Source organism: Dipteris shenzhenensis, chromosome 30 (assembly GCF_047967505.1).
Source record: "Dipteris shenzhenensis isolate YYH24624 ecotype China chromosome 30, Dip_SZ_1.0, whole genome shotgun sequence".
Taxonomy (NCBI): Eukaryota; Viridiplantae; Streptophyta; class Polypodiopsida; order Gleicheniales; family Dipteridaceae; genus Dipteris; species Dipteris shenzhenensis.
The window spans coordinates 29,869,765-30,011,355 of record NC_141625.1 but is presented as its reverse complement, the minus strand read 5'-3'; the positions used below and the strand labels follow the sequence as shown (position 1 = coordinate 30,011,355).

The window sequence follows — 141,591 nt, the reverse complement described above, 5'->3', positions numbered from 1 at the left end:
CCATCTCAAACCACTTATTTCCATTCAAGGGATCAACTATCTTGAGATACTTACTCATCTTGTTTGAGAACTTTTTGACTTTGACCTCCGCAAAAGCCAAACCCCTCTTTCTCTTACTATTTTCAAACATTTCTTTTTCTCTCTCCGCTTGCATTTCATTTTACATCACTCTGCATAATGAACAATCAAAAATTTCATTCGGTAACAAGAGAAATTATGCATAGCATGGAGTGTTTAATAGAAGAAAAATCCACTCAAGAATGGTTGAAACTACATTTTAAAATATCATTCTCTAAAGCTTACTGGAAATAGGATTTTAGCAAGCATAAAACGTGTCAATGGATACCAATGAAGCATCCCCATTCTTGCTTGGTCCCTCTCCCATGCCACCCTTATCTGAAGGTAGAAAGCATAATTATAGAAGACAAAAAAACTTGGAAGTAGATTGAACAGGTTGCACATCTCTTAAAATATCATTTAATACATGTTTGTGCTCCTCTAGAGTAAATCTATCTGCAAACAAAATGGGTCTATTTCTCCAAGCTTTCTTACTTCTTTCCAATTATCATCATGTTGTAGACCTGTCTTAAAACCAAAATACAGAATAAAAATGCAAAACCTTGTTGCATAACTGCAATTAAAACCACCATTAGACCAGATACAAGGAACATACAAGACAATATTCTTACCCTCTTCAAAATGATTACTTATCTCCTTCCATATAGGATCCCATGTCTGTGCAATCTCATCTGAAACAGGAATGGGGACCCCCTTTGAGCCAACAAAAGAAAGAACAAAGGAGCCTTTCTCCTCTAAGTATCCCTCATCTCGAATTGAGGACTTCAATTTGCTTCGCTTTGCTGACCAACTTGCCAAACACTCTGATGAAGGTGTATTCTACATAAAGGAATGAGGTGGTGGAGTGCCCCTCTTTACCTTCAGCCTATTCATAGTCTCAGCAAGCAGCTCAACTTGGAAATTATGTGGAATTTGAAACTCTTCATCATCTACCTTGTTTTTTTTTCATTTGGTGTCTCTTCCTCATCCTTCCCTTCAGAAATGTCATCACATACAGCCTATGTTAACTCCTCTTCTTTTTCAGAATGTTCATCATCTTCCATATCGTCATCATCCTATAAATATTATTTGTATTTAGGTTCCTTCCAAACCAATATTGAAAGAAACAATCCCCAAAGCAAATATCACACACCTCATCCATAGGAGGATGAATAGTGTCTATGTCGCAAAACCAAATTTGAATCAAATAATCCACAAAGAAAAGCTTTACAGCATACATCATCCGCAGGAGGATGACCAGTGTCTGTCTCCTTTCATTTGATCATGTCCATCCAAGGAAAAGTCCATACTAGACATCGAAAGATCACTTTGCTGAACCGAACTTGATGCCCCAAGTGAGTACTCAATACTAATAGATTGCTTACATTGCGACCTTGTCATCACCATTCACTATAGCAATAGTTACTAATGGTAATCTTTCAGCTTGTAGATAATATTGCAATTTATGAAGAACTATATCTTCCGACTCTTAATCAAATAAACACCAAACAAGCTTACTTCAATTTTCTCTCATTCTTTTAATAATTTGTGTGTAGAAGCACTCTCAAACTTTAATTCTTACCACTAATTGGCCCACAAAAGCATCATGACAATCATCAATTTGGGAAATAGCTTGAAAGCAAGAGCAAAATCATCCCACAAAAGTATTTTGATGGCCCACAAATTCCCCTTTCACATGTCTGGGTGTTCAATCTACAAAAATCATCCTTTCATGTTAGGTGTTTCATCATTAACCTAGCTTGTTTAGTTTCCCTACAAGTACCTTGAAAGCTAGTTCAAATAAGCAATTTTGATGGCACGCCAATGAGCCATCAACTTTTTGTCCTTTCTATGTACAAAATCTGGAAGCATATGCAAGTAGTTCTATGTACAAAACCAGCCCACGAATTCCCCTTTCATGTCTGGGTTTTTAATCTTCAAATATCATCCTTTCATGTTTGGCGTTTCATTATTAACCTAGCTTCTTTAGCTTCCCTACAAGTACCTTGAAAGCTAGTACAAATAATGCAAGTTTGATGGCACGCCAGCGAGCCATCAAGTGGCCTCTTTTTGTTCTGTATATTTACAAAATATGGAAGCATATGCAAGTATTCTCTGCAGTTTCAGTTTCCAAATTAGATTCAAGGATTTGACTTGGACGGGAACCATCTATAGAGATTTGGGAGGAAACACAAGGAGAGAATTCGATGGATGAAAGGTAGGAACAAATACACAAACTTTGATGGCACGCCGGCATGCTATCAAACTTGCTCAGGGAGTTCATGCTCATGAAGGTGCAAGAACAAAGACATTAGTCATGGAGGTGGATTATCGAGTGTATCTATCCAGAGCAGGGACTGTTTGGAGGAAGGCCCCACGAGGGCGTACGTGTATCTAGAGCCTTCCAAGGAACAAAGGTGGAAATTCCATAGCCTTTCCACACAGAGCGGGGAATGTGTATGTGATAGAGTATCAAGTGAGGTGGGGGGAGGAGGGCAGCGATGCCCATCAAATGGTGAGCTCACCCTTTGTATTCACCATCCGCCAGCCCGTTTGGATCTTCCACAAGAGGAGCAAATAAACCCATTTTGATGGCACGCCGGCGTGCCATCAAACTTGCCTTTTGTTAAAGAAGGTACCTTTACCTTTGCACAACAAAGACAACAGCTAGGGGGCAACTGAAACCTGTCTCATGAGCCAATGGAGCGCGCGGAAGCTGTCGATGATGATCTCCTCAAAATGTTCCACATGTATAGGGCTAGTAGCAAAGACGGCCAAAGCGACGAGAGCGTGAGTGAGTGCTCCTTCGATCATGAGAAGAATAACACAGAAGTATAGGGCTAGTAGCAAAGACGGCTAAAGCGACGAGAGTGAGTGAGAGCTCCTGCGATCATGAGAAGAATAACACAGATGAACCAACACATTTTGAGTGAATGTGTGTCCATGGCGTGGGGAAGACTAGAGGAAGACCCGAGGAATTCATGGTGGAAGACCCGAGGAATTCATGGTGGAAGCTTAGAGAGGTCCATTATGAACGCTTCCTTGCGGCCTCGGCATTCTCGACAGATTCATTACTTGGCCAGCACTAGGACGTTTTTTCAAATTCTGAAATCCTGTGCTTCCACATGGCATAATATACACCCTTAGATTTTTTAAATTTTGAAAGCCCAAAAGCTTTGAAAGCTTTTGAAAAGCCAAGGCAAAACCTTTAAATATAGGCGAAACGGACGAACGAAATCCTTGCTCATGTTGATCACTTAGTTCCCATCAGAACCGGCAGTCAACGAGTAGAACACTTAGCAAATTAAGGCCGTCTTCGAAGGTAAACGTCCGTGATCATTGCTTCGATCTTTATTGTTCTTGTGAATTCGGAGCGTGAAGCAGCGCTTCTCATCGGGCATGGGTCTCCAAGAGTAGCTCTGATGCTCCTTCATCATCACCTGATGCTCCCACCATAGCTTTGCACCTTTGTATGTCTCCGGAAGGCGCTCATTGTTGGCAAGACTGTAGGTGAAGCTGCTCGAGTTCGTGGGTTTTGCCTTGGCTTTTCAAAGCTTTTGAAAAGCCAAGGCAAAACCTTTAAATATAGGCGAAACGGACGAACGAAATCCTTGCTCACGTTGATCACTTAGTTCCCATCAGAACCGGCAGTCAACGAGTAGAACACTTAGCAAATTAAGGCCGTCTTCGAAGGTAAACGTCCGTGATCATTGCTTCGATCTTTATTGTTCTTGTGAATTCGGAGCGTGAAGCAGCGCTTCTCATCGGGCATGGGTCTCCAAGAGTAGCTCTGATGCTCCTTCATCATCACCTGATGCTCCCACCATAGCTTTGCACCTTTGTATGTCTCCGGAAGGCGCTCATTGTTGGCAAGACTGTAGGTGAAGCTGCTCGAGTTCGTGGGTCGACACAAATTTAATCTCGTCGCTAACAGAGGAGTCGCGCTGTGCTCAGATGGAGCTTGATAGCGCTGTAGAGCTCGTTGTTGGTCACGCCATCGTACTTCGGGATGTCGATGAAGCTGTAGCTGGAGAACCAATCTAGCAGTCGCGCGGTGAGCCTTCTAAGCATCACGCGCACCTCCATCGGCAACACCGCAGTCAGCATCGTCTGCCCGAACGCTACGAAGCCCAGCAACGAGCCCAGGTATGGCCATAGCTCCGTCACTCCCAGCCTCATCCGCGCAGCTCTCTTGCTTTTTCGCTTTCCTTCGCGAAGCTGATCGCATTCTCTGCCTCTCTTCTCTGGGCTTGCCTCAGCAAGGATCGCGCACCCTCTCTTTCTCTGTTGCCTTGTTGTTTCTTTCGCGAATCGGATTGCTTCGGCGATCACTCGCCTGTTTTCCTCTCTTTCTCAGCGATTGCTCAGTTCCGCCCCTCTCCTCCCACCGATTCAAACAAAAGCCCCGCAACGAATCTCTCAATCTACACTCGATCTCCGCCACATACAATGCCGAAGCATTCGATATTACATCACTAATCTAACAAGACCTCATCTAGGCTCTATCTCATTCATTCCACCACCCCTGCAAACTAGCCTTCTCTACCACATGAACTGCAGAAGAATTCCATCCTCCATCTCGAACGGGCTATAGCCTAAATCCCAATTTCATCTCTCCACTTAAGCTCTCCTCCTTGGATGCCTGCTGCGCTGGTCTTAACACGGGAGAGTGTGTTCCTTCTGTTGGGGGAGGCCCCAAGGCGTGCATTCAAAAGCTCGTAAAAACTCTGTCTACGACTCTCGTGCGCTGCCAGGGAGTCAGAGCTGCGGGGAGGGACTGAGGCTACGTCCCGCGAATCGAAAAAAGGGACAGAAAGAAATCGATTTCCGAGACGGAAATTCTTGATGGAGGGGAGAGAAAAAGGGGAGGGAGGAGCAGGGGGGTGGCGTGAGGCAAGGGAGGGAGGTGATGGAGAATGCAGAGCTCTCAATCCTCGGGCGACGCGAGGGATCCCATGCTGTTCATGGCGATGGGAGGCGACGAGAGACATACGGAGACAAACAGAGAGACAAATAGAGACAAATCTCCTTGAGATCCATAAATCTTTCAGATTTAGTCAATCAGAACCAATTGACGCTGTTCCACACTTATTCTAGCACTCAGAAAATGACTCCGAAGATTCCCAATTAGTCGTATAACACCCCTATTCCATTTTCTAGAAATATCTTTGATTCCCGCTGAAACAGAAGCGATCGAACGAGATTCCAACAACTGCTCAACTTTCGAAAGACCTTGAATGATATCCCCAGATCTCAATCTGTCATATAGTAATGTTATTAAAGTATCTCCTTCTCTGATTATATCCCTATAATCTTTATGAATAGTTGCAAACATCAATAATTGTTGCGATCTGATCAAAGTTTGCAAAAGTGTCAATGATAACTATTGCCAACTCATAAGATCACGGACATAGTGAATCATTTTAGATATAATAAGATGTTATTTATACACACTTTTATATTTCCATAGTCGTAATTTTTTGGAATCTTGCAAAGGCAAAAATTATAACTACAACTGCTCGAAGATGTGTGAAGATGATTACCTTGATGGTTTGAACATCTTTGATCGTTGGATTGTGTATAGCTTTTGTGCTTGAATTTATCATCTTTAGGAAATTGCACATATGCTAACCAACATATCCAAACATGCAGAACATGAGGAATGCATATTGACTAATCATGATTGTTTTTCAGATTCCAACATTCCAGCAAAGAAATAGGCGACTTCTCGTCGAGCTGTGGATGTCACAAAGGATACTCCACGTAAGTAGAATGTACGGTCATTTCAATTCTGAAATATTTCTGCACCGTCTGTTGCTCTGGTCCGCATTAATGCGCTACACCTCCAACACTGGAGGTGACTATTCGAAACGGGGGGATGGCACGTTCCCCTATGATATATAATTTTTGGAGAGACATATGCCGGCTCTCCACCATACATTACGTATGGTTTTTTTTTTTTTACACCTCATCTTGAGCACGCACACTTCTTCGCACATTCTGTTTCTGCAAGGGAACATTACATTTGCTTGGTTCGACCAACATACTAATCATGTCTGCAACACTTCTATTTTCGAGATGTTTGCAGCCTCCAAACGAGTGTCTTCTCCTAAAGGTACGCACAACAAAATGTATTTGCTTGGTTCAAGTTATTTTATCAATTCTTTCACCTTCTAAAGATAGAGGTTCAGTCCATTTTGTTTTTCCTGTTGCATTTAGACAAAACCACGTGAGTGAAATTGTAGCAAAGTTTCGGATGGTTTTTATTATTAATCCCTGTAGGTGTTTAAACCCGAACATAAGACATCGATTCATGTCACGATGTAGAAATGACCACCGGAAACTCCTTCGAACATGACCATTCGTCAACGCTCAGAGCAGCCAGAGGTCGAGCTATTCAACTTGATATAACATCAAGAAAGATGTCCTTGAGGCCAGCTACGTCATCGTGGTTGACCATCGCAGATAGATACAAGCAATGGGTTAGTAATTGCACGGCTATTTTCTCTAGCCTTCAAATCTGCGGTGTCTGTGGCATAACCACGCTACTGTCTGCAAACCAAAGGATCGTTTCTTCGCAAGGCATAGGCATCTCGAGCCACAGTGCCGCACTCGGAAACATGATACTTTTGGATGCCTGCGAGAATATGGGCATGCAAGTGACTTACTGGAAATGCCAAAGCTGCACACGAGATGCCCAGCGGAGCAGATACATTGTGCGGTTGATGCCACAGTACTCTCGGCAGTTGCTTAAAACAAACCACCTCCACACGCAACTGCTAAGCATCATAGATATATCCATTTTAGTTACCACGACTGCAAATGCGATTGCTCGTGGCACACTCGATCGAAGGTCACTTCTAGACAATCCTCTGATATCTTGGCGAAACGTCCCACTAAGCTCGACTCAAGAAATCGTGACGAACGAGCTGTCAGGTGTGCTCGCATACAACATCGAGAACAATCCAATATTGCGCAAGTACAATTCTTTAGCAGAGCGTGCGGACATCAAGATGGGTATGTGCATCTTGAGTCCTCAAACCATTGCAGGTATCTTGGAACTACACGATGAGATAGCTCCCTTCGAGTTAATGTCAATAGCGGAATCTCAGCCTGAGCTCCTGCTTTTGCAAAACATGGTGGACCCCGCAAACCGTCGCGCCTTTGATGCAAGGGACAAGCATGAGTTTGCCTCCATACAGCTATGGGGTACAGAAATGCTTTCAGAGAGGGTCGCTTCATTCCATGTTGACGGAGTAGCAGCAGCTGGCAGTGCGTGTGTTGACATAACCATGGAGTCAGCAGTGTTCCCCTTCCTGTTCCCTTTCGGACGGGGCTACTATGATGGCTGCATACAGTTCAGCAACTATGTGAAAATGAGAATATGCACCTTATTCTCTATCTACACGCTCTACAAGCCGTACTTGTTGATCATGTTCCAGTTAAAACAGGCAGTGATGATTGCCAATTCAAGCAACTCTACATGCTTGCAACGAGACATCGACCAATATAGGAAAGCCAACCCTGCCACGATTGATGAAGACGCAATGAGACACGTGCTTCGCTACAGCATGCCATCAACAATGCCGGGGTCCCCATCGTGGCATTGACGGCAACTGAAGGACCTCATAACGATGGTCGATGCTTGGGGCCTCCCAAATTTCTTTCTGACATTCACTGCAGACGAGGTCACCGATACACGGTGGCAAGAAATTAATCTGATCGAGAGCATCGCAACACATTATAATGCGCAATTCACTTGGAAGGACTGTCCTGTTGAATGCGTGGCACTTTTCCACGCACGCTTCCACATGTTCATGCACAAGCATTTGCTTTCATCCGATGGTCTGCTTGGCCGAATACAACACCATGTCGTTCCTTATGAGATACAAAACAGGGGCTCCCTACATGCCCATGTCATATTATGGGTCCACCATGACGATCGTCAGCGAATTGCAAATGAGATTGTGGCTTACGTTCCCAGGGACGAGGCCCTGGATCCTCAAAACACAAGGCTGCGAGAACTAGTTCTCAGGAAGCAGTTGCACGTATGTAGGAAAGCATGCTACATCGGACCGTCACACCATAGTTGCAAGCACGGCTTCCCTTTCGCAACACAGCCAGAATATGAACCCATCCTCGACCCTCTGACGCAACGTTGGTTGTATTACCGGCCGGGACATGAGCACCGAAACGTCGTCCCTTACCACCCTTCCGTGTTACTGTTGTGGGGTGCACACATGAACATACAGCGGGTGACAAACTCTTCAATCTCTCACTACCTCCTCAAGTACGCGATGAAATCTGAACCAATGGGCAAACTGAACATCCGTTCAGAAGACGCCTCGCGTTTGGGGTTACAACATCTCCACAAAGTAAAGCTGAAACTCATCGCCGCGAGCCTCCTATCAAAACCAACCTCTCCAACAGAGGCCGCGCTAAACTGCATGTAGATACCAACAATCACAAGGAGCACTATGTCGACTCCTCGCCACCATCTCTAAGACAACGCATCATCTCGCGAAACAACAACATCACCCTGCACCCGGCCAACATATACTGCGGGAGACCGAGCGCCATCGAGGATAGCACGTTCTACGATTACCATAGGCAATATGTGATCCGAAAGCCCAAGGAAACGCAACGTGGAACGGTGACCTCTTCGGCAACAGGATCGCAAAATGTGAGCAAGTAGTCAGATTCAATGACTACCACCCTGGACATCAACCAGAGGGGTACTTCTACAACGTGCTCTTGCGAAAACTCAGCTTCAAGAATGAAACGGAGCTCATATCACCTGCCAACACAGCTGGATCCTACTTTGTCGAATGCCAAATGCGCGGCCTCATATTGAGCAACGAGGACCTCGAGATGTATGTGACCGAATACACGCAAAGGAACTTGCTAGCGACTGACCACACGGACCAGTTGATCAATATGATATTGCAAAAGGTTGCGATCATCTGAGACTGCCTGATGGAAGCGCCTAACATCGACCAGCAAACCGTCGAAGGGCCAACACGCGCGAGGATGTTGGAAAAAATGGCCGAGTTTCGCACCATCACCAATGCCGCATTGACAGTAGAACAACAAAGAGTCTTCGAAAGCCTAGCTTCAACAAGCTCAGGGCTGCACGTTGGCTGTGGAACACCAGGTAGCGGCAAAAGCTTCTTGATACGGTACTATGTTTCGCATCTGGTAGCACAAAACAAAACGGCAATACTCTGTGCATCAACAGGGGCGGCTGCGACGCAGCTGAGCGGGATTGCAACCACTGTACACTACCAATTCAAGATCCCTGTGCGTAGCAGTCAGTACCCACTGAACATCCATGAGACGGATGAGCAACACCTCGCAATCAAGGAAGCCAACGCGATCATCATTGACGAGATGTCCATGCTAACAAGGATGACTTTCGATCTCGTGGTAAGACAAATCGTCAATGTGACTAATGGCACATTGCATGAGCCATTCAGACACAAAATGCTCATAATTTTTGGTGACCTGGCGCAATTACCGCCAATCTGCAAACACCGCGAGGATCTCTGCGAGCCGTGCCACATCACGTCCTCCGCGCACTGGGCTCAAGCGAAAATGTACCACATGCAATTCTCGGTGCGACATCCACGAGACATGCCGTTCCTGGCATTCTTGCATACCATAAGACTCAGGACGCCCACAACTGACGAGATTTCCGATTGTTTGGGGCAGTGCATTGTCGACAAGGAAGGTGCATGCCACTTCATTGATGCCGAAACAACCATCATTTGCACGCACAGAGTTGATGTCGCTACCTTCAACGATGAGCTTGTGGAGAAATTCAACACTCCCGAGATGATTGTGCATGTTCAAATACACAGTAACGCCTCGAGCGAACCAGCTCTCAAAGAATGGTTGGAGGACAAAAGCTTCAATGAGATAGGAAAAATTTGCGTGGGGGCGAAGGCAATGATAACGGAAAACATCAACCTCGCAATAGGTGCCGCAAATGGAGCAATGTGCAAAATCAAGAGCATCAATGCAACTAGCAGGGGAGAAATCAACGGTATCATTGTCGTCGTGGACACAACAGCGGCCGTGCTCACATTATGACGCTCGAAGCATCAGCGAAAGGCAATAAATGGAAAATGGTTCCACAAGTCCACATTTCCACTAACCCTAGCATACGCTATCACGGGACACAAATCCCAAGGCGCAACCATATCCAACAAAGCGTTGCTCATATTTTGAGGAGTGTTTGCCCCTGGCCTAGCATACGTGATGTTGTCCAGAGTGACTGAGAGAACGAGGCTGCGCATACTACATTGCCCACATCCAGACATATTCAAACCAATTCCACGAGAGTTCTCACAGCCGACAACACAACCACGCACATAAAGGTATTCACTACCAGAGATTGAAAAAGGCAGAGGCAAGTCATGAATATGTTATGTCAAACATGCGTGCAAGGAAAATGGTTTTAATATCTTGTCTGTTGTCGAGAACAGGTGCAGAGAATCAGAAAGCTCGGGACATTGCAACATAAGACATGGACGCAGACAAGGTAAATTCCACCAGCATGAAAGAATCTTTTTTTCTTGAAGATTTAAAAAGACGGCTCATTTGAAACGACGGTGTAATAAGTCGTGCCTACAAGCAGCTATTTGAGCTATACAAAAGCAACGCGAAGGCAACAAAACCTCCACCAGCAAAGAGGAGGTTCTTCCTAACCACAAAGCAATTCCGGCTAGCAAACAATGCAGGAGAACGTCCGAGAGCTTACATCAACGGCTTCAACACGTATGCGGAACTACACGACTTCATTGACAACTGCAATAGGCGTTTGCCAGCTAAAAGACAGTCGGGAGGCTTGAGATTCGCAAATGGTACGTAATGCTTCCGAAAATTTAAAAAAACCGCAACAGTTGAGAAAAAGAATTAACGAGTTGCAAGAACAACAAACTCATCATGGATTGCACTTCTCCTGCAGGACTCCTCAAAGAGATCCTTGTCGAGCTTGACATTGAGTTCGTTGAGACCGATAGGATGATGGAAAGTTTGGAGGGGCAAAAGCTACTAGACACGAAGACGAAAGGGATCACAGTGTATGCGTGTGAGTTGCTGCATTACGGGTGCAACGTATCCTTGGAGTTGCTGAGGGACACGACGCGCGATCAAGGAACGGCTATACTCGAACAATTCATGGAACAATTTGGAGGGACACACGACGCGACGCACCCGGTGACGATAATGGAGAAGCTTACGTATATTTGCGACAAGGACTTATACGAGGAGCGCTTCGGTATTGGAAACGATCCTTTCACACCAACAGAGAAAAACCAGGGCAAGTAAATAAATGCATTCTATTATGGACCTCAAACGAAAAAAAAAAAGACCGAAAACCTCGATGACTAACGTAATTGTCAATGTTTACGCAGGTACGACATTGAAAGATGCGAGCCTCAAGATGAAGGAGGAGCCTCCACTGAAGCACCCGCGCAAGGGAATCGTGCGAGCCTCATCGTCTACTGCATCACGTGCAAGCCCAACAATAGAAAATACATAGGGAGCACGACGGACCTGCCGCGGAGGATCAAACAGCACAATAAAAAACCACCGGCAAAAATGAAAGAGGACTTGCAGCGTTACAAGCCCTTCAAAGAAAATTTCGAAATCAAAGTTTTGGAAACAACAGACACTGTAGACAAAGCACGAACTTTAGAGCAGTACTACATAAGGAGCCACAACACAGTAGGTCCATTAGGTTACAACACGCTCGAGGGCCATCCGGCTAGAGCATGGAAGTACTATTTCCTAAAGCGCAGGAACATAATTTGACCCAAAAAATAAACATTTGTGCCTTCGAAAAAAGGGATCTAATGAAGTTGCAAATGGTGCTGGAACTTTTGTCGTACATGCAATGCAACTTTGGGTTTGGATTATTCCTGTCACAGTTGCATGCTTCTGTCTCAATTTGGTTTTGATTTATTATTTATACATTTTTAAAATACATCTCCCCGTCGTTCGCTCGAAGTGGAATGACAATAGATTTGCTTACAGTGCAAAGAATAGGAATTTGTCTTCCTCCGAAAAAAAGAAAAACTACGTTTTACTGTCGACATGAACAACATCAAGTGCAAGTAGGACTGGATGATAACGGAATCTCTACAAAAGGTTGCATGCAATTGAACATCAATCTTCTGCATCATTTCTGACAACGTGACTCATGTGAACCTCAACAAGATAGCAAAAGAGAGAAGTATTCATCAAGAGCCCAGCTGGCCAAGCAATCTAGTTTATGTAATACAGCCTATAATAGGGAGGCACATTGTTGTTGAAGTACAAAATACAAAAACTAATGCATCGGATGTACAAATACTATACTCCAAGACTTCCTTTGGTAATGCTGGAGACTCTCTGACCAAAAGTAACATGGTTGCCAAACCAGTGCACCATGTTCAAGACTTGATTCTTGCCTTGCCAAGAAATAGCAAACTGAGAAGATTATTTGAAAAGGTAGGAAAGCAAGAAAGCATCACTGAGTTGCCTACAAAATACGATGGTGATCATTTATTTGAGTTGCCAAGCGTGGATGAGAATGAAAACTCGATGAAAGGAATGGAGTGGAGTAAGGATGGGCGTCCTTGGGTTAGATATTCAACAACAACAATTGCTAGTTTTAAGGGAGATGTGAGTGTCGATTTGTGGTGGGTCATTTGTTTGTAAGAATACAAGTTGTGGGTACCTTGTGCTTAGAGGCATTGCAAACACTACACAATGGAAAGGATGTCTTTCCAAACATTGTCCTTTGGGCGTAATGGATAAGAGACATGGTGGATTCTCATGCTTCCATTGCTCATAAGCCCTTTTGTTTGCATCATTGTCCATGCAAAATATATTATATTACTCCTTTAGACATTCGATACACACGGATGGTGATACATCTTGGGGAGCACACTCATGTGGTGTCAGAGGGAGTATTCGAAGACGCTATTGCCAACGTCAGAAATGTTGTGGAATGTGTGCTAAAGTCAGTGAGAGCTGCTAAAAAAAAAAAAAGAAAAGGATGTGGCTAAGGATATCATCATGTCTTATCTTCTAAAAAAGGAAAATGCAGGCTTGGAGCTTCTGACAATGGAAAAATGTAATTCCATGCTTGATGCTTTGCAGCCATTGACACACCAAAGAAGGTAGATCTCATAACCTTTATTTCATTCTTTCATGAATTTTCTTCTTGTGAGCATTCACATGTCAATATATCTTTTTAACATGTAGACTAAGGAGATGGATTAAATAATCTGGAGCTTCAAACAATGAAAGACCTGACTCACTAGACTCCATTTTGAGGTTGAAAGGAATATGCCAGTATGACTATTTTCAAGGTTCCCTTTTTTCGGGACAACTAATTGACTGCTCAGAAGAGCGATGCTACATTTTTAAGATGTCAACACTTGGACTTGCATCTGGGGTAGACTTGGTGAAACACATGCAGAGTGGTGGTGACTTGCAACATGCATGGGTTTGCTTCGACCATGTCAAAAGGGTGCGTGATTGGACTACAATGGCAGCTCATGTCTTTGATCCAAGGTATGTTCCAGTTTTTGTAGTGGAGATTTCTAGTAATAAGATTCGATGCACAACTACAAAAAAATAACAAAAGTTATATGTCTTCTAGTGTTCAAAGCTTGTAGAGCATTGCAGTATGTGAGATGAAGGTGGAGGACAGAGTGGCTCAGAAATTTTTTTGGGAAATGCTAAACCATGTTATGAGAACACATGGACTTGAGGGTGTGGACTTCCATGGGTTCATGGCAGATGAAGCAGCTGCAAATTGGCGTGCTGTGAGAGCCATATATGGAAAGGGAGAGGAAATTCCTTTATTAGGAAAGAAGAGAACATGTTTGTTCCACTTCAAAGATAGTTTGACAAAGCATACCAATCAATGCATTACCAAGAATCATCATAGACACCTAGAACTTTGTGAAGAATGGAGAAATGCAGAGGACAATAATGATGCCACAATAAAATACAATAAGATTAAGTCATTTTGGAGATCAGTGCAGCACATTCCAACCAAATCCAATCATTGGACTGTTGGTTGACATGGTGGTGTGTACGCTACTCTCACTGGGGGAGATACATGAACTCTGTGAGTGACTCTAATATTGTTTATGCCTTGTAAATTTGTTGAATTTGTTAAATGGAGTTTATTTTGGCGCATCTAGTAAAATTGTGGATTGCTTGATTGATAAATGTGGCTCTATTTAGGTGGCTGGTGATAAGCAACTTGTAGTTTTGCCAACTACGAATCTTTCAGAGTCAAAACATGCCAGTTGGTTTGCATCAGAATCATATCAGTCACAAATTTCTTTGTATGATGCTTGTGTTGGGGACATGGTGACTACCATAATGCAAAGTACAAGGTATGCATCCTATATAGAAGGAAGACACATAGGTATGGAACCAAGTATGGATCAAGAGAGTGACATCTAATAGGAAGGATGCTATAAGAGGGACAACCTTTGGGAATATTCTCCATGATGTAGTTAGTTTTGCATCATTAACCACTCCAAGTGTTGGGCTAGATGGAGATGAGGTCACTGTTGGGAGGAAAAGGCCTCATGTGGAGTGGTTGAAAGAGATAGCTTCTATCTCACATAGGCCAGATATATTGAGTACAAAAGCATTCCAAGGAAGGCATGATCGGATAAGGATACTCCTCATAAGTAGCATCATGTGACAATACATTCACAGTTGGCAAGCATGGTTGTTGAATCCAATGTTCATAAAACAATTTGGGCAATACGATGCATTCCCACAGGAAGTAAAATCATTTGCATGGGAATGATTGATGGAAGGAAGAAGTGCGGTAAAGTGATATCTAGGGGAATTAGCTCAGAGAGTGTTGTGGTTGCAAGCTTTTTTGCTAAAAGGGAACATAGTGCAAGCCAAAGCATGCAATTTATGTGGTTTTGTCCTGATGACATCACTCACACATGGCACTCAAACAAAGCTATTCTCAACCCACCATCTTTGCCTCTTGGGCATTGGTGTGTTGCACATGGCACTACTTTGAGCCAAGTTGAGGTTGACAATCTTAACAAAGGTGGCTACATGCTAGAGTTGGATTGCACACAAAGTGATGCATCCACTGAGGCATTAGTGAGCCAACCCAGCTATACACTTGGTGACGAACTCGTGACGAACAAGAAGGAGGGAATTCAATCGGCAAAACAAGGAAAGATCAATATCCAAGGTAGCAAATGATAGGGTTAAGCGAGCTTTGGATATTAAGGCAGTTTTGTTATGAGAGGAGATAAAAATACCAGAAAGATATATAATCTTTCATGTTAAAAGCTTGGACACAAACCCATAGGGTGAGGAGTACCAGGTGCATATCTCTACCAGCCCACATTGTTCATGTCGAGACTTCACAAAAAGAGCGAACAAGGGAAAATTTACGCCATGCAAGCACATGTACTTCTATTATGTGGTTATGTTGGGTCTTGATATGGATACAAACACGTGCATTCACCAGCCATGACTTGCAGTACTGATTTGTTTCAGATTCTTAGCTGTCCAAGATACTATCCAATCATTTGACATTCTCGTTTTGAGATACTCTATTGGATTACTGTAGCTCCATGGAAACTCCTTGCTTAGCCAAGATTTTGTCAGCAATTTTTGAATATGGCCTTATTAAAGGGTTTTTGACTCTATTTAAAAGTACAAGATATTGTAGTGCTTCATTTGGATTGGCATGATTAAAAAAAAAAAGAAGTATCATATGTATGGTTGCAGAAAAACGATCCCAACAACTTGAAATAAATCTAATAAGGTCTTTGAAGTTACTATGATTAAGCATTATAAACTTGTATTTAGTAGTGGTGCTTTTGGTCTATCACTCCTTAAAACTCATAATATGACCATGATTAAAATGCACTAAATTTTCAAAGAAAGTTTTTAATTATGAAGCTCATGATTAGAGAGCAAGGAAGTTATGGCATGCCATGATCTATAAAGAACATTCATTAAATACTCGTAAAACTCGCAGAAAACTTACTCGTAGAATGTCAAAACCTCTAGTTACTAGGTCACATGCACTCACATGCTTTCGCTTAGATTTCCACACTCTCAAAGCATGTGTAAAAATAAGATCTCTCACAATACACACACAAGTGTCATACTTGCATGCCATCTAATCTAATGATCAATGGTACACCATATGAACATGGATGTAGGTTCAGAAACAATGCTACCACTAAAGAGGATGCAAAGAAAAAGTCCATTGCCTTAGCCACAAGACCTTCTCCAAGACTTCACAGCCATCTACCTCCTCTCAACCACGGTGACCACCACAGGCATTTGTGGTTTAGAGTGATAGCTCTGATGAGGATTTTGTGCATGACATGGAAACACAAGAAGTACAAATGCCACCCCAGCCACCATCGGCTTACACAACCATTGATAGGGCCCAATCCTTAGAGCATATGTGGCCACCTACATCGATGTATGCTATTTCCAATGCAACACAAGCTTTCTTAAAGCAAAGGGGTCTAGGCACTTTGTATGAGAGCCTAAAATCCTTGGAGGATAGTCCTACAATGACCACGTACTTCATGGACTTTCTCCATTCTTACCACTTCAGTGATGGATAGATTGACAAGTATGGCACCATCACTGTACATCGGAGCCAATCAACATTATCCTCGATAGTACAATAATTCAAAGGACCTTCTCACTCCCAACTCGGTGTAAATACCCTACAAGGCCTATTGATGCTAAATTTCTTGAAATACAGCCTCTTCTCACTAAGGGCACCAAGTTCCATAGGGACAGGATATTACTTTGCACCATCATTAACCCTGGACTCAAGGAAGCAGCATAATTCCTATCTACAATCCTGGGGGTTAAGTGTGGCAAGAATCGATCCCTCCTACTCCACACATTTGTTTTACTGAGTAGGCAACTAAAGTAGGACTGGATCCAGCACTTAGTCATCTTCTTTACAAAAAAACTTGATGGTTCATCAGGCCAAAAATGTAAAATTCCACACTTATTAGCTGTAATCATCAATAAAGAGCTACAAAAACGAGAAATGACTCTGCCCGAGTCACCAAAACCTATTGAGGAGTTGGACATTCCCTTCTCACCAGCATGGGAGCCGTCACCAACTTCTCCTACTATCACATTGGAAAATGTGGATACCTAAGAAGAAATGCCTATTCTGGAGGTAGGAATCGAGGAATTGCCCCATGAGATGTTGCAGCTCAGCACACAATTGCAACCAATATATCCCAATATATCACCAACAATAGCAACAGCAAGAGCCTGAGGCTTCATTGGCACCAGCATCGGCCATGCTAGTCAATAAGCCACAAGGAGAGCTAGTGCTAGATCAACAATATGAATACTGTACCCAAGTGACTGACTTGCCATTGGAACAACCCCCAACAAGTACTACGGAATGATCATGATGGCTACATGGGCACAAATTTATCAGTAGTATTGCCAATCCTCATCATCGTCTATCATTCTCCATCATCAAGCTAGCCAAATGCTTCAAATGTCAGAACTATTCACTAGCTTGGCCAAGGAGGAACATGCACAAGAATTGGAAAGACAGACTATAGTAGCCACCATTGAAGAACATTCCATGGAATCGCCATAGAGGTCAGGGCACTTCGGGTGCAAATAGATGAGAAAGAGATTGAAGAAGTGCTTATGAACCAAGCTCTTGAATCTCAAGAGAAGGTAGTGCGAGATGTGACCTCCAACCTCCACCAGAACCAAATACAGATGACAGCATGATAGCAGTACAAGCTACGGCAATCCTATATACCTCCTTGACCTTAGCACATGCTCAACAAACAAAGGAATTGGCACAAGCTCAACTCACTTTAATCCAAAAAGAAGAAGAGCTCCAGGATTGCCAAGAAAAGCTTGAAGACATGCAACATTCTTTGGCAACATGCACATTCAGCATTGAAGAGCTTACAAGGGACTACCGAATCTTAAAGAACCAACTTGCTATCGCTAAAGAGGCCATCACTTCTCAAGCACAAGTCTTGGACCAATGGTCCAATACCACTAAAGTCATTCCTCAGCAATAACAAGCGTAGGTAACCTTGCAAATAAAAAATCTTAAGGATGCATATACATCCATATACCATACGTATAAGGAAAAAATTGATGAGATGCAATCCCAAAAGATAGTCATCTCAAAGCTTGAACTCCAATTGCTAGTGCAAAACAATGAGGCAATGGAAGAAACCACTAATAAAGTCCCACTACAATGCACAACGATGGCGTACCAAGAGCTTTTGCGCTACAAGCAAAAGATCACCTCAAAGCACGAGTGCTTATCCAATGGAAGCAACTCCAACTCAGGATCATATCTGCTCATCCACACATCAAATGGGAACATTCTATCAGGAAAAAAACTCTATGCAAAATTTGCCAAGACTTGTGCAAAGATGAAAAAAATATCTTATGCCTGTCTACACATGCTGGGTTTATAGCACTCAGGATGGATGCCTTCATCGCATATTTATACCTCAAGGGTAGTCCTCCCCTCAGGGTTATTGCTGGTTTGGTGCCATTGCTACAAAAGCCATCACTCTTATCTACACGACATGACATAACCAACATCCCACCCTTGCAGCAGCTGATGATCCCATCGCACCAACTAAAAGAAGTGTCGGAGGATGACATGGCCTATCTCACATCTAACTTCCCATATCTAACCACTTTCTATGCCAATCTCATAACCTCACATACCCTTGCTGCTACCACCCTCTTAACCTTCCCCGAGCTCCAGCCTAATATCTACTCCCTTCATCATCTCTTTGCCCATGCCTCTCACCACTCTCAACTAACCCAATAGTTGCAAACTTACCAACCAATCACACCTAACTTCCTCCCTTCCCTTGCTAATCCTACCCTTGAGGATTACCAAGCTGCTCAAACCATTTCCCCAGTTCTTCCCTCCCTCCCCTCTGATTCCCCTCCCACAACTAACACTCTTCCATATTTCTCCCCCATGTCCCAAGATTCTCTCCCTACCTCGCCATCCCCTCCGACACTACTTCTGCTGCCATTAACAAAAAATGACTCAATATTTGATTTTGAATATCAAGATCTGGATAATTCAATTTGCACTCCCATGCCAAATTCCATTGATTGGTATGATTTTGATGTGATACCACTTCCCACAGTAACCCCATCAAGGATTTTTGGAGCAAATATCCTCACATGAAAACTCATGGTGGATGGACCCTGAACAGCTTCCCTACCAACCTTCGTTAGCATCAAGTTAGTGAAGCTTGGGTCAGCAAATTGGATCTTCAATTGGATTGGTGTCGCCCCAAACTCTTTGATGTAATCTTCTTGAAATATTACCTGCGTGCACCTCCATGTCTCAAAACCCATCCCAAGTTCTATGCAGTTCCATGATGTTATAGATGGGAGGCCAACAAACACACTTTGGGTGAGGATTGCACCATTAATTAGACAATGATCGAGCCATACTCTGGTGTAGAATGGAACATCCAAGTCACACTGATCCAAGCACTTTAGAAGCATTAGAAAATAATGCGTGATAACATTGACCGCATCCTTCACCAAAGTGCTATCTTTTGCAAAACATTGGAATACATTCTGGAGGTCCCCAACCACATTGATCGCCATTTTCCTCCACCCAGTTTCAATCCCAATGAACGGATTGATACTCAGACTACAAGCTAACTCTATCAAAGAGTCATCTTCTTAGAAGCATGCCACATATCTCCGTTCGAACAAATTGTGGATACAGGCTTCCTAGAAACATAGCAAAAATTGTATGGTGCCAAGGCTTTACAACAGGATCAACTGGCATGCCACAAGTTCCACAGCCACTGGGTTACACGCATGGCATCCCAACTCCATGATCATAATAAGCCATAACCCGAGGACAGGTAATAAAATGGATCTAGGAGTCTGTTGTCTTTGTGCCAACATGGACTTAGGTAGCACAGAATGTGTGTGTAGAGTAGCAGCAAAGCTGTACCTGCATAAGGCTAGGAATAAATCCCTCTTAGGAATCCAACTTTCATGTTCTACATGCAAGTTCTACATATGATTCCTACATGCAGTTTCTACATGCAACTCCTACATGCAAGTTCTACATGCAAGTCCTACATGCAATTCCTACATGCATGTTTTACATGCGAGTTCTATATGCAACTCCTACATGCAACATGCAACTTGCAACTCCTATATGCAACTTCTAGATGCAAGTTCTATATGTGGAGACAGAATGTCTTACGATTCCTACATCATGCAGAGAGAGAAGCTCTCCAACTTGTATAAATACCCCAAAATGGAATGAAGCCCACACTCTTTAGGGCATTAATTGTCTCCAAGTGTTCATGCTTCCTTGCACTCCATGTCCAAAAGCATGTTCTAACCTTGCAACTCCTCCTCCTCTCTCCTTCAACCTTGCAACCCATCCTCTCCCTCTTCGCCTCCCTCTTTCTCCTCCTCCTTCTCCTCCTCCCTCCTCGTCCTTCTCCCTTTTCCACCCTCTCCTCCCTCCTCCTCCTCCTCCCTTCTCCACCCTCTCCTCCTCCCTTCTCCTCCTTCCTTGTTATGGAATTGTATTTCCGATATTTCTTGCTATGGAAATTATTTTAGTGAGTTTGGCAAAGTATTCCATAGGAGTGCACTGGACACGGTGGGGGTCTTAGTGGATGCTTTGTGGGGATGCCTAACTACCTATGCTTTGCTAGGCTAGATGGTTAGTATTGTCGGTGATTCCATGTTGATACCAATGTTGCTAGTGTTACTAGTGTTATTGCAATTGGTCGCAAGGTGTGTATTTTGATGTCTATATATCAAGCATACAATTGTGTTGGGATTACTTGGTGTGATGATTCATCAATTGATTGTAACAACTAACACAATTGGCAGCTTGAGTACAAATGATGAGTTGGATAATGAGAAATGGAGATGGTGAAGGTGATTTGGATTGATCGAAGTATCTAATGGCTATCAAAGGACATGGGCCATATTGTAAAGTAATGAATTTTAAGCCGTGGGCTAATTTATATTATTAATTGTGGATGAGGGCATATTAAGCCTTGTGCTATTTTAAGCTCATGGAGCTATGTTGAGAAATTTCTTTAATTATGGACAAGGGATGCTTTTGGATAAACTATTATTGGTTCTTTGCTTTTTGGAATTACAATTATAAATACTCTAGATGGGAAGCAAAAGCCACCATCTAGGGGGGGGAGATTGGACCCCATGTAGTGTCGCTCTCTCTTTCTCTTCTCTCTCCCACTTCCTTGTTCTTGGTTTCTATGGTTTTGTTAAATCATGAATTTGTGACCATGTTTGGAATCCAACTTTTGTAACACTCCTCCTCCCTTCTCCTCCCTCCTCCTCCTTCCTTCTGCTCTTACACCTTCTTCCTCTCCCACCCCTATGCTCTCCCTAAACCCTTAGTCCCTCAACACTTGACCTCCATGATCTACGAGGGAGATGGGTTCTCCACCATGTACTCTACCCTGAACCTTGAATCCTCCTTCTGAACCCTGAAACCCTTATAAACGTTGGAACCTCCTTCTAAACCTTGAACCTCCCTCTAACCCTCAAACTCCTCCTAAACCCTTCAACCCCCAACGAAGGCGGAAACCTTCATTACCCCAATTATGATGATGCACATCCCTTTCACACATGCATTCACTATGTTTGCTTACCACAGTTAAGCCTACGTCTCTCACTGGAATACGACTTCAAGTCCTAAGCTACACTTATACTACAAACAACCACACGATATATCTATAGGTGACTAAAAGTCTCGGAACCCTGCATACTGAGAATACCCTGGCTCTTCTTGCAAAAGCCATGGGAAAGAGCCAACATATCTCTTTAAAGGTGTCAAAGGCCAATGATTTTAGTAGATGGTATTCAAGAGAGCTTAGGTTGCTAATAAGCGTTCAATGCTATTTGTATGGAACTTGAAGCAAAGAATCTATCGAGGACATGAAAGAGTCAAAATATGGAGAATTGGGACTCCAAGGAGATCTATTTGCCCATTTCTTTGTCCTTTCCAATGCATTCGAGGGGCCTGATGTTGAGTTCCCCATGGTAGAAGAGGACTTATTTGTCTTTTTTTTTCATGTTTAATGGGTCTATAAAGGGGTCCATAATTACTGAGACAATGGTAGAGGAGGATTCATTAAATACATTATAAGTTTTGGTCTTGGTTTGTAAGTAGTAATTGCATAAAGTGCATAAAGTCAAATTTTTTCCATTTGAAGAGGAATGTGCCTCTTTGGGAGAATTCAAGGTTGGGAAAAGAGGAAATAGTAGGCTTTTCAATGAAATAAATACATTTTGCTAGATGCATGTATATTATGTTTGAGAATGAAGAGTTAGTACAAAGTTGGCACTTCAGATGGTGGCCTTTTCTTTTAGGTTCAAGGTTGTTTTGACATTCTTTTTGTGTTGGCATTAGCTTTGAAGCATGAATTTATTTGTAGTTTTACTGATATTCTCTTTATGCCAATTATTAGGGAACCACAACAAAGCTTATCATGCTAGTCCATGCTGAAGATGAGCATAGAAAGTCAATTCTTCTTAGTGATTGAGTAGAACATTAACATAGTTGATAAATTAGTCATCCAATTAATGAATTTAATAAATTATGTATCCATGGTCTTATTATTATTCCTAGAGATTTACAACCCTTGCATATGATGGAAGACAATAAACATAGACAATCCTATTTTTTGCAAGTACTTGTTTCATGAGTGCAGTATTCCATTGCATATAAAAATGAACTTCGATTCTAGAAAGCCACAAAAGTGAATTTTCTTCATTTTTTGCTCTCTAGCAAGTTCAAAAATTGTTTTGTGGTATCTCCTCTAAGAAAATCAATGGTGGGATATTTTGACCAAATATTAATAACTTTTCATTTGTCCCTTTGTATGATTCTACCAGATCCACCCTAAGCCTCATATTTCATCCCTATTAAGTAGAGTCTCCTAGCCAATGGAGTTGTTCGAAGTTAACCCTTTTATAAGTTTTTGCGAAACTGTATTGTATGAAAACATAGAGGTAGGTAAAAATGGTGGTTTCCATGGGCTCTTTTGCAACTTGTCATGAAGGCTTGGCCTAATGTTAGAGATGCTATTGTAAAGCTTTGGGATTTTATAAGAGCACCTCTTGCACGAGGCTGAAGTGTGTGATAAATTAGAATAAGAGCTCATGGAAATGACCATTTCTATCAACCGCTCTCTTTTCATTGAATACAACTTCACAAAAGTACAAAAGCATTAATTTTGAAGAGCTTCTAATATGGATGGCACAATGAGTTTATCTTGATTTGGTAGAGTTTGTTAGAGGATTAACAAATGAAAACTTATTAATATTTAGTCTGAATATCTCATTAGAGGAGATACTACAAAACAAATTTGAACTATCATTGTACAAGAAATTGGAGAAAGATAAAAATTGTACAATGAAATAAATGGTTGCATAATAATATCAATTTGTATTAGAGCATGTTCTAATGAAATTTATCTTTTAGGGGTGTCTTAGATGGTATTTCATGTTGCTGTGCATTGGGATGTTGCAACTAATGAAACAATCATTTAAGAAAGATAATATTATTTATGTTTATTGTCTTCTAGTGTGTAGAAGAATAATGAATCTCTTAAACAATAATGACTTCATGGGTTTCTAATTTATCTAACCTTATGTAAAAGTAATAGTAATTGATCAGCTATGGGGTATGTCCTTGATGATTAATAGGTCTTTGCCTGTAAATGTTGGAGGTGTGTCACTCACTTCATCATAATCATCCAAGAAAGGACACGATATCCTAGAATTGTAGAATGTGCCACTCGAACGTTGCTCTCGCTTGAATGATGTCACTCAATGTTTTGACTTATAAATCCCAATCCTCCTTTATGGCATAATTGTGCATACTAGAGGAACTTGTCTTAGTTAATCAAGATATGACAATAATATAACTTCATGTGCACTACTATGCCAATCATCCTCTGTAATGGCACAATTATGTATGCTTAGAGGCACTCACCTTAGTTTAATCAAGGCATGATGACACTATATGTACCCTATCTTTTCCATGTGGAAACTGAAAGGAAATTACCTTAGTCATCATTCAATATTAACTTTACACCATCTCATTTTTTCCCTTGCCTTAAACCTCATAGCTGCAATAACTTATTGGGAGATTTCACTTTTTAAAGTTGTTGGGGAACAAATCCATTGATTGATCATCTATTGATCCCTGCTTACACGTGCTTATAGGCATTGCCTTTGTCTTGTACTTGCATTGAATGTAGCATCTTAACATGTAATTTTGCATTTTTGATAATAATTGGCTTGAATTCATGTAAATTCATGTATATGAATTTCCTATGCCAAGGTTGATAACATAACATGATTACACGTAATGTGCTATGATTTATTTTGCAAAGTTCTTTGATAAATAGAGGGAATTTATTGCTGTAGAATAAAATGGTAAAATATGTACATTTGTCTATAGCATTTATGTTGCTTTCGAAAGGAAAATTTAGCTTCTATAGAAGGCCGCAACAAAAATCCAATGATATCCAAAATTTTGAGAGACACCACAAGTTGGCATGGGTAGAGGCTTTCTTTTATGACCAGAATTTTTAGTAGCATACTAATGTAAGTCCAAGCTATTTTGCATCTCATTAATAGGAACATAGTTTCTCATCTTCCACAATGTGTTTGTTGGCAAGTGCTACATGTAATGAACCAATCAATGATAATACCTTATCTTTAAGCAACTTAGCATTGGCAGTTTTCATAGTCTGTGTGGATTCAAAAGAATACAAAAACATGCCTATGCAAGTACATTGAGAGAAGTCTTCCTAGTACCTCTTTTACTTTCTCCATTTCCTCATGATGACACTCCTTGGCTAGGGGTTCATATATACTTTAGACATGCATGTACCACAAGAACTGGTAAGAGAAATTCACAGACGACCTGGCTTTGATACCACTGATAGATAATTGCTTCAAATCAGTGATGCATGCAATGCAATTTCCTTGGTTGATCACAAAAAAATACAATCTTTAAAAAGGAGAGCCGAGATATGCGACAGATCACACCAAAAGATAACACTTCTATTCATCAAAAACATGAGCGCATCCCTACTAGGCTTGTTGCTCACCACAATATAGATAGCCACAAAGGCTCTGTCACAAAGGCTCTACCACAAAGGCTTACCACAAACAACCCGAAACACTGACCTGATCTAGATAAAGAAATCTCTACACACTGACTGATGATACCGCCTCTCCAGCATGTAATCTTACTGACCTTGGCTATGTTGAGGAGCCAAAAGGCAGATGACCCTACTGAAAACATGGAGAGCGACTCTCATCGCCACCTGGAGAGAACTCGAAAGGAGGCTACCACCCTAGAGAGCATTAGAGTAGGGAAACCACCTTCTACATAGGTGATTGCATGCAAGTGGTCCACGTGGACTATAGAGCCCTAACTAGTCTCTAACCTCAGGAGGATGAAGCCCAACTAACCTAACACAAGGTGCCACAAACCAAGCCTCTTAGCATCCCAATTCTTTGACCTACCAAAAGAAATGTATTTTCCATTTTCTCTTTCTCCCTAAACTTTGCAAACCTTTTGCTAAACTATAGTTTTTTGAAGGGCAAAAAAAAAGGGTGGAGTAGCATCCTAGAGAGGCATGATATTGCGGCCTCTTGGGAGGCCACTTAACCCATTTTGTTTTCCTTTCAAAATGGTATGGTTTGGAAATTATTCATTCTTGCATATGCCCTATAGGGGGCAGAAAAAAGGGGGAAGGGTCCTCCCAAGGGGCCAAGATATTGTGGCCTCTTGGGTAGTTGATGAGGCACCTATGCATATGCTATACAGCCAAACACCTTGAGGTGTTTAATCTTGGATTTTTTAATCACCAAGCCTCAAAGGAAGCAACAAAATGATTTATAGGACATGACACTAGATAAGGAATTAAATAGACATAAGGCTAGTGTTATACATCTCAAGTTTGGATCAACTACCTACAACTGGGTGCCAAAGGATAAAAGGGGTAATTTTTTAATCCCAAGAGGGAGAAATACACGGAGGTTGGGCATTTAGAAGATAGAAAACATACAAATTTATAATTGACTTCCCACAAGAGGTTTGGTTCTAAAATAGTGTTCAATGAGAAGGTAAAGCGAGCAATGTGCTTTCATGCTTTGAAGAAAGCCAAATGAAAAGGTAGACCATGGAGGCAATGTCAAAGATATATAGTTGTAGACATCCCGTGAAAGTGGAATATTTGGGGACATGCTACTAAGATCAAGTACATTATGGGAGCATCCCCAATGTCATCGTCATGGAGATCAAGAAGCCTCTTTATGGAGACCGACATGATCGACAAACAGTAGTCTAAGGGTGCTTCTCATAGTCATGGAGATTAAGAAGTCTCTTTATGGAGACCAATGCAAAAGTGAGCTAAGAAGTAGTTGGAGAAGGGTGCTTCTCCTAGTCATGGAGGTATGGAAATCTCTTCATCAATCTGATGCCAATGTGGCCTAAGAGGTTAGTGGATTAGGTAGAAGACAATGAAATCTGTCAATAATGTAGATTCTAGTTCTCATAAACTTGCAATCCTTCATCCACTTTAGTAGGAAGCATTATTATTATTCCATCCCTGAAATTGATCTTTTAGTGCTAGAATTACATTGTCTTTAATTTCACTCCTCTAGCATGCATCTACAATATTTAAATATTTTTTCTCTTTACCATATCTTATGGCAAATATTATCTCTTTATATAGCTGCCTTGCATCAATAATCTTACATTTGAAACTATACCTTAATGTGAAGTACTTGTTGGGTGCACCCCAATGGGTGTCCATCTCAGTTAACCTATTATAGCTGAAGTGTTATGTTGCACCTATTGTGAATAGGGTGGGCATGCCCACAAAACAACCCTCTCTCACTATGAGATGCACATAACTCTAATACCTATCTACATTTAGCTAACACCTTCTCAAGATAGACCAAAAGAATGAAAATACCTGAGTAGCCATAAAAATCATCCAAATAAATGGTAATAAAATAGGTCAAACAATCTTGGAAGTTTCAACCATAAATCTTTGAAAGGTAGATGATGCATTACATAGACCAAATGACCTTATTGGCATACGCATCTCATTCCATGATAAAGGCACTAGCCCTAAGGTGCCATAGATATCTGTTTATATACATTATAGCCATTCATAAAGGAGTACATCTTGTGGCTTATAACTTAGTCAAGGTTTCATTTTGATAGATGCACAAACTTCCAAGAGAAAATAGTGTGAGGTAATATCTAAGCTAATTAGTCTTTGTAAGTTCTTAACGACCAAAGACTTTGATACTATGATTTCCTTAACCACAAAAGGTTTGGATACTATCTTTGCACACTTTTGGTAATCATATTAAAACACTAATTCTTTGGGACACAATGGAATGCACAATTTGATCCTTGACCAAAGATTTATCTACAAGTATGATTGCACTTTCTTCTCATTGGTACATGAGGGATGGCTCCTCACTAGCCCTAGATGATGATATGTGGAGATCTTGCCTATGGAGGTGTGGTATATGAGTCTCAAGACCAAGCCTTTGACTTGCAAAATTTGGATTTGTAATGGAGCCTTATTCTTGGAGAGATATATAGGATGAGACATTGTTTTCTACACAGATACACATCAAAGTCTAGAGCACCCACTACCACAAGTCTGTGGGTGCACATGGGAGGAAAATTGTGTAGTTCGGTGGTGACTCACATGTTGTGGGGATCTTGCAGGAATGCCGATGGAATACTTCTCCAAGCTACTCTAGGTTGAGAGCAATATATGCAAATGCCATCCATTAGTGTCACTCTAATGACTCTCGACTTGTTGCGATCTTGAATCCATATGGAGAAGAGGAGTGAGGGGAGAGGGAAGCGGAAAAGGGAGAGGGAAGCAAAGAAGGGAGAGGAGGAGAAGAAGAAGGGAAGAGGAGAACAGAACATGGCATTCAAAGAAGGCACTATGATGGAACAAGAAGATGAGGAGGAGAGCTTGTATTCCAATGCATGCAACCAACCAGTGAAGACCAAAGTCAACCATTTGGCCTTTTATACATGCCACCTTTTGAAGGGAGGGCCAACCCTATTCCCTTTATACCACTCTCTTTCCTCATTCTTAATCATCTTGGGCCGATTTGACTCAAAGGCACAATCCTAGCTCTATGGACTTGCCATGACCCATCAAATGATATTGCCAACTAATGTATTTAACATGCCCCCCTTCTTGTTCTCGATCTAGTTCCCTAAATCATGCAAAGGTCATGGTCATTGGTGTGTTGTTGAGATGAAGACCATTCCTTGTGTGCACTTGTGTGCAATTTTCCCATTTGCAGTGCTTCATAGGTCTTCTTTGGATCCTTTGTTATTGAATTGTTGCTAGGAGGATGGATATTTCATCTAGTAGCATTGGATGCCACTGTAATTGGCATGGCATGGCTTGAGTGATTGCAATGGCTAGATGTTAGGTGAATGGATTGGAGCCAAGTACTTGTGGCCATTCAAAGAAAAAGGAAGAAAAATAAAAATCTAAGGTTTGAGTTAGTAGGAAGAAGGTGTTAGTAGGTATTGATGTAATATCCTAATGGTATTAGTATTAGTGGAGTAGGTACCAATGTATTGTCATGCTCCTCCTTAAGTCCCATATTTGCTTTGATTGGGACTTTTATTGGATTCTCATTAGACTATGTCTTTGACCTGCTATGTTTGTAAGTCTGAAGTTTTGCATGACATTTTGTCTTGCTTCTTTGATTTGAAGTTCTTTCAAAGTCCATTTTATGGACTATAGTTCATTGAGGGCTTTTCTTGGAAGTTCTTTGGCCCAATAAGGTTATGGCACCATTTGGAGCTGGAGCTTTATTTGTTTGTCATCAAATTAAGAGGAGTCTCATTATTCACCATACAAACTCATAAAATGAGGACTATGGCTGAATAGGATTCGAGCATATTGGGTTCTAGGGAAGTCCTCTAAATTAAAACTAATATGACATTGAGAGGTTCAAGTGGTTAATTGGATACTAGTGTTGAGCATTAAAAAGAAGAAGAATAAGAAGAAATAAAAAGAGGAGGGAGAGTAAGAGTTAGCTAATTAAGGGTGGATTAGTAAATGAAAGTGAAAACAAATCTTTGAGAATCACAAGAAACTCATCTAGTCCCATTTCGTTGTCATTAGATTTACTATGCAATCAAACTCATCCCTTAAAGTTGTTAACCAAAGATAACAACTTGACATGTGGCTCTCATTCTTTTTTACTAGTTTCTTTTGAGTGTATGGACAAGCCCTGGACAAGCTTCATGCCGATCCTTAAATGTGAAGATGAGACTTAATATAATCTTGTGTTTGGAACAAAGGGCAAGGAGATGGGGAGAGCTTAGGATAATACCATATGCAATAACATTGACAAGGAATATGACAAAGGTGAGAAATGGGAAAAGGTGGCATGTTTTCCCCACCTTTTTCAAAACCTTCCCCATAAAACCACTTCAATGATTTTGTCTTGGAGACTTCTTGAAGCATTTGAGGGTTCAAAGTGACACATCTTCACCCCCAGCATGTCATTGGGCTTTGAAAAATAGTCGATGTCTCTTCCCAATGTCTACTTCTTTAGTTCCTTGATGCATATTGCTATTGAGTTCGTTTTTTTTGGCGAGTGTGAAAAAGTCTTTTATGAAATGTTGAACCTTCAAATGTTTCATATAAAGTCTTTTATGTCATTTTGAATCTTCAAATGTTTCATATAAAGTCTTTTATCCCAAAGCATCGTTGACCTCAAGAGGTGAGTGGAAGTCTTTTACCCCAAAGAATCATTGACCGCAAGCACAATGTCATAAGCCTGTAGAATTGCGGGTAATTTAGAAGCGAAGAAAACAGAATGACAGTTGCAGAATTCACTGTTTGAAGACGATGATCTTGAGATTGGAGAGACGTGACGCCTCAGAAAAAATGGTTTGCATGATTCACAGCCAGCACCGCCTTGAGCAGCAAACCATCTCAGATTTTGAGCGAGTGACGATGATCTTCTGATTGGAGTGACGTGAAGATTCAGCAAAAATCGTTTGCATGATTCAAAGCCAGCAGCCATTGGCTATGGATCCTTGAGCAGCAAACCATTTCAGAGTTTGAACGAGTGGCGGCGGTGATCGTCAGATTGGAGTGACGTGAAGACTCAGAAAAGTATATGGGTTGCATGATTTAAAGAAGCTAGCAGCTATGGCTATGGATCCTTGAACAGCAAAGCTTCTTCACCATGGACTCACTGGGTGCCCTCCTCCTCTCCTCTCTCCTGCCCTTCGCTTTCCTGCTCCTCGCACAAGCTGCCCATCGCCCCATTTCTGCCCATTTCTTCATCCATGATACCCTCCTCAGCCGTCACAACTCTTCCGACACTTCCGTCTTGGTCGCTGCCCCTCATGGGCACGTAGAGTCCCTCGGTAACGGCCCGTCACTCTTCGGAAAACTCGTGGTCATCAATGATCCCTTAACTAGCCGGGCCTCCATCACTTCCCAACGCGTAGGGGAGGCTCAGGGCCTGTACGTCTACACTAACAGGGACAGTAATCTAAGTGCTTTTTGGTCCTTCACAGCCTTCTTAGACACGGAAGAGTACAAGGGGAGCTTGACGATGACGGGAGCGGAATTCTTGCTCAATAAGACGCGCCAACTTCCAGTCATCTTTGGTACAGGAGATTTCCATATGGCAAGAGGGATAGCAACTATCAATAACGTAAAGATAGTCGGAAGTGTTTACTTCACGCTCCAATTCAATATAAGCCTGTCGTACTAGCTTCCTTGCAAGAGTAATTTAGCCTTCATCAAAGTTTTGATCAAACTCCCAAATATACGGGATTTGTTTCGGCTGTGCACTCTCTCTCTCTCTCTCTACTGAGCCAGACTGTCTGCGCCATATCCAGAGGGCTCCTCTAACAATTTTAATAGACAAACAAATAGAACGGGGATTTCTGCTGTAACCTCATACTCATGTATACTTTCAAGTTTTTAAATCTTGCCAAATAATCTTGCTAAAGTCTAAGCACCACGCTTGCTTGCAGGCTGCAAGTCTACTACTGTTGAGAATTTATTGTGCGCTTGAGAAAGTCAATGCCTGGTGTTGAAAAAGATGCCCAATTTGAAGAGCATCCAAGCTGTCTACACAAGGAAGCATGGTCGATTTTGGACAGCCATCCAAACCTCCGTGGTTTTAGTGGCCTCAGTTTTTTGTGAAGAAGTCATAATTAGCTTGAGTGCGAGGGACTTAGAGATCATCGTCAAATGTTTTTATTGGAAGTTATAACAAATTCTAGCATACTTTTCCTTTCGTCCTACATCTATATTATCCACTTCAATTTTGCTGGAATCTAACCATTTGATGAATCATAGTCACTTTGGATAGGAACTTGCCATCTCAACGTTAGAAGAATCTTGACATATAAACATTTGGATGAATCACACGAAGTCTAAAGGAGAGGAAAGTGGATGTAGTGATGGTAATTACACCCCCTTCATATTGATTAGGAGGAATGTGGATTTTAAGAGTATAGAGAATGGCATATGGTTGCAAAGTGAGAGAGGGAATGTTGGCCGGAGAGAGGGTATAGTGATCACGATTGTACACCTTCTCTATGAGTGGATCTTTGTGTCTAGCAACCCCCCTTCACCCTCACCATCCAACATCTCCTCATTCAAAGGTCTAACTCACCATACATGTGGGAAACTGATCAAGAAACTTAACATTAACACTTGCAATAGAGATTCAAGTACATGAAGCGAGGTAGCATTGGTGGTTGTGCAAATACAATCGTCCATTGTCTCTATAAGAAAATGTGAACAAGGAATTCAACCTTGGAGAGAGAGAGAGAGAGAGAGAGAGAGAGAGAGAGAGAGAGAGAGGTGTACAACAAGTACTGCACACTCTTTAAATGCACAAAATAGCTAAAAAGAAAATGAGAGGAGCAAAGAGGATTTATCTATTATAATCAAGGAAGCAATCGACCAAGCAACCCTTGAGATCTACCTTCCTTCTTGCACATACGATTCAATTTCATACTACTACAGTTGTTGAATGGTGAGTCATTAATCCTCTATGTGCTTCCTATGATCAAAAGGGCAAACTTCCAAGCAACTTTGACGGCTAGACTTGTAAACAAAAGGTTTGAGGGTCAAAGCACGATCCAATGTAGCCAATCACAAAATGATTTTTGGGTATGTTGTGCTGAGCATTGGTGATTGGGATTACAAAATCAATACCACAGGCTCACAATGACATGTAACCTCCATATAACAACCCACTCACTTATTGAGCAATTGTGCCCATGTGGAGGATGTAATATTCTATTATAGCCATTATGCTAGTTCTTAGCACGGAACACGTGGCAGGTGTAGGCATTTGTGTGCTACTTAAAGACATGGTTGGGGTTCCTAATGAAGCACATGTGACTTTACATAGGCATAACTATCAGTATTGCCCTTGTGCTAGTTCTTATTGCATGACACATGTCATAGTGCAATCCATTGTGCAACCTCCAAGTGTACATGCAATTGTGTAGTATACACCTTGCTACTATAACCACTATGGTAGTTCCTAGAGGAGGATACATGGCTCTACACAAGGCTCAAGCTACAACTTGTTACTATTGCCACCACATTGGTTCTTATTGTTTAATGGCTAGTGGTATACATGTCACTTTGTTGGTTCTAGCTAGATGCATGGCACGATGCAGTCTATAGCTTGCTTCTATAACCATCATGTTGGTTCTTGGAGGACATGTTGCCCCATGCAACTCTTAAAGTGAGATAGAGGGTGTTTTGTTTGCTATCCCACTATGTTTAGGCTTGCTGGAGGACGTGTGGCTTTCTATGCCACTTGGCCAAAGGCCAAGCAATAACAATTGGGCAAACAATTTTATTCTTATTTGCAAAGAATATTCTCATGGTTTTCCATTCCACTATGATCATGCTTTTAGCCAAACAAGACATTGGCATAAGGTGCTAAGTGAGAGGGTACACTCAAACTTTGTGCATCAATAGAGAAAAGCAAATGCATGCATTGTAACACAAATAGTAGCCGAGCAAAAATAACCATGTGGAAGTAGAACTCAAGTTTTTAAAGACTACCTTAGCAAACCTAAAAACATATCCATCAACATTGCCATAAGGGTAGCACAAATAATTATGGGAGTACAGTAGAGTCCTAAAGGGGGGCCTTAGTAAAACTCAAATGTTTCCATTATGCTTGCTTTAAGGGTAGTGCTAACAAACTAAATGAAGGAAACTAAATAGAGGATTCCTAAAACTAGAGTAGAACTAGCATAGAACTATCTAGACTCATTAGGGAGGGACTTTGTGAACAGTGTGGATGGATAAAAGGAATGAAACAAGATAGTTTGGAAACTATTATTGTGGAGATGGTAAGAGGAGTAAAATTTTGTAACTAGTAACTATTGAGGTTTTACCATCTTAAAGGCATTTAATCTCAAAGGCATAGGCCGTATATGTATGATTGAAGAAAGGTCATAATCCCATTGCATGACAATAATATACCATTGAGCTAGTATGAGACGGTATCTAAATACAAAAATCTATGATAACATGTTTAAAATATCCAAAGTGAGAGGTATCCCATAGACTTAAGGGGTCGTTCTCTAGAGAGGAAGTTGGAAGGAACTCTACCATATACACAACCATTGTCCTCTATAGTAAAGGTCCTAATAAACTACCAAACATATGACTTGTTGCTTTGATTAATATATGTGCACCACCAACATTCTTGTGGTATCAACCTCTCCTAGTCCAAGGAGTACAAGACTTAAGGGAGATCACAACATGGTGGTAATGGGAAGACATCATCTTGAGAGTGGTATTTAGAAAACAAGGAGTGCATAGTTTTTCATGTAAGGAGGAAGGATAAGTGGAGTTGGCTTGAAATAGGGCTTGAAATAAAACATGAGACAAAACACAAAGTAAGGAACTAAGCCACATGCATGTAAGATGTGCAAGACTTTTAATTTTTACTTTAATCATCTTATGAATGGAAAGGATGAGGTTAGAAAATAAGCATAAGGAAGAGGAGCATGAGGATGAGAGTGAGGTTGGAACGTGAGCTCAAGGATGTGAATGGAAGTCAAGGGTGGCAAATGAATTTTTTAATTACATGTAGAATTAAGTAGCCCTTGACCTTTTTTATGATGCCAACTGTAGGCTACTAATGTCAATTCATTTTAGCCATGATGGAATGTTAGCCCACTAGGCATCAAGAGCCCAATAAACTGTGCATAGCCACACTTGTGCACTATCAAGAAAACAAAATTGGTACCTTATCAATGCAAAGATTCTTTACCCATAAATAATCACCAAAACAAAATTGATATCTTATTAATGTAAAGTCTTTTTTTAATAAAAGATTTGGTTACTTCTCTACTTAGATATATCTCAAATTCTGAATGCTACAAAAAAATTAGAGTGAATTTACAGTTCAAAAGAAGAATATATGACATTTAGAGTCGTCAAATGCCAAAACAAAAACATATAACCTTATGCATGCATCTACATCAAACAATATTAATAATAACCAAATCTATGACTCATAAAAATACATCCTTTATATTCATAAAGAATAGATATAGACTTTATGTGGTATGTCTATATGCTTTGACAAAGAGCTCAATACAAAACGCAACAAGAAGTTGCAAATGGAAATTGTCTTTACAGCTATCAAGTTTGAAATAGTAGGCTAACCTTGTCAAACCTAAAGCCCCTCTTTTCCCTCATACCCAAACTAGCAAATGTTAGCTTGCACCTCCACCTTGCACCTTGTTTCAAAATCGATTGTCATCACTTGTGATTCATGCTTTCCCCCTCTTATTTCCTCACATTTCTTTTCTCTTTTATAATTCAATATCTTTGACAAAAAGGTTGTATCCAAGATTTGTGCAACCCATTTTCCTCTTTACTAAGCTATTGTCTCCCTCCATTCTACATTTGCCTCTCTTGAAAGTTAGCCAATGAGGTACTTCACCTAAATCTCTAGTCACTGCTCTTGTGCCTCTGCATTAGCAACAACAGTTAAAGTGATGACCTTGAGTCTAACGAGGAGGCAACCTGGAGCTGATGGCAGTGGACCACTGGCAAGCAGCAAAATAGTGAATTGAGTATGCTAGCAATAGAAGTCAGTTTCATTAGTCTACTGAGTGGAAAAGAAGTACTATAATAGGGAGTGCGTTGTGGTTCATGATCTCTCTCTCACCTGGCTTGCTAGGTTAAGAGTTTGCTTGCCTGAATGCTTAATCCAAGATGAGGAGGCTTGGATGTAAACAAAATTCTTGAATATAATTGTGGCTTTGCTTCAACTTATCCATATGATTTTGTTATGTCTGTTTAATTGTTAAGAAATCAATTCCCTGTCATTCCCCTTTCAACAGCAACCCTGACCTTTGAGTTGTTTTGTCGACATCTACTTGCATCACACCCAAGCACAAACTTACATAGCTCACGAAGGACTTCAAGAGCAACCATCTTCCTGCAACCACTGTACATGTTGGTTTAATGGTTCACAAACATTGAACACCAAGCACCCATAAGTCAACCATTGGGGAGTGAGCAAATTAGAGTGTCAACATTTGGCGATCCTACTAGGAAAAGAACGATCCATTGAATTTGTGAATTGATGTGCTGTTAGTTAGGGAAATTGAGTGTAGCAAGCTTAGGCTTGAATGCAAAGTCATTGAGAGAGGTTCATGCTAACTAGCAACAAGTTGAAGCAGTTATTGGGTGTCGTGAGCTACTACAAGAAATAGCCACAAACGAGTGGCACAGTCTAGTGGCGTGCTTAAAGGCTAGAGTGTGGACTACAGAAAGCATTCACATAGCCAACTAGCTAATTGATGACTTAGCCAATGTTTGATACACGCTCGAAAAGAAGGCAAAGATACATGCTAGGTGTGAAGAGTTCCTGAGTCAAAGAAATTGGCTACGTCCAACCATGAGAGCTCGTGTGGTCACAAAGACAAAATTGGGTTCCCAAAGGAGTTAGGAAGAAGCATTAACTATCCAATAGGAGCATCGAGCATGAGGATAGAGACTCGACCTCCCTACCCCAGGGGCGAAAGCTAACTCTTATGCAGTGCTAAAAGGACGAACCACTGGTAATTGCCCGAGGCATTCCAGAAGGATAGCAGGTGAGGGTCCATCATGGCAAATGGAGTTTGAGTACTTGTTTACAGAGAGTTTGGACTTAGAACAACTAGCCATTTCCTATGTTTATCCTCAACATGAGCATGAGTTTTATAACAATGAAAAAAGAGAAAGAAATATTTGACACTTGGCTATTCCACGAGAAGGACACCATCGAGAAAGGCATACTCAAGGAAGACTAGCCATGATAGATGGTCAAAGAACCAATAGAATTGAAGAAAGGTGTGCTTTTGATGGAGATAGACAACACCCAACACCTAAAGGGGTGAACATAGAGAAACTAAGGCAATTTTCCCGAGTTCCTCTCATATGGATAGAAGGCATATACAGTTAGGAGGCATACCACTTAATTGATTGTCGGCAAACCTAAGCTCTACAACTCTTCCTATGGATAAACTTAGAATCAGTCATCAATGACCCCATATGCACAAAGGTGGGTATGACAAATGGACGTGTGGAGACTCTGCTATTTTGAGTGGATGTCATGTGTACACGATTTATGGAGCTGACCACATGGAAGATTTGGGGGAGCAAATAGGGAAATCCAAGTCTATATTAAATATTAAAGTATAATTTTAGAATTTCAAAGGTAATGATGATGAAGACCCGTATAGTCATCTTCAAAGTTTCTTGTGAGTGTGTCATATAAACGGTGCCACAATAGATGAAGAATACCTATTTTCCATGTACTTTGATAAAAAATTCACGGAGATGGTTCAACCAATTTCCAATTGGGTATTTTCTTGATTGGTTTAATGAAATAAGGGTGACTTTGTCCAAGACTTTGGGCTTTGGATGCGGGCTCTTATAAACCAGTTGAGACTGTTGTACTAGATGACAAGTCTATGAGTGCTTGGTTAGAAGGGGAAAAAATGGATAAAGTAGCCTCCCAAGATGACATGATATCACGTACTACTAGGTGGCTATTTTAACCAATTTTCTAGCCTCTCCATATTGGCTCTTGCACATTTATTGTAAAGGGAAACAAAAGTGGAGGAAGGAGCCTCCCAAGAGCATGTGATATCAGAATGTAGATGGGGTAGGTGAAATTTGGCTTGTAGTTAGAACAATATATAAGGGGGGGCCTCATAATATGATTGATGTTAAAGAGAGAACATGTAATTTTCATTGGGAATGAACATGATAGAGCATACAAAGAAGTGCACTAGACCTCATTTTCAAGAAGAGCATAAGTAAATGTAGAAATTGGAGGAGAGCAACATTCGATGCTAGTGCAGAGATATGTGGAGAGGATTTGAGGAATTGATGGATGCCTCTTCATGTGAAAGATCTAAGAAATGGTTGGCATGGGGGGATTTATACATGGGTTCCACAATGGGGTGTTCATTCATGCAACAACATGAGGATAGTGGATTTGAACCTTCTATGAATTTATCAGAGACTAAGGACTTAAGCATGAGGCTGTTGATAGGTATGCTAAATACATAAATCTATATAAGGCCACTGCTATAGGCTTTGCAATGTCTGTGATTCAAATTTCACACTACAAAGCCTACATGGGAGGGAAACATGTGGGAACTAGACCTACTTTGGACAAACTCAGGGAAAGGATATTGACAGGACATTCTAGCAATGTGTCAACAAAGAGACTAATTGACGTTGCCCACAGTGCTATAGAAGAGTCTAGGCTTCAGAAACTTGAAATGCATTTTCCATCAATGGATCAAACCTTTATTAAAAGGAGAAGAGGTTCTCATACTCCTGCCATAGTGATGGAGCATGGCAATCATAGGTTGGAGTACATTTATGTTACTGGTCAGTGACTTGCTGATGGGAGGAGATCTTCTTCAAGTGTGCAAGAAGAGAAGATAATATGCAAAGAGAGTGTTGCTCATGACACTAATTGGGATATCGAAAGAAAAAAACCACATAGTGTGGTGACATGCTTTGGGTTCATTGCTACCATAAAGGCTCGATGTGGAGCACTCATAAATACATTGGGTCAAAGTACAACTGAGGGTGTCCCTACATCTTGCTTCAAGGGGAAAAGATAACATGAAAATTTTATTAAAGAATAGTTTGTGTGGTTTTGCAACAGCTCTGTAGCCTATACATGGAGTATTAATCAATCTATCCTTGGTGTATCTGGTCATTTTCTTGAGGTGTGGAAGGTTTTCATCAAGACTTCCATTATCAAACATGAAAAGGAGAAATTACTTCAAGCAGGATTTGTGCTTGAGGAGAATTAAATTTTGGATGTGCAAGGACCAACCATGCAGAGGAATGCACCAGCATTTAGTCATGTTCAAGCTTCTTGAAGGGATAATACCACAGCAATGTGGAGATCCAAGTTGAGTAGACATTTAAAGAGAGCATTCACAAAGCTCGTGTTTGAATGAAATTTGGAATAATAAATCCAAATTAACGCACATTTTCCATTTGTGGATGAAAAGTTCTATTACAAACAATATGACATACATGGTGACAATATTAGAATTTCCACATTGCTCCTGCAACCAAGGACTTCATGCAAGAAGATGCAAAGAAAGGGATGCACATGTATACATGCCATTTACTTTAGCTTGATTTGTGTTTTGGTAATGAGTGATAAATTGCATGACATTATGCAGCAAGTAGGTCTTACAAAGATAGAATTGTTCCAGGCACTAATTTCTTGTAGAAACTAGCCAATTATTGGCCACCCACTTGGTAGAATTTTGAGACTGCATAGGTTTCTTTCGCACCTATGTTATGTATTTAGGATATGTATGAGGATGCTTTAGGTTTTTTTTAGAGACGCTTTAACAAAAACAATATTGCTATAGTGATATATCTACAATGTAATTTTGGGAACATATGGAAGTAATCATAGCTATTTAAGAAAAATTTGCACATTTGATATTGATGCACATTCTTAAGACCATTGCTTCTATACGTGTATAGATTTCTTTGTATTCATTAAAATCATGTGGACATATCATTTTACATAAATCAATAAGCGATACCTGTATTTGGAACATAAAAAGCTTGAGGAAAATGAATTGATTTGTATATATTCTCCTTGACCTAGATTCTCAAATGTTTTTGGATTTTGAATATTTAAGACACTATTGTTTGTTTGTATGTAGGAAAACTAATTGGTTAAGTACTTGTGCGACCCAACAATTTTTAATGGAAATTTGTACACATACCATACTCTAACTACATGGGTCACAAATTAATCTTGCAATTTAGGTAAACATGTACATGAGCCACATGCATTGTTTCAAGTCCTTCATGGGAATTTGTGTATGTACCATGCTAAGCTAATAAGAATGAGTACAAGCCATGTGGTTAGTCCACACACGGTACCACATTAGGCATACCAATAGTTCACAACTATCTCTCTCTCTCTCTCTCTCTCTCAAAATTAGGCATACCACATTAGCCATATTTAATTTAGGCATACCAATAGCTCACAAAAGAACACTCGTGTCACACCTACATGTAGACCATTACATGGCTTACAAATTTTACAAATAAAACACCAAGTTCAATCTATTTATAGTTGATTTATGTAGAGGAGCATCTCTTTAGATCTGTTCAAAGTAGGGACATACAAACAAAGATGGATGCAATCATACCTCACATACTTTATACGAAACATGTTTCACATATATAATTTTATTGAGTTGAATCACTTTTCTGATTCGGAAATTTGAGTCAAACAATTTCTCCCCAATGGCTTTATTACAACCAAATGCCGTCTTATAGACCTCTCATTAAACCCATCCCTGTGCCAAGTTTGTCCAGATCCACTGGTAGGCTTTAAAGAGGTTGGAATACCTCTCCACCATAATAATAATTGACAAAATTACATAGAAAAAGTAGTAGATGTTCAAGGAGTAGAATTCTTATTCTGTGACAAAATGCCTGGAGGAAAATAATCAAATGTTGCCGAGGAGACAGACTTTCCCTGAAAAAGGACACACATAAGGATTAGCCATATTTTTTTGTTATTGAATCTCTCTCTCTCTCATGCGCGCGCGCGGAAGAGATGACATGGAGCGATGGAGCCATAGACACAGAGACCACACACAATGCAAAAGTTGATTAGAGCACACATGATGGAGGTTCAGCCCATTCCAGCTGAGGTGTCTCTCTTGATATGGCTCACTAGATACAAAGATCATGATGACCACACCTCCCACCATCGTGGGAGATGACCAGAGAAATACAAATACGAGGTATCTTCACATCTCACAAGAGAGCCACCAGGACACTAAGTTAGTTGTGTATTTTGAGTACTAGTTTTGTTTTGAGTTTTGAGTTTTTAAAGCTTTTTAGCATAGAGCTCAGCAACGGCCCTAGCGAGCCCTTTGCCTCACCCCACAATGGCTTGTAGGAGTTACTCTTTGAAATGTACTTTGTCTCATATGCCCAAGAGGCCTCTTGAAGACGTAGACATTTCTTTCTTTCTTTCTTTTTTCTCTCTTTAAAGCCAAGGGGTCCACAAAGACCATGGGTTGGTATAGAGACGGGAAGCAATGGATGGAGATATGGGGCATAAAGACCACTGATGTACCAGAAGACTCAGCACCAAGGATAATCTTTTGCACGAATTAATTTCACAAGATAACTCCGTCTGGCAGTGCTTCCGCTCTCACTTTCAAGATCCATGGACCAAAGGGTTGCTTTTTTACTCCTTGGTCTGTCCGACGGGGATGTATGGCAGTCCATGCTGGGGGGCTAGACTTGTCGGGATATAGACTGGGCCAGGATGGAGCGGCTATAGTTTCTCATGTTATCACGGATGATCCGTGGTAAGCCATCTGTTTCTCACCAGATCATTCGAGCGGAGTTTGGGTCACCCACATTACAGCTAGATGCTTCATTTCACGTCATCACGTATCTGTACCGAGCCAAGGGGTCCACAAAGACCATGGGTTGGTATAGAGACGGGAAGCAATGGATGGAGATATGGGGCATAAAGACCACTGATGTACCAGAAGACTCAGCACCAAGGATAATCTTTTTGCACGAGTTAATTTCACAAGATAACTCGGTGTGGCAGTGCTTCCGCTCTCACTTTCAAGATCCATGGACCAAAGGGTTGCTTTTTTACTCCTTGGTCTGTCCGACGAGGATGTATGGCAGTCCATGCTGGGGGGCTAGACTTGTCGGATATAGACTGGGCCAGGATGGAGCGGCTATAGTTTCTCATGTTATCACGGATGATCCGTGGTAAGCCATCTGTTTCTCACCAGATCATTCGAGCGGAGTTTGGGTCACCCACATTACAGCTAGATGCTTCATTTCACGTCATCACGTATCTGTACCGAGTCAGGGAGTATGGGGATTACACCTCTGGGCGTAGCAAGCTACCATGGCTAGCACTGTCCTCTTCTATGGCACTTGCATAGGTGCTGGTATGCACGCACAAAGAGATGGTTTGAGGGACTGGGGCTTCACATGGACAGACTACCTCCATTCCAGTACAGCATGGATGCTCCGTTTTCTCCCCTCCTATCACATGAAGTCAGCCAGGTTATTCGTGAGGATCTATTACAACTACACACATTCCGGACCTGGCTGGGCTCGAGTGATCTTCCAAGGAAGCTGGGCTTCTACAGAGATTACTTCTTACATATCACAGCGGAGGGTTTCATTGACACACCAGGGTACACACAGATTTACTTACCCCACTCACTGAGGATCTCTCTTGGGCAGTTCCGGGTCTCTTCACATAGACTTCGTATCGAGAGCAGCAGAGCAGAGCGACTACCCACGGAGAGGCGCATATGCACTTTGTGTGACATGCAAGAGGTTGAGACAGAGGAGCACTTCATCTTCAGGTGTCTTGTTTACTATGAGATCTGCGGACGTTTCTACTGCCTCTTCAAAGACAACTATGAGATTTTGGCCCAATTCATCACCTACCCAGACCAACGATGTTTGGCACGTTTCGTTCATGAGGCACTTAGACACCACGGATACTTCGAGCACGGGACAGGAGCATACTTTTTCCTTGGCTGTTCCCTCTCAGAGCTCTATCATGGAGTTTTTCTAGCCAGATCACATGGACACCCACAGGATGAGGCCTCGACATGATCGTGACCCGGAGCCTGTGACCCAACAGCTCAGACAGAGGGTTGACACACAGATCACACTTGGGGACATCCCCTCCCTGTTTAGAGTCGGGTCCCGCTCGGTAGCCCTGGTTAGACGCAGAGCTATGACCAGGAGACATGCCAGGGCTGCACCTTTGAGTGGCCGACAACACTATCGCCGATTTCATGCCCCCATTGCCTCATCCACCCTGATGTCCCGATGGTGATGGTGATGATGATGATGATGATGAGATAGTCGACTACCGACATGACTATGTTGTACTTCAGATTTAGTACTAACATTCTGCATTTTTTACATTTGCATTGGTGTGGATGGTTCTTTAGTAGCTCCACCACCACAGCTCGTTTGTACCAAGTTTTTCACAGTCTCATAGACCCATCTGTTGCCCCCATTGCCTCATCCACCCTGATGTCCCGATGGTGATGGTGATGATGATGATGATGATGAGATAGTCGACTACCGACATGACTATGTTGTACTTCAGATTTAGTACTAACATTCTGCATTTTTTACATTTGCATTGGTGTGGATGGTTCTTTAGTAGCTCCACCACCACAGCTCGTTTGTACCAAGTTTTTCAGTCTCATAGACCCATCTGTTACGCTCAAGTCAAGGTAACATGACCTCGGAAGGGTCAGTCGGCATTTTCCTTTAAAGGATCAATGTTTGTGCTATATTTGTTTGGGCTTTATGTAAATGATAAAAAAGGAATAAAGGTCAAGGTCCTTGGTGAGGGTGACATGGCACTAGACTAGGTGGATCTAAGGCTAAGGGACCTAAATGCATTAAATGTGCCTAGGGGCAAATGGTTTTAATGGTATCCCAAGAGAGGGGTAAATGATGCATTAAGGAGGGACCCTAGAAAGAAGACATGTGGCATACTAGATCCATCCAGGGAATTTTGGGGCTTGGTGGAATTTAGTAGGCAGGAGCTTCACGTAACAATATGATTTTGCTGAGAGCTTGCTACCACCGAGGTTGGCTGGGAGGAAAACTGAGGTGCCTATGCCAGTGAATCAAGAATCAGTTAGGAGCAAACAGATTAAGTCGTAAGACCATCGGGCTTCTGAAGACTTTAATAAACTTTCTTTCTTTCTGTCTTTCTCTCTTTGTGTGGAGCAGTGGAGCCAGACACACAGAGGCCACACACAATGCAGAGCTTGGCCAGAGCATGCATGATGGAGGTTCAGCCCAACCATCCCAGCTGAGGCGTCACTCTTCAGATGGCTCACCTACTTTCCAACATAGTGGGAGACGACCCGACAAACAGATATACGAGGCATCTTCACATCTCTTAGGAGAGCCACCATGATACCTAGTTATGTGTTTTAAGTACTAGTTTTGAGTCTTGAGCTTTTTGAGCTTTTCAGCACAGCGCTTATTAAGGGCCGTAGTGAGCCCTTTGCCTCAGCCCACAATGGCTTGTAGGAGTTACTCTTGAAATCTACTTTGTCTCATATGCCTGTGAGGCCTCTCGAAGACAAATGTTTCTTTCTTTCTTTCTTCTCTCTCTCTTAAAAGCCATGGAGGCCATGGTACAGAGATGGGGAGGGATGGATGGAGATATGGGGCATAAAGACCGCTGATGTACCAGAAGATCCAAGTGCAATCAGAGGCCTAGTAATGCAAAGAATGCTACAGAAGTTATGGCTAGATCAATGAGGAAAATGCAGCTTTACAAACAGGAAATCAACTGGATGGACAGCTACAAAATGCAGCTTTACAAACAGGAAATCAACTGGATGGACAGCTACAAAATGCAGCGACAGACATCCACTGTTTAAAAGGCATTTAATCTGCAAAATAAGAATCAGCTCACATGATTTAATGTAGAGAAGGGCAGGTGGGCGGAATATGCAAAATCTGCCATACAGGGGAGGTGGAAGATGAGCAGCACATACTCTTGAAGTATAGAGCTTATGCACACAACAGGGGAAAGTATGATGGTAGCAGGCATAATCTGGGAAAATCTACTGGCACAGCCTGCCCAGAAGCTCGGAAGCTACCTAAAAGAAGTCTTGGAGCACTGCAACGAAGTCCTTTGCCTAGCACATAAATTAGCTCAGTAAATCCTCACAGCATAGAAAGCTTTGTAATGATTTCTTTCACTGGATGTAAATGACCTCTTTTTGTTTAATAGTGGTCACCAGTCCCATAGATCCTCAAGGGTCTCAAGACTTTAATAATATCTATCATGTCTCTCTCTCTCTCTCTCTCATAAGGTCACATCAGATGTGCTTACCTGTCTTAAAAAGATATGTCTCGTATTGATTTAAAAAAAAGACAGTTTGGAGGCCACAAATGTGACTCTATTGGCTGAGAAAGATCACATGGATAAGGCACTAGCTAAAATAAAGCAGGGAGGAAAAGTATGAGAAAAATGAGGAAAGAAAGGCCAAGAAAGAGGATTGGGAGAAGGAAGAAGCAAAATTGGAAACTGAGAAAACCAAACTCCAAGACAGGGTACATGCATTGGGAATTGAATTGCAGCAACTGAAAGACATGAAAGTGACCTCAGCCATGGAAGAGCTAAGCAGAGAATGCAACTCTCAAGAAAGAGATGGCAGCCATGCAGGTCACCATGACTGGAAGACATGCTGAGTGTACACAACAGCTCATCAAGAGGAAGGAGGAGATGCTTGAATGGACAGCGGTGGTGAAAAATGGGATCAACAGCCCCCAAGAAGGAGCTTATCTTTGAGGCTTTGGAGGAAGAAAAAAGAGAGACCAGCAAAGCATTGAATGTTTTGGTAAGAAGCCTAACTATGGGAGATACCCAAGCGGCGGATGCCGAAGCTTTGTTCACTCAGATGGGTGTTAATCTCACATGTGAGGCAGCTTGGAGGGTATGCAAGACGGAGATACCAACAAGGCCATTGGTGATGAAACTCCGGACTCCAATGGACAGGTCTACCCTCATTAGCATGAGGGCAACTTTGAAAGGGACTAGAATACATTTGGATGACGAACTCACTCTCTTACATTGAGGGCAACTTTGAAAGGGACTGGAATACATTTGGATGACGATCTCACTCTCTTACATCAAGAGTATAGAAGGGGGGGAATGCCACATGTGATGCCAGCAAGACAAGCAGGAAAATGGGCTGCCTACCGGGATGTAAAAGTGATGATCCAAGAAAGAGTAGACATGGAAGAGAAGGGAGCTGGGGAGATGGACAGCACATGACAATGTCGGGCTCATGGGATGAATGCACAAAATGGATTAAATACAGCAGTGTGGAGCTGCAATGGCACCCTCTGGTCCAATCCGGGAGGTTTCTCAGAGACATACAATGACAAAGACATGATTTCTATACTGAGACACACGAGACCCTAGAAAGAGGGCTGCCCTCAATGACAGGATACACTTGGGAGTCAGCCCATAGGAGGGAGGTGAGGAGAGACAATGGGATACAGGGCTTTGGGGGTGTAACTGTCCCTTTCAGATCTACACTTGAGACCACTCATATCTGTGGTACCGAGAGAAAAGCATGCATGACATACGTGGATCCGAGTCCGGTTACTAGATGCATGACCGATCTTCATTGTGGTGTGCTATTTCCCTCCACATGTATCATCCTATGCGCATGAGGTCACTACATAGGGACACAGCCCATCTGAGACGATATATGATGACATCACGGAGTTCTCCAAGCAGGGAGACATCCTCCTCCTTGGTGACTTCGATACACGCACAAGGGACAGACAGGTGGTCTTGCTAGATTTTGCATCTGATTCCATCATAGTACCGGAGCTAGATCCAGCAAAGCTCCGGATAGTGAGGCACTCAGCAAATGCACTACACATGACAGGATATGGGCAACATCTACTTGAGTTGGGGCTGTCCATGACTTGATTATATATAACGGCCTCAAGAGATGGCCATCATTTGGCAGGCTCACTTGTTTCCCACATGGTGAAGGGACAAGTACAATGGATCATATGATGGGTCCACTAGCCTTCATACCACGGATACACGACTTCATTGTGCCCCCCCCCCCCCGCGGCAATGACCACTCACACCTCGCTTTTAGCATCTCGCTACCACGCTAGCCACAGGAAGAGCCCCTCCCACACACACCCGTGTCCAAATCCATTTTGACCTTGCACTTGAGCATTTCACACATTGACAGGAGGCCGTGGCTCCGATTTTAGCATAGATGTTCAACCACGTTGTATGCTACCGCTTCCCACCTACTTGGAGCACTACCATCGTTGTGCCAATACACAAAGCACAAGACCCCATGGACACTCGAAACTACCACTCTCTTATGATTGGCCACATTCTGGCCAAGATTTATGGGTTGGTATTAGAGAGGGAGATAGTAGTTACACACAGTCACATGGGTAGCGGGCTCTAGGGTAGGCAGGTTTTCGGAGACAAGACTCCACCCTAGACCACAACTTACCTTGAGGGCTATCATTCCGAAGGCAAGATCGAGGCACCGGAAAGTCTACGCTTGCTTTGTAGACTTTCGGAAGGCCTTCGACACTGTCCCATAATCCAGTTCGATCAAGACGCTTCAGGAGATGCAAATTCCAGAGGTTATGCTTTGGGGGGTGATGAGCCTATACGCGTCCATCAAAGGGAGAGTTCATGCCCCAGGAGGCCTATCAGATTGGGTTGAGAGCACCATCGGGGTGAAGCAAGGATGCCCTCTCTCAACAAACTCTCTTTGGGCTCTAAATTGACAAGATCACATCCTTTATTGACCGCCTAAAAGGCTCGCATCACTGTTGGCTGACTTGATGATACAGATATTGCTATATGCGGATAACATAGTCATTATGTCTTCAACAGAAGGACTACAAAGGCATCTGGAGGCCTTAGAGGTGTTTTGCAGGAGGAGAGACTTGATAGTCGACCTTGGGAAGACCAAGGTTATGATCTTCAACACCTCATGCACTGAGCTGCACTAACATAGCTTCAATTATCGAGATGAGCCAGTGGAGATAGTGCTGTTTTACACATACTTGGGGGCAGCCTTCACAGGGCTGCTTTTCAGGATGGTTCATGTAACCAGAGCAGGACTCACACATGGACAAAGAGCTTTGGCCCGAGTAGATAGGCAGTGCTTTCAGGCGCACTTCTAGGATTAACGGGTAAGGGCTGGCTTTTCGACGCCCTAGTGAGGCCGACCCCCACGTATGCAAGACCTTTTTGGGGAAGCAATCTTTTGGTGACATATTGGAAGAGATTTGAGCGGCTACAAGTCATTATGGGATCTGGGATGATTTGCAGTAATCCCTTAGTTCCCCATCACATAGTACAAGCAGAGTTCGCGATAACAACTCTCCAGGTTGATGCCATTTTTCAGACAGTGACATTCCTCCACAACGTTTGGGCCTTACCGTACTGGAGACTACCAAGGCTAGCCTATGTCATGCAAGCGATTAGCAGAGAGCAAGGTCGGTACATTGTGGTATGCACACATAACAACATGGTTTGCCAGTCACAGTATCTAGATGGACCGGCGTCCCCACTTTCAATACAACATGGATGCTTACTAAACAAAATGTTCAGTAGCTCCTCCTCGTTCCGACAAACGAAGTCTAGTTTCTTCCTCCGTACCAGTCTACGCTATTCGCGTAGCGTATCTGGTGCGCTCGGAAGACTGTTTTTGGTTTCAAATCTGAGTTGACGTCATAAAGCCTTACACTCATCATCGTACCAACTATTACAGGGTACGATTCTAGGGGGTGGTGGGCGGGTGGTGTGGGGGAAAGCGTGAATGGCAGCCTCGTGTAGTGAGCGGGTGACAAGGGCAGCACGATCCTCTAAAAGAGGTATGAAGTCAATATAAGCGAGAAGTATGTACAAATGGCCACAATAAGAAGGTGAGTGATCCCGATCAAAGCGTATATCGTGGTAGGTGGAGTAAGCACTAAGTGGGGTGGAAGGTGCTATGTGAAGGGAGGTGGAGATGCTAAAGAAAAGGTATGTATGATCAGCCCCTGGGGGGAGAGGGGCTACAGTGAAGTCAGTAATGCGAGATGTAAAGACAGGGGATCCCATGATGTTATCAACAACACTGGAGCCCCCCACATGTGGAAAGCATGTGAACCCACCTGAAGCGGGCCATCTGTCAAGACCATTATAGATAATGAGATCATGTATCCTACCGAGGTCTAATAGGCTCTGCCCATAAGATGAGAATGGACCTCGCCTGTCAGTCGAAACCCGTAGCATACCTACCTCCTCAAGGTCAACATCTGGCAGTAGAGTGGAATCATCTCTGAGAGAGAGACTCGCTCACACACATACACTTGAACGCCTGCATGTGTATACATCGGAAGCAAAAAAGAACAATGTAGCACAAGGCAAGGGTGAAATTAATGAACTTTGCAAGACGATGCATTGGATCTTCCTAATAGCAACACAGCCTATCGAGATGTTCAAATGCAGAAACCCTTAGACAAGCTATAACTTGAGCAGAAAGAAAAGATGATATTCTACTAGAGAGAGTTCAGCCCCACCTTAATACGTGGGGTACAAGACTACCTCAACGAGAAAATGTCAGGCACGTCATATGTGAGATGCCATAAGTTGGCAGATGAAAGAACCTATACATTATGACACAACCCATGAAATAGATGATGACGCTCACACTTCTGTAACATGTTGGCTGTTAAAATGTCAAGAGAGACAATTTATGCACCTTAACATCCAGGGAATTGCACAATCCCTTCGAGAAGCCTATTTGTCTTGAAGTACTACTAGAGTATGAACAGGAGGCCTGGTCAAATCAGCCCTGAAGTTGTAGACATACACATACTTAGACTAGTTATTCTGATTGTGCTATTCATGATATACAACATTAGACTTTCCCAGCTAAAACTTTCTTACAACAAAGCATCTATTTTCTGTCATTAATCTCTACTTTTCTCCTATAGACATATGAGACATACAAACATATGGTTAGGAAGGGTTCCATGGGGGGATTTATTGACATTTGAACTTGCACACTCCTCAATGGCCGTTGAAAGCTCTTCCTAGACTTAGGAACCGTTTTCAAAATCCTTTGCTTCCACTAGAAGTAATGCTTCATTCAAATAACTAATCCTTTTAGAATTTAGCTTTCTTTCAATCATCTTTGCCATTGACCTCCATGCCCTTATGACCATGGACTTCTACCTCATCCCTAGGTTTGAGTGAGGTGAATTATTTAGTCAACTTATCACTTCCCGATTTCCCTTGAATTCAAGGGAAAGTTTTCAAAAGCAAGCTGTAAATTCAGTCACACTCAATCAAGAGAAAGATGGCTCGTTTTGTGACAAGTCATGATAATTTGGCATGAACTTAAATGGTGATTGTGATGAATTGTCTTCAACATTTGGAGGAGTTTAGGAGGTGGAGGTAGACTTGATGGACCAAGAGGTACTAGACACTAACTAGCATTAGTGTTCCCACCCACCTCATTAAGTGATGCCATTTTCTTCAATGAAATACATCAAGGAGTTCCTTAATTAAGCAAAAGTGAAATGTTGTAACATGAGAAGTGCTTCCCTTATTCTCTTCCAATGTAGAGTCCACTCACAAACTAGATATTTGATTTATAACTTGAAAATAAGTTTTCATGGGTTTGAAATACCTTACAATAGCTACATGTGCTACCAAAAGCCCCTTTGAAATTTCTTTCAAAAGTATTTCCCTATAATGAGAAAATAGGCCATCTAACATGTCAATATTTATGTCCTAACAATACAAATAATCATTATAACCTAATAATTTACAATTAACCTATGCTCCATCTAAGCCCTAGCTAGTATTAAGTGTGAATTATGTCATTAAACTTTCGGTTGATGAATGCCCTTATTACGTTCATGATTTTGATAGACAGTTTGCTTAGTATCTACGAAAATTTATAGTAGTCTTCCTAGATGATATTCTTATCTTTAGTAAGACAAAGCAAGAGCGTTTGGCGTATTTGAAGATAGTTAGCATAAATATGCCCAAAAGTCTAAATGTCATTTGTTTTGTTGAAAATTTAAGTATCTAGGTCATATTATCTTTGAAGAAGGGAACCTACATTTGGATCTGACGGATCTAGAGTAGCCTAGTCTAAGTACTCTAGAAGTGTAGTAAATATTCCTACCACAAATTTGTCAAGGATTATGCTACAGTTGCAGGGCCTATGACAAATCAGCTTAAGGACAAGGGGAGTACCTTTGCTGAGATTGGGGAAGCTAAAGTAGTTTTCAGGTTATTAAATACTTCCCTAGCCTTGAAAGTGGTTGATCCTAATGAACCTTTTGCATTTGAAACTCATGCACGTAATAGAGCTATGGGAGATCCAAGATAGACGACCAGCGGCTTTTCAAAGTAAGAAATTACCCTAGCTCGAAAAAACCATTCAACATACAATAAAGAACTCTATGCTAGTATCCATGCTTTGAAAACATGGAGGCGCTATTTGAATAGTGCTAAGTTGAAATTGACCGAGGGTTCAAGTGTGGAGCAATCAGCTTTCAATTGAAAGGTCAAAAGGCTAGGTGGGCTGAAATGATACAAGAGTTCAATATCCAGTTGAGATATATCATAAAGGAAATATAATGTGGTAGGCAATGCATTGAGTCAAATGCCTACAATTACTCAAGTAAGTCTTACTTACATTCATAATGAGATCCTTGAGCCCTAGACAGGTAAATGTAAACTAATCACATTAATTAAGACTTTTGAAAAGTTGTTATGAATGGGGTCCCATGGAAGTTACATCAATTGATGATAATCATCTATAGTTTCAACAACTATAGTTGGTGTTGAAGAACAAGTACCAGAAGTTGATGAAAGTAGTGATGCTTTCCAAGATGAAGTGTTTTGTGCCTATGGTTGATAAAGCATGCAATTGGGGATGGTTACCAACTCTTTAAGGGTAAAAATTGTATTCCAAATGATAGACATTGTCATGAGGCGTGAGTTTTTAAGCTTGCATTTGGGCAAGACCCTGGAAAATTAAATGGGCAAGGTCATAGGTTGGTGGTGCAAGGTCCCCCCTAGGGATTAGTGCCTTGGGGGTGAACTAGCGGATTGGTCCAAAGAGGGCGCAAGGGCCATTGGTTGGGTCCTCAAAATTACCCTACTAGAGGGCGCGATGGGGGCAAATGAGAAGGGGATGCCATGGCGCATCCTCCATGGCTTGGATGAGTTTGGCAAGGTTGCCAACAGGAGCATCTAGAGAAAAACTCACGTAAAAAAGGCGTGGGCCAAGCTTGTCGACAGGGGACCAAAACCAAGAAGGGGTTCCATATGATGTACAGCTTGTTTCGGGCTACGCGTCAGCATCTTCTATGAGTTGATGCTATGTACAGACGAGGCAGGGGTGGGGGAGAGGGAAGGAGGGGGCGGGGGGGGAAGGAGAGGGGCGGGGGAAAGCAGGGGCAGCAGGAGAGAGGGGAGGAGGGTGGCAGGAAGGGCAGGGGCAGGCGGGGGTGAAGGAGGGGGCTTCCAATACTTCTTCCCCACAGACTGTTCCTGCCACAGTTATGACGATCAAGAGAGTGCATGCACAGATGAGGACTCCAGATCCCTCTATAGCCTCGCCACAGGCCTCCTCAGCCCCCAGCTCCAGTTCTGCTGATAGAGGCCTGGCAGGTCCTTCTCATCCATCTTCCACGAGTGCAGGTCTTCTTCACACTCCTCGACCATACTTGCTTTTCAAGAATTCTTTTTCGACACTGGCAGATTCGGCGACTTTCATGGATGATGAGGAGTTTGTGCCCTCCACCTTAGGGGTCCTGGTCATTGGGATTCCTTTTGATAGAGCCTCCTCCTCAGCAGGTGTGGGGATCCTTTCACCTGTTGAGTTTCCTGCCTCAGCAGGAGTGTTTCGGCCCGGGGGAAGCTGGTCTCCTCTACTAGGTCGGGTAAGCCTTTCCATCCAGCATCCTCCCGTCGATGAGGATAGTCAGCTGTAACATACAGGGCCTAGGCAAAGTTCCACACCGTCGCCGTAGGCAACTGATCCGAAATCAGCTTCATCCAGGTGTCTCTGGAGGTGCTATTGATATCCTTTTTATCCAGGAACACAAGTTGGATGCCAGTGATTGCGCTAAGTCTGGCAAACTGCTCTCAGGACATACCTTCTGGTCACCTGCTATGGGCACAAGGGGAGGTACTTGCATTTCGGTCTCTCCTTCTATTCTCCCCTTGGTTGCTGGTCATGGTATTATCTCCCCCTCTAGAGCTCAATGGATCATTATTTTGGTTGGAGGACGTAAGATTGGTCTTCTCAATCTTTATGCCCCCAACAACAGAGGGGAGAGGATCTCCTTTTGGAAGGAACTACTCTCTTGGGCCCCCATTGCAGATTCCTGGATCATTGGTGGTGATTTCAACATGGTTGAATTGCCATCAGACAAAAAGGGAGGCAGACAGGGTGGAATTCACTCTTTGGAGAGGACAGCCTGGGATGCCTTTCTCTTTTAGTACAGTGGCAAGGACACTTGGTTTGATGATGCCTTTCATGTTATGCCACAGTCACTCCTGTACTCTTGGTCGAACAGGAGATTACATATGCCTATCCATGCACGTATTGACAGATTTTATATAAACGATTGGGCACTTGACAGAGGCAGATCTGTATGCATTTCTATTGGGGTTTCCACCTCAGATCATTTTCCAGTGGTATTGCAGATTTTTGAGCCTCATCGGAGAGGACGCATTGCCAGTGTCAAGATTCCAGATGCTTTTTATGCAGAGGAGAGCCTCACGGAGGATATTTTACAGATTTGGGTTTCTCACATACACGGTGGAGTTGTCCGCCCATCTCAAGTAGCTACAGCCATATCTGGAATTAGTGACTATTATCATACATTCGTTGAGTCCAGGAGACGTGAGATTAGTATACGCCAATAGTTAGCGTCCCCTCAGAGGTAAGAGCAGAAGAGGCCCACTAATGCTTGGATTCAGGAGCGCCTTGTTGCAGCAAGGGCTCATATGCAGACATTGTTGGATCAGAGAGCAGAGTATGCCTTTCATGCACGGGAATCATTTTGGATTCAGATAGGTGGCAAGGTCAACAAACACTTCTTCTCTACTCATGGGCCCATACATGGTAGAGATAGTGTCTCGCAGCTTGTTGACTGAAATAGGGTTTTACAACCAGATCCGGATGCCGTCATGCGTATAGCCTCAGAATTTTTTGCATCCCTTCTTACTGCAGATCCGGGCACACAGGCCATAGATGATGCCAGAGAGGTTATTTGACAGTGTATCCTTGTATTGGTGAAGGATGAGATGTATGGTTCTCTGGATGCACCTTTCACCAATGCAGAATTCAAGACTGCATTGCTTGCCCTTCACAAGGGCAAGTGCCCAGGTTCGGATGGACTTACCCCTTCCTTTTTAATTACTTTTTAGGAGCAGATTGATGATCACATTACATCAGCTTTGCAGGGCGTGTGGGACTCTGGTGAGATGCCTGGTTCACTTACAAATGGTCTCATTCATCTCATCCCAAAGGGGGGTAATAGGAATCTAGTGTCTCAGTGGAGACCCATCACTCTATTGGGCACTTGTTACAAGATTCTGGCGAAAGCCATCAATCTACAGCTACAGGTTTTTCTTCCAGATTTGATTCATGACACGCAGACGGGGTTTGTGCATGGTAGAAGTATTTTTTATAATATTTTGTCATTTTGGGAAGCCTCAGAATGGGCCATGTAGAAAGAAAGAAAGAAAGAAAGAAAAAAAGAAAGTTTATTAAAGTCTTCGGAAGACCGATGGGTCTATGAGACTGTGAAAATCCTGATACAACGAGCTGTGGTAGTGGAGCTACTAAACGAGCGTCCATACCAATGCAAAATGCAAAATGCCAAAAATGCAGAATGGCAGTACTAAGTCCTAAGTACAACATAGTCATGTCGGTGGTTGACTATATATCAATCTCAGCATCATCATCAATATCATCATCATCCCCAGCAACAACGAGATATCAGGATGGATGAGGCAGTGGAGGCATGAAGTCGGCAATAGAGTGTTGTCGGCCACTCAGAGGTGCGGTCCTGGCACGTCTCTTGGTCGTAGCTCTACGTCTAACCAGGGCTACTGTGGCCAAAGATTGGCCATTCTACTCTTGGACTTTGAGAAAGCCTACGACATAGTAGACTGGGATTTTTTAGAGGGTACTCTATCTCGCTTTGGTTTTTCAGATGCATGGATTAGAGGAGTATCCTCTCTCTACAGATCAGCCCATAGCCAGGTGCTCATGGGGGGGGGGGGGGGGAAGAGGGGACAGATTTCAGATTTCTAGATCAGTCCGCCAGGGATGTCCTCTTGCCCCTTTTCTTTTTCTGTTTGTGGCAGAAGCTATGAGTATCTACCTTAGATCTCAAGCTGATATTTATGGGCTGAGGCTTCCTATCCGCCGGGAAGAAGAGCTCTTGGATAGTGAGTTGGCAGATGACACGGCTGTTTTTTTGGATCCCTCCCCCAGGACACTCACTTCCTTCCTGACAGCCTTGGATTTATTTTGCACGGCTGCATGTGCACACATTAATTGGCATAAATCTTGGTTTCTAGATTTGCGATGATGACACCCTGGATTGGGGTAATGATATTGGCTTCACTTGGGTACAGAGGGGCGTCTCCGTTAGATATTTGGGCTGCCAGATTGGGGTGGGCATCTCTCCTTCACAACAGTTTGCTCCGGTGTTGGAGAGTATCAGAAGTAAGCTCCTTTGCTGGAGCTCAGTCAAACTTGACTTGGCTTCCAAGGTGGTGGTGGTTAACCAGGTTCTTCTAGCCACAGCATGGTTTGTATGCTCTTGTTGGTGCCACTCTAGGGATTGTATCAATCAGCTTAAGAGGCCTGTACGAAACTTTTTATGGAGTGGTCTAGATGGCACAACTGATGTTACAGCCAGGGTGGCTTGGGAGACCTTGATTCTTCCTACAAGAGAAGGGGGTTTGAATATCATCGACCCGGATCTATAGTGCAGAGCCCTACTTTGCAAGGTCGTTGTGAGAGGACTTGTGCCAAGGCAAGAGCCTTGGAAGGATTTCTTTATCAGATGCATACAGTCTCGCACGCCCACCTCTGGAGAGGACTGGATACACAGTACCAGATGGTTTTTTTTTTTTTTTCAAAAAGAGACTTCTATTAAGTAAGAAAGAAACCCGCTAGAGCAAAATCTGTGTGGAAATACACCATGCTAAGCATGTAATAAAAAACACCTCAGAGGAATGAGGTAGAAAGAAACCAAGGCTGAGGCTGAAAATGCCATCTCAACCCTGTAGAAGTCTCAGCAAAGAAGGGAGAGTCTCTCCAATCTCTGAGAAAAGTAACTCTCCTGGAGGAGGCTACTCGAGATGATCCCTGCATGGTCGCCCAAATGGCCATCAGAGTGTGTATAGTATCTGTCCAAGTACTGGCCAAGATCTGAGAAGGGTGAACCTGAGAACCCTCCAAAGCCTCAGTGCATCTGGCACCAGATGGGTTTTCACCACAGCCCACCTCAGATCTCCCTCTTCCCCTCTTATGGTTGCTATCCTGAAAGCATGGGCCAGCTTCACGAGTACTCTTTGCAGGATTCCCCCTTCCACCCGTGAAGAGATTGAAAGGCAGTCTATCATGTGGAACGACAGTATTTTGGATGAGCATGGCAGACCACTTGGAGCTTCTCCTTACATGCAGTGGCCAAGATGGGAGAGGGGCCTTGCATCTACTGTGGGAGCATGGAAAGCCTTCAGGCAGCTTCCTGCAGATCGACAGGCCCAGTTATTTCTTAATCTCAGAGGGAGTGTAGGAAGAGTCCAACAGATTGATGCAGCCTTGCCCTTGGATTGGGTGGACACAGATGATATGCCTATTACTTGCTCCACCTAGATGGGGGCATTTTCTAGATTGGGAGTTCCTTTACAAGTGATTGCTTTTCGTGACACTCATGAGGATGCCTTAGTCTTTGATGTTTCTTCGGGGGGCAGGCTGTCCAAATCCACAGATGATATCTTGTTGGAGGTACCGTTCCAGCCAATCACGATAGTGGGCTTTATGAAGCATGGCTCTCTCTCACAATGGTACTTGGATCCTGACCCGCTTCTCATCGCCCTGGGCTCATGGAGGCTGTGGCTCTATGGAGGTGTCCCAATTAAGTTTTTGCAGTGGGACCCTGGGGAATGGGAATGGTTAGATGAAGGGCACGGAGAGAAGGGCATCCCCTTCTTTCGTTACACGATCAGTAATGCCAAGAAATTCCAGCTCAGCTATAGGGGTTGGAGGCCTACCAGAGCTCATCATTGGGAGAGCTTTCATATTTCTGCTAACTTGCAGGAATTTTTTTGGCAAAGGCTCTGGAAATCCCACCGGAAAAGAAAAATCACTCTTCTTTTGGCTTTCTATTCATGGTGGGATAGCACTGAACCAATGGAGATCTAGGTTCGGAGCTGACCCTTCTTGCCCTCGTTGCCTTTCTGCTTTGGAGACAATACAGCACTGCCTTTGGGATTGCAGATAGGCGAGAATCATATGGAAGGGTATTGCAAGACTTTTCAGTACTTTTGTTCGCCTACCCTTCTTCATGACCTGGGGATCAGTGGCTTGGCTCACTCTTTCAGGGCCCCAGGTCTTCTTTTAGAGACTTGACTCCTCTTGGGCTCTTCACATCCGACGACATCTTGTGGAGTCGTGCTCTCTAGAGGATGTTTCGGCCACTCTCTTCAGAGCTGCTTATTCCTCGGTTGACTCTCCATGGGAGATCTTAGCTAGCATTGCAGCATGGCACATTTGGAGAGCCAGATGCACTAAGGCTCGGGAGGGTTCTCAGGTTCACCCTTCTCAGATCTTGGCCAGTTACTTGGACAGATACGGTACACACTCTGATGGCCATTTGGGCGACCATGCAAGGATCATCTCGAGCAGCCTCCTCCAGGAGAGTTACTTTTCTCAGAGATTGGAGAGACTCTCCCTTCTTTGCTGAGACTTCTACAGGGTTGACTTGGCATTTTCAACCTCAGCCTTGGTTTCTTTCTACCTCATTCCTCTGAGGTGTTTTCATTACATGCTTAGCATGTTGTATTTCCGCATAGAGCTTGCTCTAGCGAGTTTCTTTCTTACTTAAAAGAAGTCTCCTTTTTGCCAAAAAAAAAAAAAGATGGTCATTTCTGCTTTCATATGTGATTTTGAGCACATCAGTGAACCTGTGACCATTTGTTGGCTTGGCAGGGAAATTGTGTGATCCATAATGGATTGCTAGTAACAGTTCCGGGTCTTGATGCAAGTGCCCGAAACATGTTTGGATGTGTATTATTTGCATGGTGAAGCAGGGCTAAGGCAAAGGGGCATTGATGCCTAATGGAATGTGGAGTGCTCTGAATGCAAGAGGATTTGTGAGTACTGTGTAATCCTTTTCAAGGTCTTCCAAGTAATAAAGAAATACCGAAGGGGGTGCCAAGGGTTTGGGGGCCAATCTGTGTCCTTGTTCTTGAGCAGGACCAGTCTCTCCCCATTTGTATTTGGAATATTTGCCGAGTATTATTAATGTGAAAGCATTGGTTGGTTAGTTGTCTATTACCGCCCTCTTGTTGGCCTTGAGGCCTGTTTCAAACACTTATAAGTGTCATGATAGTCCGATTGCAAGACATCCAAGAATCCAAAAGACTTATGCTCTTCTAAAAAGGCAATTCTTTTGGCCTAGCATGAATAAGGACATCCAAGATTATTAAGTGCCAAAGGGCAAAGCAAATAGAGTGTCTTAAGTAGGCGACTTTATCCATTGGAGATCCCACCTAGTAGGTAGGAAAATATTTCTATGGATTTTTATGTTGATTTAACTAGAACACATAGAAGTCATGACTCTATGTGGGTCATAATTGACTGATTGACCAAGACAACCCATTTTATTCCAACTATGACACCTACTACAATTCCCAGGCTAACTCAGCTTTAATTCTAATTTTACAGCTTTGCAAGGATGCTTTATTCCATCTGCAGATGTAAGACTACGCGCGCGCGCGTGTGTGTGTGTGTGAGAGAGCTTTTGGAGATGTATAGTGGGAGCTTTTTCCATTGGGGTGAAATTGGCAGCACGCCGCATTGATTCCCCTTCCTGCCCCCGTTGCTCTCATCACCGCGAGACAGTTCCTCATCTATTATGGTCTTGCCCGCACTCTCGCATATTGATCACTCATGTTTCTCATTTGCTGCGGCTTCGGTTTCCCTCTATCAGATTTGGGAAACTCTTCTGGATGTTTGGATGCCTCTCATCTCAGATGTCTCCATTCCTCCTCTTCTTTCACTGGACACGCTTTTGGGTACTATGGACCATTTGGACACAGAGATTGCATTCTAGGATGAGTCAACAGTTTCCTCAGGCATATGTTTTCTTCAGAATGTCCCTCAAGCAATCCTTATATGATAGTTTTGCTGCAAGGGACTTGGATGCTACTAGCCTTGAAGTGTTTTCTGACTGTTTTTGAGTTCTTCCATTGGGCTCTCCTTTGAAGTCTAATGTCATGTACATTGATTTCATGTTAATATAGTAATGTGCTTTCACCAAAAAAAGTGTGTGTGTGTGAGAGAGAGATACTTAGTGGCTACAAGAAAAGAAAGAAAAGAAAAGAAATTGAATTGGAATTTGGATCAAACCTTCAAATAATGATTGAGCAAAGTTGAAGTGCTATAGTTGAAACCAACAACCTCCTTTCCTTGTGTCCTTGACTCATTGATTTGTTTCCGGACACAAGATGCCAAAGACTGCGATTAGATTACACAACCCAAAATCATCTGACTGAAAACATAGGGGAAAATACCTCTTGTGATGAATATTTCAATTATGATGGAAAAGTAACACATGCATACAGCATGACAACAGGATGATATTTCACCTTGCCAAGTTCCACACCCCATTGGTCAAAGGAATTTATTCCCCAAATGAAGCCTTGCACAGCAATACGATGCTCATAAATAGCCAGGAGCTGCCATACACATACGAGCTTACACATCAGAGTTTTCAGGAAATATTATAGCATTGTGTACTCTGTAAATACATAAATAATAGTTGCTAGAATGTAGAACCACTACAGATCATGTTGCTGGACCTTTAAAGAGATTGAAAAATAGAGCGCTGAGTGGTGATTTAACTTCAGGAAATGGAGATTTTTACAGGAAAAAAGATCCTTGCTACCTCCCCAATTACTGTCACAGGGTCCCTTCAGCACAAAATGCATCGTACCCTCACTCTTACTATTCCATGAGCAACTAATTTCATTCCTATCTCCATGGATTCAGCCAGCCCTTTTGCAGTGCTTAGCTTGACTCACAAGAACACCATCTTTTTGCTGCCATGATTCAATGGACTCCCCCCCTCCCTCTTTCCTTCCCCCCCAAAAAAGAAGAAAACGAATGCCCCAATCCTATCATCTCGAAGGGCAAACTTGAGCTCTTCACCAAGTGACTCATCATTACGTGTGATGCTTAAATCATCCACATTAAGACTCACAAGGATGATGCTAACATTTTTTATTCTGAAATAGAGATTTGTCTCTAATGTTGCTTTTGCATGGTAAATGTCCTTGGAGACCTAGCGCTCTTGTCCCTTTCCCAAAACCAGGTGGCCGCTCCATGAAAACCTCCTCGTCAAGTCTCCATCTAGGAAGGATATCTTCACATTCTCTTGCCACATTGGCCACAAGAGGGGTGCTTCCATGAAAAGCATCATTATGACAATGGTCGACTTTGCAACTGGTGCAAAAGTCTTATAAATGTCTGCCTCCTCTTCCAGGGAGCATCTCTTGGCACAAACTAGCCCACTATTTATCAGAAGAACCATTTGGCTTCACTTCTTATAAACCACTTGCATCCAACCACAGACGGTGAAGGGGCTGCAGGTGGAGGCGCAGCCAGATGAGGAGCGGATGGGGAGGAGCTGCGTGGAGGGCTGTGGGTGGAGGCGCTGCAAGATGGACAGGGCTGTGGGCGGAGGCGCAGCCAGGTGGGGAGGGGCTGCACTGATGTGGAGGCGTAGCCAGGCAGGGAGGGGCTGCACTGGCGTGGAGGTGGGGAGGGCTGCAGGTGGAGGCACAGCAAGCCCGATGGGGCTGTGGGTGGAGGCACAGCCAAACAGGGAGGGGCTGCACTGACGTGGAGGCGAGGAGGGATGCGGGTGGAGCACAGCCAGGCGGGTGGGACTACGGGTGGAGGCGCAGCCAGGTGGGGAGGGGCTGCGCTGCGGGTGGAGGTGCAACCAGGCGGGGAACGGCTGCGGGTGGAAGAGCAGCCAGGGAGGGCGCAAGGAGGGGGGGGGGGAGGTTGCAGGAGGAACCTTGCCTCTATCGAGAGACTCAGGGAGCACAAGCAGGCCTCTCAATGGCTATTCAGCAAATACGAGACTGCCAAACTTGACCTGCAGTCAATGGAGATGTGAGGTGCAAAGTTCGCCTACCATTCCTCCAAAGCGAGGTGCATGCAATAAGAAGGCGGGATGACACAACTATTCTTCCAAACCACGGGCCCAAGACAGATAGGAGGGGTCCCAGCTTCAGTTGTTACCTCTTCTATCAACAACCCTTTGAGGTAGAGGAGGATACCCCTAGGTATGGGCAATATCATTCTAGGTGGCACCTCTGGCTATGGGAGGGTAAGACCCTTGCATGAGGTGCAATGGGATCCAATCATCCATGCAAGTGATTCTTGCCATTCAAGGTAGGGCACTCTAATCAAGTGGTAGAAGTACCCTTCTCCTCTCACACCCGCATTGGTAGACGACTTCAGCTGGATGCATCAGCTTGGACACCCTCACAAAAGCGACATTGGCTCAAGTAGCAGGTGCCATATGAGGTGCACCATGCTTTGGGTATGCCTCTAGACTAGCTTCCGTCCGAGGAAGATTTCCTATTTCATTTGATGGAAGACTGCCCATAACTTATAGACGATAGCTCGCTACCTATGGAGCTGTCCAACAGCTTAGAGGTTTGGCAGTGCTCTCTCAAGATGATGGCCAAGACGCTCGACACGGCTTCACTTGGTGCATCTACACTATTATAAATCGAGGAATCTATTGGTTATATAGCCCTCCACCCTGGTTGTTTGCACCTGTTTCCAGGATACTCTAGGCAGTGAGCTGGGATCCATTTCATAGCAGCCAGCTGCCCATTTTGATTGGCTAAGTATCGCATGAATTGCTGATCTGTATCGTTCCTCAAGTTTTCTAGTAGAAGGTTCTTTGACTTTTCTTTTTTTCTTTTTCCTTTTTTTTTTTTTTTTTGGGGGGGGGGGTGAAGGAGGGACATACCTGTTACCACTAAAAGTCCGACTCTTTCTTGGGGGGAGGAGTGTAAAAGTCAAAAGAGTGGCTGCTGCTCTTTCTTGCTCATATTCTGAGAAGGGTAGCCTGTACATTTTCCCATAAACTTAGCTCTCACAAAAAAACGTGTGGTCCTCCAACAGCCCCTTTGTTCTACTGTCTTCCATCTCTTCTGCCCTCACATTTTGCTGCCGTCGTAAGCTTTCCCCTTTCCTCACAATTTAACGCTGTTGCTCACCGTTGTGTGCAGTAAGTGGCTGCCCATAGGCTGACCCTTGCAGCTACTACTGGGGATAGTTGCACTCTCCCTGCCCTTACACAAGTCCGGGAAACCCCCCCCCCCCCCCTTTTCCGCCCTCCCGTGTGCTGCCAAAAGAGAACTTTGTACAATAATATTTTGGTTTGACAAAAATGGACTCAATGGCACGTCCATCAACTCCCCCACTATTAGCATTTCATTCTTCCCCAAGGACAAACAACAGGTAGACACACAGTCCAAGAGCTCCAGAATCGCATAGTAGTAAGGTGTATATTGTGGGCTTTAGCTCTGCATTGGCCATGTTCAAGGAGACTGATTCTAGGCAAGCCTCGCTTTGGAATAAGACAACATACAAGATGTCACCAATATTCTTCAGCTTAACTTGACAAAAAACCCTCAGCTTCTCCAACCACGCCGTATGTTTAGGCTCACACTTGGTTTTGTTATTCCTTTGGTAGTATTGCTCCATGGTGAGTAACATGGAGATCAAAAATCACATGACACACTTTCCAGTGACGCTCAAATTTATAGTTATCAAGCGTGTATTGGGACATTGTCGGTTTCCTATGTCCACACTTTCACACTATATGGGAGACACCCACTACCGTGGCCTTGATGCTGATGGAGGGGGTTGCTGAAGGTGAGATGCTTGTCAAGAACACAAGAACTCTCGCATCAAATATCATTTTGGACACGTAAAGTGAAGATAAGCTCCTTGAGAACCACCACTAGGACCAAGAACCAAGACTGACAACTGCTGGTGAGCTGCACAACCTCATTCGGCACCTCAACAGGACTCAAAAGTTACCAGATGCACCACTAGGCCAAGAATGGACTCTTGCGAATGGAGAGAAGAAAGCATCCAAAACTGACTGCAAGCACGCTAAGCACATTGGACACACATCCACCTAGGGACGACCAACAACTAGATAAAAGGGACCTTAAACACACTTTTCATATAATAAGACAATGTTGGTGTTGAAATATGAAAGTCCAAGGCACCTTAAAGGCCCTTCAAAAGTTCCCAAACAAAAAAGGACTTTTCACTACATTCTATTTGCAACCTCTATGATTGACTGAGCACTAGCGATGGTGGAATCGTCAAACCTAAACCCCAAGCCCTTTGACCTCATTCTCAAAATAGTTGTCCACTAGAGCTTGACCATCATGTCACCAATCACAATAGATCTATAATTGATATGGTGAATGGATCACCAAAAATTTGGATACGCTAAAAATTATTGATTGTCCACAACATGAATTCCACACCTACCACGTCTATAAAAGAGTTACAGCAAAAGAATTCAGAGTCTATAGTGCTCCTTGGATCTATGCAGTCTTCAGCTTTTACCTTGAAAGTGCAAGGTCTGAAATGGTGATGATAGAATTTGCACTTATGCCATTGAGTCCTGCTAATGAATATCTAATAACGGTATTTCATCGAAATTTCCATTTTCTTCCTCTTCACTGTGTTAAGAACTGTAATTTTCAACATTGAGTGTAGGGTCTCTATGCTTTGCATACTAGCCAATCTGTGGAGCTTATCCCTCAGGGCTTACATGCTGCATAGAAAGAACTGTGGGACTTCCAAAATCAATACATGAAGTTAAATCATGCTTGCAGCTAGCTCAGCAGAAAGTCTCTGCCTGTGCATTACTACACAAACTTGTCATTGTTTCAAAAACGAAACCTAAAAGTGCATTTTGTAGCTTGCTATCTAGAAAAATTTCTGATAACTTTGAATCAGAATACAATATCTGAATCCATGTTGATCAAGATTATCTAAGGGGGTGGGTATACTGTAACCTTATCTCATCTAAAACTTGAAAGAACATGTAACAACACGATATGTTTGTACAAACATCTCATACACACATATGTCATAATCACACAATTGTGGTCGATGTTATGTGGGTATACAAGACCTAATCAATTGAAATTGCAAAGGTGTGTGCACACATGCTCAAAACAACATCCACAACAAAAAATTTCATAGTCATAATTGACCACTGAAACAAGGATTCCACAAATTCTAGGGACCTCTCTAATCTTTTCTTGAATGACAACCATCTAGATCAATTTTACTAGACTTTACCACATTACAATATAATGTCACTGAAGCAAGAGCTATAGATGAATATGTACAAAACATCTCATGGTGCGATATGTTAGAATCATGTACAATTAAGTGTGGCCATGTCAGGGACACACAGATTTTCCAGAAGTGCATATGCAAGTTTATACACATGCTTGCAACAAATTCTGCACTTAGCAAGCACCATATTCACACTCGCACATTGAAACAATGCCCTATATTACCTGGCCAAGAGTATATGGTGTAAGGCTGGGCAGCAAAATGCTAAGAGATGGACGATTCCCTGAAAACGTCTGCTCAAAATTCCATGAATATTAAACGTTAGCTAAACATAACTGCAATAGCTGAGCAAGAAATTTTGGCGTAAGGCTGGGCAGCAAAATGCTAAGAGATGGACGATTCCCTGAAAACGCCTGCTCAAAATTCCATGAATATTAAACGTTAGCTAAACATAACTGCAATAGCTGAGCAAGAAATCTTTACTGCTCATCACCTTATGTGGGACAAGATGTTCAGGTACACCCTCAGCTTTTAGTTCCTCTGGTGACTGCAAAAATCCAGTGCATATAGTTATGACGAAAACATCTAGAAAGGACTAGCTAAAGTGAGGGTGGTCGAGGGGATAGTTGTCACTTTCACAGACCCCCCCCCCCCCAAAAAAAAAAAACACCTTTCTTCAAAAAAAGGCATCCAGAAAGAACTAACACAAGGATGGTCAAGACCACTTTCACATCGCCATAACTCCCCCACCCACAAAAATGACTGGGAAAAAGAGCTACACAGATCAATTTTACAATTTACTTTAATCGCAATCCTTTTCGAAGGTCAGGAAACTCAAAACATCAGACGACATCTGTGCGCACCTTTCCATAAGCAAGAGCATCAGCCTGTGCAAAGAAGTTGCACATGAGCTCATCGTGATTGCTCACAGTTTCTCCTACACATTCAGAATAGAAACAATGAATGCCCCCCTTTACCTACATGTAAATACTAACTGGTCTATTCTAAGAAGTATAGTAAAATCACTGGGCAGCCCCATAGGAGCCACCAAAGAATTATACACCTTTAAGAGAGACGGGCTGTTGACTCTCGATAATCCCAATGAAGTCGCACGGAATGATACGACCCTGTCAAAGTACCAGATGCAATCAACAGCATGAATACAGTTCTCAAAAGTAAAGCACATCAATTAAAACCCTGAGATTAAAGTTGAGATATTCTATCTATGCACGTCGCAATACTAAAAACATGCAATCAGCCAATCCCTTTGAGCTTCATCACTCTATCCGTCAAATCTGGGTCATCAGTCAGCACAAATCATGTCAGAGATAATACAAACATGGCACCTTCTTGTTCAGCCACCAATCCGTCAAAATCTATGGAAGATCAAATTGGCATTACACCTTAAGTATCTACGTTACCCAAAAATAGATTATAATAGAGTACATTGCATGGAAAGCTCATAACAACATAGATTAGTCTATCTAAAGCTCCACGCTCTTTCTTAAAGAGGCTTCAAAATATGTATGATAAATGTTTTGTGATATAACTGTCCATTTGCAGAGACAAAGGGCCAATACTCCCTCGACAAAGAGAGAGAGAGAGAGAGGTGGGGGGAGGGAGGGAGGAGGGGGAAGGGGGGGTGAACATCTATGGAAGATCAAACTGGCATTACACCTTGAGTTTCTACGTTACCCAAAAATAGATTATAATAGAGTACATTGCATGGAAAGCTCATAACGACATAGATTAGTGTATCTAAAGCTCCAAGCTCTTTCTTAAAGAGGCTTCAAAATATGTATGATAAATGTTTTGTGATATAACTGTTCATTCGCAGAGACAAAGGGCCAATACTCCCTCAACAAAGAGAGGGGGAGAGAGGAAAGGGAGGGGGGGGTTAAACATTTATGAAAGACCAGAAATGCCTATGACAGAAAAAGTTGCAATACATCATGGTTGGAATACCCCACATAGGGGAGTTATAGATGTCTAGCATACCTTGACACGAGTAGTATGAGCTAAAGATAAGGCTGAAAACACATCTGAAATCAATGGAACAAACCAAGTCTCTGTGCTAGGCATCGTGTAGTAAATATCTCAAGCAGCCCTAACCTGCATCTGATCCGTCATGAGAGATCTAAGCTGCACGAGCATGGCTAAGGTCCCAATGAGAATCCTAGTGTCTTTGTAGCATGTCTAAATTCTGTGGGGTGCACTTGCGAATGTTGTGAGCATGCTGCTCTGATGGTGCGAACATAGTCCCTCAAATGAGGAACCTCCTCGTTAGTCTTGTAGGCACCCTCCTACTTGTTTGTTGGCGACTGTGAAGAATATGCTCAAGGTGTCCTACGAACACCACTCAATGTGGGCTCCTCCCCTGTCTTGTGTCCTTCAAAGGCCACTCAATGTGGGCTTCTCTGTAGGCCATCTCATGGGCTATCCATAGATGCCACTTATACCTTGGTATGTGACTTGTAGGCCTAGTTATAGTCAATTAGGACTATTGGTACAGTTAGTTTATGTACCATCTAGGTTAGTTAGGACACTTAGTCCGGTTAGGGCAATTAGCCCTAGGGTAGGAGCCAAACTCGATGGCTATTGTGACTCAGACTCGGCAAGAGCTTTGAACACCCATAAGTCCATTCACATATCATTACCCCAGCAGTTGTGTTTCTTGGATTAGCCAAAAGCAACTGACAAGTGCTTCAAGCGACAGCCATGTATGGATTTCCTAGCCATCAGAAGGTGTGATGATTGTATGTAGGTTAAAGAAGACTCTATATGGCTTGAAACAGGCACCTATAGCATGGGAATTAATAAATTCTTTTTAAGAATTTGAGAAAGATCCAAATCTTTATTATTTGAGGCTACGTTATTTGTGGATGATATACTCATCACTCGCAACAATAACACATTTATTGAATCATTAAAAATGCATTTTCGTAAGTCATTTGAGATCACAGACTTGGGTTTGATCCATTATTGTTTGGGTATAGAATTGTGGCACTGTCTGATAGAAACATTCTCAAGGATAAAATATCTGAAAGATATTTTGGTAAGGTTTAACATGCAAGATTGTGAACTCTAAAGAATCCCATGGATGGCTACTTTGCGATCTCTAAGAATCAAGGCAGACCCCTACAATCATTTTACATTTTGAGAGGGTTTGTTGGGTATGCTCCAATCATAGGTAGGCACTCTCAACGGCCCATATGGTAAGCCTCTAGCATAGAGCACCAGACAGCCTCCAACATGGAGCCGTTCACATTGTGATGATATTCTAGTTATGACTTCAGACAGAATCTATGAAAGAGCAACTACTTCATCCTTTTGTTTCTTAAGGCTCTGTATACCAATTTAGACTTCACAGGTCTTGAGAAAAAGGAAACAGATTCATCATATTCTTGCATTGATCAAATTCCACCTTTTGATCATACACATTTCTCACATCTCCACTAGATTCTATAGATTTATGACATAGTGCATTGGCTATGGATTCAGTTGTCATTACCACTTGTGAACCTCACATGAGTCCTCAGCATGCGGACATCTCAGTTGCGGATTTCAAATTAAGGAGTCTAGGTTTCTCCATAGGTTTGGTGAAAAAAGATTTTGCGCAGTACATGAGGCGGCAACTATGCCACATGTCACTTTAGACTCAACCTTAGTCCAAAGTTAAGGGTTTCCAACAAAAACCAAAGTTTCTTTGTATTTCACAATGTGTGCACAACCCATTTAACCTTTCTCAAGCTTTATGTGCACAATGTATTTCACAATGTGTGCACAACCCATTTGACCTTTCTCAAGCTTTGTTCGATGTTGTGTGTTCTTTCTCCTCTCAAACTTCATACACCATCTCGAGAGGTAATCCCCTAATCCACCTACATACTCGATTTGTGTGATAGAACTCTGGAGTAACCCAAGTTAATCAGGATTTGAACATCTCTTAAACTTTTGATGAAATCCATCCTAAACCTAAAGAGCCAAGTAGAGCTTTCACCTTGTAGAAAGCATTGTGGAGAGACCTTTTCTAAGTGTTTATGAAAAATCAAAATTGATCTATGACACAATGTGAATGAAAGAATTGGCAGTCCCTGTCACGATCTGTGACGTATTCCTTTCTCTATATCTTAGACTTATGGATGGTTTGATAAATAGACACTTGTGGAAGGGTATACCCTTTCGACGGGACACTTCCTATGAGGCACAATCCTTCACAAGAGACATTCTATTAAAGAGACACTCCTATTGTAATGTACCTTCTCATCAAGGGTCACACCCTTCACAAGGGGTACACACCTCTTCATGCACATACACTTTGGAGTACACACCTTTTCATGTGTGACTCTTCACTCTCTATATAAGAGAGGCCCAACTGTATGGATGACACACTACAGACACTCAAGCAATACAAATATAATTTCGCTCCTGCCTGTAGGAAATGCCCCCCACCTTCTAGCGCCTATCTGATACATATCTTTCCGCTAGAAGGATATCCACGCACGTTGTGCATGGAAGAGATGGAGAGAATGAGCGTAAAAATTTTTAGCGCCAACCCCACCTAAAGTCATCAATGGCCTCTCCATCTCCCCCACATCACGAGTTGATGTGAATGGACATGACAAAAATCGTGTCTTTTGATGTGCTTAGGCTGTCCCAAAACCAAGGGACGCACCTTTTCCACCATTGGACACACCTTTTGATGAAGAGTTTTGACTCCTCACCCAAGGGACACACCCCATCGTGGAAAAAAGGACACCTCTTTTCGTGTGGGGATACCCCTTTTTAAAACAGGGTCACACCCCTTCATGAAAAGGTACACCTATTCCAAGGGTCACACCCCTCAAAATAGGCACACCTTTTGGCACCAAGCACCCTACAAAAGGGTACCTAAAAGGGCTAAAAAGGAAAACCAACCCTATACCCAAGACCTAACCCTAGACTACCCAAGGGTTCTCCAAACCCACGTTTTAATTTTTTTAGTAACCACCACCCATCACTAGGCGCACAAATCAAAACGCGAATTCCTGCAATACGTTTCGCCTTTTCTTCCGTATGTTTTGCAGCCTCTATTCGTCATCTTGCTGCCTCGATTTCTGCAAACAGCGAAGGTGCCAGAAATTTGCCATCTTCTACCGCACATCAGCCCTGGAAGCAAGCAACCAGCAGCGCCAGATGCAAGCAGACTGCGCCTTTTATCAGGCTTCCATCCTACAATCTACTAGATCGCTTTTGGCAGCTGGCCCTCGCTAGAGCATCGCCACCATACCCGCCTGTGACCAGCAGCCCTTGCTGCCCATCTCTCACGATTCAGACCAGCCTGCCTCTTGCTGCTCATCTCGCCACCCTCCCCATTGAACTGTGGCCTTTTTGCTGCCTTTCCAGTCACACTCAAACAGGCCAAGCCCTGCTCTCCCATGGTACGCAGCACATAGCACAGTTTCAACTCAGAAGACAGCGCCAGGTTCCATGCAATCTGCCCTCTTCTGTTAATCGCCTCTGCCACGCCTCAATCAGCCTTGAAAGTCTCACCAGGCGCCTCTTAATCGATGGACCTCCGGACAAGAGATTTTCAAGCCTTGCTATGCAACTAATTGGCAGATCTAATCTATGCCAGGTGGATTCTTTCCATTCTATTTCTAAGGATTCTCTTTCATATTGTTATTTGACACTCATTATCAAATTACAGCAAATAAAAGCCTCCTCCTTAAAGCATGGAAACCCCTAGTAATTCCCCTGTCGCTTCAAGGACACCTCAGGCATCATCTACCACACAATATCGTGTTCAGATTGCACAACCAGCCCATTTCGGAGCTTTTGCATCGTGGGTCTTCTGTGTCACGTGCCCTTCCAGTGACTTGGACCACATCCTATACCTTTTGCGTGAGGCACCTCAGTTACATTACTTCCTCAGCACAGTCCAGGTTGTGTTCCACGAGACACATAGATACCCAGAACCCGATATTCCTCACGAGTTTGTTGCCCATCTTTGGAGAGACTTTTACCCCTCAGCTTCAGCATCTCCAGGGTACTCTCCACCTCCTTCAGCTCCCAGATATCCTCCTGCACAGGTTGTACCTTCCCCAAGACAGTATTTACACTTTGAAGGCACTCCTTCTCCTGGATATCCTCCACTCCCGACAGCAGCTCCTTATCCCTTCTCAGATCCGTGGACTCTGCAACCTACCCCTGTACTCTCACGAGCAGTAACACCCGTTTCGGCATCACCAGTGTTACCTCAGACAGGACCTCCTTTACCAGATTTCCACGGCTGGTTCCATCCTGCTTCTCCTGCCCCCTCCAACATGAGCAACCTCAGGAAGCAGCCCGAATCTTCTTCCAGGAATGGTACAAACTAGAGCGCAGGTTCATGCTTTTCTCACAGGGATCTCAGATATGTCGCAATGCTCGCGTGCAGCCTCTCCGGAGATAAGCGACTTAAGTCCAAAAAAGACCCCTGAAGTCAACTTACAAGGCGAAGCACTACTTCAACTTCAAATTTCCCACCTTCAGGACAGCATCTCCAACTTAGTCCAGAAAGTCCAACAACTCCAAGATTCTCGCAGTACCACACATACAGAGGATGACATGACGCCACCAGACGACTATGTGGACTCGTTCCCACCTGAGGTAGAAAACACTGAACTCCGTGCTCTCTACCGGTTACTCCAAGCTTCCAAAACTAAAAGACTTGACATTAAACTTCCGGAAGCCTACACTGGTCAACGAAATCGCCGAACAGTTTACCAATGGCTCGCAAAACTGCGCATGTACTTTGATACTGTTGACCTCACTGAAGGCAAAAAGATTGCCTTAGCAACCTCCCTCCTTAAGGATACAGCTTTCCTATGGTGGCAACGACGCTTAAAGGACGGCAAAAGTGTGTTAACTTGGGAACGTTTTGAACGCGTGCTCCGTAAGCAGTTCATACCTGCAAATGCGGGCTTCCAAGCACGTTCAAAACTCAGACAGTTGGAGCAAACAGCCTCCCTGTCTTCCTACATCTCTCAGTTCATCACATTGGTGTTGGAGATTGATGGTTTAACTGATGATGATCGCCTTCATGCTTTCATCTCAGGCCTAAATCCCTCGTTACGCATTGATGTCCTCAAAATCAAACATCGCCACCACAGCTGGCGCTATTACAGATTTCCAAAACACAGGGAAGCAGAGTGCTAATAGAAGACAGAACTCTACTATGGCCAAAGGTGCTCGCCCTCAAGATAATCCCAAGTTTCGAAAAAACTCGGGTAATCAAGGTCAGCGACAGTGTCAAGATCCCCACAAGTCTTAGAAAACGTATGCTGGATTCCAACAGAAGCACTCCTCCAAGGATCGCGCCTCTTCTCTCTCACAAAGTCATCACCGTCATCCTCAACATAAAGTTGCGGCCACTGATAAGAAGAACAACTCCAACACAAAAAAACTTTGTACTATCTGTACAGGCGACCATAGATGGTTCGATTGTCCCAAGCGACCAAAGCAAAATTCCAATATGGAACCTAACACTTTCCAAACAGAAGATGCTACCCTAGCACAAGACAAGAAAGGCAAAGCTGTTCGAATGGCAAATACCATCCACACGAGCCTTGCCAGCAACCCCGAACCTTCCCTGGCCACTCAAGTACTTTGTGTTCAAGGATCGATTCGTGGAACAACGATCACTATCCTCATCGACAGTGGCTGCTCTCATAACATCCTAGCTAGTTCTATGGTCGATAAACTTCAGTTGACCACCAGTCCTAGTCCCATGGACTATCAGATTGAACTCGCAAATGAAACTACCTTCTTGTGCAACACCAGGATCAAAACCTTGTCTTTTCGCATCCAACATTATACGGACAAGTTGAACTACAACATCATGCCTCTTTCTCGGTACAATGTCATACTTGGACAACAGTGGCTCTACGACTATGATCCATCAATCAATTTTCGCAGCCATACTATCCAGTTTGTCTACCAGGGAAAACTTATTGAGCTAACTGGTTCTAGGGACTCTCCTTCAACCCCAGTTGCCTCTGCCCTACAAGTAAAGAAGTGGGTTTGTAAACATCAAGTAAAGACTTCACTTCTGTTGGTTACGGCAGTAGTGGAGACACCAACAAAGGATCCTCCTGAATACCTCAACCAACCTTTTTTCCAGCCCTACCTCAATATTTTTCCACAGGAATTGCCAAAGCCGTTACCACCTCGACGACCAGTGGATCACCCAATCGAACTTATTCCCGGCAGTACTCTACCATCAAAACCTCCTTATCGGGTTTCTTACACTCAAAATGAAGAAATCCGAAGACAGGTGACCGATCTACTCGACAAAGGTTACATTCGGCCCAGTCGCAGCCCTTTCGGATCTCTTGTACTACTTGTGGAAAAAAAGAATAAGTCAATGCGCCTTTGCATCCACTATCGAGCCCTCAACAAGCTCACTATAAAAAACAAGTATCCATTGCCTCGCATCGATGACCTCTTCGATCAACTTCTACACGCAACACAGTTCTCAAAGATTGATCTTCGTTCAGGTCATCATCAAATTCGCATACGAGAAGGCGATGAGTACAAGACAGCTTTTCGAACAAAGTATGGACACTATGAATATTTGGTCATGCCTTTTGGGTTAAACAATGCCCCGGCCACATTCATGACACTAATGAACGACATCTTCAGGCCTTTCCTCGATAAGTTCGTCATCGTTTACCTCGATGACATCCTCGTTCTCAGTAGATCCCTACATGAGCACAAACAACATCTTCACAAGGTTTTTGAAGTTCGCGCAAATTCTCTCTACATCAACATTGAGAAGGTGAGTTCTTCAAGACCCAACTCGAATATTTGGGACATGTTATTTCAGCTCAAGGCATCTCTGCGAATCCCAAGAAGGTCGAGGTAATCCGAAACTGGCCTACTCCTAAGAATGTTCATGATGTCCACTCTTTTCTCGGATTGGCAAACTTCTATCATACAAAGGTCTATCAGTTTTCCGAAATTGCAGCTCCTATGTCCGAATTATTGAAAAGCACAGTGGGTTTTTCAATGGCTTCCCGAAACAAAGTACAGTTTCCAACAACTCAAGCAAGCACTCACTACCACACCAGCTATGGCTATTGCTGACCCAAACCTTCCATTTGAGGTCATGACCGACGCTTCCGACATCGCTACAGGAGCAGTCTTGATGCAAGAAGGCAGAGTTATTGCTTTTGACAGCCATAAACATTCTGATATCCAAACCCGATACCCGGTTTATGATAAGGAGTTTCTTGCCGTTGTACATGTTTATCGCTCTTGGAAACATTATCTCATGGGAGCCGACTCGGTGGTCAAGACAGACCATCACTCTCTAAAGTATATCTTTACTCAGCCAGTCATGAACGCTCGACAAGCACGCTGGGTTGAGTTTCTGGCCAACTTTCACATGACCATTAAGTACATTCTAGGACTACGCAATGTAGTTGCAGATGCTCTCAGCAGGTTAACTCTAGCATCAGCTATGGTAATCTCTACATTATCTGTGGATGTTCCAAATTCATTCCAAGGGAAGTATTTCAATGATAAAGACTTCGGCACAGCTGTTGGTAAATTGAAAGGAAAGGAAAGAGTGAACACAAACTCAGAATACTTGCATTATGGAATGAAGAAGAGTGAGGTCCTTAAGTAGGCACCTCATACATGCTCACTGACATCACTGATGACTTCAGAGCTCCACAATCATCTCCTCAATCTGCTCCTAGATTCTCTCAATCATCCTATGTGGCTCTCCATCACCTAACTGTGCTTGTGGGCACCTAACTGTGCCTCTAGCACTCACACATAGAAACCAAGGTGTGCCTGAGGCATACACCTTGAGATATCCCATCAAACCCCCCCTCAAGGGAATGCCTCAGGCTATGTCAAGGATACATCTAGTCTCATAGTTTCTCATGCCATCTCATGGTGGTCAAGGATAAATCTATGGCTAGGTTCTCATGCTAGCAAGGGTTCCCTTGGGTGTAAGGTAAACAAAAGGGATACAAAAAGACCTTCCAATGGTTATCTCCCCTGCATGTACATGCGCACAATGTTTGCAGGAGGTACCATGGAACAAAACATTCACATGGTCTACATCATAAGGTGACCAGAGGTGTTTACAAAACACACAAAACACAATAATTTATTTCATTCATTTTGGAGGACTATCCAGGCTGAGTACCTTGACATAAAAAGAGAGATCTGGAGCATAGATAGAGATGATTTAAAATGCATAATCTTCAAAGGATGCCTCATCTTGTGGAGGCTCATCAACTGAAAGTAGATTTGCATTTTCTGTTTTTGCTTTGGCTCTGCAAAACTTCTCATGATGGTTGTTCTTGCCACAGTGCTTGCATGGATTAATTTTGAAGCAGTCCTTTGAAAGGTGATATGTCTTTCCACAGTGATTGCAAGGGGTATACTTGCCCTTCTGGACTTTTACAGCATAAACAGTGTCATTGCCTTTCCTGAGCTCCATATACCTTCAAGATTAGGATTAGGAAGATTTTTCAAAGTGGTAACTATGTGATCATAATCTTCAGGCATACTCTTAAGTAACACTGCCATAGCATCATCTGGAGTAATAGGAGAATTGATAGAAGCTAATTGAGTCATAAGACTCCGCATATAGTTGACATGAGCTGCCAAAGTAGTGCCACTAACCATCTTCAATTCAAAGAAAGAGATTTTAAGTGATAATTTAGAGATGTGAGAGCTAGCACCAAAAATCATGTCAAGCTTCTGCCAAGCTTCTGAAGGAGACTCCAAGTCAGAGATATGGTGAATATAATCATCTCCTAAAGCAAGAGCAATGATACCATATGCTTTCTTCTCTCTAGCGGGATCCCTTGCCGGTCGTGTCGGAGTTGAGGATTCTCCAGTATTGGAGGCTGTAGAAGAAGCGGTTGGAGTCGGTTTGACAAGTCCCCATAGGTTCTCCCTCATCAATGCAAATTTCACCTTCATCTGCCATGTGTGGAAGCCCTTTCCATTGAACTTCTCTAGATTCAATAGGGTAGCCATGAGAGGGTCTAACCCAGATATTGGGCAGTGTCTATCTCTTTTACAAGGCAAAAAATAACTGAAAGACTTCCAAAATATAAGCACTTGATGTAGCAAAGACTAGTGACCAATATTCAATTAATGATGCTACTTCTTACATGCTTCATAGAGGTGGCTAAAATGAATACTTTCCAATCAAAACCAGGTCTAGTAATTCAAAGCAAAACTGAAGCCACACTTGTACTGAAGTTATTGAAAGTTTCAAAAAACCAGAAATGCTAGAATAGCATCTTATGTAGCATATTCTTCAAAAACTTGTCAAAACTGTCAAAACCAAAAGGCTGAACTTGGAGGACTTGTAGCTTACTCTTTAGAGCAAAGGAAAAGGGGGTTTTTTAGGCAAAAGAGAGCTGTTATACCACAGAAGATCCTCTGAAAGAAGAGGCGAAAAAACGCGTCAGAACTCCATAGCTTGCCTCTTCAAAGTCGACTGGTTTTTCACTGATTTCTCCTTGAATATGCAGCCATTGCTGCTCAGATTTCAGCACAGGATAGCCCAAGGCATGGAGAATCTACCCTTGAAAGGAATTAGAGGAAGATGAAGTGTGCTGAGAGAAAACGCAGAAGAAAGAGTCGACGGAATTCGTGTAATGGCGACGAAACGGGCGCGGTTTTCTTCAATTCCTCTCAGCCAGGGGTTCGCCCCTTTGAGGTGGATCTCCAGCAGGAAGGACGTGGGAAATGGCTGAGAACCGGAGGAGAACAAGCTTAAGCAAACTTTGGGAAGAAGAGAGAGAGATGGTGAAGAAGAAGATGAAGAAGAAGATGATGATGTGGCAGAAATGGGCTCAAGGGGGATCAAAGGGCTCTGATACCATGTTGGTAAACTGAAAGGAAAGGAAAGAGTGAACACAAACTCAGAGTACTTGCATTATGGAATGAAGAAGAGTGAGGTCCTTAAGTAGGCACCTCATACATGCTCACTCACATCACTGATGACTTCAGAGCTTCACAATCATCTCCTCAATCTGCTCCTAGATTCTCTCAATCATCCTATGTGGCTCTCCACCACCTAACTGTGCTTGTGGGCACCTAACTGTGCCTCTAGCACTCACACATAGAAACCAAGGTGTGCCTGAGGCATACACCTTGAGATATCCCATCAACAGCAGTACAAGTTCTTTCAAAAGATCAACCTTCGACTTCCGAACACAAGATTTTCTCATCCTATTCTTATACGGATGACCTTCTGTATTATCAAGATCGCGTCTGTGTACCACATGACAAGGATGTTCGACGTCTTTTGTTAAAAGAGCATCATGTAGTTCCTTATGCTGCCCATCCAGGCATCAACAAGACTTATAGGTTACTCAGTGCAACATATTACTAGCCTCAGATGAAAAGCGACGTCATCAAAATGGTTACATCTTGCTTATCTTGTCAACAAATAAAAGCAAGCCGACGACTTCCAGTAGGACTTCTTCAACCTCTTCCAGTTCCAATTGAAAGGTGGGAAAGTATTTCCATGGATTTCATTACAACACTACCACGATCAGACACTCAAGCAATACAAATATTCCTTGTTCTCTGCTATTTCAGTCTCCTTTCTGTTCCTTAGCACATTTCTAAATATAGTAAATCTAGGATTTCTTACAGTCCCTAAACACAAGTGCCCGAATACTTCCCTCAATCTTGATTACATAAAGGAACCTAAAGCCAAAGCATGGAAAGTTGAAGAGGCACTAATTTCAGTCTCATCTTCAACCTCCAAATCAATGTTCACATCTTCTATGTTTATTGTGGCCTCGTAAGAATCTTGGAAAGCAATCCAACTAGAAGCCTTTTAAATTCCTTTCTATATGGACTTTTCGAGCCTAGAAATGGATCACATGATTGCCACATCAACTAAAAGATACATCATGTGGCCAATAGCCGATATATGGAATCATCTTGTCAACTTTACATGGCAATTGTGCTCATAAATGCAAAGACGTCAAAATACGGTATCAAACAAGGACTCAAGTATAAATTAACACCATTGGTTTATATGCATTCGTCCACCACATCCAATGCATTAAGATGCTGCATCACATTCTTTCTATTTCCAATTATAGACCAAGGACGAGGAGGAGATTGGGGCATATAGAAAAGAAATGGGGGGAGGAAAGGGGAGGACCTGCCTTATGAAGACCAACCCACCGAGGGGAAGTACGAGCCTAGAATTCCTCATTGAATGCTAGACATCCAATAGGTACAATGTAACCTTTCTTGAAAACGTGTGTCAAATGTACAATATTTTTTTAAAAAATTACCTCCGAAAAGGAAGCAAGAAGGTTTTCACAAATCTTAAAAGATAAGGGGATAAAATTCTATGACTACTAAAAAGAAAAAATAAGATTTCTCTCTATACAATATTTACTTGTATATAGATTTATATTGGTTTTTTTTTACAAAATACAGTAAGAAGTAGTTTATACCATCCAAAACAAATTAAACCAGAGGTGGGAGAGTGAGAGCTCTATTCTTGGCCTATACTCCATGGGGATGGTCTATAATGCCACGCCATCCCAAGTCGATTCACATGAAAAACAACAATCCCAGGTCCTCATGAATGCCATCAATCTCTTGAGCGACTACGAAGGTCCCAATACATCTCTTTCACTGACTCCAAACAGTAAAAATGAGATTCAGCCCAAATGGTAGCTAGTATATCAATAGCATCACATGCGTGTCTACCAATGACCTGAGCACATTACAACACAATAATATCCGTCATAAAATAATCCAAGAAACCACCCCCTAGCCGAGCCCGCCTGTAAATAAAGAAATAGGTCTTGAGCCGAGATGGAAAGTAAGTACAAATCTTGAGGCTCCATGGTCCTCAGATTTGAAGGACCACGTCCATAACACTGTTGTGTGAAGAAGGCAACCAACCCCTCTGGCCCAAAGCTACTCCCTAGGTCAGAGTGATGGACTCATAGGTGATGTACGATAATAAACTCTTGTCCAAACCACCTTGGCAATATGGCAACTCCATAACCATGCTTGCTAGATTCCTCTATAAGCAAGCATCTCATACATAGGGAGAGCCTACCTATCTGTTAAAGCTTGCAGACCATCATCTCCCAATTGTACTGATGCCTTCTGGGCCCTGGTATGTGTCATGTAGCTTTCTTTGAAAAGCCATGAAGCTTCTCCTTCTCTAGTTGTAGGTTTAGTTTTCCATTTTCTAGCAAAGGATGCTTGGGATAAATTAGCTTCTCTTTATCAAGTTCGCAATGAGGCATGGGTTGCATATTTGAGAAGGCAATTGCAGAAAGTCAGCATGCAGGAAAGTGACTCTATGAATACATACTTAACAAAGGTCAAGGACCTCATGGAGTAACTTGCAAATATTGATGAAGTGGTGCCTAATTCTCAGCTTGTTAGCACTACATTGAATGGATTGCCAGACACATATCAAGGGTTTGCTACAACCCTTAGACTAGTGGCCAATGGAAATCCTGACCACTACTCATTTGATCAGTTAGTGACTTTGCTTTTGCAGGACGAGCAAAGTCGTGCTAATAGGCAAGCTACAATTCCTGATCATGCATTTGCTTCATAGCAGAAAGGAAAAGGCAAGACTTCCAAGCCCATGAGTAAGCCTAAATATGTGCCTAACAGTGGCAATTCCTCCAATGCATCCCAAAATGGTTGAATATGGTTGAGAATGAATCAAGATGCAAGCTTGTCACCCTCAACATAGATAGGGGGGGAGAGTATATGAAACCAACATGTCAACTTCTGGCTTTGCTTTGCAGTCCACAAGAGGAGTAGCTGAATGTTCAGCAAAGATTACATCTCTATTGACAATAATCTTCCCAGTATTTGGTTGGTACAACCGATACCCTCTGCTCTCCTGGCTGTAACCAATAAATATGCATTTAATTGCCTTATCATCAAGCTTATGTCTCAGCTGAGATGGTACACGTACATATGCAAGAGACCCAAAAATCTCATGTGTGAAAGTGAAGGCTTCCTGCCTTTCCATGCTTCATAAGGTGTAACAGTCCTCAATGCCCTTGTAGGTGATCTATTCAGCACATAGTTGGCACACATCATTGCATCAAGCCAAAATTTATTGGGCAATGACTTGGCCTTAAGCATGCATCTAGCCATCTCCATGGTGGACCAGTTCTTTCTTTCAGAAACAGGATTATGCTGAGGAGTATAAGGAGTAGTGCATGAGTGAACAATGCCCCGTGAAGACAAAAATGCATCAAACTCCTTTGACATATACTCTCCCCCCCTGAGGGGGGACTTTGACCAACAACATGAGCCTCCTGCGGGCCCTTCAACAAGCAATGATCAGCCAACAACACATGTTGATTTGCAGGTTCCTCTTCCAACACAAAATGATCCCAATATTCATGATGCAGTGATTGAAGAAAGAGTTGTCAATAGACAGCAAAGGCAAGTTCCCAGATGGCTTCTTGACACATTGAGGGACAGCAAACAAGATCAACCTCTTGCTGCTCGGACAAGATCAGGGAATAGACAGATGCATGGTCACTTTCTTGATTTTGCACTCCTTGCTACAGCTTGCAATGAAGAGCCTTTATGCCATAAAGATGCTTTTTACAGCAAAGAGTGGATGGATGCAATCAGAGCTGAGCTAAAATCTATTGCAAAAAATGACACATGGGAATTAGTAGATTCACCTCCTGGCAAGCATGCCATTGGTACCCGATGGGTCTACAAATTAAAATGGCAGCATAGATCGACACAAAGCCCCTCTTGTTGCAAAAGGGTATGCCCAACAACAAGGCATTGACTTTGAGGAGACCTTTGCTCCCACTTCCAGGATTACTACTATCAGAAGTGTCATTTCCATGGCAGCCCACCACAATTGGCAAGTGCACCAGCTTGTCATCAAGACTGCCTTTCTTCATGGGGATCTGCAGGAAGAAGTTTATGTGACACAACCTCCTGGCTTTGAGGTTGTTGGCTCTGAAAAACAGGTATGCCGACTGAGAAAAGCCCTTTATGGTTTGAAGCAGGCACCCAGGGCATGGTATGCCAAAATTCATGCACACTTACCGTCCCTTGGTTTTAAGAATAGCCCAACAAAGCCCACTCTTTATGTTCGTGGGAGTGGATCTGATTTTTTAGTGCTGATTTTATATGTGGATGACATGCTGATCACTGGCCCAGATACTCAGCATATTGCAGCTTTCAAGGCTGATTTGCAGTAAGCTTTTGAAATGTCAGACATGGGACAACTGCACTATTATTTGGGCATTCAATTTGCTCATGTTGAGGGGGGTATTATGATGACACAATCCAAGTATATTGGACAGCTCCTTAATCGTTTTCAGTTTGAGGATTGCAAGCCAATCTCTACTCCAGTGGACCCTAGCTTCAAATTTTCAGCTCATGATGGGAGCCCACCATGCGATATCACCCTTTACCAATAGGCTATTGGATGTCTCATTTACTTGTGCCACACCAGACCTGACTTACAGTATGCAGTATCCCAACTCAACAAGTTCATGCACATGCCCAGTTCATAGCATTGGCAGGTAGTGAAGAGAGTCTTCAGATATCTCAGAGGCACTCAAGATTTACCCCTCTTCTATGGTGATCAGGATTCAATTACCATGCATGCTTACACGCATAGTGACTGGGCAAGTTGTCCCGACACCAGAGTCACATACCAGCAACTGTTTTTTGCTTGGCAGTTGATGTATCTCTTGGCTCAGCAAGAAGCAACCAATAGTTGCCACATCCAACTATGAGATTGAGTACAAGGCAGCCTTCAGTGCTACAGTAGAGTGTGTCTGGCTTCGAAAGTTACTTGCAGATCTTGGTATCCACCAGACATCCTCCACTATGGTCTACACTGATAGGCAGAGTGCTTTGGCTATTGCGCGTAATCCAGTGTTTCATGCGTGTACCAAGCACATTGAGGTTCACTATCATTATGTTCAAGAGCGGTTGTCAGCAGGAGACATAGAGTTGTCCTACCTTCCCACAGAGGACAACATAGCAGATATGTTTACAAAGGCACTTCGTCGTCCCAAGTTTGAAGTCTTTCGACAGGCTTTACACTTGGTTCCCTTTGTTACATGCTTTGGCATACCTTGTACATTCATAGGTGGCTATATCCCTTAGGATGAACATGTGCCACCATGACCAGAAAATACCAGGTATTCTCAGACGTTTCCAGAATAGTTCAGTCCATACCATGGAGGGGGGTTTGTAGACCATCATCTCTCGGTCGTATTGATGCCCTCTGGGCCCTGGTATGTGCCATGTAGCTTTAGTTATTGGCACTTAGGTCACTTAGTACTTTTAGTGTCTTATGACACCTAGTACTAGTGGTACCACTAGGACACTCTCGTGAGCACAATGGAGAGCAAGAGTGATGAGCAAGAGAGAGAGTGAGCAAAACGTAAGTATACTGAATAGTGGATTGAAATGAAGTGAGTACAAAAGAGAATTGAGGGGTTTTGTGTAAGTGAAAAAACCCTATCCTATCCACTAACCGTAGTTAGGGATTGGATTGTGGTTAGGGGGAAAAACCTCAATGAGAAAAAAGTGCCCCTAACCTACTTATTACAATACATTGGCCACTGCCGAGAATATGATAATAATTCTAACACCCCCCTACAGTTCCAATGTGGTGTACAAGGTAGTGATCAATCACCAAAAGGAGATAAGTTTAGGACACTACGAAATGCCTCAAACTTCTCACGTGGAGTGCTTTGGTGAAGATGTTTGCAACATTGTCATGTGTTTACACATAGATCATACTGATCTCCCTTGCATGCAATTTCTCTCTTACATAATGATAATGAACCTCAATGTGCTTCATGCGAGCATGAAACACACGATTCTTTGCCACTGCTATAGCACTCTGACTATCAGTGAGAGTTAAAGAAGGACCCTCTAATAAGAGACAAAGATCAACGAACAAGCGTCGCATCTAACACATTCAACTATCGCTGTGAAGGCTGCCCTGTACTCATCTTCACATCAGGAAGTAGCCACTGTAGATTGCTTCTTGCTCAGCCAAGACATGCAAGATTTGCCCAAAAAGAAACAATTATCACTAGTGGACTGCCTAGCATCATAGTCTCCATCCCAATCTGAATCACTGTAAGCATGCATCTGCAAGTCACCCCCCAGGGAAACATCAAAGCCATAAGACTTTGTGCCTTGCAAATAATGGAAGATGCGTTTTACAGCCTGCCAATGTGTTGTCTTTGAGCTGTGCATATACCTACTCTCCTGAGATACTATATACTGAATATCGGGCCGTGTATTGCACAAATAGATGAGGCATCCAACAGCCTAGCTGTAAAGTGTGACATCCACTGATTCACCTGCATCATACATAGTATGCTTTAGCCCCGGCTCCATGGGAGTGGCTATAGGCTTACAATCATGCATGTTGAATCTATCCAAGAGCTTCTGCACCTACTTGGATTGGGACATAACGATGCCACACTTGTTTTGTATAAACTGGATCCCCAAATAAAAATTTAACATGCCCAAATCTGTCATGCCAAATTCAGCTTTCAACTCAGCTTTGAAATCTGCAATTATTTCCTCATTTGACCCTGTGAGCAGCATGTCATGTACATAAAGAATGATGACCAAAATATCCCCCCCATCCTTCTTGATCTAGAGGGTGCTTTCCGTGGGACTATTATGTAACCCCTTACTTGCCAGGAATGCATCAATCTTGGCATATCATGCACGTGGGGCTTGTTTTAGCCCATATAAAGCTTTGTTTAGCTTGCAAACCTGAAGTCCATTGCCAAAAAGTTCAAATCCAAGAGGTTGTTTGACATAAACCTCTTCCTGTAAGTCCCCATTAAGGAAAGCTGTTTTTATGTCTAACTGATGGACATTCCAAACAAAATTTGCAACCATGGCAATAACTGACCTTATGGTGGTCATCCGGGATATAGGAGCGAAAGTCTCCTCATAATCTATGCCCTTCTTCTGTGCATAGCCTTTGGCAACCAGCCTTGCCTTGTACCTATCAATGGATCCATCTGGCTTCCTTTTCACTTTGAAAACCCACTTGGTACCAATGGCATGCTTACTACCTGGTGGCAAATCCACAACATCCCAAGTCTGATTTTTCTCAATGGACTGCAATTCATTGTGCACGGCATGCATCCAATGCACATTATCCTTTGCTTCTTCAAAAGAGTCGGGTTCTTCTTCATCAAGAAGAGTACCCGCATAAGTTGTCTCAACTAAAAGAGCCCCCCCTTCGTGCCTTACTGCACTACGAGTCCTGCCAGGCAATGGGGCCTCAAGCCTACTCTCCCTGAGAGTCTGTAGCAACCAATTCGGGACTGTTTTGGCTGCGTGTATCTCTTGAATCTCTTGCCTGACAACTTCATCCACACCCTGCGAAAGTACAAAATCAGCCTATGGCTGAATTGGGACATGTGGATGATGAGGAGGTTGCTGTAGATTCTGATTTTCAGCATCAGCCTCAGGTGGGGAACCAAATGCTATAGGAAGCATCCCCTCAAAAACATCATCTGAAGAAGCGAGAATTGTAAATTCAGCATGTGTATGTGCTGAATTTTCTGAAAATATAACATCTGTGAGAAGCAGGATTGTAGAGACGATAGCCTTCGCTTTGTGCATTGTACCCAACAAAAATCCATTTAAGTGCCTTATCTGAGAACTTATGTCAAAACTCCACAAGCACGTGGACATATGCAACACAACCAAAAACTCTGAAGTGATCCACTGAAGGCTTTCTCCCATGCCATGCCTCATAGGCAGTGATTGTCTTCAAAGCCTTTGTGGGAGACCGATTCAAAACATAGTTTGCACACATGAGGCCTTCGAGCCAAAACCTGTGAAGCAACTTTTTACTCGTAAGCATGAATCTATCCATCTCCATAGGAGTGCGATTCTAACGCTCAGCTTTACCATTTTGCTGAGGTGTAAGCCTCACTGTAAGCTGATGTGTGATGCCTTTCTCCTTCCAAAATGCCTCAAACTCATGAGACATATACTCCCCCCCTCTATCTGTGCGAAGTGTCTGCACCTTGAGTCCTGTCTCATTCTCAACCATAGCCACAAAGTGTTTGAAATGCATAAACACTTCTGATTTTGCCTTAAGACCATAGACCCAAGTGTAATTGGTGAAGTCATCTATGAATGTAACATAATAGAGATAACCACAAAAAGCAGGTGTCCTCATGGGACCGCAGACATCACTATGTATCAGATGTAATTTACGTGTAGCTCTCACTGTACCATCCTTCTTAGAAGGAAATCTATGCATCTTGCCAAGGATTCAACCCTCACATGCATGAGGAGGAGGTGACTCCAAAGAAGGCAATGCATCCACCATAGCATGCTTATGAAGTGTCATTAAGCTACCATAGCTCATGTGCCCATACGTGGCATGCCATAACTCCGCATTCTGCATCACAGCAATGTGAGTGCTCATTGAAAGTGCAAGATCGGATCTTTTCTCATATATATCAAGTTGACAAAGACCCGATACAAAGTGCCAGAGTCATTCTCTTTGTCTCTGATTACACACTTAGAATCATTGAATATAACCTGAAATCCTCCTCTATTGAGAGAGGACATTGAAAGCAAATTTTGCTTTATACCTGGCACATACAAGACATCTGAAATTCTGAAATCTATGCTATCAGTGGATGTATGGATGATGTCTCTCACTGCACACACTGAATAAGAAGAATTATTTACACAAGTCACCTTCCTTTTAGTAGGTGGAGGATGCAGAGATGCAAAAAGGCTCTTCTTAGAAGTGATGTGCTTAAGGAGCGCAGCATCCTAGACAACATTTTCACGTTCTGAGAGACAGTGGATTGGTCCAGGGAGGAGTCATAGTCGTTGGCTGTCCTCCTCTTGGATTTCGAGAAGGCCTACAACAAGATGACTCTAGCTTGTGTTGTTGGCGAGGATGGCTTGACTCCGGTCTTCTTTCGGAACTTCTGAAGATCATATCCATAAACTCCATCACGCATAGCAAGGACTAGCTACTATGACATCCACACTGACGTCATCAGCACCCAACAGTGGGGGTAGACCATAGTATAAAAATATGATCTCACACATATAAATCCACACACCCACACATACTTGAGCATCCATTTATACAAAATCTTCCTACTGAGTTTCTGTCGGCACTCCAGACGTGAAGGGAACACTCAGCCATGACGAAGGCTAGCACTAAAGGAGAAGGCTAATCAAAAAGTAGCCCAAAATCAAAAGCATAAGGATCATCCTCAATAGTGGCTACAGTATCTGAACTACCCACTGAAAAATCTGAAATGCAAGACAAATAGACATAGTGCTCTTCCACAAAGTTGGTTGTAACATCTCCCCCATCATGTGCGTGAGGAGCTGATGCATCTGACACAGCCACACCTGAATCACTTTTCTTATGCGCTTCTTGCATTCACCAATATAATGACCTGGCTTCTAACAGTAGTGACAAATGCCCTTCTTTTTAGGCTTATCTGCATCACCCTTAGCCTTATAAGAGGGCTGTCTTGAATCAGCTTTATGCTGATTGCGGGCTGATTGGCATGTTGCTTTTGCTGCCCTTTTCCCTTGGGCTTAAACTTAGAAAGCATGGCATGCTCGCCACCCGTGTTGCCATATTTCTTCATGTCTGCTCTTCCTGCAACAGAAGTCCTACCAACTCGTGAAAAGAGAGAGGATTGCTGCCCCCCCTCAACGACAAATTCAGCGAGGTGTGGAAACCAAGATAGGACTCGGGAAGAGAATTCAGAGTGGTGGTAATCATCTCTAAATCCGGAATAACTTCATCAATATTCAACAACTGCTCCCTCAAATCCTGAAGCTTTGTGAGGTGAGTATTCATGGAATCTCCCTCATCCATATGCGTATGAGATAGCTCTCTCTTCAGGAAGGAAACTCTGGTATCATTTCTTGCTGCAAACATCCTCTCTAAGATCTCCCAAGCTGCCTTTGAGGTCTTGCATGACCGAATGTGAGAAATAATGAACCTCTTGACAGAAAGAGAAATCACTGATAAAGCTTGTGCATCCCTAGAATCCCATCTTTTCTGCTCTGCTGTGGGAGCCACTGGAGCAGCAGCTGCTCCAATTACTTGTGCTGCATTTTGACCTTTACCCCTGCCTCCAGCTATAGGAGTGACTGGTGTAGCCACAGAATCTGACCTTGCTTCATCTCCATTGACATAATCCCAAAGATGTCTGCCAACCAAGATGTTGCGAACCATAAAACTCCACAAGGAGTAGTTGGTGCCATCCAACTTATCCTCCTGTGTGAGGACTCCAAACACCTCATTGGGGTTGTTCTGAGCCATTTTTGCCAGATAAACTCAAAAAACACAGCAAACTAGACAAGTAAAATCCCTTCTTGGGATGTAAAATGCACAACCAGAGTTTGCCAAAGAAAATCTGCCCACAGTGACAAATACTGTCACAGCCAATCAAAGGCTTGAAATGCACCACAATGCTTTGCAAATGCCCAAAATTCTGCAAAGAAAATCTGCAAAAAGTGGCAAAAGTCTGCAAATTGACTCACACTGAGTCCAAAATTGCTTGCAAATCTCCCAAATGGTATTTCAATTGCCAAATGTTATGCTCTAGCCGAGATACCATGACCTCGGAAAGATCGGTGAGCATTTTCTCTTAGATGACCGACTTTTGTAATATTTTATGTGCGTAAATAAAATGGTCAAGGGAAGTAACTGCCAAGGTCCTAGGTGAGGGTGTATTGGCATCGACTAGGTGGTTCTGAGTGCTCAGGCCTAGGTGCACCTAAATGTGTAATAATGCCAAGGGGCAAATGTTTTAATTGTGCCCCAAGAGAGGGGTAAATGGTGTACCAAGCTAAAGGTCTAAAATTATGACATGTGGCAGGGGGAACCATCTAGGGAACTGAGGGCTTGTGGATAGGCATGAAGGAAAAGAAGTAACGTATCTTTGTGAGCATGCCATCCATGAGATAGGCTGGGAGGAAAATTATGATGCCAACACCTGTGACTACGTATTACCCGTAATTTGACGGAACAATGAGAATAGAAAAGTTATGTATCATTTGGTATCAGAGCTTCAGGCTGGACGAGGAGTAGCGTATGAAGGAAGTGCAGGGTGGCACGGACGGCCATCGAAAGACCAGAGCGCAGGCACGGGATGCGTGACTGTTCGTGGGCTTAACGAAGTGGTCTGATCAACGCTGGCCTAAACGCTTTGTTCGCTTCCATGCGGGGCAGAGCTATGGCTCTGAAGTTACGGGGAGGCCTTCGACGCGACATGTGGAGCTGGGTGAAAGATCTGCGAAACAGAGGCAATACGTGACGATGGACGGCTCTGTGGCCTTGCAGCTTAAGTTCCAAAGAGGCTGCGGTTAGCCTTGGTGCAAGTTTGTGGAAAAGGCAATAGTCTACGAGCACCAACTTATCAGTCCTGGCATGTGCAACAACTAGAAGGGAGCGTTTGTGGTCACGAAAAAAGCCCGTGAGCATTTAGGCTGATTCTGAAACACATAGCAGGCTGATTTTGAAAGAGAGAAGCGAATAGCTGGGTGAGTGCCTTGGTTGGTGGCGCAGATTTTCGAGGCTTGCAAACGCTTGGCAGAAGAAATAAATCAAGACATTTGCGATTCGTGGAACTTCCAGGCAGCATCATTTTTCCTTCTATATATAATTTTAGTTTCCAGTTTGCAGTCGATTTGTTCCTGTACAGCAGAGTTTGCAGTTTATTATTCCTATACAGCAAAGGGGAATCTGAAGTTATTTATTTTAAAAAAAAAACTATTTTCTCTTTTGAAACAATGGAGGCAGAGGGACAAGATTCCAGGGTAAATCCTGGTGAATCTAGAGCGCGGTCTATGCAAGAAATGTCCCATCACACAACACCTACTCTGGTGGGTAGAATTTCTGTATTAGAAGATGCTTTACAGCAGATCATGAACCAGCAGCTTCAAGTGAACGCTGGTCAAAATGAAATTAGAGAGATGGTACAAGCCTTGTCGGCTAGACCATATAGAAATGAAAAGGGTAAAGCTCCAGTATACACTCATCAGAACGTGCGAAGGTCAAGGTACCTAATATTGCCAACTATAGACCGAAAAAGTACGCTAGTCGGATGACCGAGCGCAGTTCTGATGTGATCGAGGTTTGGTTACACAAATGGGAAGAAGCCTTCGCCATTTGTGAAATCAGATATGATCGAAAGAAAATCCGCGAGACCACTCACCTGTTTATTGAGGCAGCGGATAGATGGTGGATTAAGCAACAGAAAGATCAAGTTGCCCCTACCACCTGGGAAGGGTTTAAGGCTGAATTTAAGAAACACTTTCTTCCACCTGACGAAGAGTCCCGAGCTTGGGATGCTTATAGAAACCTTCACTAGAGGAATTTGTCGGTGGCAGAGTACACTGATAAGTTCAGGGAATGTGTTATGAAAATAACAGACCCTCTCCCTATGTCGGTTCAATTGAAAGACTATATCTATGGACTGAACGACAAGATTAAAATGGAAGTTCGCGCTAAATATGTGACTACATTAGATGAATCTATTGCAGTAGCCCTGAACTATGAGGATGCCAGAGGCAAATCTAGTGGATTTGTGCAGGCAGGGACTCAGCATGAGTACCCGAGAAAAGGGGGATTTCAGAGGAAATGGACTTCAAAGGCAAGTGTCTCGCAGCCAAGTGGCCAAACCAAGCAGGTGAAGCCGGTTGAGGGACCAGCAAAGACAAGTACCACCGTTAGAGTGAAAAGAAAAGTAACTCCAATGGCAGCCCGCGCTTGGTCAAAGTCCTCGTTGACCCCTGAGCAAAAAGAGAAAGCTAGAAAAGAAGGATTGTGCTTCGGCTGCCTTCACCGACATCAGTGGAAAGATTGTCCACTGAACAAAGACCGTCGCATGGCCAATATGATAATATCTGAATGCGACACGAAAATGTAGGAGAGTCCCAATGCGGAACATATGCAGATGCAATTGGCGGGACCTTCTCAGAGGTTAGTACCTGTGTTGTTAAGTGTGTCTGTTACTAAGTTAGTAAGCGGTGCACCTGATAACATCCTTTCAAAGCCCGCAGCAACGGGGTATACAGTTTTCGATGAGCCCGAGTTAATTAAAATGAAAGGGCAAGTAGCCAATCATGATGTGATTGTGTTGTTCGACTCAGCGTCAACACATAACGTAATTAACTCGAAGCTTATTAAGAGGCTCAAGTTGAAAACTAGTCCGTCTCAATATGCTTACACGGTCAGGATGGCAGACGGAAGTTCAACTGAAGTATGGGACCAAAGGGTTACCCAGTTGGAACTTCGAATACAAGACTATGTTGAGAAGCTGGACTTTGAGTTGACCAGGCTTGCTCATGCAGATATAGCCCTAGGTATGGCTTGGCATTTTTTGAAAAATCCAACCATTGATTGGAAAAAGCATATTTACCAGTTCAAGATGAACGGAGTAGAATATGTTTTACGAGGTGAGAAGGATTTACCTCGAGGACCATTGATTTCAGCCATGGAAATTCGGAAGACTCCGAAAGAGTTTCTGTGTCTGTGTATAGTATCGGTAGAGTCGATTGATGATGCACCGGCTAGCACTAAGGCTACCCAAGATGGGAAAATGGCCGAGTTGGCTGAAGAGATATCGGAGAAGTTCTCTAATTGTTTTAGGGATGAGTTACCTTATGGGTTACCTCCAGAGCGGAATGTTCAGCATAAAATTGAGCTTATCCCGGGGGCATAACCTGTAAATAGACCTCCCTATAGATTAAGCTTTACAGAAGAAGCTGAGGTGCGAAGACAGCTGGAAGAATACCTCAAGCTGGGACAGATTCAACCCAGTTTTTCACCTTTTGCTTCCCCTGTGATATTAAAAAGAAAGAAAGAAAATACTTTTCGTCTCTGTATAGATTATAGAGCATTGAATAATATCACTATTAAGCACAGGTATTCGATGGCTCGGATCGATGATTTGCTAGATGCATTACATGGGGCCGTAATTTTCAATAAGATAGATCTTAAGTGTGGCTACCATCAGATCCGTATTAGAGCCAAGGATGTGCATAAAACCGCTTTTAGAAGCAGGTTTGGACATTATGAGTTTTTGGTAATGCCCTTTGGACTTACCAATGCTCCAGCTACATTCGTCATGCTTATGAACGATTTACTACGTCCGTATATCGAAAAGTTTGTAGCACATTTTATTGACGATATTCTGGTATTCAGTAAAAGTATAACTGAGCATCACGAACACTTAAGAATAGTGTTCAGTACTTTGAGGAAAGCCAGTCTTTATGTAAATAAGAAGAAAACTATACTGTGTATGGTTAGACTTGAATATTTAGGATTCATAATTACTCCAGAGGGGGTAGAAATGGATCCAAAGAAAGTGGCTGCGATACTGACTTGGCCAATCCCTCAGAGTTTGACCGCTTTGCGATCATTCTTGGGATTTGTCCAATTTTATCGAAGGCATATCAAAGGATATTCCAAAATAGTATCGCCATTGACTGATCTGACCTCAGATAAAGTACCTTTTATTTGGGGACAGAATCAACAAGAAAGTTTTAACACCATAAAACAAGCTGTGGTCATACTGGTGTTAAAAATAGTTCATCCCCAGAAATCGTTGTTTCTGGAAACCGATGCGGTATTGCGGTAGGAGCAGTTCTCCTCGAAGAGGGAAGGCCAGTAGCCTTTGAAAGCAAGAAGCTTTCTCCCCCTCAACAGAATTGGCCAACTCATGAATTAGAGTTGTATGCTGTTGTCCATGCTTTGAAAACATGGCGACATTATTTGTATGGATCAGAGTTTTATGTGGATGTTGATCATAATACTCTGAAACATTTTAGTAAACAACCTGACTTGAAAGGCCGCCAAGCTAGGTGCGCAAAACTCATGCAGGAGTTTAATTTGACGATTCGGTACCGAAGAGGAAAAGATAATAAAGTTGATGATGCGTTGTCACGCATTATGCATAACATGAGTTTCACGGTGTTAGAGAGTGCTCTAATGACCAAGATTAGAGAAACTCAAAAGGTGGACGAGTTTGTCCAGAGCCTATGGCCTAAGGCTCATGTGTTAAAACCCGGGGAAAAGGATGACCTGGCATCCAGAAAAGGCCAAACGTATGCAAGATATGCCATAAGGGATGGTATGCTGAAAAGAAATGGCAAGGTAGTAGTATCTAATTAGAATGATCTCAAGCAGAGAGTCATTCAACAATGCCATGATAGCCCATGTGCGGGACATCCAGGAGTCAAGAAAACATATGATCTCGTGAAGCGAGATTTCTTTTGGCCAAAGATGAAAAAGCATATTCATGAATATGTGACACGTTTTTCGTGTCAGGTAAGTAAGGCAAAACGTGCCTGAAGCCACCCGGACTTTTACAGCCCTTGGAGATACCACTAAGTAAGTGGGAGAGCATTTCCATGGACTTTATTGTAGGGCTGCCTATGACACAAGGTGAATATGATTCTATCCTTGTGGTGGTTGATCGTCTTACCAAGATGGCTCGCTTCATTCCAACTAGAGAGTCTGTTAGTACCCCGCAAGTGACGGATTTGTTTATTAGACATATATTTCGTCTGCATGGATTATCTAGATCCATAGTGTCATACAGAAATGTCAAATTTACCAGTCATTTTTGGACAGCGGTATTTGAGACACTAAGGACTGAGTTGGAAATGAGTAGTGGGGATCATCCAAAAACGGATGGTCAGACGGAAAGAATCAACCAAATTTTAGAGGATATGCTTAGAGCATATGTGTCATTGAGAGAACATACATGGGACAAGTGGTTGCCATTGTTAGAGTTTGCCTACAATGATAGAAAACATTCCTCTACAGGGTTAAGTCCGTTTGAACTGAATTATGGTTATAGGCCAGCGAATCCAACTATAGTTGGAATACCTCAGAAAGTGCCTAGTGCCGTGAACTTTGTGGTTCAGATGCCAGAGATGCTAGCACTTGCGAGAGCAAACATCCGCCAAGCTATGGATAGAGCTAAGGCGTATGCGGATGTAAACCGATCCACTAGAGAATTTAAGGAAGGAGAAAAAGTTTTTCTCAGAGTTCCTTCGCACTCTAAGTCTTTGACTGTAGGAGAGTGTGCTAAGTTATCACCTCGATATTGTGGACCATGGTTAATTCTAAAAAGAATAGGCAAGGTAGCCTATAAATTAGAATTACCACCGGGGTGTAAGGTGCACCCAGTGTTTCATGTTTCTCGTTTAAAGAAATTTTTGCATACAGGTGACTCACTAATCGAAGGTGTTGTTTTGTTTCAGGAGATAGAGGATAATGCAAGACGCAAACCAACAAGAATCCTGGACCGAGGAACAATGCAAGTGCGCAATCGAAAGATACCCACGGTGTTGGTTGCATGGCATGGTCTACCTCTATCAGAAGCTACTTGGGAATCCGTATACCAGTTACGGAGTGTTCCCAGATTTCATCATCGAGGACGCTAATGCTTGAAGAGGGAAGGAATGTTATGCTCTAGCCGAGATACCATGACCTCGAAAAGATCGGTGGGCATTTTCTCTTAGATGATCGACTTTTGTAATATTTTATGTGCGTAAATAAAATGGTCAAGGGAAGTAACTACCAAGGTCCTAGGTGAGGGTGTATTGGCATCGACTAGGTGGTTCTGAGTGCTCAGGCCTAGGTGCACCTAAATGTGTAATAATGCCAAGGGGCAAATGTTTTAATTGTGCCCCAAGAGAGGGGTAAATGGTGTACCAAGCTAAAGGTCTAAAATGATGACATGTGGCAGGGAAAACCATCTAGGGAACTGAGGGCTTGTAGATAGGCATGAAGGAAAAAAAAGTTACGTATCTTTGTGAGCATGCTATCCATGAGATAGGCTGGGAGGAAAATTATGATGCCAACGCCTGTGACTACGTATTACCCGTAATTCAACGGAACAGTGAGCATAGAAAAGTTATGTATCACCAAATTGCATCCGAATGCCAAAAGCCCCAATTTCTTCAGGGAAATTGCGTCCAAAAGAGGGCAAATTAACTGAAAGCCCCAAAAACGCCTAAAATTGTAGTTCAAAACCAAAAGCCCCAAATTTTGAGGTGAAATTCAATAAATGTTACTTAAATTTCAAGTCTCCTGCAAAAGCCCCAATTTCTTGGGCAATCTCTACAATTTGCTTGCAGTGTCTGCCAAAAAATGCATAAAAGCCCCAAATCTCTTCTCCAAAATTGCAATGAACCTGTAAAGAACCCAAAAGAATGCACGAAACAGTACGTACAGTACGAACTGTACGACAGTACGGACCTGTCCCACGTGCGTTGTACCCGTAGTCAGAGCAGTTATGTATGGACGGCTGCAGTGTACGGACGGGCAACAGTTTCAAAATCCGTACAACGTACGGACACTGTACAGCTACTTGCGCGCACGTGCAGTTGGCTGACGACTTGTACGAAAATGTTTCGTACAATATTCCATAGAGTGTACGGCTGGCGGATAGGAGGTGCGAAAGGAAAGCTGATCGTTGTACGGTCTGGCGACTTTGCGTTCTGTGTGCAGGTACGGACGGTGAGCAGTGAACGTACGGTCTATTACAGTCGAGGAAAAAAGCTGGTATGGATAGTAGCGAATCAGTGTATGACGCAAGGCAGCTGTACGAATGACGCTCATGGATTGTAGAACGGCATAGGGCAGCTGGGCCTGGTACGGACGTACGGAACAGCCAACAATGGCTGTACGGACTTGTTCACGGGCGGCTGTACGGAATGGCACACAGATGGAGGACTAAAGGGCTGAAGCTTGCGGATGAGAAAATAAGTCCGAGAGCTGAGCCTGCTCTGATGCCAAATATGAGCACAATGGAGAGCAAGAGTGATGTGTGTGTGTGTGTGTGTGTGTGTGTGTGTGTGTGTGTGTGTGTGTGTAAGAGAGAGAGAGAGAGAGAGAGAGAGAGACCCTCATGTAAATCTTGCTGATAATATACTCATGGATTTACCAAAAAAATGTGTGTGTGTGTGTGTAAGAGAGAGAGAGAGAGAGAGCAAAACGTAAGTGTACTGAATAGTGGACTGGAATGAAGTGAGTACAAAAGAGAAGTGAGGGGTTTTGTCAAAGTGACAAAACCCTATCCTATCCACTAACCGTAGTTAGGGATTGGAGTGTGGTTAGGGAGAAAAACCTCAATGAGGGAAAAGTGCCCCTCACCTACTTATTACAATACATTGGCCACTGCCTAGAATATGATAATAATTCTAACAACTCTGTCCTAGGGTTCCCTTTTATTGTACTTTGTACTTTCGTTCTTTCATAGTTGATGTGATGGCTTTCAGCTCTTGCTCCATTCTTGTGGATCCTTCTGCTTCCTTGAGCCTACAAAGCTAAGAGCCAACTAAAATGAATAGTTAGCCAAAGAAAATATGAGATTTTCTTGGCCCTATTGATTCCCAAAAAAAAAGACAAAAAACGCAACACATGACGCTCTAAAATCCCTTGTGGGCCTTCCAGTACTGCAGGTCTGGGTAGATGATGGGTGGCTCTGCGGAACCTTGTATCCAATCCTCATGGAATATTAAAAGAAAACATGAGAATTTCGAGCAGCGGAAGCTGGCCATGACCACTCCCCTGGATCCCATCTCAGAAAGAGGTCTCCCTTGAAATATCCAAAGATTCCACCTGGGCTTACATGCATACGTCTCTAAGGACCAAACACTCCGCATGCATCCTATAACTCTCATCCTCTGCCAGTCAAAAATCTACTGATCCAATGGCTGAGTAAGAGAGAGTCTGTGGGCTTGGTTTTTTCAATTTTACTTGAGGCTAATCTAAAGTCATATAGATTTTGGGACTACTTTAAAGGAGAAAGGAGGGTTTCAATACTGCCTATGGAAAGTAATTGCACATTGTTATGGCAAGAAACTGCATACAGGGGGTAATCAGCAATGTGTAGAAAGAAAGAAAGTTTATTAAAGTCTTCGGAAGACCCATGGGTCCATGAGACTGTGAGAACTTAATACAAACAAGCTGAAAGGGTGAAGCTACTAACGAGCATCAACACCCATGCAGAAAGCGAAATGCTACATAGCCATATCAGAAAAGCTAAATGCTACATGGCCATATCAGAAAAACGTCCTCTCCATCATCACTATCATCATAATCATCATCAAATAATATGTCATCTGAGTACAAAGTGAAATATGCTCCAATGTCACAGCTATGGTCCACTCTATCTCTCCTCGGTAAGGGTGGGGGAGCGAGAGCATTAAATCAAAGATGTAATGATACTGGCTACATGTGGGCGCAATCCTACGCTGTCTCTTGGCCACAGCTCTATGTCTATCAAGGACGACCGTGACCACTATCGGTCGCACTCCCACTTTGAACAAGGAGGGAATGTCCCCAAACATAATCTGTGCGTCAATCCTCTGCCTGAGTTGTTGTGTCACTGGCTCAAGATCACAATCGCATCTAGGGCCCATAGAGTTGGAGCCTGTATGGTCTGGCTCGAAGAACTCTGTAATCATGCTCTGAGAAGAGTCTACCAGGGTATGCTCCTCTTGTTTCTATAATCAAAGTAGGTGCTTACAATGTTTGACTACCTCATGAATGAACGCAGCCAAGCATTATGGGAAAGAGAGGAACCAGGATAACAATCCAGAGCTATCTCTGAATAGACAATAGAAACGTCCTGGAATCTCGTAGTACACTAGGCATCTGAAAATGAAATGCTCCTCAGACTCAATCTCCTGTAGGCCATATAAGGTGCATATGTGTCTCTCCCTCGGTAAACCTTCTACTCAGCCACTCTCAATGTGGAGTCTCTATGAAGAGACCTGAAAATTGCTCAATACAGATCCTTAGTGAATGGGGTAAATGAATCCGCATATATCCCGATGGGTCAACAAACCTTCATCTAAGATATGTAGGCAATGATCTCTATAGAAGCTGAGCTTCACTGGGAGCTCAATCGGTTCCAACCAGATCCGGAATGTGTGTAGCTGCAGAAGATCCTCACGTATGACCTGGTTGATGATCAAAACTCACCCTAGATAATCTGTTGAGGAACAAACGGTTTTCTATGAACCATCCATGATAACATGAGTACCTGTAGCCCCTCTGCGCGAGGCTACTCAGCATAAAACAGATCTGGCCCCCAACAAGGGCTGCCATACATCCCTTCTGGTCAGACCAGGGGAGTCAAAAAGTAAGCAATTGGTCAGAGGGTCTTGAAAGTGTGAGCGGAAGCACTACCATCTCGCCAACAAGGCGTGCCCTCTACTTAAGTGAGCCTGCATCAACGGTCTCATGGTGAAAATAGGTCCGAAGACGATAACCCCCAAGTATGTGTATGAAATTAAAGATTTGATTCGAGTAGAGATGAGGGTCAGTTTAGTATAATGTTTTAAGGCTTTCAAATTGATGACAGCCAGCTTTTTAATCTCTCATCTCGTAGCAAGAACACGTGAAATTCATAAATAGGCCAAAGCTTCCAGCTTTTGTATGCAGGAGTAGCATTATTTAACAACCATAGGAAGGGCTTAGGGTAGATATCATGCTTTTTTTCTTTGTTATTGGGGATAAAAAGAAGAAAAGAAGTAGCAAGAGAAAGCCGCAATGCCACTATATTACACACATAAAAGATTTTGCAAATTCTCTTTTGTCCACTATACTATACTATGAATGTCCAAAACTTCCTAAATCCTCATTTGCCCATTGTATAGAGCCATAAATATCCTCGCTTTGTCTAGTATCATAATAACTATAATCATATGGCATGTAAAATATATAGCTTTAAACTTAAAAGCAAACATTAGTAAACCTGGTGGATCAGCTGGTAGAAACTGTGCTGCCCATTGGTACCGGGTTCCCCAAAGTCGATCTCACCCGCTTCATATGGAAGAGGCACACCCTCTATAGAAACACCCTTTCCATTGCTCTCCATACTAAGCTGAAATAAATTCTCACACAAATTAAGGCAGTCTTTTGGAATGTTACTTTAAAGCTGCACAAATTCTAGCTGCCACAATATAACATGCACCAGCGAAAGCTCGGAATTGTGTTAAATATTTTTGTACTAATACATGTTTTATTGCTTAGAAATTCAAATTGCAATAAAACAAAAAGAACCCATACATGTCAATTACATACAGAAAGTAACAAAGAGTAATTGGAGATAATCTAAAAAGAACCATGAAACAAGCATAGGGTGTAGAACAATATCAAGAATAGCGAAATTGTGGTCTCCTCAAAATCCTCAGAATTAGATGCCAAGAGTCAATGGACCTCTTTACCTTCAGACAGGATCTTTTAAACTAAGTTGGTGAGAATCTTGAAATTGGCAGAGGCAATAGCAGATGGAAAGATAGTCTATGACGTCTAGAAGAGCGTCCATCGGATCAGCTATCAAGTTGACTGAGGGTTTCACTCTGTACTTTTTGGTTTTCCTTTAATTAGCCGATAGGAGCAATTGGAGGGTAGTGCAAGATGTAAATATAAATGTACATGCATAACTAGAAGTTTCCAAAAGGATGAGCGGATGAACGTATGTTTGATGTACACATTCAATGCACATCTTGACAAGCCTTTTTACAGTTCTTCACCTAACAAATGTGCTGATAATAACCTTCATTATATGATTTTGAATAACAATCAGTAAAATTTGCTATTTCAAAGTTAACCTAATGAAAATCTGATTATCTGACGAACAGAATACTATTTTCCTGTCAGTGGACTTAACAGAAATTGCTGGAAGTCACTACATTGCATAGACCAGCCTATAGACATCTTCCTCGAAATAAAACGACAAATTTACAAAGTCTTAATCTCAAATGGATCTCTCATGCCTCCACACATCATGACTTTATTGTGTCAAGATGCGTAGATATTGGCACCCTTGGATTCACCTATGATTGAAGCTCAATGAAAGCATCGTGCCCTCTTAAAAAGACAATCGCAACTTCCCAAAACTGAGATAGGCTATGGTAACGAGTCTACAGGAGTCTTGAGCCCCAGCAAAGATAACCCCCCAAAAAAAAAGTTGTCCAAAGATGATCCCACAATGACCTGAATTGATCTATGAATAATGTCTAACATAAGAGTCTCTACATGAAGAGTCAATCCTTCAGCAGAAAACTTACAAGAGACCCAAAGGAGCGTGATTGGTATCTAGTTATTTACTGCCGTTTTTCCATTTAAAACATCAAATCAAATAGTAAATCCTTGTCTTAAAATGCTAAAGCTTGAAATCCTAAGCAATGCCCTCAAAAACTTCCTACAGAAGGTGGGACCAATGAGAATTAAGAACATTGCACAAACCGTAAAGAGCCCTTATGTCAACAAGAGGCAAAAGCATTGGAGTGCTTTGATAATTGTCAAAGGAGGGACAGCAAGGATTAATAGGAGCTTACTGCCCTATAGTCTGTCTTGTACATGTCTCAGCAATTAATGTAACATTCCTTTGTGACCATAGTTTTCTTTCAAGTCTTCTGTAATCTTTACGTAGAATGCCAAAAAAGCTGCAGTGTGTCTCAAGGCACCTTTGTGACCCTAATTTCCTTTCAAGTCTGAATTCTTACCATTTAAATTATTTACACAAAAAACAATTACTAAAGAAGAAGGAACTTCAAGAAATCTTGTGAGTCTCAAAGGGCATGTGTCCTCCAATAGCTTGACATCTCTCTTCTATCTAACTGTTCATAGGGCGTGCGTGTTCATTTAGGCATAAAAACCCCTTGGGGGATGGACCTATTTATGCATAAGCCCTTTCACTGCGCACACATCTAAGTAAAGTGAACCTCTCCTATGACTGGAAAATATGGTTCTTTCTGCTGCTTTCATACCAATTAGCGTATTGAAGCATGAATCACAATTTTTACATGACAAAGGGTGTGTACCCTTACCACTCTTCTTAAAATATTGTATGCCACCCCTAGCACCATTCAAGACAATCTAGAATACCGTGCACCTCTGAAATTCAAAAGACATGTTTTCCAACTTGCAACTGTGTATAACTAGCTTTGATAATCCATTATGATTGTTCCCCATTGATTTACATCAAGCTGAAACGTTATCAATCATATGCCTCACACACCCATTAACCCACAAAATTTGAGAACTTGAGAAAAAGCAGATGCTGTACATTAAAACACTAATGCATAGGTACTTTAGAGGCACCTGCCTGCTGAATATGGGGAGCAAACTTTTCCAAAGCTTGACAATATGGCAAAATCGCCTACAAATAAAACATACAAGGCTTTGTCACTTCCCAACAACAAAGGTAAAATACCATCGATCAAAACTCACATTAGAAGCTGTCGGCTTAAGTTTAATATTACAAATGATAGTAAGCGCAGACAGCTAAAATAAGGTGTGGATTTCGTAAGATTACCCGGGCTGGGTATCCTAGAAAAGACACATTCCAAATGCTCATTAGGCCCAACAATACCTGCAAATTTCAAGAAAGCGTTTAAAAATCCACTGCTACTATTGGAACTGATACTTAACGTTCTCCAGTTGCACTCTGGTCATCTTAACATTACACGACAAAGAATAAGTTGCCTTCTTTAATATCTACCTTGCTTCTAGAATCCAAGCAGGCTAGAATAAGTGCCTCAACTATTCATTTATATAACTAACTAGTAACAAAAACCCAATGGACACCCTACGTTAATAGTCAATTATATAATTATTCCTAACCATTCAAACCATATCATCAATGCACAAACTAATCATACAACAGTGGATCACTTGTCATAGATCAAAAGATGTGTCCGTTGACAACGAGGTTATTGGCCATTGAGGTCAATTTTTTCATTATAATACCCTACATGCATGGACTCATATTCCTCCCATTCACATTACCCGCACTTCTAGATTTCCAAGAATGTTTGTCTATTCACACCTTGTCTTATAGTTTTGGTTCTATGTTGAGCTCATTTTGCATCACCATTTTATAAAGCAATTCTTCCACTCCTCGTGGTTTATTCAGCTCTAAGAGACTCAGGGCGCCGAGACGTGAGCTGTAGTGTTTGGAACTGCAATGGTGCTTTATCGTCGGACCTAGCAAATTTCTCAGAGTCTTACACAGGTCAAGACATAGCTTTTTACACAGAGACACACCAGAGTCCAAAGCGCCCTTTGCTGATAGTCAGTGGGTACATGTGGGACGCAGCTTACCGAGATGAGACCCAAGAGACAGGCGGAGTTCGAACCCACAGGGGTGACAATAGCGACTGTTCGTCATAGGGCCATTGCCAGGAGACCACAGCGGGCCACACATGCCAACAGCTGCTAGCATCCCATCACAGGCTTTATACCACCACAGCAACCTCACATGATGACGCCCCTCTCTCCAGATTGACAACTCGCCTCGAAGAGAGTTTTTCTCACTATGCATTAGTACTGTTATGTTCATGATTATGGGCTTCCCACTCTCTTTTTTTGTACTCATCATGGGTGCTGATGCCCACTTAGCAGCTCCACCCCTCAGATCGTTGTTTCATGTTTCTTTTAGTCTCATAGATTCTTTGGTCCTCCGAAGACTTTTAATAAAATTTCTTTCTTTCGTTCTTTCTACACCCTTTTGCAATCTGTTTCTTCGTCACTTTTTTTCACAAAACAGGTTCAGAGATTTTTGTGCTTGTTGCATTATTGGCAGTGGTCTAATTGCTGTATCCAAATGGAATGAGGTATTTTGTACAGTAGGATGATCATTGGATCATGAGAATAGCCTTTGATCCACTAGGATGGATTTCATGTCACAAGAATGCCACAAACTGTAAAAAGATTAACCAATAAGAGAACACTTTTTGTGCCATAAAGATGCAATGTTGACCAATTAATATAATAAAAGCATGCACTGGATACTGAGTCCCAGCAGGTGTGGGAAATTAATTAAAATTAAAGATCGATCCAAGGATAATAGGCTAAGAGTAGTGTAAATGGGAGCGCGAGCTACTCCTTGTATTAGCTCTGTCGGGAGTCTATTCACCAAATAGTTTTCTGGGTTGATGGCTTGGGCCCAATATGCAGCAGGCATATGCTTTTGATTGAGCAATAGAGTGTTGAAATGGGAAAAGAAAACAGTGACACTTGAGAAAATTAAAAGTCTGCAATAAAAAATAGCCCAATCTAGAGTTAAAATCTGACTGTGGTCAAGGCTATATATACCCAAACCCTAGAATATGGAAACCCACACTATGCTCTAACAATAATACAAGAGTACTGCTCCCCCGTAAATGATAACAACCACACCCTCTCAATGGGATGTTGGATTGAAGCTCAGAGAGACACTGAACTTTATAACTTTTTTCATTTGTCCATGCTTTGGTGAAGATATCAAATATGTTCTCCTAAATGACACTAGAGCCATCATGGTTGGGTACCTTCTCTCACATAAAGTGATAATGCAGTTTGATACACAATTGGTTGATACAAAGAAGTTCATTATCTCTATTTTGGGGGTTTCCACGAATCCTTATCGTCCTGAATGTTAAATTCTACAAGAACTCCTTTAGATACATCCATTGTGTCATGAGAAGCCTGTGCACTCTCTGCACACAAACAGTACTGCACGAGACCAAAAGTCTTTCCTCTCACCAGTAAATACAGATCTGCTTCAATGTTCGCTTGTCATTGCAAGTGATCATTAAACCTTCACAGATAGAGCATGATGATAAGGTACCTCCCTCTCATTAGGAACAAAATTTTGTCTCAGAATTTACTTTTCTGCAATACAAAGTCACTGATGTGCTCATCAAATTGTATGTACCAAGCACATGGTCATGCTTTAAACCATAAATTTTCCTTTCCAACTTGCATAATTTGCTCCTTTACCAGTCCAAGTATATACTTCTACTCCAAGTCTCATGCATTCTCACTTTAGCTGACGGAGAGTGTACAAGGTAATCTATATCTATGGGGATCTCTACAAGATTCCAATAACCATGGCACCGAATTCCTTGGGGTTTGCAGCTGTCTTGGTCGAGGTACAGGACTCCTGGCAATCCATGACAATGCTGAAGAGCTGGTGCTTATGAGCCTGGCATGGGTCCCTTTAAGATGGGGCAAAACAGGGCTGGGTCCCAAGTGAGCAGGAGGGGGATGGCTGAGCACTTGGGAGGAGAAAGTGAAGGCTCTACAGACATAAGAAAGACGTGAACAGACCAGGGTGCGGTGAAAGAGTGTAGCCCTCAGGGCTTGGATCTTGGATCATATAAAGCCAATAAATCCAGTACTAGCTCCTGCCTACTTTGCAAAACTCTGTTTCGCCTTGTGAGAACAGTTTGTATTCATATACTTCCCTTTTACAATTCATGGACACACCCATCCATCAATGTGTGAACTATCATTGGATCTTAAACAGCTAGGATGGGAGCCGGGGCTTGCACTAGACCCTCTTTCCTCTCCTTGCTAGGAGGGAACAATTGTAATATCACCAACAGGATTTGCCTAGATGCCCAAAGCCTCTACATCATAAGATGCTGACCCATCCACATCTATTCTTTGGAAAAATTCTTCACCATTTGACTTCAGCAATATATCTCAGATGGAGGCCAGCACGGGATATAGTGGCTTCATCTGCATGACCATGATGTGAATCCATGGTACCACAGTGCAAGGCAAGACGGAAATTACAGAGCGCTCTACTTGAGCAAGGGTTGGTGGTCTCCACAAAGGTAAGTTGGAGAAGGAAGACTCCCCTTTCCATGAATACTGACTTCTATATGCGGTTTCCCTCAAGGGTGAGGCTCATGGGGAGCCAATCATGTCCTTGCTTGGAGGGTAAGGCCCCCAATGCACCCTACCGCCACTCACACACACACAAACTGCTCACAAAGAGAGAAAAGGACAAGAGAATGCAAGAGATCTCGGGCCAAAACGCCACAGCCTACTGGGAAAAAATCTCTACAGCAGGCCCTATATACAGCAGGAGGGGTCGGCCCCTAGGGCTGTGGTCGGCCCACATATCATGCTGGTCGGCCCCCTATATGCACACCGACTTGGGGGGGGGGGGGGGGGAAAGGGCTATATATAGGCCCCCCTTCTCCCCTCATTTTTCATCTCAGTTTGGAGCTTTTTGAGCACTCTTGTGAGCTCTTCGGCAGTCTTCTTCCCCTGCAGCCCTATAAAGGGGGCTGATCCCCTGGCCAAGCGGCCGACTGCCAGGCCCCCAGGGGGATGACTGGCCTGCTCTCCTCCGTGCCCTATAAGGGCTGCCCACAGAGCCATAAGGGGCTGACCTCCTGCCCCAACCAAGCCAACCAGCAGTGCCTAGGTGGCCGACTAACAGGTCGGCCCACCTCTGCCTACAAATCGGCTCCTGGGAGGCTGGACTGCTGCATATATGCTGCCTCAAAGGTGGCCACACAGGCACACCACATAGGCGTCTTATTTACAGCTGGCTCAGCTTTGCACTCATTCTTTTGGCATTGAAACAATGGAAAAATACTCTCCATGACAATGAGGTGCCATGTGTGAATGTCTAGTTTAGTTTCATGCTTTCATGTCCCTTTATCAAACAGTCTCTACTCTCGTCCTTACATCTACAGCTATTTCACATTCTAGCAGTAAGTCAAAAGAGCATGCATGCAATAAATCCCAAGTAATCACATACTCTTTTATAGACAAATCACACCCCCACTCACATCAAAAGTCCAGCATGATGAAGCCTAGAAACTTAGGAGAAACGTCTATTTTAAGAAGCTCAGAGAGTTTCTAGCTCTGTCTGAAATCGATAGTGCTCAATAGCCGATCCTAGCAACGAGAATGGTAAAAGGCATTTGGTTAATTGAAACTGATTGGACTAACAAGGATCCAAATCTTCTTTGAATGAATTTTGCTGCGGTACATAATTTGTTGGCATAGCATGCAGAGGCATACCCCCACAAGGTAAGTCCTACATTCAGTTTAGGCTAGACAAGGTCGTCAAAAATAGCCTTGCTTTATAAATTAAGACTCGTATTACAGTGTATTGCTACACGTGTCATTCTTAGTCCTTCATCAGACTTTAATAAGTATCAAGAATGCCTAAATCAGAGCACTTTCACAGCAGCTACTACACCAATGTGACATTGCCGTAGCCTACAGCTATAGAGCTGGGAACCTTGGTCACCATGTGCAGGCACTCTTTATAAAAGAGGCAGAAACAGAAACCCTCAGTACTCTGATTCCTTTCCATCTTTTCCTTCTTTTTGAAGCAGGTGACCACTACACCCTCTTGTGCCAAGGGGGGGTGCAGTTGCTGGGTGTGTGCAGGGCATGTGTGTGTGTGTGTGTGTGTGTGTAGGTTTGTGAGGGGGGGGCGGGGGGGATCCTCCGTTTATCTTTCTGTGCATTTCTGTATTTTAGACACAACCCTAGGGAGCACTTTTATTCTTTTCTTGCAATGATATGATAATAGATCATGACAATCCCAAAGGTTTGTACATTCTGATGCAAAAATACCGGTAAATTTTTCTCGAATGGAGCCGTTTTGAAATGGTTGTCAATGCTGTGAGCACCCTCCAAGAACCTTTGCAGCAGCCATGTAAGGTAAACAAATTCATTGAATTGACACAACTTGTGATATAGGAAGATTAAATACTTCCTTGTACACAAAATCAAACAAAAATTGGCATGGCACCAGTCATTGAAAATCTTACTTGCTGGCCGCGGAGAAACCATACTGAAGGGCCAAAGGCAATATGCCAACAGCACTGCATACTGCCATGCAAGACATTGAAACAATCCCAGTGAGTGAATTCATAATCAAGACAAATATCAAGAAATAACACAAGGCTGCAAAACTTCAGATAAATTACCGCTGTAGCGACCACCAACCCAATCCCAAAAACCAAAAGCATTATTTGGATCAATTCCAAATTCCTTGACTAACTGCCAACAAACACCCAACAACAAGTCACAGGCATTCGCTTGGAAGGAGAGACATTCAAAACAGATTGGCACTATACAGCACATGATAGTACCTTCACATTAGTACTGACAGCCACCATATGCCTTGCTACTGCCTCGGAGCTGTGATTTCCTCCACAGATTAGAGGGAAAAGAATATAAGCTAACATACAAAATCATATATTCCACATTGCTAAGTTTGACTGAAAGAGAGAGAAAGCAACTGGTTGACTTTACCCAAGTGCTGAAGTAATCCAGGTTCTCAAAGTCCTTGCATTCAGCATGGTCTCAGCCGTCGTGAATGTTTTTGATACTATCACGACTACAGTAACACACCCACCCCAAAAAAAAAGCATCAACAAAACCATAAAGTAATCATATTGAGAAAATAGGGACGCAAACAAAGTAGATTAAAGGACAAATCATGAAGAACAGTATATGTTGTCTACGGACCTAGAGTACTCTCTTGATTGAGTCCATCCAAATTTCGGGCAACATCAATGGGATCCACATTTGCTAAACTGCCAGATCACCATGATACTGATTTGTAAACCATGACAGAGACTAGAGTCTGATTTCTACACATGACAAAAGACTCTCGACTATGTAATGGTCTGATCCATGTCAGCAAGCTAATGGCCATTTTCAGATACATTTTCAGATATACAAGGAGGTGCAAAATATCTCTCTTGATGCAAGAAAGGACCTCCCTTCCATAAGCATTCAGAACAATTAAAGTTCTCTTTGAAAACAATCCATCTTAACTCCCTACCCTTCTCTTTGAAAAAAAAAAAGAAAAACTCCCTACCCTTCAACAGTTACCTTATTATATGCATGTTTTACTATCAATTCATGTTTATGTGCAACCATTACTCTCTTCTGATTTCATCTTAGCAGTATTCTGAGAAACCAATACAGAAGGTCCACAAACACTAGTATGGATCTTTCTGGTATTGAAAAGATCTAAGGTATTTTCAGTTCAAAGCACAGTTTTGAAAAATAAAACTCTCCACAGATGCTCCATATATGGACACCATTCTGTTTTATCGAGCTTGTCACATCTGCTACAAGTGTTCTAGTTCTTTGAACATTCCATGTTTTCTCTTTACACACACACACACGCACGCACTGTGAAGAGAGTGGGAGAGAAGTAAGGAGTCTCACTTGCAGCTTTCTCACATACACAATGGGGAAATACACACAAAGGTGGAGGCTGAAAACAGTTTTCCTCTTCTTAGTTGTGAAAGCCAAAAGAACTCTAAGTACAAAAGGAATAGATGAACCCCATATGTGGGTCTCAAACCAAACTCAGCTAACCTAGGTGGCATACTAAGTGAGTCACTAACTAGAGTACATAAAGATAGCTGTCATCAAATGACTAAGATATGGATGTCTAAACATAAGCTATTTTAGGCTTCAGAGATAGACTTGATAAGGGTACCACCTTGCCAATTCAATACGAAGCTTTTTGAGAGTAGGTACTCATGTCATTTTTCATGATTGTCTTTTTGTGGAGTTGGTTGTCAAACATTGACCTGGAGCTATTTGCCAAGTGTATCCTACTCATGTTGTTACAATAAATGACAACTCGCCCATCTGTAAACTGATGCATATCATAAAGTAGCTTACGCAACCAAGCTACCTCACATGCAACCATTGCTGCACCCCTGTACTCAGCCTCTATGCTTGACAAGACAACTATAGACTGTTTCTTGCTACTTCAAGTGACTGCAGCACTCCCAAAAGAGAACACATATTCGCTGGTAGATCATCTATCAGAAATACTACCAGCCCAATCAGCATCAGTGTATCCATGCAATTGTATCTGAACCCTAGTCTCATAAAATAGTCCATACTACAATGTGGACTTCACATACCTCAGTATGTGTCTAGCCGCATCTAAATGCAATTTCTTTGAAGCCTGCATAAACTGACTTACCAACCCAACAGCATAGCTCAAATCTGACCTAATAATAGTCATATAAATCAAACTTCCTACTATGCGTCTGTACATGGTAGGGTGTTCCAGAAGCTCACCTGCATCTGTGCTCAGCTTCACATTCTGCTCCAAAGGAACTGAAATAGGCTTACAGCCTGTCATCTCATATTTGGATAGCATGTCCAATCCATACTGCCTCTGCAAGAGCCATATCCGACTTGTGGATCTAATCACCTCAATGCCCAAGAAGTAACGCAGCTCTTCCAAATCCTTCATCTCAAACTTCTGCTTCAATAGCATTTTCACATGAAGGATATCCATCACTATCACCTGTGATGATCAAATCATCAACATAAATGACAAGTAGCATAATACCTTTCTCTATTTTTCTTACGAGAAATCTGCCGTGGAAATCTAAAAGCCAATAGTGACAAGATACTGTCCTATCTTGTCAGACCATACTCTGAGTGCTTGCTTCAAATCATACAAGGCTTTCTTCAACCTGCAAACAAACTCAGGATAAACAGCATGCGCATAACCCGGTGGCTGCTCCATATAAACCTCTTCTTGCAAATCACCATGCAAGAAGGTATTCTTTACATCCATCTGATGTAAAGACCATCCCTTTGATGCAACCATAGCAATGACTGCTCTTACGGTACCATCCTTGCAACCGGACTGAATGTTTCTTCATATCAATGCCATATGTCTGTGCATACCCCTTGACAACTAATCTTACCTTATATCTGCTCACAGAACCATCTGTATTGTGCTTCACCTTATAGACCCACTTGCAACCAATTGCATTCTTGTCTTTAGGCAAAGGCACTAATTCCCAAGTAGCATTTGCTTTCAAATCTTACCTTATATCTGCTCACAGAACCATTTGTATTGTGCTTCACCTTATAGACCCACTTGCAACCAATTGCATTCTTGTCTTTAGGCAAAGGCACCAATTCCCAAGTAGCATTTGCTTTCAAGACATCCATTTCTTCATCCATGGCTTTCTCCCATTTTCCTTTTCCCATGGCTTGCTCAAAAGAAGTGGGTTCTAGTTCATGTATCACTTTGACCATATAGACATAGTGAATGGCTGTAAATCCATTATATTTCAGACTATCCACAGGATACTTAACTCTGATAGACCTGCATAAAATAGGCTCACTACCAGATGCTCTCAAAACATCCCTTGTCTTCCTTACTCCATGTGTAACAATAGAACTCATCATTAAGGCTTTGTTTTGAGCCACTAGATTCACCATCCACATAAGAGTAACGTGCATTCACATCAACCATGGACCGATCTACTTTCTCTTTTCCCTTTCGTGATACTTGCATACCACTACCTGCATTGCTTTGAGGAGATTCTCCTAATCTCAATCTGCTTGTCCATGACGAAGTATGTGAACCACTGTTAGAGGACACTACAGGTCCACTAATATTTTGTGATTGCTGCTGTGAATTCTGTTCAACATTGTCATTTTGTGCATCTACATCATCAATCACATTTACTGATTTATACCAGCTGCTCATCTCATCAAAAATAACATCTCTGCTCACTGTAAACTTACGAGAAGGATTATAGCATCTATACCCTTTCTGCTACAAAGAATAACCAATAAAGATGCACTTTTTAACTTTTAGATCCAACCTGGATCTCAACTCATCTGACACATGAACATAGGCAATGCAACAAAAAACTTTCAAATGAGAAATATTTGATTTCCTACCAGTATACCTCTCCTCTGACGTCATGCCATGTATTGCTGCAATGGGAGTCCTGTTCATTATGTAGATTACTGTAGCAACTGCTTCAGCCCAATAATAATCTGACAGGTCTTTTTCGTTGAGCATGACACGAGATACCTCTCCAATATGCTTGTTTTTCCTTTTTGCAAGTCCATTTTGCTGTGGGGTATGACTGCATGAATATTATTGCTGTATGTCATGCTCCTGCAGGAACCTTGCAAACTCATTTGAGAGGTACTCTCTCCCTCCATCTGACCTTAGGCATTTCATTTGCAGGCCTGGTTCTTTTTCAACCATAGCTTTAAAAGCTTTGAAATGCCGAAACACTTCACTTTTCTTTTTCATAAAATACACCCAAACTTTTCTGCTGTAGTCATCAATAAAAGTGACAAAATAATGACAGCCTCCAATAGATGCAGCTTTAGTAGTCCACACATTAGAGTAGATTAATTCCAATGGCCTCTTACTCTCTTAAACATGTCTAGAAAATGGTTTCCTTGTCTTTTTTCAAACTGACAAGCTTCACATACCTTATGCATTTCTGCAACCTTGAACTAGGTAATCCTGTAACAATATTTTGAGCATGCATTAATTTACGTCGATGTACATTAACATGACCAATGCATTTATGCCAGATATCAATATCTGCAACTACGTTAGTTCCATGTGCAAACATTGCTGCACTCAATTCAAGCATGTCCGCATCCAACGTAAACATCATGCCCCCCTTCTTCTCTTTTGCTATCAAGCGACCTTTATTTTTCATATCCTCAACAAAGCATCCATGAGGATTAAATCTGACCTACAAGCCCTGCTCAACCATTTGACTAACAAAAACCAGGTTCTTAGTGATATTCGGGACATGAAATATATCAGATAAGTATTTCTTTTTTCCATCCTGTATAGACAAAAGAATTTTACCAATCTGCACAATAGGATGTACAGTATCATCACCAGTCTCCACAAATCCTGATCTTTTCATTTTCTTTACATCCTGCATCCATTCTGCATGACATGTCATGTGGTTTAATGCACCTGAGTCAACATACCACACATCATTGCTTTCTTCTGCACTTGTCACAGAATTGGTCCATAAACAAATGCTCATTTTTGTTATCACCCTATCTACTAGAGGACGCATAATTGCCTTACTGCAATTTTTCATTCATGATGTCATTCTGCTTTTTGTAGCAGTCTTTAGCCGTATGACCTATTTTACCACAGTAGTAGCATTCAACATTGCTGTTTGCATTTTGGTCTCTCTGCCATCCACCACGACCTCTTTGGCTCCCCCTGCCTCTAAGGTTATCATGTCCTCCTCTATAGGACTGGTTTTCTTGAATTTGCTGCATATTCTGATTTCTACCACGGCCTCCAAATCGGCCTGCTCTACCTCTGTCTCTACCTCTTCCAACATTTGAGTAGAAGAGAGCTTCTTTTGAAGTTTCTCCTGAAGAAGATGCACCACCATTTCTCTTCTCTTCAGAAATTAAAAAAGCAATCAACTTCTCAAAATAAAAAAAATTTCACGGACGGGAATGGATGTCCGAAACTGTGTATAATCCTTTCCTAGACCATTCAAGGTCACAGAAACTAAATCATCATCTTCCACTAGCGACCCAATAGAAGCAAGTGCATCTGTAATCTTCTTCACCTTCATATGGTAGTCATTGATGCTCATATTTTCTCTTTGCACATTATGCAACTTCTGTTTGAGCTGCATTTTTCTGGCTTGCGTATTTGTGCTATACATTTTTGTCAAAGTATCCCACACCTCCTTCGGCGTGCTTGCATTCTGAATATACACAATCATAGAATCTGAAATACTGATAGACAACCAGTATATAACTTTTTTTGCTCTCATGCCATCCTTTAAATGCCTGCAACTCATGTTGATTAGGAATAACTGGTTCTTGTTCAGCTCCAATAATGAACTCCCAATAGCCTTTTTCCTTAAAGAAATTGGTCATTCTAAACTTCCATGCTGGGAAGTTGTTCTTGTCAAGCTTTTCAGTGACTATCTGTGAAAGAGCATCAAATGCCATTACAAAACACTGCAAAAATATTATGTCACTGCAAAAAACACAACTTCTTCTACCTCATAAGGACAAATTTGCAAAACTGACGAAAGTGATATTTGACCACACAGTCCCTTCCTAGTGACGATTTTGCATCAACAGACAATAAGAATGATTCTGTCACTCCCAATATCTCTGCGCATAGGCATACGATGTAATTTCTACGATAACTTTTCACCGACTTACAGAACAGTGGTCGCACAGCAAAAACAGGACACCTTTTTGAGTACCTGCGAAAAACTTCCGCCACCAAAACGGACCCCGAAATGATCTCTCGCCACACCGCGAAGGACGTCCCAATCTGAAACAGTGCACTCTTGCACTTTCCGACTGTGCTACCTGCAGAGATTTACTCCCAAACTCGAAAAAGAAAAGCAACACTGATCCTCTTACCAAGACACCGCGAACTTGGTTTGCTTTCTTGAGCTCCTTACCACGAACCGAGTTCTGATACCATGTAAAGAGAGTGGGAGAGAAGTAAGGAGTCTCACTTGCAGCTTCCTCATATACACAATGGAGGAATACACACAGGTGGAGACTGTAAACAGTTTTCCTCTACTTAGTTGTGAAAGCCAAAAGAACTCTCTCTAAGTACAAAAGGAATAGATGAACCCTATATGTGGGTCTCAAACCAAACTCAGCTAACCTAGGTGGCATACTAAATGAGCCACTAGCTAGAGAACATAAAGATAGCTGTCATCCAACTATTATTCATGGGCGGTGTACCAACCGCATCTGCAGCTAACAAGTCGGTGACATAAATGCACAATGATCACCTTGGCATATCACGAGTGGATCTCGATATCTCAACACGCACACACACACGTATGTACAAACGTACGTACGTATATGTGTGCGTGAAGCAACCAAGTCTCTTATCTTTGTGGTTATTATAACAACAAGAGAAATGCCAAAAGCTCATACTTTCCATAAATTAAGTTAACAGCTCACCTTGATTGTAGAAATTGCATTCACCAGCATAGCAGAGCAAGGGTAGAAGAGAGCAAGTGGGAAACTGAGCCAGAATTGCTTGTTGCCACCACTCAGGTAAAATCTTGAACAAAGTTAGGTTAAGGTGTTTGCTCCTGCTTGTTCTTAAGGCTGATCTCTAGCTATAACCTTTCCGTGATAGCCATTTTGGCAGCATATACTGTGTATGCAAACTGTTTTGGCATATGAACGAGACAAAAATATACAAAAATGACGTAAAAGTTGTGGTACCATCCACCATGTTAGGAAGGGTATCATTTCATGCCATAAATCGGTCAATGGACCATTATGTGAGGCATTTGCCAAACCTCCTTCAAAGTGACAGAATCCTTGAATTGGGATATCTATGATATCAGGAGATAGAAATATGCTTGATGATTTAGATAATCTTGATCTTCCCAGAATGCACACTCCTAAATATATGCATTATGTTTTTTTTTTTTAAGTCATTAAGCGGCCTATTTAAAAAGACAAATAAAAAATCATTAGAATTGATTTCTAAGTTCTGTAAAAGAGAGCTGGCATACTACTGCAAGGGGATGATATGAGGGAGACATGGTGGACATCCCTTGAAGCTTAGTATGATCCAGTATATCCCAACGCTTTGGATATTCTAATATTCCATCCTAGGATATTCTAACACCTCCCAAACCTAGAAGTTACTCTAGCATTCCATCCAGTATCACTAGAGTACCCTTTAAAAGCCATGCATACCCTCATACTTGGTCCCATAAAAGGCCTTTGTGAGAATAGGCATATACTGTACTCCTTAGCTAGAGAACAATTTAAAAATTACCCCATATTTCACGGCCTTGTACGATTAAACACTCCCTTACCACAACTGATTGAGAGAAGCCTCTCTCAACCCCAGAAACTCTGAATGTACAAGACAAAAATGTCAGAATAGAAGCAAAGCTGCACTCACAATCGCAGCCGGCGGCCTTTCGAAGACTGAGCTGCATTAGGTTCTGTCAAAAAGAACCCCAGAAAGATCTTACAAATTCAGCTAGGTGTCCAATGCTCAAAAGTATACCAAGATCAATAATCTACGCTCTCAAACAGGAAATCTATATCATTTTTTTCTTAGGTCCTAAGAAGGCAGGGAAATGAACCTGTTTGTAAAGCTGTATGAACAAAGAGTGGACCTAGGAAGCTGCCACCGATTCCAATTGCCACAACATCAGTTAACGGCTTTCCAGTCACACCCACCTGCAAGGCATGACCTCATTCACGTATCTACCAAGAGAAACTGCCAAACGTCCTTTCATTATCTGAACATGACATATCTTACCCAACTGCCTTCTCGTACTTTCTGAGAGAAACCTCTAATCTTATCAAGCACTTCCCACACATCTGCAACTACATTTTTCTTATCACTGTTGATTACAGAGTCTCTCTGTTCGCGAAGGGCTACATGGAGGACGGAGCGATTTTCTGTACTGTTGATCTGGAAAGGAGTTATGAATAAGCCCAACAAACCATGAATAAAAGAGGTGACCTAACGTCTGCAAAGTTTTATTTATTGCTAAAATCAACCTTTTTCGGAAAGGAAAAGACAACTGCATAAACTGAGTTACAATTGCAGAATGTCAAGGCAAACATACATGATCCCCGCTAAACATTTTGTCAATTTTTTCTTTAAGGTGAGCTGCCTGCAGGACAGAAAAGTCAAATTGAAACAAGATGCTGAAGGAATAAAGAGAGAAACAGACACCATGTTATAGTGAGCATAATAAACCCACCTCTGCCAAGTGAAAAAGTTTTTGTACTGTTTCTGAGGTCGCCCGTTGTCGAGAATAGTCTAGCAGTATTCCATCATAGTCTCTGAAGCACACATAAACGTACGATAAGATTCCTATCTACAAAAGGACAAGAAGCTCCTGCAAGAGGTATTATTTATTTTATCCTCATGCTGTACGTGAAAGATTTGCACCTCTACATTATTTATGCTATGATTTTAAAATTTACAAAAATAATTTCTTGGATATCGAGTACAACATGTAGTAAGCATCTTTACACAAAACTATACAAAAAAACTATGATCCATGCAAGTTTCTCCTTACATGCATACCTCCCAGCATCATGCACGATATTTGGAAAGTTTAAAACCGTGATGTCACAAACCCCTTTATGAAACAAAGGGACAGTTACAAGCGAGATGATCAAGCAAAAAGGTTTGCTATATTTATAGAGTACCTAAGATGCCCTTAGACACAAACAGCATATTTGTATGATCGTGAGATTTTTCCAAGGTGCCAGTGCCTTTGCAATAGTGATGTTTGGCCATTGGAGGTAGGGAGCACAAACTGACTTCTTAGTGTCAGCTTTTGAAAGCTTGACTAATCTGAATTCCTGGTGATGAAGCCATCACATATGATACCACCCCTCCCCATTTTAAAAACTTCTAGCAAATAAAACAGTGAAAATCCCACTGCAATAGACCCAAGAAGGAAGGCCACGGGTACCAGATGTTTAGCAAGCTGCTTACAAGCTCTCAGCTTCCTGGATCTTTGAGGCTATCTTTTTCCCTCAAGAATCCTGGGCTCAAAACCTGCTTATCAACATATATTTTGGTCAGGCCCCTCAGAGCTCCCAAACAGGGACATTACCCTATGCTTTCTGCTCCATGCAACCCAGAACCTTGCACCACCAAAGATTATTCTCTATGGACATCCTTATGGTGTTCTTTTGAAGCCATCTAATCTCATGTGATTTTTCCAGGCAAACAATCTTTCATGACTTTGGACTTCATCTCAGCTCTGCCATTTCAGAAATGCTTTCTCATCAGATCGTGACTCTGGCAAAGCTATGCAGATCTTCGAAAAGGTTTGCAAATGTGGAATAGAGGAACTAAGATGGAGCACCTGGCCTGAGATTAGGATCCTAAACAATGAGAAGGCTGGCACTCTGGCAAGGCTCCACACAATGGAAAGGAGGTGACCATCTAATTTATGAAAAGAAGTTATGTTTGCTAGGGAGCTCTAAACTTCGCCCTATTCCCACACAACACTGAGATCATTTGGGTTCTATATCACCAACAGCTGCCAGCTTCTTTATCTGGCAGAACATATTTGGGGCTATCTGGCAAAAAAGTATATCTGAGAAGATGTCCACTATGATGTGGCTCATTATCCACAAAACAGGTCATAGAATTGGCAAGCCAGATGGGAGATGGAAAAAATGCCCAGGGTCTGTGTTAAATGTATTCCACCTTTTGGTTTGTCCACCTGCTAGAAAGATTTTGGTGCAGATCAAAACTGAGGAACCAATAAACTGGGTAGCAATATTGTGATGCCTTAAGAATGAGAAGGGACCAATGGACTACTCTGAGAACTCATGAGACCACTGGACTATACATATATCTAGATGAATCCAGGAATGTGCCCAAACTCATCCTCTAAAAATACAACATATAGTGCAGTTTCAATCTCATGATAGTGCAGTTTCAATCCCCATGACATATCTAACAAAGGATTGGGACTTTTCTTGTCATGTGGGGAAGCTTTCTTTAAGTCAGTAACTCTCACATGTCTATCTTTCCACTTAATATAATACTCAATATTGGTCTATTTTGTCTTTTGTCTAAACCTTTTCAGGTGCATGTGGATAGGTCAAGTCTTTTAACTGTTTATCAATTATCCACTAGGAGATACTAAACTGTCTCCACTCCGAGTTTCCCCTCAAATCTACTCACGTGAAAACTTAGGTGAACTTTGATATTGGAAGGGAGCTCTAAATCATATGCCACATCATTTATTTTCCGAATGATGCATAAATACTTGTGGAAATCTTTGGATATTTCCAATCCTTAAAGTCTTAGAATCTTAAGGTAAACCTATATGCCTTCTTGAGGTACGTTTCTAAGCCGCATTAAACTTCCTCTATCTTGAGCCCTTTTTATGAAACCCTGAACTTGTGCTAACAGTTCTTGCATGTCTACCAGGAAATCTTTTGCTATCTGTACCTTCATTTCTTAAGGATTGGTAATCTAGGGTCGGTATCCGTAAACAGGCTATATCCTGTAGCCAACTGCTTGGCATTGTTATAGGTGAATTCCGTCATCGGGACATAACTCTCCCATGATGTATGCCATGAGCATATCCTCCATACCTTGATTAATCCTCTCTATTTGCCCTCATTCTCTGCCCCCCAACTCCCATCCCCCCCGCCCCCTGCTCTCCTCCCCCTCTCCCTCTCCCTCTCCCTCACACTCAACCTCTTCTCCTCTCAACCCCTTCCCTCCAGCCTCTCTCCCACACCCTCTCCGGTGACGGACCAAAGTTTTACTATGTTTGAGTCAGCCTTCCACCTTTGATTGACTAATGGACACCCATTCAACCAATCCTCCCCCACTTCCATAGGCCGCGAAAACCTATACATTTTCTAAAGATAAGTTGCTGCTACTCCGAAAGCATGTGGAATTCAAGAGCTCTTTACCCTCTTGCCGGCAACCACGGGTCCCACCCTTCCAGGTCACAGGCTAGGAGCTAGATGCTTGTTGCCTTACCTTCATACCTCACACCCCGCATTTCCGATGTTCAAATTATTGGGATGACGTTTCTTTCAGGTGGCTTTTAATTCTCCTGGAGCCACGAACACAATGCTCAAGGCAAGGCCCTGGGTGCTTGGTTCTAGGAGGATTTCCTGGCACCTTTCACATTGGATTTTGACCGGTAGAGGAGGACAAACCAGTCATGTCACTCTTCATCAGAATTCCCAATCTTCCACAGGTTTATCATCAACACGTTGCCACAATTGGAGCTTCCTTTGGGCTGGTCACAAAGATCCCCTCCCTCCCTTGTTTATCCTCTTCCGCAGAGGAGTCGATCAAGTCTCATGAGGTTCCCAAAGTTAGGGCCATCGAGTCCAACCCTAACACTTGAGATGACCACATCATGCTCCAACATCTCAGTGACTCAATTTTTTGAAAGCGAATTGAGATTGCGGGCAGGCAAGATTAGTGTCGGCGGGTATGAAGAACCTTTGGGCATTTGCCCAAAGAAGAAGAAAAGGCCCAAGAGTGCAGCCTCTCCCCATAGCACTCAATTGGCACATCATGCACGAGTTGCGTGTCACGCACTTGCTACCTCCCCCCTCCCCACTGGTTGGGTGGCAGTTAGAGTTGGCACTCCTCCACCACCTACACATCAAGAGGCCCCTTATCTTGTCCCTGACTTGGGTCTGGTCACGGCCAGTGAATCAGTGATATCGTAGTTATAGTTGCGGCAATTGATGCCCCTGACCCAATTCAAGAGGCGACCAGTGTTGCCCATGAATCACTTTTAGGCAAGGCATGTGATAATGTCCATTCAAATCGTTCTCCAGGTCCTAGCGCTGATTCGTAATCAGCTTCATCCAGGTGTCACTAGGGAACTTATTGATACTCTCTTTCTTCAAGAACACAAGGTAGATGTTAATGATTGTGCAAAGTCAACTGAATTGTAATCTGGTCATACATTTTGATCTTTTCTTCCCCTTGTGGTTGGATATGGTATCATTATACCCTCTAGAACAGAATGTATCATACTTTTGATTGGGGGATGTAAGGTTGGTCTTCTCAACCTTTATGCCCCTGATAATAGAGGATATCGTGTCCTCTTTTTGTAAGGAGCTTCTCTCTTAGGCCCCAACTATAGACTCAAATGGATTATTGGTGATGACTTTAACATAGTGGAGTTGCCTTCAAACAAACGCGGGGGAAGAGAAGGTGGCATTCACTCTCTTGGGATGCCTTCCTTTCCAGTTCATTGGAAGAGGCTTGGATAGATGATGTTCACATGGTCAAAGAGAAGATGTCAAATGCCCATCCATGTGTGGATTAAGCTTTAGCTAGAGGTGGCTCAATATGCATTGCACTAAGAGTTTCCACCTCTAATCGCTTTCCCGTGGTTTTGATGGTACATGAGCCTCGTAGAGAGGCCGCTTTGCTAGGATCACGATTCCAAATGCCTTGTATGTAGACAAGGGCCTGACAAAGGCAATGTTATAGAATTGGGCATCTCATATACAGGACGAAGTGCCTTCTTCTTCACTTTATGGCAGCAGCCTTCTCTAATATTAGTGGTTTCCATCGCAACATCGCTGGGCCTCCAAAAGCAGTTAGCAGCCCTACAAAGTGAAGAGCAAAAGCAGCATACAGATGCTTGGATTCATGAGCACATTGTTGCAACAAGGGCTCATCAGCAGGTTCTTTTGCATCAGAGAGTAGAGTATCACTTTCATGCAGGAGTCATTTTGGACTGAAATGGGAGGAAGAGTTGATAAACAATTCTTCTCTACTCTTGGCCCGAGACATGGTAGAGAAAGTGTTTCTCAACTTATTAACTTTGACGGGGTTTTACCATCAGACCCATTGATTTTTATGCCTCCATTCTTTCAGTTCACATGATGCACCTTTCACCAATCTGGAATTCAGGACTGCACTTCTTGCTCCCTAAAAGGAAGAGGATAATGATTGCTTTTTGTTACCGCATTGAGAGGTTTGTAATCAATGCATACTCTCCATCCTCCTGTGTGCTTAGGAATGATTACCACTGGACTGCCCCAATCTGAATGTTCCACTGGATATATCAATCCAGCCTTGAGCAACTTATTTAACTCTTCTCTCAGCATGAATGTGCAGAATCACTTTTCCATCTGATGTCGTTCCAATGATCATTGGCAATGCTTCGGTGTCCCTCTCTTCCCATTCTTCTACCTCATCATGATCAGCTTGTTTTATTACTATTCATGTCGCATCTTTGATGTTTCAGGCTCTAGATCCTCTCCCGTCGTTCTCTTCCACAACTTCCTTGCCAGCCGCAAGTGGCTCCGCAGCTTCACCTTTCCGGTAGGGTAGTTATCCCACTTCTCCAAAATTTGGAATTGGCAAATGTGTTGCCATTAAGCCGAAGTTCCTAGAATAAACACAAGACAAATGCAAATTGTCACGATCTGTGACGTATTCCTTTCTCTATTTCTAGACTTATGGATGGTTTGATGAATGGACACTTGTGGAAGAGTATGCCCTTTCGACGGGACACTTCCTATGAGGCACAACCCTTGCCCTTTCGACGGGACACTTCCTATGAGGCACAACCCTTCACAAGAGACATTCTATTGAAGAGACATTTCTATTGTAATGTACCCTCTCATCAAGGGTCACACCCTTCACAAGGGATACACACCTCTTCATGCACATACACTTTGGAGTACACACCTTTTCATGTGTGACTCTTCACTCTCTATATAAGAGAGGCCCAATTGTATGGATGACACACTACAGATACCCTACAGACATTCAAGCAATACAATTATTCCTTATTCTCTGCTATTTCAATGTCCTTTCTGCTCCTTAGCACATTTCTAAATATAGTAAATCTAGGATTTCTTACAGTGGTATCAGAGCAAAATTCGCTCCTGCCTGTAGGAACTGCCCCCCACCTTCTAGCGCCGATCTAATACATCTTTTCCGCTAGAAGGATATCCGTGCACATTGTGCATGGAAGAGATGGAGAGGATGAGCGTAAAAATTTTTTGCGCCAACCCTGCCTAAAGTCATCTATGGCCTCTCCATCTCCCACACATCACGAGTTGATGTGAATGGACACGACAAAAATCGTGTCTTTTCAGGTGCTTGGGCTGTCCCAAAACCAAGGGACGCACCTTTTCCACCATCGGACACACCTTTTGATGAAGAGTCTCGACTCCTCACCCAAGGGACACACCCCATCGTGGACAAAAGGACACACCTATTCATGTAGGGACACCCCTTTTAAAAACAGGGACACACCCCTTCATGAAAAGGTGCACCTATTCCAAGGGTCACACCCCTTCAAATAAGCACACCTCTTAGGCACCAAGCACTTATAAAAAGGGTACCTAGAGGGGTTAAAATGGAAAACCCAGCCCCAAACCTTAGGTTTACCCTAGCTACCCTAGGGTTCACTAAACCCACCCTTTAATTTCTCGGCAACCAGCACATGTAGGCAGCCCAAACAAAAAAAAAAAGGGACGTGCCTTTTCAACGCCTACAGGTTTTTCGTCAAATCAGGTTGGTTTCGCAGCCAGCCCCTGCTTGCGCCATCTCGCTGCCAGCCCCTGCTCGCTGCCAGCCCTGCTTGCGCCATTTCGCTGCCAGCCTTGCCTCGCCATCTCGCTGCCAGCCCTGCTCACTGCCAGCCCCTGTTTGCGCCATTTCGCTGCCAGCCTTGCCTCGCCATTTCGCTGCCAGCCCCTCGCCATTTCGCTGCCAGCCCCTTGCCATTTCGCTGCCAGCCTTGCCTCGCCATTTCGCTGCCAGCCCCTCGCCATTTCGCTGCCAGCCACCTTGCCATTTGCAGCCCAGCTGGTTTTTTGGCCCTGTTCCTTGCCAGCCTGCAGCGTGAGCACATCGCCAGCCAGCCATTTTGTCGCAAATCAGCCTGCAACCAGTTTGCGCCATTGATAGCCTGCTCTCCTTGGTTCGCTACCTTTTTCCTGCCAGATCAGCAGCAGTTTCAGCTTCCTATCGCGATGAAGACAGCCTGTTAAATGCCAGGCCCAATTCTGCTCCTCGCCACCCATTGCAACATGGACCTCCGGACAGAAATCTGCAAGCCTCTTCTACGCAACAATTTGGCAGATTAAATCATTGCCAGGTGGAGTCTTTCCATTCTACTTTTAAGGATTCTCTTGTCATTATCAAATTACAGCAAATGAAAGACGCTCCCTTAAAGTATGGGAACCCCTGGTAATTCACCCGGCATTTCAAGGACACCTCAGGCATCATCTACCACACAATATCGTGTTCAGATTGCACAACCAGCCCATTTCGGAGCTTTTGCATCGTGGGTCTTCTGTGTCACGTGCCCTCCGAGTGATTTGGACCACATTCTATATCTTCTGCGTGAGGCACCTCAGTTACATTACTTCCTCAGCACAGTCCAGGTTGTGTTCCACGAGACACGAAGATACCCAGAACCCGATATTCCTCAAGAGTTTGCTGTCCATCTTTGGAGAGAATTTTACCCCTCACCTTCAGCATCTCCAGGGTGTCTCCACCTCCTTCAGCTCCCACATATCCTCCTATACAGGTTGTACCTTCCCCAAGACAGTATTTACACTCCGAAGGCACTCCTTCTCCTGAATATCCTCCACTTCCGACAGCAGCTCCTTATCCCTTCTCAGATCCGTGGACTCTGCAACCTACTCCTGTCCTCTCACGAGCAGTAACACCACTTTCGGCATCACCAGTGTTACCTCAGACAGGACCTCCTTTACCAGACTTCCACGGGTGGTTCCATCCTGCCTCGCCTGCCCCCTCCAACATGAGCAACCTCAGGGAGCAGCCCGAATCTTCTCCCGGAATGGTACAAACTAGAGCGCAAGTTCGCGCTTTTCTCACAGGGATCTCCGATATGTCGCAACGCTCGCATGAAGCCTCTCCAGAGATCAAAGACTCAAGTCCAAAAAAGACCCCTGAAGTCAACGTACAAGGCGAAACGCTACTGCAACTTCAAATTTCCCAGCTTCAGGACAGCATCTCCGACTTGGTCCAGAAAGTCCAACAACTTCAAGATTCTCGCATTACCACCCATACAGAGGATGACGTGACGCAACCAAACGACTATGCGGATTCATTCCCACCAGAGGTAGAAAACACTGAACTACGTGCCCTCTACCGTTTACTTTAAGCTTCCAAAACTAAAAGACTTGACATCAAACTTCCGGAAGCCTTGACTGGTCAACGCAATCGCCGAACAGTTGACCAATGGCTCGCAAAAATGCGCATGTATTTTGATACTGTTGACCTCACTGAAGGCAAAAAGATCGCCTTGGCGACCTCCCTCCTCAAGGATACAGCTTTTCTATGGTGGCAAAGACGCTTAAAGGACGGCAAAAGTGTGTTAACATGGGAACGTTTTGAACACGTGCTCCGTAAGCAGTTCATACCTGCCAATGCGGACTTCCAAGCACGTTCAAAACTCCGACAGTTGGAGCAAACGGGCTCCCTGTCTTCCTACATCTCTCAGTTCACCACATTGGTGCTGGAGATTGATGGTTTAACTAAGGATGATCGCCTTCATGCTTTCATCTCAGGCCTAAATCCCTCGTTACACATTGATGTCCTTAAAGCAAACATCACCACCACAGCTGGCGCTATTGCTTACGCAGAGCGCATTACACAGGGAAGCAGAGTGCTAATCGCACACAGAATTCTACTATAGCCAAAGGTGCTCGCCCTCAAGATAACACCAGGTTTCGAAAAAACTCCGGTAATCAAGGTCAGCGACAGTCTTAAGATCCCCAGAAGACTCAGAAATCATATGCTGGATTCCAACAGAAGCACTCCTCCAAGGATCGCGCCTCTTCTTCTTCACAAAGTCATTACCGACATCCCCAACATAAAGGTGCGGCCACTGACAAGAAGAACAACTCCAACACAAAAGGACTTTGTACCATCTGTACAGGCGACCATAGATGGTTCGATTGTCCCAAGCGACCAAAGCAAAATTCCAATATGAAACCTAGCACTTCCCAAAGAGAAGATGCTACCCCAGCACAAGACAAGAAAGGCAAAGCTGTTCGAATGGCAAATACCATCCACCTGAGCCTTGCCAGCAACCCCGAACCTTCCCTGGCCACTCAAGTACTTTGTGTTCAAGGATCGATTCGTGGAACAACGGTCACTATCCTCATCGACAGTGGCTGTTCTCATCATTTCCTAGCTAGTTCTATGGTCGACAAACTTCGGTTGACCACCAGTCCTAGTCTCATGGACTATCAGATTGAACTCGCAAATGGAACTACTTTCTTGTGCAACACCAGGATCAAAAACTTATCTTTTCGCATCCAACATTATACGGACAAGTTGAACTTCGACATCATGCCTCTTTCTCGGTACGATATCATACTTGGACAACAGTGGCTCTACGACTATGATCCATCAATCAGATTTCGCAGCCATACTATCCAGTTTGTCCACCAGGGAAAACTTATTAAGCTAACTGGTTCTAGGGACTCTCCTTCAACCCCAGTTGCCTCTGCCCTACAAGTAAAGAAGTGGGTTCGTAAACGTCAAGTAAAGACTTCACTTCTGCCGGTTACGGCAGTAGAGGAGACACCAACTAAGGATCCTCATGAATACCTCAACCAACCTTTTTTCCAGCCCTACTGGAATATTTTTCCACAGGAATTGCCAAAGCAGTCACCACCTCGACGACCAGTGGATCACCCAATCGAACTTATTCCCAGCAGTAATCCACCGTCGAAACCTCCTTATCGGGTTTCTTACACTCAAAATGAAGAAATCCAAAGACAGGTGACCGAGCTACTCGACAAAGGTCACATTCGGCCCAGTCGCAGCCCTTTCGGATCTCCTATACTACTTGTGGAAAAAAAGAATAAGTCAATGCGCCTCTGCATCGACTACCGAGCCCTCAACAAGCTCACTATCAAAAACAAGTATCCATTGCCTCGCATCGATGACCTCTTCGATCAACTTCTACACGCAACACAATTCTCAAAGATTGATCTTCGTTCAGGTTATCATCAAATTCGCATACAAGAAGGCGATGAGTACAAGACAGCTTTTCGAACAAAGTATGGACACTATGAATGTTTGGTCATGCCTTTTGGGTTAAACAATGCCCCGGCCACATTCATGACACTAATGAACGACATCTTCAGGCCTTTCCTCGATAAGTTCGTCATCGTTTACCTCGATGACATCCTCGTTTTCAGCACATCCCTACATGAGCACAAACAACATCTTCACCAAGTTTTTGAAGTTCTCCGCGCAAATTCTCTCTACATCAACATTGAGAAGAGTGAGTTCTTCAAAACCCAACTCGAATATTTGGGACATGTTATTTCAGCTCAAGGCATCTCTGTGGATCCCAAGAAGGTCGAGGTAATCCGAAACTGGCCTACTCCTAAGAATGTTCATGATGTCCGCTCTTTTCTCGACGAGCATAGGGCAACATATGCGGGTGTGGAACTGCATCCTGTATCAAATTAAAACGGGATCATAACTCAAACACATGAACACCCATAAGTATCTCAATCAACCTTAACTCTTTAACACTTACCATATTTACAGCCACATCCCATTCTCCATACTTTGAGACGTGATTGAGTGTAATTCTGCGTGCACGATACATGTTTCCTCGACATTGATCACACATACATTTGATTTTTTGCTCCAACCATATTTCGCAATGGTGGATACGGAGGGATTCACCCTCACTGGAGCTACTTGTTGAAGATAAAGACATCCTATAAATAAACAACCCAAAAAATTTGCTCTTGCATGAGTTGTAAATGTTAAAAACTCTGTGGTGCATCTAAAAGCGCATCTGTACTGTGGTGCACATCTATAGGCACGTCTAAAACGTACTGTAGATGCACTGATAGATGCACATTTAGACGTCCTTTTAGATGCGCTTTTAGATGCGCGTATAGATGCGATTTTATACGCGCAGACTGCAAGCTGATTTTTTAACCTACTTTTAGCGTAATTGCTTTTCTTCACATACATTAAATGAGAGAAATAAAAAAGAAGAAAAAGAAGCGATAGAAAGTGGTATGGAGTACACATCCCAAGAAAATAAAAATGTCGTCAGAATCCCATCCTTATTTCTGATCCTTCCATTTCTTAAGAGATGATGACTGCGGTGCCTCCTATGACCTGATCCTTATGTCTCCTCATCTCCAGAAGAAAAGAGCTAAGCATTTCTGTTGAGCATAAGTGATGAAGCGAGATATGGGTTCGAAACCACCTCAGAAGAGGCGATGGAATGGTCTGCTTGATCTCATAGTACCGAGAGTTGAGACTATAAACAATCCACCTCTCAACCTCCTATTCGTCACACACTAAGCACAGCCTTTGATGTCTCATACATAAATTGGTTCCTACAAGAGGCTGAACTTATGAATCTGTATGATATGGGACATGTATATTATCTCTAAGACATTCTTTTTGAATTGTAGGATTATCACACTCTGTTCCCCCACCATGCAAGTCCTCTGAATTTTGGTAAGTTAGAATATGAAGTACAAGTGGTCTTTATGTGCTGTATAAGCTGAGTATTATCTTTTTACCAACATCCTCTTCCTTGTTACAAAGTTAGATGGATACTAAATTTTTTGACATATGAGAGCATAAGACATTGAGGTATATTGAACAGCATTAGACTTACATACTGTTACCGTAATTGTTTAGCTGAAAGAGAGAGCAATAAACATCAAACGAGGCGACACATGATGGGGTTGCAACCACCCCTCATCCTCCATAGAGAATATTGCTGCATTGTTTGCCACAGGCCTGCATCAAGTGCGTTATTGAATACAACTGAAGAGGCCCCCTCGAGCTTGAGGGTGGAAGCTGAACATTGAACTCCAAAGCCCTCTGCGAATTGAGAGTGACAATTTACACATAGAATTCACGTGTGCACAAAGGGCTGTGATTCGAATAGGTGCAGTGTTGTACAGAGTTGTGCCAAAGGCGCACCCACACTTACTAGATCACAGACATTTTTAGGAAGCTCTATACAAAGGTCTATTGAATGAGACTAATAAGGGAGCCAAGCTTATAAGAGGGCAGGCCAAACCCCCTCTCCAGTGCAGCAGCAACCTTCAGCAGAGCATACTCGCTCTCAAGCATGCAGCCATCACCGTCAACCTTCAGCTCAAGAGCGGCAAGTGTGAGCAGCATAGTGTCTAAACAATCCCACAGTGATTAAGTCTGTCTTGTTTGCTTCCTGCCTATTGTAGTACCAGAACGGCAGGGAACCACATACAATAATCCTGGTGCCTTAGAGAAGCATTTCGTAAAGAAGCAGGTAGCAGATAACCCTGCCATCTATAAGTCCGCATTGGCACTACAAGATAAGACCAAGATGCAACTAGTTACCTAGAAGAACAAACATGCTATCGACTCACGCCACAAAATTTAGCAGTAGCTCATCTATTGGGCATTAATAAAGGAGTTGCATTGACCTTGATTCGGCTGAAACGGTAGAAATCATGAAATTCTTTAAGCCGTAATTGAGATATTAGCTGCTGCTACTATTGACATTAGTGGCGACAATGTTTTTCTTCAAATTCAACTACGTTTACTACTGCGGCACTGCAGGCCATGCTCTCGATAGGATTGACATTGATTTTATCAAGAGCGCCTAGAAAACGATCCGTAAACATTGTCTTCAGTGTGCAAAAACTGACTAAGAAAATCCAGGCGATATTGCCAGGCTTTCCGTGGTAGGACTGAATTACAGAGACCTCTTAAGAATAGCTTCACTATCTAGAAAACCAGAGCCAACGAGCCAAATCGAATGCAGCATTGCCCCCGCTGAATGCAAGAATTTCCAGCCAAATATTCGAGTTATCGTCGCGGACTGTATTCGTTCCAATAATAGATAGCCAGCTTACGGAATAGCACCTTGCTCCGACACACGAGATTTACTAATGATCTTGGACATTGGATGATGAGCATGCGGCCACAAAAAACGAATAGTTCCAAAAAAAACATTGAGAATGCCGTACGTGATCATTGATCTGCATCTGGCGTCGTCGCTCATCAAGTCGCGCAGTTGCATGTTATGGATGGTGGAGAGATGCTTCTGGAGGAGGCAAAACGGCGGTCTCAGGGGGCAAGGCAAGGAAATCGATTGGGATCAGAGGCAAAAACATTGGATGAATCGAAAGAAGAAGAGTGATGGAATCAAAGAGTGTACCTGGAGATCTTTCCAAGCGGGGCAGTCGCTGATCAGGGAAGCCATAGCTGATCTGATGAAATGGAGAAATGGAATATGAGCTTCTAAAAGCTTCTTGTCTTGCAAAACAAAAGGAGGATATCTTGCCTTTGGCCAAACGCCTTCACATGTCACCATCCCTTCCCTTCCCTTGTCTCTTCAACCTTTCCCCTTGCCACGTGGCACCTCCCTCCCTCTGGCACATGGTCACATTACACACACCGCCATGCACGGTGGCTCCAACCAGCAGCTTCCCTGTCCCTCTGTACCTTATGCTTTGGCCGTACGTACAAGTCCCCGGTCGGCCACGACATGATAACAGTTGCTGCCGTCAGATCTTTTGGCAACTCAATCTCCCCTCCCAATGACTAACCAGCCCACAATTTAATTTTAACCAGACCACAATTAGTGTCTCAGTTCATTTAGGTTACCCTCCCTAAGACCTTTCACGTGGGGGATTGTGGCCAGAGTCGACCTTTCCTAGAAGGAATCTATCTGCTTGGCCAATGGCTCGCAGACGTCAACAACTCACCATTGGCTAGGCACTTTCCTTCCACGAAATTCCTCCCCCAACCCATTCCCTTATACAACAACATCCTCACCTTCCACATGGCACGCACATGCAAGCATTTACATGCACAGCATTGCATGCTCTCCCCTTCCAGCCCCCTGCCCCCCCCAAAAGGCTACTAATGTTCAACTTCTTACATCACATGAGTTTTTGCTTTGTTTTGAGAGCCGGCTTTTTCGATGTGAGCATACATGTGCACCATTATTGTTCACCCACACAAGTCATCACTTACCCACTGTCCATTGGAGTGCAAACCCCCAAGCAAGGTAAGCCAAGTTCTCTTGAGAACACAAGGGCATGCAAGCACCCCTCTCTCGCAAAAACGAACAAGAGTACACATAGGGATCATGGTACACAACTATTGATATCCTTATAATTAACCTTTGGACATGGGCTCTACTTGAGTGGCCTTCTCCTAGGATGACAACAAATATCGTTGTGTGTGCTCAAGGGAATCAGGGCTAGCATATGCGCTTGGGGGACTAGCCAACCCAATGCTTATCCCATCAAATGGGTCATTAAGAAGATGCAAGGTCTCCTTGCCATAAGGCATATGCCTTGAGTGAAGGTGCTAATTAACTCGCAGATATGGAATCATCCTTTAATGAAAATGTTCAATGTAGTGGATCCCAATAACTTGATCCACAACAACTTGTTGTATAGGGGAAAGGGCTAGGGGAGGACTTTTCTAACGGGAAAGTCCGCCGACTCTGGCCATTCCCCCAACATGAAGGGCCCATAGGAGGGGCTGGAAAATGGCATTTGGAAGGTTTTTATTGGTCTATGTGGAAAATGGGGCTGATTTTGTCTTATTTAAAATGGTGGGATTTTTTTGTCTTATTCATAAGGAGCTTTAATTCCCTCTGTGAAAGGTGCTCAATCGAACAGCGGAGATTCATCCTCCACGAACTGGGACATTTACGTAGTTGAAAAGAAGCTTTATGTCATGGCCACATTGGCATTAAACAATGACACTTGTGACTACCCCCAACGCGTTCATATACGAATGCATATTTATAAACTTCTCTTAGGTGGTTTCGAACTAGGGCAAAGAGACGCACATGCAATATGACATGAGTCTGCCACACGAGATTGGGTTCTCATAACTTTTAGAAAGCCATGCATTTGCCTAAACTAAAACCATCCTTGTAAAAACCCTTATATGACTAATTGGATTATGAACCCTCCATGTCCTTGATTAATGAAATTCAAGAAAAAGAGAGTACGTCCCCAATACATTGAAAAATGGAAAATTCCCATTAATTAGGTGTTGAGAAGAGAAGAGGAGTGAAAAGGATAAGAGGGGCATGATTAAACTAAGGGATAAAGGGGGAGGGAGGAGTTTCAATTAGAGGGACCACTTAAGAAGGGGGCATTAAAGAAGAAGGCACGTGCTAAAGGGAGAGGGGGAATAGGGACCATTTGAAGGGGGCTTTAAAGAAGACGAGTAGCATCACCCATCTACGACGGGTTAGACACCCACTCCATTGGGTCTCAAGGTGGGAGAGAGATAGAGAGAGAGAGACTCTTCGCAGGCTAAAAGAGGGATGTGAGCATGAGGAGCAGAGCATGAGAATGAGAGAGAGAGAGAGAGAGAGAGAGAGAGAATATCATATATTATATATTATTCAATATATATTATAATAAAATATTATATAATAGGTGCCCACGACATTCCCACAAAATAAAAATCATTAATTAGTTTCGAAGGTGTGATGGGTGAGACTCGATTAATCTAAGTTTGTGAAATAGATGCCACGAAGGTTCGAGGTTCATGGACTGTCCAGAGGCTTCCACAGCTGTTGCCCTGAGTTGCTATATAATGCTCACAATGCCTCTCTCTCTCTCTCTCTCTCTCTCTCTCTCTCTCTCTCTCTCTCTCTCTCTCTCTCTCTCTCTCCGCATTTACTCCGCATATCAGTGGGCACTAGGAACATTTACTTAGCACGCGCAATCTAACACTGTGTTGCATGATACGTGGCGATGAGTCAATCGCTCACTCTCTACGTCCACGTGTAAAGTCTGCCACATGTCATGCTTGCAATCTGCAAAGTTGCACCTGCACTGTAGTCTGCAATACATGGTCCAGCCAACGAATCACCTCCAACTTGCATCGCTCCGTGATGCACCACATCAATAAGTGCGTGCAGTGCCTGATCTGATTGTGCACCTTTAGACCATTTGATCCAATGGCTCCAAATCCACCTCTGCGTGACAGTCCTTGTGTGGACTCTACAGCACGTGAATTCGCCACCACATGTTTCCATGAATTTCGGGCTCCGCGGCACTATGTGATTGCTCTAGCTGCTGCTGTTGTAGAATGCTCTCTGCTATGTGTTGAACCTCTCCACCTTCCCCGAACCTCAAATTGTTTCCACGTGGCATATCTCAGCTTCTTGCACGTAAAACCTCTCCATAAAGAATAGTAAGATAAGACAAGATAAGATAAGATAAGAAGGCACGTACTAAAAGGGGAGGGGGAAGAGGGACCATTAAAAATATCTTAGTTAGCACTAGGTATGCTCTTCCACTCTATAGCTTAGTGGTAGGGCTCACATGTGGGAAAGACAACATTGTGGGTTCTAATCCTACCCTCTTAAATAATGTACACTCCTCTTAGACATAGCGTAAAATAAATTAATTAACCCAAATAAAATCATTAATCCATGGACAAACATAAGTTAATTAACCTCCATGGTCCAAAACAAATAGGAATATAATAAGGTTGAGTGAGTATGTGCCCCCGATGACTTTTATTTGGGGTATTAATTAGATGACGGGTGACGAGGGAAGGATGACTTTTATTGGGGGTATTAGTTAGCTGACAAACGATAAGGGATTCAACATATTGATTGGGGATTTGTGATTAAGGTTCAACCGATTAAGTAGGTGCCCCCAATGACTTTTATTGGGGGTAATAATTAGGTGATGGGAGACGAGGGAAGGATGACTTTTATTGGGGGTATTAATTAGATGACGGGCAACTTAACATAAGCCATTCGACATATTAATTGGGGATTAAGGTTCAACCGATTAAGTAGGTGCCCACGATGACTTTTTGTAGTGGATCCCAATAACTTGTTGTATAGGGGAAAGGACCAGGGGAGGACTTTTCTACCAGGAAAGTCTGACCTTGGCCCTTCCCCCCACATGAAGGGCCCACAGGAGGGGCTAGAAAATGGCTATTGGTCTATGTGGAAAAGGGGGTTGATTTTGTCTTATTCAAATGGTGGGCTCTTTTTATCTTATTCATAAGGAGCTTAAATGCCCTCTATGAAGGTGCTCAATCGAACGGTGGAGATTTGTCCTCCACCTACTAGGACCTTTACGTAGTTGAAAAGAAGCTTTATGTCATGGCCACATTGGCATTAAACAATGACATTTGTGACTACCCCCAACACATTCATATACGAACACATATTTATAAACTTCTCTTAGGTTGTTTCGAACTAGGGCAAAGAGACGCACATGCAATATGACATGAGTCTGCCACACGAGATTGGGCTCTCATAACTTTCAAAAAGCAAACTAAAACCATCCTTGTAGAAGCCCTTATATGGCTAATTGTATTATGAACCCTTCATGTCCTCGATTAATGAAATTCAAGAAAAAGCAAGTTCATCCCCCAAACATTGAAAAATGGGAAATTCCCATTAATTAGGTGTTGAGAAGACAAGAGGGGTGAAAAGGAGAAGAGGGACATGATTAAACTAAGGGATAAAGGGGGGAGGGAGGAGTTTCAATTAAAGGGACCACTTAAGAAGGGGGCATTAAAGAAGAAGGCACGTGCTAAAGGGGGAGGGGGAATAGGGACCATTTGAAGGGGGCTTTAAAGAAGACAAGTAGCATGACTCGTCTACAACGAGTTAAAGACCCGCTCCGCTAGCTTCAGAACTGCAATGGCACACTCTGGTCTGACCCAGGAGGATTCTCGGAGACATTCACTTGGAGAGACATGATCTTTTACATCGAGACACATGAGAGTCTAGAGAGAGGACTGCCCAATGTGGCAGGATATACATGGGAGTTAGCCCACCAAAAGGAAATGAGGGGAGACAGTGGAGTGTGTGGCTCCAGAGGAGTGGCCATCCTCTTCAGATCACATTTGAGACCCCTCATTTCAAATGGTTCGGAGAGAGGAACATGAGCGACATATGTGGGTCCGTGTCCAGATACCTGGTGCCCGACCAATCTACATGGCTGTGTGCTACTTTCTCCAGATACATCACCTTATGCGCACACAGTCACTACGAAGGGACACAACCCATATGAGACAATACATGATGATCTCATTGAGTTCTCCAGACTAGGAGACAGCCTCCTTCTTGGTGACTTCAATGCATGCACAGGTGACAAGCAAGTGGGCCTACTTGACTTTACATCAGACTCTCTCATTGTACTAGAACTAGACACTGCAGAGCTTGGGACAGTGAGACACTCAGCGGACGCACCACACGTGATGGGATACGACCGGCGTCTACTTGACCTGGGGGCTATCCATGACCTAATCATATATAATGGCCTACCAAGATGGCCATTATCTGGTGGGTTCACTTGTTTCCTGCATGGCGGAGGTATTAGTATAGTGGATTACCTACTCAGTCCCCTATCCTTCACCTTACGCGTACACGACTTCATTGTGCCTCCTCCCCCGCTAGGTGCTGACCACTCATACCTATCCTTTTGTATCTCCACCACTATGCCAGTCACTAAAGAGCCCCCCCACTCCCACTTGTGTACGGATCCACTTTGATTGGACCCTAAACCCTATTTACGTGAGCAATTTGGCACAAGAGCTCCTAGGTTTACTACTTGGGGATGAGGTAGACCTCACCCATGCATTAGACACCCTTGCCATAGTGGTCACGGACGTAGCTATCAAATCTTTCCCTATGACTCTCATCTTGGGCGCGTTTCAGTGGGAAAGATACCTCAGAATCCCTGATATGATGATGAGTGCAAAGAGATGAGAGCTCACCTTCCACGTGAGCATGCCCTTGGCCACTTGACACCACTTGAGGCACAGAGGATCTCACGATGGTTGACACGCCACAAGCAGCTGGCTTTCCTCACCCATAGGGTGATTAGTTCATTCAGAGGAGGGAATCCTACTATTGGATGGGGGCTCCTATCGGAGAGGAAGTCGCCTATCCCCATCACAGACCCAAGTGTTTGGCACACATATGCATGCTCTCTATGATGTTCTGATGGAGGCACCACTTGATATGTCCGCTATGCCCAGACCCACCACTTGTCACTTGTTCACTGCACAGATTGTGTGGGCGGCACTCCGTCGGCTACATAACCGGAGAGCACACGATCATGAGGGGCTACAGACGGAGCATTTCGCACACGGGCATGAGGTTTTGGCCTCAATCCTAGCATAGATGTTCAACCACGCCATATGCCATAGCTTTCCACCCTCTTGGAGCACTACCACCATCATCCCAATACACAAGGCAGGTGACCCCATGGACACTGGGAACTACCGCACTCTCATGATTGGCCACACTTTGGCCATGATCTATGGATCTGTACTAGAGAGAGAGATCAGCAGTCACACAGAGGCAAGGCAATGTGCTCTAGGACAGGTAGGATTTCGAAGACAGCATTCCACCCTAGATCACATCTTCACACTAAGGGCTATCATTGAGGAGGCAAGGTCGAGGCATCAAAAAGTCTATGCGTGCTTTGTAGACTTTCGGAAGGCTTTCGATATTGTCCCACGATCCCGCACGATCAGGAGACTTCAGGAGATGCAAATCCCAGAGGTTCTGATTTGGGGGGTGATGAGCCTATATGAGTCTGTCAGGGGATGTGTTCGTGCCCCAAGAGGCCTATCAGGCTGGGTGGAGAGCACGATTGGGGTGAAACACGGATGCCCCCTCTCACCGACTCTCTTCGGCCTCTACATTGATGAGATCACATCCTTCATAGACTGCCTGGGAGGCGAGGGGTCACCGTTGGCTGATTTGTTGGTACCGATACTACTATATGTGGATGACATAGTCCTCCTGTCATCCTCAGTAGAGGGATTACAGAGACATCTGGAGGCCCTCGAGGAGTTCTGCATAGAGAGAGATCTGATAGTTAACCTTGGGAAGACCAAGGTTATGATCTTCAACACCTCATACCCAGTGCTCCATCGACATAGCTTCACTTACCGAGGTCAGCCACAGTAGAGATTGTGCAGTCCTACACATACTTGGGTGCAGTTTTCACAATGATCCATGCAGCTGAAGCATGCCTCGCACGAGGATATGGTGGCCCAGCTAGAGCGACAATGTTTCTAGGCGCACTTCCTGGACCCAGTGTTGGCTTTTCGACACCCTAGTGAGACCAATTGCCATGTATGCAGTACCGTTCTGGGGGTGTGATATTTTAGTAGCAGCAGAATGGAAGAGATTTGAGCGGCTACAGATAATCATGGGATCCAGGATGATTCGTAGTAAGCCCTCAGTCCCCCATCAGATAGTACAGGTAGAGTTTGCTATGACCCCTCTTCAGATCGATGCCACCTTTCAGAGAGTGACCTTCCTCCATAGAGTCTGGGACGTACCTTGTGAGAGGCTACCGAGACTGGCATTGGAATCCTCTATCCGATTGGCAGAGAGTGGGTTTGATACAACATGGTGTGCACACATCTCTGCTTGGTTCGCTAGTCATGGCATTCAGATGGACATGCTCCCCCCTTTTCAGTACAGTGTGGATGCACCCCTTGAGACGAGATGAGATTAACCGCATCATACGGTTAGACCTCCTCTAGCTTCACACACTTCGGACTTGGGGGGGTCCAGGAGTTCCGCACCAAGACCCAACTCTACTATGACCATTTCTTGAGAGTATCGGAGGATGGCCTCATCATCAGACCCCCATTATATTAAGGACAGAGGAGTCTCACATGCACTGAGGATTGCCATCGGACAGATGCGAGTCTCCTCCCATCAGCTGAGGATTGAGGTAGGGAGAGCTACATGCATACCCAGAGAGCAACGGACTTGTATGCTATGCACGATGGTTCAAGTCGAGATCAAGGAGCACTTTCTTTGCATGTGTCCCACCTACTACAAGATTCGAGGGTGCTACCATTGCCTTTTTCAGGAGGCACACGGGTTCGGCCCACTCTCACGACTGATCCACTTCCAAGATCAGGTCTCTATATTGGGCTCTACTTGATGGAGATGCGAAGACATAGAGAGATACTACTGCGACGGGTCAGAGAGCAGCAAGATGCGACCACCACGTCATAGAACACTGAGGTGGATCGAGTGCAGAGGCAGGTGACCGACTTCTATGCATTTGAGTCAGCTCCAGGGCACTCAGGAGTAGAGGAGGAGGAGCTAGCTTACATGAGAGATAGATGGGTCAGTAGAGGGAGTCGACACGACACCACTACTGGACGAGGGACACGAGGATCTCACATGCAACAGGAGACCAGAGCACACACGATTGAGGTTCGACCCAGCTCTCCTCATAGGCGACCAATAGAGACGTGGAATTACACTTGACATAGCCCATCAGATCCATAGATTGAGGAGACCATGCCCCCCACCATAGTGCCAGACAGCTTGACAAATGTAGATACGTGAGCTCTTTGTCACACTAGAGAGCTATCACGGAGCCTAGATACATGGAGCCAGATCATGTTCTTGGAGCATTAGCCCTGAGCACCTCACATGCCTCACTCATGTTACACACTATTTGGCTTTTCTGGCTTGACTTGATATGATGTACTACATTAGTATTTCAGTTTATGTGTTTTCTAGTACTCAGCGAGGGCCTTAGCGAGCCCTTCACCCCAGCCCACAATGGCTTGTATGAGTTTACTTTGTTTCCGCACTTTTGTCCCATAGACTTGCGAGGCCTCCCGTAGACGTTAATATATATCTGCTGCTTACATATCACAGCGAAGGGTTTCATTGACCCACTAAGATACACGCAAATTCGCCTACCCCACTCGCTGAGGATCTCTCTTGGGCTTCGCATCGAGAGCGGCAGAGCAGAGCGACTACCTAGGGAGAGGCATATATGCACACTGTGTGACATGCAGGAGGTTGAGACAGAGGAGCATTTCATCTTTAGGTGTAATGTTTAGTATGAGATCCGAGGGCATTTCCACTGCCTCTTCAAGGATAGCTATGGGATTTTGGCCCGTTTCCTCTCCTACCCAGACCAACGGTGTTTGGAATGTTTCATTCATGAGGCACTCAGACACCGTAAGAGGATACTTTGAGCACAGAGACAGGAGCATACTTCTTCCTTAGCTGATCCCTCTCAGAGCTCTATCATGGAGTTCTTTCAGCTAGATCACATGGACCCCCCACGAGACGAGGCCTCGACATGACCGTGACCCAGAGCCTGTGACCTGACAGCTCAGACAGAGGGTCGACACATAGATCACACTTGGGGACATCCCCTCCTTGTTTAGAGTCGGAGCTCGACTGACGGGGTCACAGTAGCCTTGGTTAGACGCAGAGCTACGACTAGGAGACGTGCTAGGACCGTATCTCTAAGTGGCCGATAGCACTGTATTGCCGACTTCATGCCTCCACTACCGCATCCATCCTAATATCTTGATGTGCTGCTGATGATGTTGATGCTAAGATTGATATATAGTCGACCATCGACATGACTATGTTGTACTTAGGACTTAATACTGCCATTCTGCAATTTTGCATTTTGCATTGGTATGGATGCTCGTTTAGTAGCTCCACTACCACAGCTTGTTGTATCAGAATTTTCACAGTCTCATAGACCCATCGGTCTTCCAAAGACTTTAATAAACTTTCTTTCTTCTCTCTCTCTCTCTCTCTCTCTCTCTCTCTCTCTCTCTCCCCCCCCCTCCCTCCCTCCCCCCCTCTCTCCCTTCCCCCCGCCCTCTCTCCCTCCCTCCCTCCCTCCCTCTCTCTTTCTCTCTCTCTCTCTCTCTCTCTCTCTCTCTCTCTCTCTCTCTTTCTCTCTCGCTCTCTCTCTCTCTCTATTGTGTATATATATATATATATAATATCGATCTTTCTCCCCCCCCCTCTCTCTCTGTCTCTCTCTCTCCTTTTCTCTCTTATCTCTCTATCTCTCTCTCCTCTCTCTCTCTTTTGTCCCTCTCTCTCTCTCTCTCTCTCTCTCTCTCTCTCTCTCTCTTTCCTCCTTCCTCTCTCTCTCTTATCTCTCTCTCTCTCTTCTCTCTCTCTCCTTCCTCTGTCTTTCTTATCTATGCCTCTCTCTGTCCGCTTTACTTTGCATATCAGTGGGCACTAGGAGTATTTACTTAGCACACGCACTCTTATAGTGTGTTGCATGATATGCGACGGTGAGTCAATCGCTTGCTCTTTGAGTCCACGTATAAAGTCTACCACATGTCATGCTCGTAGTCTGCAAAGTTGCACACATCATCTGTTCTAGGCATTCTTGCATAGTCCGAGCCATCATGGTGTCTGCTAGTTTGGTGGCTGAACTGGCTACGACCGCCATCGTGTTGTATAGCACCACATCAGCACCTGCACTGCAGTTTGCAGTACATGGTTCAAGCAACAGATCACCTGCCAACTTGCATCGCCCCGTGATGCGCCACATTAATAGGTGCGTGCAGTGCCTAATCTGACTGTGCGCCTTTATACCATTACAGAATCCACCTCCGCGCGACAGTCACTATGTGGACTTTGCAACTCGTGAATCTACCATTGCCACATGTTTTCATGAATTTCGGGCTCCGCGACACTACATGATTGCTCTGGTTGCCGTAGAATGCTTTCTGCCACGCACGGAACCTCTCCACCTTCCCCGAACCTCATCATGGCATATCTCAGCTTCTTGCATGTAAAACCTCTCCATAAAGAATAGTAAGATAAGATAAGAAGGCACGTACTAAAGGGGGAGGAAAAGAGGGACCATTAAAAACATTTTAGTTAGCACTAGGTATGCTCTTCCACTCCCTAGCTTAGTGGTAGGGCTCACATGTGGGAAAGACAACATTGTGGGTTCTAATCCTACCCTCTTAAATAATGTACACTCCTCTTAGACGTAGCGTAAAATAAATTAATTAACCCAAAGAAAATAATTAATCCATGGACAAACATAAGTTAATTAACCTCCATGGTCCAAAACAAATAGGAATATAATAAGGTTGAGCAAGTATGTGCCCCTGATGACTTTTATTGGGGGTATTAATTAGATGATGGGCGACGAGGGAAGGATGACTTTTATTGGGGGCATTAATTAGCTGATAGGCGATAAGGGAAGGATTAACATAAGCCATTCAACATATTGATTGGGGATTCGTGATTAAGGTTCAACCAATTAAGTAGGTGCCCCCAATGACTTTTATTGGGGGTATTAATAAGATGACGGGAGACAAGGGAAGGATGACTTTTATTGGGGGTATTAATTAGATGACGGGCAACAAGGGAAGGATTAACATAAGCCATTTGATATATTGATTGGGGATTCGTGATTAAGGTTCGACCGATTAAGTAGGTTCCCAGGATGACTTTTATTGGGGTATTAATTAGATGACGAGCGACAAGGGAAGGATTAACATAAGCCATTCGACATATTAATTGGGGATTCATGATCAAGGTTCAACAAGTTAATCAAATTTGTGATTCTGGAACCTTCTTGCTAACTTGAGAGTGACTATATACAATAGAGAGGGAGGGGGAGGGAGAGACTTGAGGGAGATCCTAGCAAAGCTCCTTGCTTCGTCTTGCGAATTTCCTCCCCTTTTGGCGAATCTCTTTTAGCAATTCTTTGTGTGTGTGTGTGTGTGCGCGCGCGCATGTGCATGGGCGTGTCTCTCACTAATTGCCTCCCGCTGCTGCCCACACTGACCATCTCTCCCTACGTATCCTTCAATCTGCATATCCCGACCATCTCTCCCTATGTATCCTTCAATGTGCGTATCCTTTAGCGATATAAATAGGCCTTGGTCTTTGACGGACGCTCAAGGGATGAGGATGATTGAAATGCAGGACAGTAGAAGGGTTGGAGAGGGAAAATATGGATAAGCGGTAGGGAGAGGAATCGCAGAGAGGTGGGATGCAAAGTGAGGATGTGGGGAGATGGTGAAGGGGTAGAGGTTGGTTGTAAAGGTGAAGGTGGAGGAGGCTAGTGAGGAGAAGAATGTTGGAGGGGGGAGAGAAACTGAAGCAAAGGAGTTGCCATAGCGATCCCCATAGCTCAAGGCGGGGAGTTGGAGGAGAGGTAGGGAGGCAAGGAGAGGTTAATTAATTTTATTGCTAAAAGACCTATGCTAGTATTAGTTTGGATGCCTCATCTATATTAATGCTAGATTGACATGTGCTTGTGCATGGATTAACTTTTATAATTTTCTTTTGACATGTCCTTAGTTGTGCGAAGCAATTGATTCTTTTCACCCATTGTTCGCCATAATCGACAACATGTTGCATGCATATAGAAATTAATTTTTTGTTACAACTTGCAACAAGACACCATTGGCATTTTATGTCACATCACGATATTGGGGCATCCATCTTTTAATGGCACAGCACTATACCTATGCATCATTGCAACACCTTAAAAGGAGGGCTCCTCTCCCCACACATGGAACTCTACCTTTCCCTTCACCACCATTGACTCCCCCTTTCTTCTTGAAATAATGAATATAGAATAATGATTTGTTGAGCACATCAACGTGGTGTAGCAAGATTATGTCAATGCCTTTGCTTGTCATATAGATATTGCAATCAATGAATGGACGATATGATCTTCTTTCACCTTTGAAAGGGCCATGTCCCTATAGACTGGGTCAATTAGCATTCCATGATAGATTATTTGTGTGCTATTAATAGCATGAGTTGTCCCATGTATGAATTGCTTGCAAAGTGTTTGTAGGCATGCTTTTGAGAATGGAGCATACTACCAGTTATTTCACAACTAGGCACAAGTTCATGAAGAAGATCACAATGTCTTGAAACTCTAAAGGTTCGAACACTATAAAGAACCCAAAATGAATTTCATATATAATCATAGAAAGCTTTCTTTATTCATATGATGATATAGCATGATACCATCTTTTGAGACTCTTATCTATGTCTTCATAATCATCAAAATTGAATGGTAAAATAAGTTGGAATGCTAGTGGCCACATGAGATCAATTCCGATCCTTACGAATCATGAAGATATATTCATGGAAACGTCTAGCTAATCTTACTCTTTGAGAAGTTATGCATAAACCAGAGCCATTCTCCTAAAAAAGACTTAGCTAATTTAAAGCTAGATTAGCAAATAATACATGAAAATAAACTTTTAAATTCATTTTGTGGTCTAAAATATGTTGAAATTGAGAAATCATAATCATGGGGCAGCAATGTCTCCCGATAAGGAATAGACCAAAAAGAAATGGAAGTACCTTCTTAGAATGATTGGAGTCTTTAGAAAGTTGGGAATGTATAACCTGAACATAGTAGAGGAGATATCAAGATATCGATCTTGGTACCTATCACATAGAGAGCTCCCAATGTGTCAAAAACTTGTTAAGATTAGCAAATGTTATGCATAAAGATTTCATCGGAGAACATGGCTCTACTGATGGAGATTTGTCATTTTTACCTAGGCAACAATCGCTTGAGTAAGAGCATTTGGACTACTTTTTGATGAGCCTTCTTCTTTAGTGCTAACCTTTGTCATGGCTGAGTTTGCCCTTCACCTTCGGAGTGCCGATGGAAACTCAGTACGAAGACTTTGTGAAAATGGATGCTCAAGTATGTGTGGGTGTGTGGATTTGTATGTGTGAGAGCATACTTTTATACTATAGTCTACACCCACTGTTGGGCACTGATGACGTCAGTGGGGATGTCATAGCAGCTAGTCCCTGCTATGCATGATGGAGTTTATGGTTTTCAATCTTATGAGTGACTGTTGTGAGATTAGAACTGCACTATGTTGTGTTTTTAGAGGATGAGTTTGGGAATGTTCTTGGATTCATCTAGGTATATGCTTCTGCCGTATTAGCGGACATGCAAATTTCACCTTCTGAAGTTTTTGTTCAAGTTGCGGCTTGCTAGTATTGCGATAATTCTCTCTATCTTTAATGGTACGTTGCCCTATCAGTTAGATTTAGATTTAGATGCTCGTTTGGGAGAAAAAGACTTCACAAGCAGTTGTAGCTTGAATGAAGAGATTTTGACTACTTTTTTATTAGCCTTCTCCTTTAGTGCTAGCCTTCGTTATGACTGAGTTTGTCCTTCACCTCCGGAGTGCCAACAGAAACTTAGTACGAAGCCTGTGTATAAATGGATGCTCAAGTATGTGTGGGTGTGTGGATTTGTATGTGTGAGAGCATACTTTTATACTATGATCTACACCCATTGTTGGGCGTTGATGACATCAGTGGGGATGTCATAGTAGCTAGTCCCTGCTATGCGTGATGGAGTTTATTGTTTTCAATCTTATGAGTGACTATTGTGAGATTGAAACTGCACTATGTTGTGTTTTTGGAAATTTTCCTGGATTCATCTAGGTATAGACGCTCTTCCAAAGAGCATGTGTACCATATTCACAAATGCTGACCCAAATCCCAGGTGACTCAAGACTGCACCAATGAAATCCCATGAGACCCTATCATAAGCTTTATCGAAATCAAAAGCAAAGAGTATACACTTCTATCCAGCAGAACATGCATAATCCAATACAGCAGACACATTCATAAGGTTCTCCAAAATATCATGGCCTTTAATGAAACCATTCTGCTCCCGGTCTACTAAATGCATACACAAACCCTGAATTCTAAGCACCAATGCCTTTGCAATTATCTTGTAGGACACAATAAGCATGGAGATGGGTCTCCAATCCCCTACCTTCAACCTGGCCTGCCTCTTAGGGAACAGCTTTAGCAACCCTGAGTTCACATCATCCGACAAAGAGCCCCTCTCAACCGCAGCATTAGCCATGTTAACCAAATCCCACTTCAACACATTCCAAAAATGAATGTAAAATTTAACAGTGATGCCATCAGGACCCGGAGCACAGTCCTTCATTTGACTCAATATCTCCCAAAATTCATGACGGAGAATGGTCTAGAGATTCTGGCCCTATCCGCAGATAACACCCTGGCCTTAACCGGATCCAGGGCCCTCTTCCAAGAATCCTCCCAGTCTTCATCTACCACATGCAGGGTTCCAACCACCTCAGCCAGTTCCTTTCTAAAGACCTCTGCTATCTTCCAGAAATCTGTAACCAGATTGCCCTGTTTATCCTGCACTCTGTCAATTGATTCTCTCAGATGCTTCCTTTTAACCTCCTGAAAAAATGGCTTAAAAGGGCAATCTCCCACCTTTAGGCATAACTGCCTGCTATATAATGTAGCTTTATCCGCCTTCTCTAGCTCCATCCTCTTGAAGCCTATTCACATTCAACAAGTAGCGTGGCCAGCACCACTTCTCTAGGAGAATCTCGAATTGCCAGTGAACAGACAATTTCGGACCCTAACTAGGAGGAATTCCTCCTCCCTACATCTAGCCTTAGCCCTCTGAGCCCAGTCCTTCGCCAAAAGATGAATAGCCCTTATCCCAGTGTCCCAACGTTCACACGGGACCTTGCTTGGAATAGAAAAAGATCAGCTAATAGGAGAATGATCAGAGATACCTGTAAATGTCACATACCCTCCCTTCATAGGAGCTCTCATCC

General features: G+C 43.1%; 1 protein-coding gene across 1 annotated transcript; it reads right to left on the bottom strand.

The window, feature by feature from the left end:
• Positions 1–39,943: 39,943 nt before the first annotated feature.
• On the bottom strand, positions 39,944–126,490 carry LOC147881951 (Sugar isomerase (SIS) family protein). Its single transcript, XM_087402016.1, has 23 exons — positions 126,362–126,490; positions 126,171–126,247; positions 113,408–113,489; positions 113,270–113,317; positions 112,957–113,112; positions 112,778–112,874; positions 112,591–112,633; positions 105,363–105,430; positions 105,147–105,231; positions 104,984–105,032; positions 104,819–104,891; positions 104,660–104,720; positions 104,463–104,529; positions 99,406–99,462; positions 99,196–99,249; positions 96,838–96,966; positions 65,079–65,142; positions 64,879–64,952; positions 64,509–64,562; positions 64,240–64,308; positions 59,245–59,334; positions 59,006–59,113; positions 39,944–40,266 (listed from the first exon to the last, which is right to left on the bottom strand). Exons 1-23 carry the CDS (start codon positions 126,404–126,406, stop codon positions 40,189–40,191), a joined length of 1,728 nt encoding a protein of 575 aa, XP_087258142.1. The 5' UTR covers positions 126,407–126,490; the 3' UTR covers positions 39,944–40,188.
• Between the last annotated feature and the right edge of the window lie 15,101 nt (positions 126,491–141,591).

What these genes read in the sequence shown, in the direction of transcription:
- LOC147881951 (XM_087402016.1), bottom strand. Translation starts at nt 126,406, where the DNA reads ATGGCTTCCCTGATCAGCGACTGCCCCGCTTGGAAAGATCTCCAG. An exon ending in AAATGTTTAGCGGGGATCAT is followed by an intron (nt 113,113 to 113,269) that starts GTATGTTTGCCT and finishes ACTCCTTTCCAG; the next exon opens with ATCAACAGTACAGAAAATCG. An exon ending in GGTTTCTCCGCGGCCAGCAA is followed by an intron (nt 104,530 to 104,659) that starts GTAAGATTTTCA and finishes GCTGCTGCAAAG; the next exon opens with GTTCTTGGAGGGTGCTCACA.